The 141,055-nt window shown below is 43.9% G+C and overlaps 1 long non-coding RNA gene across 1 annotated transcript; it reads left to right on the top strand.

Moving 5' to 3' along the window:
- Positions 1-22,277: 22,277 nt before the first annotated feature.
- Positions 22,278-68,105, top strand: LOC123363718. The gene is made up of 3 exons (XR_006576872.1): positions 22,278-22,426; positions 41,912-42,035; positions 67,677-68,105. It is a non-coding gene; the product is annotated as an uncharacterized LOC123363718 (long non-coding RNA).
- The last annotated feature ends 72,950 nt before the right edge of the window (positions 68,106-141,055 follow it).

Genomic DNA, 141,055 nt, shown 5'->3' with positions numbered 1-141,055 from the left:
AAGTGCTATTATTATTATTATTTCCTGGTAAGTAGCGAGCAATAGAACAGGGATCGACAACCTTTAGCACGCAGCCCATCAGGGAAATCCGCTGTGTGGGCCGAGATGGTTTGTTTACCTGCAGTGTCCACAAGTTCGGCTGATCGCAGCTCCCACTGGCTGTGGTTCGCCGTTCCAGGCCAATGGGGGCTGTGGGAAGGGTGGCCAGCACATCCCTCGGCCCACACCGCTTGCTGTACCCCCCCATTGGCTTGGAATGGCAAACTGCAGCCAGTGGGAGCTATAATCAGCCGAACCTGCAGACACTGGAGGTAAACAAGCCATCCTTGCCCACCACGGGCCAATGTCCTTGGATGTACAACGTCACGGAACCACAGATTACTTAGGTTGAAATAGTATGTTTACCAACATGTTAGATAATAGAAATCATTTACTCATGCGGAATATGGAGTTTTCTAATGTTTAGTTAATTAGCTTTTGCTGGCTTTGAAAGAATAGAAAATAAAATATCAACATTCTTCTATTCCACACAGGCTTTTCTACCACACTCATTATCGTAGTATCTGATATCAGAGGGGTAGCCGTGTTAGTCTGGTTTTGTAGAAGCAGCAAAGAATCCTGCAAGTGGGCTTGCATCCGAAGAAGTGGGTATTCACCCACGAAAGCTCATGCTGCAAAACGTCTGTTAGTCTATAAGGTGCCACAGGATTCTTTGCTGCTCGTAGTATCTGAGTGCCTTCTAGTAATTCACTATGTTAGCTACATTAATAATGATAACTTTAAAAACAATACCACACGCAGAAATTCAAAACCCATTATTCTGTATTTGAATAGGCAAGTGCAACATTGGGTCTGAGAGGCCTGTACCTTCAATTAAAATACGTTAATATGTGGGAAACTGGGGAGAATGCCAGTGGAAGGGTGATGTTTTGAATGCAGTCAGAAGAAACCCGAAGGGCAGCCAGTGTAATAAATGTAAAAGGCAGAGAAGAACTGTGATAGTAACACCGTGTTTTCATAAAATAGAAAACTTTCATATAGGTAGCAAAGCAAAAGCCCTAGTCCTGTAGGCCCTGAGTATTCCACCAGCAGAAGATGCTGTAATTATAAGAATTAATACAGTTCTGTTTTGATTTAAGAATAATTCTATGTGTAATTCTCACATAAACACATCCTATTCTCCAGTCGTACCTGACTTTATGAACCACTACAGAAAAAAAAATTATATATATATATATATATATATAAACCAAGTGGAGAGACCTGCAAAATAATAAGGAGGAAAGAGTGAGCTCATATTTTTAAAAAGTGTGTGGTCTGAGTAAAAGTCCAGCCATAAGCACTGGGGACTACAATTTATTTTTAGCATTCTTATTTTCTTTGGAACAGACAGCCATTCCACTGTAAACTAGGATTTGATTAGATTTTAAGCAGAGACTGCCTGCATTAACATATCAACCTCCCACTCACCGCTAATCTGGCACTCCCTGCCGTTTGACCCTGATGCCTTCTCTCGCCGATCTTCCCCAGATCTTGTCCTCACTGTGGAATTCAATGTGAATGTAATGTTTCTCACCCTAACCCTCATCAGCCCTACCCAGGCCTTACCCATTTTTCCTTTTTATGCTTGATTCCAACTACCTTACCTCATCTGTCATTCCCGTGCCTTTCAATCCCCCTTTTTAATCTTTCCTATTCTATTTCTGATTTTACTACCATACCTTGGTTATGTTTGGACACATTTGCCAAAGCCTTATGCTGTCCCACCAAAAATTGCTTTCTGATTGCAGCACCCTGATACCATGATAATACATCCTGATGCAGTGTTACCAACAGCAAGCATTTAAAAATAATGAATCGGCCTCCCAAATCATGAGATTTTACAAATAATAAACGTTGGGATCATTTTCTGTGCCTTCTGGTGCTGGAAACTTTAGGGTTCGCATGTTATAGCTTTTCTCTGGCACCATCAGGGCAGGAACTTACTTTTTATTCTATAAGAAAAGCTGGGATTCTCAGGTAATAACAAGAAGATTCCAATAGCTGGGGCTTTAAGAAAAAGCACAAAAATATCACGACACTGACAATAAAGGAAAAAAATCATATGTTGGCAACACTTTGATGTGCTCTTTTAATCCTGCTTTGATGAACCATGCTCTCCCCTCTTCTGTTAATAGCTTCAATGCCTTGTCCTCTGTCTTTAACCAGTTAGTCTCGTTTAGCACTCACTGTTTCTCAAGGTTCAGTTTAGGGAGGCTGGGGAGTGAAGGAAGTACACAAACTCCACCAATTGATATAGTTAATAATGTTGGCATTGTAAATAGTCCTCATTAAACTTCAATGCTCACTCCATTAAAATGGAGAGAATTCACAAATCTCTTGAGGAAATGCTCCTATATCCCCTCTAGAGCCTGAAGAAGGCCCCAAATGCAGCAAAACCACTGTGGTTCTGCTATGCACACAGACTGGGCAGTGAAGAGGCTGGACAGGAGTTTGCATTCTCCTATGCATTGTAGCACCAACCACTACACTGCTCACTCCTCACAAAAATGTTGAGGGTATAAGGATTAGGCCAAGGAATGTTTGAGGTCCACCCCGTGCATCTGAGAACTGTACAGTTCCAGCAGCCACAGACTAAGATTCACATTTTCAGACTCCCAGTAAATCAAACTGTGGCCTGGAGCAGTGATTACAGACCAGTTGTACAGGTGCCTGATGCCAGGTTGTGGGAGGTTTCTCTGACAACCAAAAGAGCTAAAATATATATATTTAAATAACAAAAGGTTAAATTTGACTGACAAAATTGAAGGGGTCGTCACAGAAATGCTGTTATCCACTCCTCTGGTTTCCTTTTGTGTAAATGTTCTCAAGTGCACTGAGGTTAGCGCCTCGATCTTGAGTCTAGTTTCCAAAAATGCTGGTAATCCTTGCCTTCAGTTCCATACCTTTACATTACCTTCTCAACCTAACTAGCTTACTCTCCCCCCAACATGAAGCAAAGAATTTGTTTCCTCTTTCTTTCAACCTTAGATCACCTCATTTCATAACAGCATAGTGTACAACAGAGCAAAACATGGTAGTGCAGTAGGCAGCAGACAGATAAACACAGATCAGAGGATTCAGGAAATACACCTTTTTTTGTGTTTTATAAGACCCCGCAGTTACTGGATCCCTTCACAGATGGAATTTTTCCTGTACCTCATTTATCACCAGAAGAAAAAGCTGCTGTTTTGCTTCATTTCCAAATCATCAACAAACTGATAGCACACCAGGGAACTGTCATAATCCAGCTATTCCAGATGCTCCCGTCCTCTTTCCACCATATCTCCTCCATTCCTGGTCTTATACATTTTTATGTAATGAGTACATTGGGCAATGTTTGAGAAATTCCTTTCCCCCCAGAATTAAACATTAAGAAAGAGTAAAAATGCTTCTGGTTTGGATTTTAAATGAATGTTTATCACAAAAGAGCCACCAGAACAGACAGATTTAACAGCGACAATTGGTATATAATAAGGAATGCAAAAGTTTGTATGATATTCCTCCTTCACTCCACTCAGTTTCATGCTGGGGTGTTGCCTGGATTTGGTTAGCGGGAAAAGGAGGCACGAGGGAGGGAGTGCTGCTCAGACTGTAGCACAGGGGTAGGTAACCTATCGCACATGTGCCGAAGACAGCACGCGAGCTGATTTTCAGTGGCACTCTCACTGCCCTGGTCCTGGCCACCGTTCCGGGGCCTCTGCATTTTAATTTAATTTTAAATGAAGCTTCTTAAACATTTTTAAAAACCTTATTTACTTTGCATACAACAATAGTTTAGTTATATATTATAGACTTATAGAAAGAGACCTTCCAAAAATGTTAAAATATATTACCAGCACACAAAATGAAGACTTGGCACACCACTTCTGAAAGGTTGCTGACCCCTGCTGTAGCATGAAAAATGTGGAGGAAAATAGTTTCTTCAACTCTTAGTCAACAAAAAAAATCTCCACGCGCCAATAGAATTTTTAAGCACATATTGTAAATGCCCAAACTCATTCCTTTTTCGATTTGAACAGTGAGCAACATCAAAGGCATTTATAAATACACATTGTTTTGGTGTTCCTCAAGGGCTTTTTTTTGGTTTGTAAGCACAGCGTGGCTATCATGTGAGGGTCCAACAGAATGGCTGTCCTTATGCAGAGCAATATGTAGAGTCAGAGAGCGAGAAAGGAACAACTGAAGGAAGAGATTAGAAGGACAAAAAAGTCAGATCAGTGGAGTGGGTGGGGCATAGATTAAAGAAAGATTTTGAGAGAATTACACACACGAAAAGGATGAAGTGTTAATCTGTGGGGAAATAGACCTGGAAAAGGGTGAAGGAATGATGCATTATAGTAGAGACAAAAATGTAGGAAGAAAAATAACGTGGGATTGTAGTAAATGACTGGTTTTTTAGTTGTATAGAAAGGTTACTTTATTCAATGTTTTGAATTCCAGATTTAATGGGTTACTTCCAGTCCCAAAACAATTAAAAACCCCTGCAAATGTTCCCATCCCTTGCCTGCAGAGGGTGTAATGGCCTGGGCTGATGGATTGTACGCTCCATGCTGTATGGATTGTAGTGAGTCTGAGAGGTGGTGGGTACAGATAGAGCTACAGCCAAAGGAAACAGCCCCTTTATAGAAGAGGAAAGCACATGTAAGCTGCCCTGGTTCCATAGGCCAGCAGGGGGCTGAAGGAGATTTGTGGGAGGAGTTTCACACAGAGATTTGGGGGAGTTCTGTAGTCTGTCATTCACAGGAGCCAAAGCTGGATGGAGCTGGACAGGAAATGGGTCTCCCCCCTACCAGCACCCCAAAAAAACAAACAAATCATTTCTGCTAATTTTCCTTTCTAGAATAAAAAGCACTGTCTACCCTCCATTCCCCCCACACCACACACACACTTTATTGAAAACATGGCCACTGGATTCACATCTAACAGCTTTCAGAGTAGCAGCCGTGTTAGTCTGTATCTGCAAAAAGAACAGGAATACTTGTGGCACCTTAGAGACTAACAAATTTATTTGAGCATAAGCTTTTGTGGGCTACAGCCCACTTCATCAGATGCATGCGGTGGAAATACAGTAGGAAGATGTATATATACATATACACACACAGAGAACATGAAACAATGGGTGTTACCATAGACACTGATCACTCTCGTTAGAATGTGTATGGTAGCACCCATTGTTTCATGTTCTCTGTGTATATATCTATCTACTGTATTTTCCACTGCATGCATCCGATGAAGTGGGCTGTAGCCGACGAAAACTTACGCTCAGATAAATTTGTTAGTCTCTAAGGTGCCACAAATACTCCTGTTCTTTTTACATCTAACAGCCACCTCTTTATCCTAATCCCAACCTCACATCTCTCTTACCCATGGCAATTCTACCTCATTACCCACCATTAACAAGCAATGGGGAAAATGGGGTGTAGGCGGCAGGGTAAGTAACCTACTGACTGTACTAGAGATAATGCTTGGTCCTGACACACTGACTGAACGGGAAGATAGAAACAGCCTGTAATAACCAATCCCGCCATCTAGTGGTGAAATGGGAGCCTAACATGACACTAGCTAATCAAACACTGGACTACTCCAGTCATTTAAAAACAAATCTTATTGACATATAATGTACAGAATAAATATTGTTTATAATCCTCCTCCACTGAATTGCTGTATTGCACTGAAGTCTTTTGCAAGGGAGTTATAGCCGCCTAGTAATAACCAGGCGTCCCTGAAGCACTAACAGAGACATTCTGTGCATTCCATTTTCTGAAAGGCTTCACTTCACCATAGAATAAATGTAAGGGAAGCCAAGTACATTGCAATTAACATGTGTTTTTTTACTATATTTCCAAATAGTTAATTTTGTGACCCATTTTGGACCCTTCCCCAAACTCTTGATGGAAACCCTGAGTATTTGAAGAAATACTGTTTTGCCTTGTCAGCCCTGGCCTAAAAAATCAGAGTGCGAAGGGGATGCAGTCACAATGGGAGAGTCTCCAAGAGTCTTAAGAAACTGAGCTGGAGGCCTACATGCAGGTCCCTAACACCAAGCTTTAGATTCTAAACTGCTCAGCTGCTTTTTCATCTCAACACCTGAGGTTAGAGAGGGAAGTGGGGGCTCCTGTTACAGGGCCCACGGGTGGCTCTAGGCACCAGCAAAGCAAGCAGCCTGCTTGGGGCAGTCCATTTGCAGGGGCGGCATGGGAGCTGAGAACCAACAGGGGGCTCTGGGAGCTGTAGTTCCTTGGTTAGCTCCCTGCCTAAAGAGCCAGCCATGGAGCAGGGAAAGAACTACATTTCCCAGCATTCCCTTGGCCACTACCAATGGGAAAGGAAGGAGGGGGACCTCATGCGGCAGCATGCTGTGAATGGTAGGGAGCCCATATTTTAACATTCAAAAAACAGGACACTCCAGGGGAAGGGAAGCCCCCACCCTGCCACCATCCACTCCCTCCGACTGCCCCCCACAGAAATCCCATGCCATCCAACCCCCCCCCCGCTCCCTGTCCCCTGATCACCCCCTCCCCCAGGACCCCTCCCCCTATCTAAGCCTCCCTTCTCCTTGTCCCCAACTGCCCCCTCCTGAGACTCCCCCCCACCCCAACACCCCCTACCTGTCCCCTGACAAACCCCTGGGACTCCCATGCCTATCCAACCGCTGCCTGTCCCCTGACTGCCCCTCCCGAACCTCCTCCCCATCCAACCCCCCCTTCTCCCTGCCCCTGACTGCTCCCCCGAACTTCTGCCCCATCCAACCCCCCTGCTCCCGTCCCTTGACTGCCCCCCTGGAACCCCCTACCCCTTGTCCCACCCCCCAGCCCCCTTACTGTGCCAGTCAGACCAGCGTGTCTGGCTCCGCGCAGCTCCAGACACGCTGCTGCATACATGCTGCCGTGCTCCCCGTCCACACCCACCCAGCACCTGCCTTCCAGATTTGAACACCTCAAAATTCAGGAGTGCTCAAGCTCAGTTTGGGCAGCTGTTACTTCATTTCTCCCAAATCAAATATACTGATCCACTGTAACTTGCTGTAGAAAAAGTAGGATAAAATTGAGCAAGAAATGCTTCCCAGTGGTTATTAGGACTGGAATTGTTATTTTCAACATCCATTGCCTTTTTGTTTGTTTAAAAGGAAGACAGTGATATTGCATTGGCAAATTCCCCATAGAAAGAAAGAGTGGAACAAAAGAATAATAAAGGCTCCTTTATTATTAAAATTAATAATAAATAAAATTTCTCGATACTTTAAATGACTTCTTCATGGAGCAGCTGGTACGGGAACCCACAAGGGGAGAGGCAACTCTAGTTTTAATCCTGAGTGGAGCGCAGGAGCTGGTCCAAGAGGTAACTATAGCAGGACCGCTTGGAAATAGTGACCATAATACAATACCATTCAACATCCCTGTGGTGGGAAGAACACCTCAACAGCCCAACACTGTGGCATTTAATTTCAAAAGGGGGAACTATACAAAAATGAGGGGGTTAGACAAAAGTTAAAAGGTACAGTGACTAAAGTGAAATCCCTGCAAGTTGCATGGGCCCTTTTTAAAGACACCATAATAGAGGTCCAACTTCAATGTATACCCCAAATTAAGAAACACAGTAAAAGAACTAAAAAAGAGCCACCGTGGCTTAACAACCATGTAAAAGAAGTAGTGAGAGATAAAAAGACTTCCTTTAAAAAGTGGAAGTCAAATCCTAGTGAGGCAAATAGAAAGGAGCACAAACACTGCCAGCTTAAGTGCAAGAGTGTAATAAGAAAAGCCAAAGACGAGTTTGAAGAACGGCTAGCCAAAACCTCCAAAGGTAATAACAAAATGTTTAAGTACATCAGAAGCAGGAAGCCTGCTAAACAACCAGTGGGGCTGTCATAAACAGATAGTTAAGGGTTAAGGTCTCTTTTACCTGTAAAGGGTTAACAAGCTCAGTGAACCTGGCTAACACCTGACCAGAGGACCAATCAGGGGACAAGATACTTTCAAACCTCGGTGGAGGGAAGCCTTTGTTTGGGTTCTTTGTTTTGGGGGTTGTTCTCTCTTTGGATCTAAGAGGGGCCAGACGTATATCCAGGCTCTCCAAGCTTCCTGAAGTATTCTCTTCTATTCAGTATAGTGAGTATTAGAAAGGCAGATTAGTCTTTTGATTAATTTCTGTATTTGCAAATGTGTGGTTGCTGGAACAATGTTTTACCTCTTTGTTGTTCTTGTATTTATGTTAGAGTCCCTCTAGTTTTTATAAGCTGTACCCTGTAAACTTCCATCTGGATTTTACAGAGCTAAATTTTACCTTTTCTTTTTTTTCTTTAATGAAAAGATTTTCTTTTTAAGAACCTGTTTGATTTTTCCCTTGTTTGAGAGGGGATTAGTCTGACTCACCAGGGATAGGTGGGGGGGGGGAAGAGAGGAGGGGGGAAGGTGAATCCCTCTTTGTTTTAGATTCAAGGAGTTTGAATCAAAGAAGTTTTCCCTGACAACCAAGGGAGGGAAAGTCTGGGAGGGGGAATGGTTTATTTCCCTTTGTATTAAGATCCCAGGAGTTTGGATCTGGGTTCCCCCCGGGAAAGGTTTGGGGGAACAGAGAGTGTGCCAAAACACTATTTTTGGCTGGTGGCAGCGTTACCAGATCTAAGCTAGGATTTTAGCTTAGAAGGATCCATGCAGGTCCCCATCTTTTGGACGCTAAAGTTCAAAGTGGGGAACAAACCTATGACAGGGGCCCCTTGACGATCGAAATACAAAAGGAGCGCTTAAAAATGATAAAGTCATTGCGGAGAAACTAAATGGATTCTTTGCTTCAGTCTTCATGGCTGAGGATGTTAGGGAGATTCCCAAACCTGAGCTGGCTTTTGTAGGTGACAAATCTGAGGAACTGTCACAGATTGAAGTGTCACTAGAGAAGGTTTTGGAATTAATTGATAAACTCAACATTAACAAGTCACCGGGACCAGATGGCATTCACCCAAGAGTTCTGAAAGAACTCAAATGTGAAGTTGTGGAACTATTAACTAAGGTTTGTAACTTGTCCTTTAAATCGGCTTTGGTACCCAATGACTGGAAGTTAGCTAATGTAACGCCAATATTTAAAAAGGGCTCTAGAGGTGATCCCGGCAATTACAGACCGGTAAGTCTAACGTCAGTACCATGCAAATTAGTCGAAACAATAGTTAAGAATAAAATTGTCAGACACATAGAAAAACAAACTGTTGAGCAATAGTCAACATGGTTTCTGTAAAGGGAAATCGTGTCTTACTAATCTATTAGAGTTCTTTGAAGGGGTCAACAAACATGTGGACAAGGGGGATCCGGTGGACATAGTGTACTTAGATTTCCAGAAAGCCTTTGACAAGGTCCCTCACCAAAGGCTCTTACGTAAATTAAGCTGTCATGGGATAAAAGGGAAGGTCCTTTCATGGACTGAGAACTGGTTAAAAGACAGGGAACAAAGGGTAGGAATTAATGGTAAATTCTCAGAATGGAGAGGGGTAACTAGTGGTGTTCCCCAAGGGTCAGTCCTAGGACCAATCCAATTCAATTTATTCATAAATGATCTGGAGCAAGGGGTAAACAGTGAGGTGGCAAAGTTTGCAGATGATACTAAACTGCTCAAGATAGTTAAGACCAAAGCAGACTGTGAAGAACTTCAAAAAGATCTCACAAAACTAAGTGATTGGGCAACAAAATGGCAAATGAAATTTAATGTGGATAAATGTAAAGTAATGCACATTGGAAAAAATAACCCCAACTATACATACAATATGATGGGGGCTAATTTAGCTACAACGAGTCAGGAAAAAGATCTTGGAGTCATCGTGGATAGTTCTCTGAAGATGTCCACGCAGTGTGCAGAGGCGGTCAAAAAAGCAAACAGGATGTTAGGAATCATTAAAAAGGGGATAGAGAATAAGACTGAGAATATATTATTGCCCTTATATAAATCCATGGTACGCCCACATCTCGAATACTGTGTACAGATGTGGTCTCCTCACCTCAAAAAAGATATTCTAGCACTAGAAAAGGTTCAGAAAAGGGCAACTAAAATGATTAGGGGTTTGGAGAGGGTCCCATACGAGGAAAGATTAAAGAGGCTAGGACTCTTCAGCTTGGAAAAGAGAAGACTAAGGGGGGATATGATAGAGGTATATAAAATCATGAGTGATGTTGAGAAAGTGGATAAGGAAAAGTTATTTACTTATTCCCATAATACAAGAACTAGGGGTCACCAAATGAAATTAATAGGCAGCAGGTTTAAAACAAATAAAAGGAAGTTCTTCTTCACGCAGCGCACAGTCAACTTGTGGAACTCCTTACCTGAGGAGGTTGTGAAGGCTAGGACTATAACAATGTTTAAAAGGGAACTGGATAAATTCATGGTGGCTAAGTCCATAAATGGCTATTAGCCAGGATGGGTAAGAATGGTGTCCCTAGCCTCTGTTCGTCAGAGGATGGAGATGGATGGCAGGAGAGAGATCACTTGATCATTGCCTGTTAGGTTCACTCCCTGTGGGGCACCTGGCACTGGCCACTGTCGGTAGACAGATACTGGGCTAGATGGACCTTTGGTCTGACCCAGTATGACCGTTCTTATGTTCTCCTCAACTTTTCCTCATTTATGGAGGACAGTCTTATAATATGCATCCAGATATCCTCCAATCACACAAGCTGAAAATTGTTCCACTTTACTGCACCTCTGTAACCATATGGGAACCAATCCTGTCTGTGTTTTGTGCACATCCAAAATTCCTGCTGAATGACCTGCCCTGGGAACGAGTTACCAGTGACCCAGGGCTGCAGTGGAAGGAGGGTGCAGGTGGGGGGAGAGCCCAAGGCTGGGGCGGCAGGAGGTGTGTGTGTGAGGGACACTGGTGGGGGGAAGGGGGGAGCCCAGGGCTGGGGTGGCAGGGTGTGTTTGTGGGGGGAAAGCCCAGGGCTGGGGCAGCAGGGGGGTACGGAGGGGAGCCCAGGGCTGGGACAGGGGCAGCCAAAATTTTTTTGCTTGGGGCGGCAAAAACCTAGAGCCGGCCCTGACAGGGCCTGCTATTCATGCCCTCATTCTTCAGAAACATGCCGATTTTTGTCTTCTTCCCAAACCCAGCCTCTGTGGCTACACCTTTGCAGCCCTAATTGCAGCAGCAAGAATTTCTTTCCCCATGAACCCCCAGTCTTGCATCTCTTCAACCAGCTGCAGGGAACTCTCATCTCTCACTCCACTCCTCCCTAAGATGCAGCAGCACCCTGAAGCCCTCAAACTTCTCCCAACCTCCCACCCACAGATATCCCTCCCCTCTCTCTCTCTACTTCCCCCTTCCCTTTACCTGTCACCTGAAAAGCAGTTTCTCTCTCCATCCAAATTAGTTAAGTCAGTTAACGAGGCCGCATGCAACCCTCCTAAAATCAACTGCAGAGAGGGCACGCTATGGCTAAAATCAGGGGCTGCCATCTCTTTACCTCTTTTTGTGGAACTTTTGCTGCAGCTGCTCCTGCTCCTCTTCCTAGTGCTCTCCCTTCTGAGTGCCCCACCTCCCCCTGAACAAGCTGCTTTGCTCCCCCTGTGAAGAGGACAAGCTCCAGCCCTCTGTCCCCTGCTGTTAAAGCAGCAGTCGCAGCTGCTGCTCTGCTCCTCAGAGGCTACTTTGCCCCTCCCTTCCTGAAGAGAAAGCTATCAAGAACTCATTTTCAATTTGTAAACAATTAGACACATTTCCTTCTTAACACAATTGCCTCAACTAACACCCCTTTTCTAATAGATGTGGGGCCAAAAGGGCTAAGCAGTCGCAAATACCTGCAAAGTCATTAGAGTTATACCAGTCAAAATCGGCCTATGTAATTTACTTTCTGCTCTGAGCAATTGGATGTATGTGCTGGAGGCACACACAATGGGTGTATAGATTGAGACAGGATCAAAATGTGTCTAAATGTGTTTTTTCAAAGGCTATGTAATTAAAATGCTTACATTTGTATTGTGCCTAGCATGCATATATGGACAACTCAATTAGCATATCTACCGCAGATTCTTTACTGTCACCTTGCAGATACTGTAGCATTGTTTATTTTAGTACAAGAGAGACTGGCCACGTATCTGTGTTAAATTACATTCACTGCAAATTAACTTTTCCCTGATTTTTCATACCCACAGATCTAAGGAGCAGTAATTAACCACAGATATTTTAAGTTCTGCTCTAGTTTGCCATCTAAGGAATATTATTGAGTACTTACAGTATTTGGGGCTGATTTAGAAACTTATGTTAAGCAGAGGAGTGACAGGACAGCTTCCATTCTACTCCTTTACTATCTTATTTGAGAGAGATCCATCTCAGGATGAGATACCAGTTTTCTGAGGTTTCCTTTCAAGATGAATTGTCAGGTTGCACGTGCAAAGAGACAGAATTTGGCATTCTCTTCTTTTAATGTAGAGTCTTTCCTTTCCTGCGAGTCCCTTCATTTGACAGATACACCTCTACCCTGATATAACACTGTCCTCGAGAGCCAAAAAATCTTACCGCATTATAGGTGAAACCGCGTTATATCAAACTTGCTTTGATCCGCCGGAGTGCACAGCCCTGCCCCCTCCGGAGCACTGCTTTACTGTGTTATATCCAAATTCGTGTTATATCAGGTCGCGTTATATCAGGGTAGAGGTGTAATTTTAAAAAAATGTATTTAAGTTAGTGCTCATATAGAATTATAGATTTGCAGTTTAGGTCCAGAATAATTGGGATCCAATAGTTTTGGTTTGCTGGTTGCAGCTTTGGTTTCCTCTAAAGGGTAATCACAGGGTATACTACACAGCAAGAACTTAGTTGCATTGCCATCAAAAAAGAGTGGTGCCAATACAAGCAATCTCCACTGCGTGAACAAGATGAAAACTTCCATCCATTTTTGAGGGAAGAAATAAAAAAGTGAGTGAAATCAGTGAAAACAGGGAGAGCCTGCAGTTCTGACAATGTATCACCAAAGCTACTACAATGTCTTAGGAAGAAAAGCCAGCACTGGTTGTCCATCTCATGTCCCGTGTTGAACAGGAGAACATGATACCCAAAGTATGGTGAAAATATAAGGTGATCATTTTTACCAAAGCCAGGTAAAGACCACTCTTCTGCAGCAAGCTATTGCCCAATATCATTCCTCAATTGCAGCTTCAAACTCCTGGAGCAGATAGTCCTTGGGATAATTTATTCCCATGGCAGAACAATTTTTGAGTGATGATCAGCCAGGTTTCTGACTAAATCAAAGTATCTGTAGCCAAGTACTCATCATGTACAAAATGGATTTTTGACCTTACAACAGCTTTTGATACCATTTGGCACAATGGTTTGTTCTACAATGTATCAAGAGTTCTTCCTAGATGGGTGGTCCTGGCAACTGAGCTTATACTCCAAGATAAAGGTTTTAAGGTGGCTCTGGGCCACAAAACCAGCACCTGGAGATTCCAGAAGAATGGATTACTACAAGGCCCGGTACTGGCACTAACTTTATTTAATGTATTCACCAGTGACCTACCTACTAAACACCATCTCCAGGCAGATCATTTAAGCTGACAATACCTGCTTGGCCTCCAGAAATCATGACTTCCAAAAAATTGAAGAAAACCTGAATAGAAATATGGCTAACATAAAAATATAAGAGCTGCCATACAGGGTCAGACGATGGTCACCCTATTTTTGAGCCCAGTTACACTTTTGGCCTTCACAACATCCCATGTCAATGAGTTCCCCTGGTTAGTTATGGATTGTGTGAAAAAGTACTTCCTATTGTTTCTATTAAATCTTCTATTAATTTCATCAGGTAACTCCTGGTTTTTGTATTGTGTGAAAGGCTAACACTTCCCTATTCCCTTTTCCACACCATTCATTATTTTATAGATTTCTATTATATCCCACCTCCCTTAGTCATCTCTTTTCTAAGATGAACAGCCCTAATCTTTGTAGTCTCTCTTCATACAGCATCCATTCTATATCCATGATCATCTTTGATGCTTTTCTCTGACCCTTTTCCAGTTCTACTATATCCTTTTTGAGATGGGACAACCAGAACTGAACACAATATTCCAGGTGTAGATGCACCATTAATTTATATAGTGGTATTATTCAATGTTCTGTCTTTTTTTTATCTCAGTCCTAATAGTTCTTTTGACCACTGCTGTGCATTGAGCAGAAGTTTTCAGAAAACTATCCATGGTGATTCCAAGATCTCTTTCTTAAGTGGCAACAGCTAATTTAGAACCAATCGTTGTATACTTATAGTTGGGATTATTTTTTCCAACTTGCATTACTTTGCACTTATCAACAGTGAATTTCATCAGCCATTTTGTTGCCCACTCACCCACTTTTGAGAGCTTCCTCTGTAACTCCTAGCAGTCTGCTTTGAACTTAACTATCTTGCATAGTTTTGTATCATCTGCAGAATTTGCCACCTTACCATTTGCGCCCTATTCCAGATAATTTATGAATGTGTTAAACAGGTCCCAGTACAGATCCTTGGGAACCCTGCCGCTCACATCTCTTCATTGTGAAAACTGATTATTGTTCCTGCTCTCTGTTTCCTGTCTTTTAACCAATTACTGATCCATGAGAGGAACTTCCCTCTTATTCCATGGCTATTTAGTGGCCCCACTACCTGTTTGGCAGATTTCCTGCTTCTGATGTAACTTAAAAAAATATTGTTAGTTTTAGCATCTTTAGCAAGTTGTTTCTCCAGTTTTTTTGGCCTGCCTTATATATACACTCCTTCCTATTTTCCTCATTAGGATTTAACTTCCAATTTTAAAGGATTCCTTTTGTGCCTCTAATGGTGTCCATTACTCTGCTGTTTAACCATGGTGGCATTCGTTTGGTCTTCCTACTCTTTTTTATTTGGGTATACATTTAGTCTGAGCCTATATTATGGTGTTTTTAAACAGTCTCCATGCTGCTTGCAGACCTTTTATCCTTGTTACTGCTCTTTTTAATTTGTGTCTAAGTAGTGTCCTCATTCTTGTGTAGTTCCCCTTTTTAAAGTAAATGTTACTGTGGTGGTTTTTTGTTTTTGTTTGTATTTCTCCCTGGAACAAGGATACTAAATTTAATTACATTATAGTCACTATTACCAACTGGTTCAGATGTAGTGGCCACTTGGACTAGATCCTGTGCTCCACCTAGGACTAAATCAAGAATTGCCTCACCCCTTGTGGATTCCAGGACTAGCTGTTCCAAGAAGAAGTCTTCTAAAATTTTTATCTCTGCAACATGCCCTGAGGTGACATTAAACCAGTCAACATGGGGATCGTTGAAATTACCCATTACTATTAAGTTTTCTGGTTCTGTAGCCTCTTTAACCTCCCTTAGCATTTCACAGTCACTATCACCATTCTGGTCAGGTGGTCAGTAGTATATCATACTAACTAGGTGACTATTGCAAGGAACAGACACTGAAGCCAAGTACACCAAAGATCATGTCAACATGTTTCCAGTTATGCCATCCACAGAGCTTAACATCTTTTTGAATGGCCGTGGCTGGCACACGATACAAAGTCAGTGTATTTAGGGGTTACACTAGATCACATACTCACATACAAATGCCATCTCACTAAAGTAGCTGAAAAGACCAAGAGCCGAAACACTTCTGAACAAACTGGTAGGGAGCCAATATGCAAACACTGCACAGTTCAGGGCTTGTTCTCTGCTACTCAGGTGGAGAATACTGTGTCTCACTTTGGTTAAACTCTGCACCATTAGACTAGTAGACATGAGAATTATCTCGGGCGCACCAAAGCCAACAAAACTTGCCTGGTCACCAGGCCTTGCCAATATTCCTCTGTCTAACATCTGGCATCAGAATGCAGCCAACCAACTGATCAGCCAGGTACAGCAAATGATACACAATGTTCAGCAATCCTATCTGGACAGTGCTGTTCACTCTCCATCCAGCTAACAACATCATCAGCTTGCTGTAGTGGGCAGACTGGGAGAGAGCCTCTGCCATGACCAGGAACTCCCACACTATCACGGTGACCTAGCTCTGGGCTCTCACACCACCTCTGGAGCCAGCTTAATAGGTTCAAGTGCGGCATGGTTCACTGTGGCAAGACTGACCTTACCAGGGGCATCCAGGGCAGCCCACTATGCATCTGTGGTGCTGTGGAGGATGCGGCACATATACTGGATGGTTGCTCTTCTCATGTTGGGCTCCCATGAGGTCTTCCCAAGCTGAACACTGTTGACTCAGAGGCCACTGACTGGCTCAAGACTATTAAGCTGTTTTATTTTGTGTTTTTAAACCCCCCCCCCCACACACAATTAAAAAATGAAGTCCCCATTCAACAAACAGAACACATAGCACTTAAAGGGCAGTGCCACTGCAAGCTTCCCTGCCCTTGTGTTCACCTATGACCTGGAAGGAGAAGTTCTAAGGGTGAGGAAGATAAAGAGGTAAAAAAATACAATGGTTTCCTTGCTATAAAAAGCATTATGGCCATGAATTTTTTGCCAGCTCATCTGATAAGACACTAAATATTGCTTAACAAAAAGAGATTTGCTCTTTTTATAAAGAGATTATCCATTAACTATTGAGGAAAAATGTTAATTAATTTAAGTACTATAATTCCAAATTTGCATACCTTTATGGAAAACTTGTTCTTGCTGTAACTGCATATATCCATCTAGAATACAAAATCCCAGTTAGCACTTATAAGTTCTGTTTGTGTAATGTTGGAGATAAGATTTTTCTGAGGCAGTGTAACATGGATAGCTTCATTCTGAACAGATTCTCATTTCAGATTCAGTTTGAAAACTTACTATAAAAATATACTGTTGACCTCAAATAATATTAGAGGGTCTCGAGGAGCACAAAATAATACATGCCATTATTAAAGACACTACCCCATTGTGTCCTGATTTCAAAGGCCATGTAAACTAAGGCAGACTAAAGGTATCCCTGCTAAACAACCAGTGTGGTCACTGGACGATTGAGGTGCTAAAGGAGCACTCAAGGACAATAAGGCCATTGCGGAGAAACTAAATGAATTCTTTGCATCGGTCTTCACTGCTGAGGATGTGAGGGAGATTCCCAAACCCGAGCCATTCTTTTTAGGTGACAGATCTGAGGAATTGTCCCAGATTGAGGTATCATTAGAGGAGGTTTTGGACCAAATTAATAAATTAAATAGAAATAAGTGACCAGGACCAGATGGTATTCAACCAAGAGTTCTGAAGGAACTCAAATGTGAAATTGCAGAACTACTAACTGTAGTCTGTAACCTATCATTTAAATCAGCTTCTGTACCAGATAACTGGAGGATAGCTAATGTGACGCCAGTTTTTAAAAAGGGCTCCAGAGGTGATCCCGACAATTATAGGCCTGTAAGCCTGACTTCAGTACTGGGCAAACTAGTTGAAACTATAATAAAGAACAATATTGTCAAACATATAGATGAACATAATTTGTTGAGGAAGAGTCAACATGGTTTTAGTAAAGGGAAATCATGCCTCACCAATCTACTACGATTCTTTGAGGGGGTCAACAAACATGTGGACCAAGAAGATCCAGTGGATATAGTGTATTTAGATTTTCAGAAAGCCTTTGACAAGGTCGCTTAGCAAAGGCTCTTATGCAAAGTAAGCTGCCACAGGGTAAGAGGGAAGTTCCTCTCCTGGATTGATAACTGGTTAAAAGATAGGAAACAAAGGGTGGGTATAAATGGTCAGTTTTCAGAATGGAGAAAGGTAAATAGTGGTGTCCCCCAGGAGTCTGTTCTGGGACCAGTCCTATTTAAGATATTCATAAATGATCTGGAAAAAGGGGTAAACAGTGAGGTGGCAAAATTTGCAGATGATATCACATTACTAAAGATAGTTAAGACCCAGGCAGACTGCAAAGAGCTACAAAAGGATCTCTCAAAACTAGGTGACTGGGCAACAAAATGGCAGATGAAACTGAATGTTGATAAATGCAAAGTAGTGCACATTGGAAAGCATAATCCCAACTATACATATAAAATGATGGAGTCTAAATTAGCTGTTACCACTCAAGAAAGAGATCTTGGAGTCATTGTGGATAGTTCTCTGAAAACATCCACTCAATGTGCAGCGGCAGTCAAAAAAGTGAACAGAATGCTGGGAATAATTAAGAGATAGATAATAAGACAGAAATAAGATTGAAGTCTATAAAATCATGACTGATGTAGAGAAAGTAGATAAGGAAATGCTGTTTACTACTTCTCATAACACAAGAGATAGGGTCACCAAATTAAATTAGTAGGCAGCAGGTTTAGAACAAATAAAAAGAAGTATTTCTTCTCACAACACACAGTCAACCTGTGGAACTCATTGTCAGGGGATGTTGTGAAGGCCAAGACTATAACAGGGTTCAAAAAAGAACTAGATAAATTCATGGAGGATAGGTCCATCAATGGCTATTAGTCAGGATGAGCAGGAATAGTGTCCCTAGCCTCTGTTTGCCAGAATCTGTGAGTGGGCAAGAGGGGATGGATCACTTGATGATTACCTGTTCCGTTCTTTTCATCTGGGGCACCTGGCACTGGCCACTGTTGGAAGACAGGATACTGGGCTAGATGGACCTTTGGTCTGACCCAGGAGGGCCATTCTTATGTTCCAACCAGTAGGATTGCAGTTTGTGCACAAACTGAGGAGAAGGAGGATAAGCAGGGAAAGGGAGAAGAAAGTCATAATTAAAGATGGTCAACGACTAAGATTTTTTGTTTTATAAAATTCAAGCCAGGTTTGGTTGAGACTCAGGACCCATTTGACCAGAAACCATAAAGCTCAAGAAGATGGAGTAGGGTTTGAATGATTCACTTTTAGTTCATTCCTTGTTACAATCCTACTACACAGATGTACTATTCACTGGGTGGTGGCAGCAGATGAAGAGGGATAAAAGAACAGAGAAAAAGAAGGGTTGAGGTCACCTTTGTTATTAATTCCCTCAGAAGCAGAATAGTTCAGTGGCTCAGGCACTGGACTGGGAGTCAGGAGACCTGCATTCTATTCCTGGCTCTGTCACAGACCTCCTGTGAAATTTTAGGTAAGACACGTCCGATCTCAGTGACTATTTCCTCATTTGTAAAATGTTGATACTGACACCAGAAAAGAAGCACTGTGTAAAAGCTAAGTATTATTTAAAAGTGTGGATTGATTTGAGTTCTAGAAACTGATGGGGGAAGGAGTGTCATGGCTCTCCTCGCTTCCCCCGAATTGGAGTGGGGGGGAAATCAAGTTTTGTAGCAACATGTTTCTAATATCAATGTTTGCCCTTAAAAAGCCCTAGTTCTGGTATTCATGTGGGACATTTAGTGCATGGGGATTATTTTCTCTTTTGCCCCAGTGTTTTCAACACATGGGAGTTGCAGTAGCTTCACCAAAACACTCTTGTTTTTGTCAGACTCCTCTACCAAAGTCAAAGGATGCCGACACAAACTATTTCAGTATTTAAAATCTATATAGCTTTGCCAGCTTGGCAATGGGCTGTGATTTAGCATGCTAAGTAGGCTGGAGCTCACTGATATTTAACAGCCTCAGCACAGTAGCTATTTCCCTTTAATTACAGAATCACCATGGCTACATTAAACACCAGATGCTTCTTGTTATATTTCAGTTCCAGTTCACTTTAGTTAACGCTCTGACTAGCACATCTGGACTGTAACTCTTTTTTCCTTGTAACCTTTCTTCAGCACAGTACTAAGGCCCAGATCTTCAAAGGTATTTAGGCTCCTAACTTCCACTGAGATCAATGGACATTAGGACCCTAAGTACTTTTGAGGATCTGGGCCCAACTCCTTATCCAGCCAAATGGAAAACAAAATGCCCAGCCAGACAGGCAAGTCTCTTTGACTAACATTGACTTTAATAGAAACACCCAGAACATTCTAAGTCCTTTCCAAACTGAAAAGAAGGCCCAGTTTCTGCCCCAAGGAGCTCACAGTATGTGTAGAGCAGGGGAAGAAGTTGCTTACTTTACCATGCTCAGACTCATATCACATTTAGTGATACTTATTTAACCTCTACAAGCAGCAAAGAATCCTGTGGCACCTTATAGACTAACAGACGTTTTGCAGCATGAGCTTTCGTGGGTGAATACCCACTTCTTCGGATGCCACGAAAGCTCATGCTGCAAAACGTCTGTTAGTCTATAAGGTGCCACAGGATTCTTTGCTGCTTCTACAGAACCAGACTAACACGGCTACCCCTCTGATTACTTGTTGTAGAGGTTAAGTATCACAGTATGGTAATGAGCTGCAGGAATTCAGGAATGAAGGGGAAAGTTCTCATGTCTGCTGTGGTTACTTAGTGCTCTTGGCCAATGCAAATAGGCTGTAAAGCTCATGTAAATGGCTACATGGGAATTCTTTCAGCAAAAGGCAGCCCTGAATGGCACAGAGCTGGGATTACAACTCTATGCCATCCTCTTCATTGCTCCTGGGCTAGGCAGCATGGCTGGGAAGAAAAGGAGTATGGTCGGAGTGTTTCTATGCTCTGACTATTCCTGATGACTGCAATGGGTCATTGGGGCCATAAACAGCCTGGCATAAATTAGAGCTCTCTTAAGGCTGCTGTAACTTACACCAGGAAACAAACTCACTTCTGCCTAGCCTCAAGATTTGGTAAGGAAAGTTGCCTTTAAAACTACCTTTGTCCACTTCTGCCCAGGTCCTGTGTTGACTGGCTGGATCTGAATGGGCGGATGCCATTAGTTTTAATTGTGATTTATTTACCAGGTAAAAGTCATTCATCTCAAAAAGATGCATTGACTGTTGTGGAGCTTACATAAAATATTTCATACCTATTAATAAAATGTCTTTCAGGGCAAGTTTGTGAGATGTAGTTTCTCTGGAACTATTTAATTTCTGTTAATATACACTGTGAGCTTGCATCTAATTCAATTTATAAAAACATCAAGTGCTGTTTAAGATGAACTCATGGATTGTTAGACGGATGCATAACCCAGATGCCTGTATAATTCCCTTCAATGTCATTAATTGGACTGACTGAATTATTATTTACATGAGGCTTCTGAATAATCTTCCGAGATGGAAGTATACTGAGTACTCATAGGGTTTTTGTTGTTGTTTTCAGCACAATAGCTTATAGGAACCTCTTAATACATTGTCTTAAGCCCTGGACCTTCATTAATATTAAATATCACAGTCTTTAAAAAAGAGAAAGAGGGGAAGGATGACTTTTTTACTCCCTTAGATATCAATACAGTTTGATGAGTGTCAGAGTCAACATTACTGAAACCAATTCAGGTTCCACTACATCACAAGTGTAACATCAAACAGCAGCAGCAGTATTGGAGTTTGGCTCACTCACAGTCTGTTTTTAATTAAATCTGTGTAACTGACCCTCCTCAGTAATCATCCCAGTTGCATGAAAAAAAATAAGTGAACCAAAACCAATCAAACACAAACCCTTAGTGCAGTAAGCCAGTTTGATTTCTAGGACAAGGTAAAATTTGTACATTCCCCCACAGTAGACCTGCAAATTCTTTTATTGGGGTATGCTAATATCAGTTCTGAAAGCTTTGCTATGCTTCTGTTTTTCATTCCTCCAGGGGCAAAGCCACTTCTGCACTCCTAGCTTGAATGGATCAAATTCAATTGGGCTAATGTCAGGTCTAACTGTTATTAATGTACCTGAACTGGGAAAGTTATTTATTTGAAAAATGGGCCCAAATTTCAATAAAGTCAGTCCCCTGGACAATAAACAAGTCTGATAAATGGAAACAAAAATGTATAGGCTGCACTTACGTTAGCTCTAAACTATTTATTTATTAATAAAGGCACACCACTACCGTTCACACATTAGATTATGGAATAGGTTCTCTTCTCATTTAGAGTGCTTGAACTCAGGTCCCCAGATATTGTAGTGAGGAGCATAATATAAAAATCAAGATTATTATTGGTATTACAGTAGCACATATACGGTCCCATGAGCTAGATGCTGTATACACACTTAGTAACAGACAGTCCTGCCTGAAAGAGTTTAAAGTTGTGTGCCGTGATCCTGCACTGAGCTCCCTACAGGCTCAGGTGTCTGCCATCTGTCTCCAGGCCTGCTTACAGGTGGGGCCCGGGTGATTTAAAAGGGCCCAGGGGGGGACCTGATTGCTGCTGCAGCTGGCAGCACAGTGGAGCTAAGGCAGGCTTCCTATCTGCCCGCTCTCTGTGCTGCTCTTGGAAGTGGCCAGAATGGCTCTTTGGCCCAGGGAGGCAAGGGGACTCTGCATGATACCCCCATCACCAGTGCTGACTCTGCAGTTCCCATTGGCTGGGAACTGCAGCCAATGGGAGATGCAGGGGTGGTACCTGTGGGCAACAGTAGGCAGAGACCCTGTGTGCTGTGTCCCCCCCTTAGGAGCTGCTGCCTGAGGAGTGTGTTGGTTGCTTTTGGGAGCCACTCAAGGTAAGTGCTGAGCCCCTGACCCCCTCCTGCACTCCAAGCCAAGAGCCTGCACCCAAACTCCCTCCCAGAGCCTCCACCTGGCACCTCCACCCCCTGCCCCACCCTGGTGAAAGTGAGAGAGGGTGGGAGAGAGGAGTGACAGAGGGAGGGGGGAATGGAGTGAGCATGGGGTGTGGACTTGGAGAAGAGGCTGGACAAGGGCATGGCCTCAGGGAAGGGGGCAGGGCAAGGTTGTTTGAGTTTGTGCAATTAGACAGTTCCCAACCCTACTGGGTGGGCATGTGGATACTCTTCCAGCACAGCCAGGGCATATGCAGCAGCACAGCTGGCAGCTCACTGGGCACCAGCCAGCGCAGGCAAAGCACTGGCCAAATGTTAGGCAGACCGAGTCTGTGTGGAAGCAGCTTGTGTGTTTGTGGGGGCCCATTGACTGTTCTGCCCTGGGGCCTGGAATTGTTGGCAGTGGGCCTGCCTGTCTCTCAGTGCAGGATGAAGCAGTAGTTACCTTAAATAAAAAAAAATGGAAGAAGGTAGCAGGTGGCAAAGCAAACAAGCAGTGTATAAGGAGACCTACTGACGGGGAGAAGACAGGGGACTTGTGATACAACTATTGGCGCTCAGGCTCCAGCCCAAACCCAGAAGTCTACACAGCAATGAAACAGCCCAACCCCAAGACTGCTGGCACAGGCCAGCTGTGGGTGTCTAGTTGCTGTGTAGACATACCCTGAGTATCACAGCTAAAAACAAGGTGGGATACAGAAAAATTATTTAAGACAAACACCCTATCACCTGTGGGTGAATACTTTTCTTAGCGTGATCACTCTATATCTGACCTCTCTGTCCTCACTGTCAAAGGACAATTGAACAACACCTTCAAAAGACAAGGCTGGGAGACTAAATTAATAACTTTGTTAGAAACCTCTGTGTAAGCCTAAAAGCTTAGTCCCTTCGCATACAGAAGTTGGTCCAATAAAAGATATCACCTCATCCACCTACTGTCTTTAATATCCTGGTACCAATGTGGCTAGAAAAACATTGCATACAATGATTGCCATGTCAATTTCTTCCTCAACTACCAGTCCTGCAAATTCAGCATTATATCATCTTGGAATGAATCTAGGCTCTTTCCTTCTGATACTTCAATCAGCAGCAATAAAGTTTCTGAAGATTATATTAGATCAGTGTTACCTGGTAAGCCCTACTGCCTCCAATAGATTTGCATAGGTATTAGTTGCTTGGCAGTCAACAATTCCACTGATGGTGCAGAAGAGTAAGAACAAATCCAGTTTCCCTCCCTCTGACACCTGGTGTTTCTGCCCAGCTAACAGGAATAAAAAGTGGTGACTTGGCTTAGCAGTTCTGAATCAATACAGACAGGAACAGATCTTCTGAGTAAGAAGCTGCCCCTTTTACACTGTTCCTTTTCAGTGTAGGAGTAGATTTAAAGTCCTACAATACTTTTTATACAGGATGTTAAGCATGGTAGAATGCCTCAACTATAAACACTCTTACTCTGAGTTTTACCTGATGCAGTATTTTAGTGTGATTTTTCATATGTGACTTGGATCCAATACCTTTATATATAAACTTGGCATCAAGCTGCTAATTGCCAAACCCATTGCATTTGGGGGTGTGATGCCAGAGAAGGAAACTTTAACTTCTGTTTAGGTGTTTTGAGATTTCACTCAGGTGGAAAAACCCTGGAACTAGTTTGCTTCACTTTCCCTGACTACCTCAGCAGCTGACTGGTGCTCTCCCAGGCTTTCAAAGTAGACCACAGCCCCCAGGTCCTTGGAAATAAAATCTAAGCAATTCGTCTGATTATCAGCCATTCTATACCTTATGTACATGCGCCCTACCAACTTCAAAAATCTTCTTTTACAAACCCTTAAAGACTAATCACATTTGATGGCCTTTTTAGGTAAGAGACATGCAAACCTTTAATTCTGGATTTCATGGAAACACTGTGATCTACTTGGTTATAGCAGTGGTCTGGGAAGCAGAGAAGTACTGAGTTCAAATTTGTGACTTAAAACGGTGACTCATTTTGTGACCTCTAGTCAGTTCCTTGCTTTCCTTATGTCTAGTTATCTACAATAGCTATAAAATTGAGTAAAACACAGAAACTTAATGAAAAACAGATGCTGCTTTTGAGCTGTGCATCTTGAAAAACAAAATAGAGAATACATACACCATTATTGTTTCAGATAATATATAGTTAGTGATGAATTCAATAATTCTTAGACCTCAGCTTATGTGGAAGTTCAAAACATAATTCTGGGTTTGACTTCTCTCACATATTGTGGTAGAACTCAGGAACAATCCTATTAAAAACTGGAGACACTGGTACAAAGGTGTTATGAGATCAGAATCAGACCCACTTTTTTTTAAATGGCAGAAAACAGCTTTTCTTTACTCCATTATAGGACATATGTAGTGTTTGTATGTGCAGAGCAAGAGGTATGCTCAGGGCTGGTGCAACCATTTAGGCGACCTAGGTGGTCGCCTGGGGCACTGGCATTTGTAGGGCGCCATTTTCTTTGGCAGCGACCATGGCGGCCGGATCTTCGGCCGCCCCATTCGCCGCCGGCATTTAGGAGAAGGGAGCTGGGGCAGGGGTGCTCGGGGAGGGCTGCCTGCAGCAAGTAAGGGGGGGGGCAGGGCGGCACGCAGGGGAACTCCCTCCCAGCTCACCCCTGCCCCATCTCCTCCCTAAGCTGATTGGCGCTGGTAGGCTGGAGAAGTGAAGCTGCCACGGAGTGCTCGGGGAGGAGGCGGGGCAGGGGTGAGCTGCTTCACTTCTCCTGCCTCCCAGGCTTGTGGCGCCAATGAGTTTAGGTGCTGCAAGCCTGGGAGGCGGGAGAAGTGAAGCAGCCATGGCATGCTCGGGGTGCTCGTGCTCGTAGCAGGGGTGAGCTGGAGGGGGGTGCCTGAGGGTGGGAGGTGGGGAGCTGCTGCAAAGGGGGGTGGTGCCTCAGGATGGAGGGGGGGGAGCTGCTGTGGGGGGATGCCTCAGGGCGGGGGTGTGGGGGGGAGAGGGCGCAAGGTGGAAGTTTCGCCTAGGGTTTGAAACATCCTTGCACCGGCCCTGCGTATGCTGTTTAATACACATAGCAGCACCACCACCACCTTTTGTTATGAGAAGTCTATGCACAACCCTCCATGATAAACTTTCAAATGCATTTCATAGCCAAAGTGCACCTGAGCCTGATGTTATGGGGACTTTAGCTCCCAATGACACTCCTGAAGCTACTGCTGCTGGTTAGAGATGGATCCAAAGATCTGGAGGAGGATCTAAATCCCCTCCGTGCACTCGATAAGATATCCAGCATATCCCCTGAACTTTGGGGAAGTTCATTCTGGGTTTAAACACTGTAAATTGGGGTTATCCCTACTTCTATCAGCTTTTGCTGCCATCATCACCATCAAAAACTAGTTGATTACTAGTGACTAAATAGTGTTAATTATGGCCTTTTTGATCTACACCTTCATACAGGAGCTCACTCTCCCAGATTCCCCACACCACATACAAGTGCCTGGCTCTGCCACCTTTAATCCCCCACCTGCAATACCATCCAACTTCAGTAGGCTGTAGCAGAAATTGAATACCTAACTGTCCTGCCCTACTCTTTGCTTGGGCAAGTTGAGTTTTACCTTTACCCTCTGGCTTCTTGGTTCACCTAAGGAGATTCCACAGCCTCCAAGATGGGTGAGGCGTCTTCTTTTAGTTTAGTTTTTAAAACTATGGCCTAATGATGTCATGTGACTCCTATCTCAGACAACCGTGTTGTGATTCATAATCCCTCTCCTTCTAACCTCTTATTTTCTCCTTTCTATTTTTGATATTGCTAACATGCTTTTGTCCAGGCCTAGCTCTCACCCATGGAAAATTGGGAACTTTTCTCTTGATGTAGAATGGCAACTATCACCTTAGGGTCTTTGATTTGCCCCAGAATCTGCTTCAGTGGCTGGTGGCACATAGTGTCTCTTTGGAAATGTTCCATTAATCACTGAAGAGGGTTTTGGATGTATCTTGGCACTGATACACATTTCTTTTGAAGTCTCCAGGCTTGTCTTCACTGCCAAATAGGTGTGTGTTTTCCTTTGAGTAACAGGCATGAGTTATTCTGAGGTACAAACACAGTGAAGATGAGGCACTCTAGTTTTAGCTGGAGCTAAACTCACTGAGGTCAATGTCAGGAAGTCAGCTGGCTCCAGGCACAGTTGCCTAGCTGGGCCCAATCAGCCTTCACTAAATGATCATACTCCTTGATTGGACAGAAGGGCCAACAGGTCTCTTAATAGGTTCCATGCCTGTAACTACACCAGAGGTGCTTTCTGGTTAGTTCTAGCTCCTGTCTATCTCTGCTTCCTGGCTCTGACCATTGTCTTATCTTCTAGCTATGACTGCTTGGTGATTCTGTTCTTGACTCCCAGCTATGACCAAGGGCTTGCCCCCCGAGCGTGCCTCTGGTTCTACCTTCTGCTCTGGCTGCTGCCTACACCTTGATGTATGATAGTCAATCCCTGGAGGAGGCATGAGACTGTTTACCTCATGGTAAAAGTAAAGTATCTGTTCTTCACTGAGTGAAAGTGGATAAAGGAGCAATTTAATATCATACTTAAGTGGGGGGGGGGGGAGGAATTACTGAACCATACTAACTGGCATGTGGGGAAAGGGCTGGAATCATTAAAATCCTGATCTGCAGATTTTAGTTAAATACCAGTCCAAGTTCTATTCATTGTGGTTTTATTTATTTATTTATTTTAAAGACACTCTAAGTTAATATGTAATTAGTTTCTTTTGTTTGGGCTAGATTTGGGATGGAAGGATTGTGGCTGGGTAGATAGTAAAAATAGTTCCCGTTACTTCTTCCAGACAAAGATAAATATCTCTAATTAGTTTAGTTTTTAATAGTTTGGAAAAATGTCCACCTGCTGAGCAGGTATGTATACATGAATTTGCCATTAATTTACACACCTTGTGCTGGCATTTCTCCTTTATATTCTGATTTTAAAATCAAAGAACACCATACAGTTATCTTTAAAGTATGAACACAGCTCAAGTTTCCAGTCTCATTGTTACCAACTGCAGCTATTAAGTCTTGATTTGTGAAAGTTAGCATCACCTGATCACCTAATTCATTTGTACAGCTAAGCCTATTTAGAGTTCACTTTTTTATGGTATCAGTGTTTTAGATTAGGCTTAAGTAAGGCACTGTCATGTTTTGATGATAAACCCTTTTTGCAGGGGTTGATACTTTATTTCATCCCAATGTAATTTCAAACATGAGTTTGGATGCAATATATTTTTCAACACAATTATTTGAATATGCTATCATCTGTTATAGTTGCAAAGCAGCAACACAACTCACTTTAAGTCTGGCAGGTGAAATAAATTTCCAGTAAATTTTTTGGTTATACAGATAGAATTTTTCAAAGAGGACTTGGGGATTTAGTGACAACTGCCATTGACATGAATGGACATTTTGTGGCCAAATACCTTTTGTCTGCTTTGAAAATCTTAACCAGATTGTTGGATTTCTGCATGGTCTGGAGATGGCTCTGAGAACAGACCAAAGCCAGTGTAAGGCAACCCTTCTCAAATCTGTAAGAGACCACAGCACCTCTTGATCAATGATAGCAAAGGCAGCTAAGAGATCCAATAAGGGTAGCTGAGATTCACACTCAGCCAGGAGCAGGTCATAATTCAGCGCCATCTGTAACTCAGGCAGGACCAGGTCTGAAGCCAGCAAGACAAGTTTATTTTAGACCTCTAAATGCTCTGAGTCATCTCAGCACAGTCTTGGCCATAATCTTAACCAAACATGGAAAATGGCCATGAAGACTGTAGTTGACAAGATTGCTCAGGCAACCATCACTTGATATTGACAAAGGGTGTATACACACATTAAGGTATCTTAAATGACCTGCCCCACAAAGGACCCATTATTTTCCACTGGCCTTCACCAGCCAGGAAGGACGTCGGTTCAAAACAGGTAATGGAATTAAGTTCTTTCAGCACATCCAAAACTTCAGGGAGCACTGCCAGCCTGAACTCCACATTTTCTGTTCTGCTATCTCAGCTGTGTATTGCTTAGTCCAAAACTGAGCATGCGTCCACTCTCTCTCTCCCTCCAAACCAACAAGAAATTCTCATTTAAGGTGGTACCTGAATGAGGTCTCCCACCCTAAAGCTATATTTGCTATAGTGTGTCCCTTTGGTATGGGAGTCCTGGGACAAATGACAGTGGGCTGCTGTACAGTATGTACTGCAAAAGCCTTGTATTCTTCACTTTTTTCAGAGTTCTGCCCATTGTGGAAATACCAGTAAACAAGGTACAGTATTGCCCTGCTACAATAATGACAAGCATTAGTTATATCTGCTTTAACAGCTGATCCTGTAGGTGAGGGAGGTGGTTGGGGGAGAGCAAATGCTACAGTTCATCCTCGTCCTGGTGGGTCAGGGGTAGAGTGTGCAAGCAAGAGACCCAGAGCATGGGGGCAAGAGGAAAGACAGCAGTTGGGGGCAAACATAATTCAATTCAATGACACTTTATCAGCATGACAAATTACCCAAGCATTGCCAATGTACGAAAAAGACTGACCCCTTGGCTGGTTGTCAGAGGCAGGTCTGACTTGCCCAGAAGTGGAATGCATCCTGTGTTTGGACTCTAGTCCTTTGTCATTACTGTCAACTCCTGATCAGGTAGCTACATAGCATGATTCCTTCTCTGCCGTCTCTCCTTTTGCCCAGGGCTGGGTGCAGCTGTTTCTCCTCTCTTTTTGATTAGATTTTTAAAAAATGATTCCTGATCATTTGAAGTCTTTCACACTCCCTTGCATTTCTGACATTGAAGTGGAAAGTGTCTCTTACAAACTAGAGGTGAGAGACGGTGAATGCTATTGGGGACACATCAGTTGGAAGTAACAGAGGAGGAGAAGGACCTCGGAGTATTGGTTGATCACAGGATGACTATGAGCTGCCAATGTGATATGGCCGTAAAAAAAGCTAATGCGGTTTTAGGATGCATCAGGCGAGGTATTTCCAGCAAAGATAAGGAGGTGTTAGTACCGTTATTCAAGGCACTGGTGAGACCTCATCTGGAATACTGTGTGCAGTTCTGGTCTCCCATGTTTAAGAAGGATGAATTCAAACTGGAACAGGTTCAGAGATGGGCTACTAGGATGATCCGAGGAATGGAAAACCTGTCTTATGAAAGGAGACTGAAAGACCTTGGCTTGTTTAGCCTAACCAAAAGAAGGTTGAAGGGGGATATGATTGCTCTTTATAAATATATCAGAGGGATTAATATTAGGGAGGGAGAGGAATTATTTAAGCTTAGTAACAATGTGGACACAAGAACAAATGGATATAAACTGGACACTAGGAAGTTTAGACTTGAAATTAGACGAAGGTTTCTAACCATTAGAGGAGTGAAGTTCTGGAACAGCCTTCCAAGGGGAGTAGTGGAGGCAAAAGACACATCTGGCTTTAAGACTAAGCTTGATAAATTTATGGAGGGGATGGTATGATGGGATAGCCTAATTCTGGCAATTAATTTGGCAATTGATCTTTGATTATCAGCAGGTAAGTATGCCCAGTGGTCTGTGATGGGATGTTAGATGGTTTGGGATCTGAGTTACTACAGAGAATTCTTTCCTGGGTGCTGGCTGGTGAGTCTTGCCCACATGCTCAGGGTTTAACTGATCGCCGTATTTGGGGTCAGGAAGGAATTTTCCTCCAGGGCAGACTGGCAGAGGCCCTGGAGGTTTTTCGCCTTCCTCTGCAGCATGGGGCACGGGTCACTTTCTGGAGGATTCTCTGCAGCTTGAGGTCTTCAAACCGCAATTTGGGGACTTCGATAACTCAGACATAGGCTAGGGGTTTGTTATAGAAGTTGATGGGTGGGATTCTGTGGCCTGCATTGTGCAGGAGGTTAGACTAGATGATCATAATGGTCCCTTCTGACCTTAAAGTATATGTCTATGTGGGTGAGAGTCTGCCTTAGTTTTGCCCATTTCCTTATTGTGAGGTAACCTGCTAGTACGATAGCTCTGTGCAAGGATATAGAGTAGTTAGCACTCTGGTTTTAATTTGCTCTTCCCAGTGACTCAGATCATGGGGGGGAGGGGTTAGGTACTGATCTAGTATTTTGAGATTTTGGGTGGGGTTGTTTGCTCCCATTGGCTGGGAGATTGGAGTTGCTGAGAGTGGTGGGGCAGGAATGATGATATAGAGACAGGATCACGTTTTCATATAGCTTTTTTATTTTTTTTTTGTCCTCCTAAATTCTGCATCATGAAAGGAGCTGCTTTGGTTGAGATAGCACTGAAGTCTATTGTTCATTTTACTGTAGATTAACAGAAGAAGATTGACCCAGTTCTACTCTGCAGCCAGTTTTTGCTGAAGTTCCCATGCAAGTAGAATATTTGTTTACAGAACTACAGCTATGGGGTTTTATCCTAATCAGCTCAGTTGTTAAAGTTGAGCCCCAGATATAGCTCCACTATTGTAGAATGGGTTGGATTATACTGCCAAATAGTTTTTATTGGCGTTTTGTAGCTATCTAATGGTTTCTTTATGGTACAGAAGGTCCACAGAGATTTACCTTGTAATATTTTTATAGCCAGTATGTGACTCCATGATACACTTATTATGAGGCCTGGTATGTAAATAGGGTGCATTCAATTTTCCATGTCTCTGTAGTGGAATTTTCCTCTGCTCTGGTTGATCTGAAGAACCGCTCTGTGTAGCTTGAAAGCTTGTCTCTCTCTCACCAACAGAAGTTGGTCCACCTCACCTACCTTGTCTTGCTAATATCCTGGGACCAACTTAGCTATAACAACACTGCATACATAATTGGTTTGGGACTTTTTCTGAACTAGTGTGTCTTTAGGGTTTTCTTCCAGGTTGACCTGTAGGGGTCTATGTACTGCAGCACACTTCTCAAAGGGATACGTTTCTTTGGAGACCATTCTGTGTAGGTAATGATCTGACACTGAACATTTGGTGAGTGACAGGCAGGCACAGAATCCTGGGGTAGAGTGGACACAGAGCACTATACACATATACATAGAGGTATGGTCATGCACATGTAAAGACCTTCATACTTCTATGCTATAAATGGAGAACATTGTGCTTTTGGGGTATTGTGGAAGAAGGAGCGTCTCGTCGTCCTCCTCCTCCTCTTTCTTTCCCTTCCCCCACAACTTCTTTGAGGGATTGCTCTTATGCTAGCTGGTTGTTTTGATGATCAGTCAGTAATAGTCTATGTACTGTAAGTGTGTATTGTTTCAAATATCTCAATGTAACCAGAAATTTAAAAGGGAATTCTTTTTTAAGCTATACACTAGGTCTGTAAACTTTGAAATGAGTTACTAAGGTATAATTTTGGCTTAGTGGAGCCCAGATCAGCTATCCCTCTCTGAGATTACCTAAAAATACACAAGGCTCCGAGGAAAAGTGAAACCTCCAAACCAAGTGAATTCTCTTGATAACACTAAAAAAAAAATAGCCCATATAGTAGAGTATTCATCTGCACTTCCATAGTTTGGTTTGTGGGTCACTCATTTGTCCATTTAGTTCAATCATTTTCAATTTGTTTGCTCCACTCCTGCATACCAACTGTTACTCCTCCCAAATTACATACAATTCAGTAAAGCTAATTCCCTTCTGAAACCATTTGCTTCACAGCAGAGCTGTAGGAACCTATTCACTTAATAGGGCTATAGGATTCTACCAATAGGTGGGTTTATTTCTTACAAACTGGTAACATACCCCCTACATGTAAGCCTCACTAAATGTTTAGTGGTTCCTAAGACTGTAAGCCATTAAATATTGACATTTGCACCTCATTATTTGATAACATTTCACCTCAAGCTGATTCCTTTAAATAGCACTTTCCCTAAGTCAAAATGTCATCAGTTTGATCTACATATTGGAGATGTATGCTGTATGTGGAAGAGGGGATGGAGAGAGAGCTATTACAGTGAAACTGGCAGTCTCTGCTATTGCATGTTTCCTTACCTACCCATTGAAAAATGTTGTCAAAGAACTGAAATAATTTGAGAAGCACAATCTTTTATAAAGATGAGCCATAAGCAGCCCCATTAAATGATTCCATGGGTTTATAATGTTCTCCATATTTCCAATATTATTCATAAAAAATAACTGAACCTGGTCCAGAGATCTATTTATTTTTGTGCCTTATTGGAATGTGATAGTTGAATATTTAAATACCATTATCTGAGAATTGGCAAGAACAAAGCAAGTTTGGGGTAAGAGCTAATTTTTGACATCTATTTGATGTGCACTTTCCTACTTTGTAGAATAAAGTCATTTAGTTACCTTCCCCATTCTGTCCTTGTTCAAACAAAGGCTTCGAGGGGAGTCTTGCCGGAGGAAGGGCTTCTGAGTTTTAACTGATCATAAAGCTATTCCTTGTGTCAGACTGAAAAAACATGCAGTTCTGCATGCAGCAATTAAATATCTCTTTCATTGTGTGAGAAACACTCCAACACTTTAGATCTAGTTTTCTCTTTATCCCTCTCCTATTATAGTAATTTAACCTTATCACCGCCTTAGGATCTGTGATGTACTCTCTCTACAAAGGAAAGGAATATGCGTCTGCTCATTGAATATGTCTTCTATAGTACCCTGTCATAGAATAAGTGGGGAATGCCTTTATCCAAACTGTGGTCCTTGCTTTGCCAGTAGAGACAGCGTGGATATGTGTATCTATGAAATCTGATTTTACAGCTGTCAGAGTACGTGCAATTTTTTTGTGCTAGTCTGCTTATTTTTCTTGAATAAAATGGTTGCACAGCCTGGGGAAGCATTCTTGAGGCACAGACAGAGAACCCACATTTGCATTCATGTCGTCATTACACCCACATTGCATGTCGTATAAAAGAGCAAAGATACAATATATAAAGGAGGAAGGCTAAACAGTGAGCCAACGAAGTAGAGAGTCCAAATTGTGTCTGCCAATAGCAATCTAGGCTGATTCAATATGAAAAATCTCAAAAGAAATATATAATTCAATTAGGAAACAATGTCACATGATTTAAGCAGCATGATTATCTTTAAAATATGCCTTCTATTTTGAAAGTATTACTCCTTCCCCTGGCATTCTCCCTTTTGGGCTATGACTCGGGGGTTGCCTGTAACCCTCTCCTGTCCATGTACAAAACCCTCTCACTTGAATTCAGTGGTGCTTCCGTCAGTGCTAACTGGCCTGGCTAGGGGTATGGGTTAGACTGAGCCTAGGACCTACTTTCCCTTGCGCTGATCCCTACCACAAGGGCAGGTTAAGACACAGGCTAAACCACTTGAGTGCCGATAGTCCTCCAGCCCAGTGCCTTCCCACAATACACCCTTGTGTGTACCAGAAGGACAGAAGTTCTTCCACAATTCACTGGGAAATGAGCACAGAGCACCTCAGCTTACTGTAGCACAAGAACCATGGGATATGTCCACAGAAGGCTAATGATACTCCCCTCCAGTGAATGCTGTACCAGTAAGCACATCGTAACTCAAGTGGGAGGAGCCACATTACAAAACTAATCCAGGTGCTGAGCTCTTGAGTTAACTCTGCAGAGAAAAAAAATGCCCTAAGAGAAACAGACACTGTCTTCTTCTTCCCTCCTGTCCTCTGCTTGAATCCCAGTTATGGCCCCAACACCTCCCTACTAGCTTTCATCAGCAAGGAGGCAATGCATCTGACAGATTGTACAACATCCATTACTCAGCAAGTATCATAGCCTAAGGCACTAGTAGACAAGACTTTGTTTTTGTTCCAACAAGAAACTCTGCTACTACAAAGACAGATGTCCATGTTATCAAATAAGTCTTACCTGAAAAAAATCTGAAAAACTGTAAATGAGAAATGCTTGCGGAATTGGCTAGCTTTTGCTAATCTGATCTTTTTCAATTTTTGTAGTTCAAGTATGGCATCAAGCTATGGAAAGTTTCTTTGACTTCTCACACAGAGGACTTTCTTCATTGGTAGCACATTCCACACTCTAGATACAATAACCAATTGAATAGTGTGCATCTGGTATCTTCTAACCAAGTCCCTCATATTTGCCAGTGAATATGTTGTTAGGCTATAGCATTTCAATCTAATTATTTTGCTGGCTTGATTTAGTAAAAAAAAAAAAAAAACAAAGCAAGCAGAGCTCAAGGGTTATTTCCTCAAGGTATTTAGTTTTGTGCATTTTCCTGTTACATGGCATGTTACCCTCTACTGTGTAGCATTGTTAGACAGTTGCTATGTTTCACCCCAGCAGCAGCTGGATCTCAGGTGGTCCATAGAGAGAGGAGCGAGCCTAATCCTCCAACACTTATTCAGTTGTGAATTCAATGGGATTACTCACATGAGTATGAGTTGTAGGGCTGGATCCATAGTTTCAGAATTTATAGGCTTGAATGTCTGGCTAATGGTATGAAAGTCTACATTATTGTTAATCACCATTAATGGATGGAGGATTTTCCCCAGTCACATCCCTTCCAGCATTTATTATCGTTAACATTAAATACTCATTCTATTTATTGGGTTGAAGTCTATGGATGTAATTTATCATTAATATCACTTAAACACTTTGGGACATAGATTATGCCTTTCTGTGTGTTTTTTATATAGCACCTAACTCAATTGGGCACAAACCTGATTAGGGCCTATGGGTACTACTATACTACAAATAATAGATGGGAAAACTAGTTTGGCATGATTTCTCTCCATATTCTCTTCCCATGTTCCTTGCCAGCTGATTTCACTACACTTTTAAAAAAATTCTCATAAATGTACAGCAACTTCATCTCCGCTCCTTTTTCCAGTTGTAGGCTACATAATGTTTTGAGAGAAGGTCTTTGGAGTAAGGGATTTTTCATTTGTTCCACACCATCCAACACTCTACTGACCAGGATATAAAGGTTTAGCTTTTTTATAAGTGTGGAAGTTGCAAATATTGTAATAAAAGAAGAAAGAGCTTCTAGGATAAATGATGATCAATTTCCAGCTCTCTATTAACATTGTACTCCATCCTCCCCAAATGACCAATGAATCCTTATCTCTTTCCATTCCTGAAGATGCAAAGATCTTAAACAGTTTCCTCATCTCAGAGTCAAAAGACAAAGCAGATATTCATAGACTATAAGGCCAGAAGGGTCCACTGTGATCATCTGGACTGACCTCCTCCATAACACAGGTCATAGGACATCCCTGAATTAATTCCTGCTTGAACTAGAGCATAGATTTTTAGAAAAAACATCCAATCTTGATTTTAAAATTGCTAGTGGTGTAGATGTCATAAGGCATTGTTCTGCGAGTCTACTGGAGGTGTAAACAAATTGGAGTTTTATTATCCCTTTGTGGCATGTTCCCCTTCTTGAGGTTTGCTATCTCTACAAACTCTCCGAGAAAAGATTGTGGCTGTTTTCTGTCAGGAGTAGGGGGACTATCCCTGTGAGCTGTAAATCCAAGCCTTTATTTAGCCTTAATTTTCAATATAATCTATTTTTGGGGAGGCCTTTTATGTGAATCCATTGTTGCTCTAAGCTTTGCTGTGCCTAGTCTATAACCAGTTGCCCAGTAATAGAACTTAGCGTTGCCAGTCTCCCATCTTGACAGGCTCCCATTAATACCTCCATTTCTAGATAAACTTGTCTTGTTTTGCTAGAATTTTGTTAGGACTGGAGGCCAGGACTGCTTGGAATAAATAACTGGGAGATGCACTGGCCTTTCCACCTGTTCAGGATACTATTAATTTACTCTGAAAATTGCCAGAGATTTACTCTATAATATTTGAGGCTGTAGCGATACCTTGCTATTGATCATAACTAAAAGCATAACTGAATTCAACATGTGGTTTTAATTATTACCTATCCTCTGCAGGCTAAAGCTTCAGACTTCCTATGAGACTATAGCTATAATACCCAGTTAATATCCAGTTAAATTCTGAGATCCTTAGCATAAGAAAGGTATAGACATATCGAAGAGGGATCAGAGAAGAGTATCAAACATGTTTAGTAAGTAACTGTATCCTGGAAGGACTTTGATGCCAGTTCTCAGCACTGGCAGCATGGTGCTACTGTGCTTGCCCGGTTCTGACCAAGCAAGCTATCAGAAAGGAGATGAGTTATAGTGATAGTTTCCAAGGCCATTAGGGACCATCAAATCATCTAGTCCGATTGCCTGTATAACACAGGCCCTACATTCTACCCAGTTACCCCTGTACCAAACCCATATCATAGCATCATAGTCATCTTGGGAGTTTTATCCTCATGGCCATAACTTGGAGGGGCCTAAAGGAAGAGGAGATGAGTGTGGATTTCCCTTGTGACAGATAGAGCCAGGTTTTGGGTTCGAAGGTGGTGTTGTCGATGGAACATGGAAAAGAGCTGGTTGGGAATTCCCCCCACAAACACAGCCCAGTTTGGAACTGGGGTATATGTTCCGTAGTATGTGGCTTCTTTCCATGCCTGTGAACACAGATTGTTTGGATTTGATGATGGAGGCATCATAGTTTGAGGGCAGAGGATCCTGCTCCTCATGTGTAAAATTGGAAATGGAAGTGGAGGACGTGAGTATCTTTCTCTGTGTGCCAAAGAAGTGGCTGTATCCCTCCTTCTCTGTAGCTCTCAGTCTTAAGCAAACACAGCATTAATATAACATTCTGAGGAAAGGGTATTTGAATACACATCCACCAACCCTCTATTTGCTGATCTCAGAGGCCATTCATTATATTAAGGAGTCTTGTGGTGAGTGCACAGTTAAGGTTGTGACTCACAACTGCTGAAAATATTCTAGTTTTGACACTTTGTAGCTTCCTCAAAGATCTTCCTTTTTCACCTCAAAATTTCTCTTGTCTGCTTTTGTGCCAGATAACTATTTTTGGTAATTTAGAGTTCAGTTACCCAAGCCTTCTTTTTCTTATTTTTTTTTTTTTTTTTGCTTTTTTTCCAAAAGATATGAGAATTTGAAGGGGAAAAAAAAAGTTGGCCCTAAAAAAATCTCTTAACTTTCATTTGTCTGTCTCAATCGAACTAGTGTCTTTGATGCCTGAGTGGTTAATTTGGCCATTATTTGTTACAAATATTTGTATCTTTGAGAACTCTACCTGATGATCTGCTGGAACGTAGATAATCTGCTGGCACCTGGGTGTATTGCTGGAGTTTCTGAAGCTCTATCAGACAGACTGCTCAGGTTCAAATAGGTTACACACTACTGGCAGAGTCTGTCAGTGTCACTGGCCATTGTCATCCATCTTGGATTCAAGGAGGTTTACATACCTTGGCTTGATAGATCTGCCCTATAGAGTTTAATGGGGATGAAAGCAGCAAAAGAAAGTACTCCAAAAGTTACTAAATGTGATGGGGGAAGTATATCCTTTCTACAGAATTTAAGCTAATTTATAGAATTTAATAGAGCATTATATCCAACTATAGAATCCCATAGGTTGGCTTACAATTTTTATAGAAAGTCATCCACCTCTCTCTAATTCTACAGGCCCTTTTCCATGAGGGTTTAGAGGGAACTGCCACAACCTGTAGACTTTGATTCATCTGAGGTGCTTACATTCAGGTTTAAGAAGGCTAAGACTCCTCCCACGCAGTCTATGATAAATATAATCTGTCAACTGAACCCTTCAAAGGCAAGAAGGCTGCAAACTCTGCTGAAGCATTTGCCTGGGACCTTGTTCTCTTCTGTTTTACTGAACTCCACTTAAATTATATTTTGCTATATTAATACACTATGAGAAGAAAACCATGTATAGCTAGAGCTCAACTATCTGTGGCAGGAGTGTTCTCCCCCATAACTCCCACACCATTTCTTCTTGAAGAGGGAATAATCCACATACAAATCTCCTGCACATACAGAAAGGTGAGTGGGGAGCCACCTGCACAGCTCTGTCACAGGACCCACAGAAAGCCCTCCAGTGAGCCCAAGATCTGAACACTGGGCAGGGACTAGGGATGGTGGAGGAGGGAAAAGCTGGAGATGTAGTTGAACAACCATAATGTTTTGTTCAGAGTTACGAACATTCCAGAGTTACAAACAACCTCCATTCCCGAGGTTCTACTATACATTCTATCCTTTTACACTACAGACTATGGAAGATGGATGCTTATATTTTATTCTTATTCTATTACTTTCCTCCATTTCCCTCTCATCCTTCAAGCAGTCAAGCCGGTGTACAGCATTAGCCACGGGTTGTTTTTTTTTTTTAATTTTATGTAGAGCCACTCACAAGCTTCAAAGTCCTTTCCAGAAGGCTGCACACATGGAGGGAGCACTTCATTTACAAGTAAAATACAGGGGTTGGAACATGACAGCCATGTAATGATTCCAGCAACACTACTTGACAGCTTTGGGAGAGGGACTGAAGAAGAACACCTTATCTATTTGAAGCAACAGGGATTTTAAACTACTGTAGGCAATTACCTTCTTCACCTCAACACCAGAGTTAACATCCCGACTCTTACAAAAAGCACTCCTACATGACTATAGTTAATTATACTTACACCAGCTTTAACGATCACACACTTAACCCTTTAGTATTTATCCATCTATCATATTGCTTTCCTGTTTTACATTGCATAACAAAATAATTCACTGAACTTTGAAATAATAATGCTGTATTCCAGATACCATTGTTATTAACTGCGTGCTGGTGGTGTTGTGCTCAGACAGCCTATATACATCTATGTATCCTGCAACACACATCTGTATGGGTGTAATGTTTCATGACATTTTAATGGTCAGTTGCTTTCATCCCAGCAGTACCCATCTCCTCTCCACAATCTCTGAGATAGGGAAGTGCTATTTATCCCCATTTTACAGATGAGGAACTGAGGATGAGGACACACCAGAATCCATGACAGAGCAGGGAAACCTGGGTCTCCCATATCCCAGGCTTTGTGCCCTCCAATCCATCTGTCCTTTCTGCTCATACAGCAGAAAAAAAAAAGTATTTGATCCCCTTTTAAGATGATTTTTGGTGGTTGTTAAATCCTAGACATCTGCCCCACACTGATTGAAAAGCCAAATTTTAAAAATTGTAAGCAGTTAGATAGGTTTTTTTCATGAGGAATTGTTCCTACATTGTTGGACAGATGTAGAGAAGGAAAGTAGGAAGAAATCCTTCCCACCCTGGGATGCAGAGTGACTGAAATATCCTTTCACTCCCTTTATATGCCCCTACACTCCAGAGTGCCACTGGAGAAAAGCAAGCCACTTCATTCATTCAAAATGTGTCCATTCCTTCATGCTCCTTCCCACCTACATGCAGCAGAATGGGTCTGCGATGGGAAATAGCTGAAGTCAGACAAGGATTTGCCCCTTATTCCTTAAAACTGGACAGGAATTTTGGTAATACTTAAAACCTATGGGATAAAATTCATTCTTGGTGTAATTCCATTAACTGCAACAGTGTTAAACGAGGGACAAATTTGACCTAGAGAATTAAAGTCTGAAAAGAGCTAGTGAATGCAAGTAATTGCTGCTTTTTGTAAGTTGTGCTATGTCCCCATTAATTGTGATTTGACTTTGTACTTCTGACTCTATATTCCCATCTGTAAAATGGGGGGTAATGATACTCATCTACTTTGTGTAATTAGAGCTACATAGAGGTTGGAAATTCTGTTTTTCAAAATCCCCAAATCCTTTTTTATTTGGCTTCATTTTGAATAGGAATGAAAACTGAATTTTGAAATTTCCTATGAAGGAAAATTAAGCGAGGAAACAATAGTTTAAGGTCTATTGGAACATTTCATATTGACAAAATTGACACATTTTGTTTCACTTCTGACTTTTTTAAAAATTGTGTTGTAATATTTTTTAATTAAGAAAAGCCAATTCAAAACAAATAAAAATATAATAAAATATAAATATATAATATAATTGAAAAGTTTAGCTCCAAAAATGTCATATTTCCCCCTGTTTTTCTTCTGGAAATAAATCCTGGTGAAAATGAACTGATTTTGTGATGTATTTTAGTTTTATTGGAACAACACATTCTTACAGAATATGGTTCACTGAAGTTTCTCCAACTAGCTCTGCTGCTACTGGTACATGAGCCGGGAGGAGGTGGGCAGGGGGAACTCAGTCCAAAACCCACAACTAGACTTTCAGGGCTGGCAGGCAATAAATGTAATTTGTGAACTGAGCAAATTTGACTTGGAAGATACTGAGACACAACATGAAATCTCTTACAGAACTGATCTTACAGAATCAATTTCCAGAGTTTAACCATACTTCATCTCTATCCAAGATGGCACAACACTGAGAAATACTACACAATAACGATAGAGTATTACCACTAGGAGTTTACTCTTTGTGTGCCTGGGTAGAGTGTACACTCACTGACTACAGTGATTACTGTGATGCCTACTACAAAATGACAAACTTCTGTGGAATGCAACAACATGAAATGTGCATTTTATAGACCATGTAGCTGACATCTTGAAATCTACATTGCACATCACATCTCAGAAAGGATTAAGTTTATAGTGGAATGAGAGTCCAAATGGGTAGCAAAATACTATCACATAAAGGTAAAATACCCTTGGAACGAGCATGCCAATTTGGCATTATGGTCCATGAGCACCTTCCCAAGTTACCACATGGACTAGGTGAAAGAACTGTGGTGGCTAACTCACAGTGCCCTTGCTCTTTGGAGCTTGTGTCTTCTCTTATATTAGTCATTGCATACTGCTTTTCAATTAGATTTGTCTGGTATTGGGCATTTATGCTGAAAATGTTTGTGTGACCATATAGCGCAGTAGAATCATGGCACAATGAGGCCTCTAAAACGTGGACTGTGGCTATAATAGGTACAAAAACATACTGCATATAAGGTTAATGCTAAGAGGTTAATTTATATTCTGGGTAGATTTGTTATATTTAAAGTAGTATACAGTATCAGAAACCATTCATTCTGTATTAAGACACACTCCATAAACTCACTGCAGAAAAAAGAAGGAAAAAAATCAGCATACACACGTGCAGGCCTGCCCTGGGGGGCAAGTGGGGCAATTTGCCCCAGGCCCCACAAGGGCCCCCAAGGGAATATAGTATTCTATAGTATTGCCCCTTTTTTGTACGGAAGGGGCCCCTGAAATTGCTTTGCCCCAGGCCCCCTGAATCCTCTGGGCAGCCCTGCACAAGTATATGTGTATAGTACTTAGGAATGGGAGTGAATATCAACTACTCCTTTTAATTAACAATTGAGTAGTTAATGATAAAAATCATCTGTGCTAAGGCTAATTCTGGATACTTCAGTGTAACATCAGCTGCAGGAATAAGGCCAGGAGAACACCAGATTCATTAGTGCCTCTAAAATTCAGTATCTATGGTAGACTTCCCTAGCTCTATATGAATCATTAACCTGAACCTTCCACTGATTAAAAAATTAAAATGTATAGCACAATCCCCATTTTTTTTAAAAGCTATTTACAGCACAAGCCTCTCTTGTCTCCAGGGTTTTATTCGTTTTTATCAAATGTTGGAAGGCCCATGCAAACCCAGTCAGATTACACGGCAAGGAAGCAACATTCCTGCACCTTTTTTCTAAATGAGATGGTGCCTCAAGCTAAAGAATCCTGGTAAGTGAATTAGCATAATACTGTAGTTCAGAACCTCCACGCCTTGGATTTCTTGCAAAACATAAAATTGCTGTGCTTGTAAATTTTGGCAGGCCGGATATTCACATGAACAAAAATCAGAACTCAAAGAAACAGCAATTAAAAATCAGATCCTCCACATCAAGATTTCTGTTCTCAAACAATACAATCACACTTAAGTACCAACCGCAGCTTTCAAACAGTGGGGCCAGATTTTGTAACCTTCACCCTAAACTGTAAGCTGAGACCAATCCCACTGAAATCAATGAGCCTTCTCCAAAAGTAGGATACTACTCAGTGTGAGTAAGGGTAGCAGAATCTGTATAATTAACACAATTATACTGTATAATCAGTAGATTATCATTTTCCATGAGATTGCATTTACATTGTGGGAACATCATAATTTAATAAAATCTGTGCAAAATAAGTTAAAACACAAATGAATGTAACAGCCATTTGAACCTCTTAGGTAGGCAAGAGGTGATTCTGATATGGGGAAATGTGATCCAAAATAACATAAAAAGCCAAGGCCCAGCTTATGAACTCATTAATACTGGGGAGCAGTAATTTACCTGGATAATTCCATTGATTTCAGTAGGGCTATTTGTTTAAGTAACTGTTCACTGATGTGACCACATAGTTCACAATCTGGCCCCAACTTAGGAGAATAGGTTAGAGTGACTTAGTCTACATACAAAAGTTGTATCATTTTAACTATACCAATAGTCCCTTATTGTGGACACAGTTATACTAGTATAGCTATTCCTCTATAGGGAAGAATAAGCTATACTGCTATAAGCACTCCTATACTAGTGTAGGAATTACTAGTATTGATAGGAATATAACTGCATCCACGCTAGAGGTTGCACTGTTTTAACTATTTTGATTTTTTTAAAAAATCACACGCCTAAATGAACTAGTTATATTAGTACACATTCCGTGTTGACTAGGCTATATGAGGATATCCATCTAACTGCGAAAGTTAAAGAAGATACAGATAGGGCTAACCTGACCTCCATCCTGAGCCTACATATTAGGAGCCTTTTACTAGGGTGAGGAGATCCTTCAGCCATAAAGCACTTAAGAGTCTTCAAACTCTGCTAGACTAGTCTATCCTACAGCACTTCTACTTTTCTTCTGATACCAGTTATAAAAATGGAAGCATTCCCTCATCCAACATGGTTCAGAAGATTTTATAGCACCCCTATGATCTCAGAGAAAGACCTGCCATCTGCTTTATCCCTGGTCATCAAGCTGCAAAATAAATTATGAATATCTGCTCCCATCACATTCAACAGTACTTTTCCTGTCAGAGAAGATTAGTTTGAAGATCTTTTCTGGTGTAGAGGTTATCTGGTCTCATATTAAGGTGTTAGCTGGTTTATTCTAAGGTACCTATCTCCCCAATATTAGGCTCGCTCTCATATTACTTAAAGATAATGTCTTCACTGCCAAACAGGTTTCAGAGGGGTAGCTGTGATAGTCTGTATCAGCAAAAACAACAAGAAGTCCCTGTGGCACCTTATGCCCAAATACATTTGTTAGTCTCTAAGCTTTTGTGGACTAAAACCCACTTCAGCAGATGCATGGAGTGAAAAATACAGTAAGCAGAATAGATATAGCACATGAAAAGATGGGCGTTGCCTTATGGCTCGTTAGCACTGACTTCCCCACTTGGTAAGGCAACGCCCATCTTTTCATGTGCTATAATATCTATTCTGTTTACTGTATTTTTCACTCTATGCATCCGAAGTGGGTTATGCCCAAATAAATTTAGACTTTAAGGTCAGAAGGGACCATTATGATCATCTAGCTTGACCACCTGCACAACGCAGGTCACAGAATCTCACCCACCCACTCCTGTAACAAACCCCTAACCTAGTCTCTAAGGTGCCATGAGGACTCCTCATTGTTTTCACTGCCAAAGAGAGTCTGTTTTTACATGGTGAGATCTCTCTCTAAAAATCCAAGTGGAGACCAGGCACTGTAGTGTTTACCTTGATGTAGCTAGTTGAGGTCTACTCTATGGAGATGGGCTGTATAGCATTACCTCATCTCCATCAGGATTTTACAGAGAAATAGCCGATTCAAGTTAGGTATCTTACTGTAGAAACACACCTTTTTGGGCAGCGAAGACATAGCCATAGTTCCAGTTATTTCATCCCCTGAGCACACCGTAGCCGCAGTTGTTGTTAGTCACTCATCTATAAAGTCTCTGGGTGTTTATTTCTAGCCACTTTTTCCTTTGTGGAAAAATGATCCATGTACCCTTCCTACTGTTTGTCACCACCCACTTATTGAGTCACATCTGAATGTAGATTTTAAGCCCTTTTGGGCATGCAATGGGTCTTCTCCATGCCTTCTGTGAATCAGCCAACACACTTTTGGGTAGTAAAAAAATGTTTTTGGCTATTATTAATTCATAAATTCATTCTGTTCCATTGTAACATAGTGGAGAGCAACATATTGTTATAGAAGAGATGTTAATGGCCTGCCATTTGAGGTCCTGGAAGAAAAGATCATAGAGTTTATTAAAGTAAATGGACTTCATTAAGCATGCAGCTGAAGCTCCTTTGTGTATTTAAAAAATAGTTGCAAAGGAGAGGGCTGGCACCTGGTGTTACCTGGCAAGACCATGTGTCATGGCGGGGAGTGTGGAGCTAATGAGGTTTTTCTACATTAAAGGGTACGTCTACACTACGGGATTATTCCGATTTTACATAAACCGGTTTAGCAAAACAGATTGTATAAAATCGATTGCGCGCGGCCACACTAAACACATTAAATCGGTGGTGTGCGTCCACGGTCCAAGGCTAGCGTCGATTTCTGGAGCGTTGCACTGTGGGTAGCTATCCCGTAGCTATCCCATAGTTCCCGCAGCCTACCCCGCCCCTTGGAATTTCCGGGTTGTGATCCCAGTGCCTGATGGGGCAAAAATCATTGTCGCGGGTGGTTCTGGGTACAGCCTCACCCCTCCCTCCCTGAAAGCAGCAGACAAGCGTTTCGCGCCTTTTTTGCTTGGTGAACTGTGCGGACGCCATAACACAGCAAGCATGGACCCTGCTCAGCTCAATACCGCAATCGTGCATGTTTTAAACACCTCGCGCACTCTCGTGCAGTATATGGTGAACCAGGACCTTCAAACCGAGGCGAGGAGGAGGCGGATACGGCAGCGCGGCGATGACAGTGATGAGGACGTAGACACAGAATTCTCTCAAACCGCGGGCCCCCGCGCTTTGGAGATCCTGATGGTAATGGGGCAGATTCTATCCATTGAACGCCGATTTTGGGCCCGGGAAACAAGCACTGACTGGTGGGACCGCATTGTGTTGCAGGTGTGGGACGATTCCCAGTGGCTGCGAAACTTTCGCATGCGTAAGGGCACTTTCATGGAACTTTGTGACTTGCTTGCCCCTGCCCTGAAATGCCATAATACCAAGATGAGAGCAGCCCTCACAGTAGAGAAGCGAGTGGCGATAGCCCTGTGGAAGCTTGCAACGCCAGACAGCTACCGGTCAGTCGGGAATCAATTTGGAGTTGGAAAATCTACTGTGGGGGCTGCTGTGATGCAAGTAGCCAAAGCAATCACTAAGCTGCTGCTACGAAAGGTTGTGACTCTGGGAAACGTGCAGGCCATAGTGGATGGCTTTGCTGCACTGGGATTTCCTAACTGTGGGGGGGGCGATAGATGGAACCCATATCCCTATCTTGGCACCGCAGCACCAGGGCACCCAGTACGTAAACCGCAAGGGGTACTTTTCAATGGTGCTGCAAGCACTGGTGGATCACAAGGGACGTTTCACAAACATCCACGTGGGATGGCCAGGGAGGGTTCATGATGCTCGCGTATTCAGAAGCACTACTCTGTTTAAACGGCTGCAGCAAGGGAATTACTTCCCAGACCAGAAAATAACAGTTGGGGATGTTGAAATGCCTGTCGTTACCCTGGGGGACCCAGCCTACCCCTTGATGCCATGGCTCATGAAGCCATACACAGGCAGCCTGGACAGTGGTCAGGATCTGTTCAATTACAGGCTGAGCAAGTGCAGAATGGTGGTGGAATGTGCATTTGGCCGTTAAAAGGCGCGCTGGCGGACATTACTGACTCGCTCAGACCTCAGCCAAACCAATGTCCCCTATGTTATTGCTGCTTGCTGTATTCTCCACAATCTCTGTGAGAGTAAGGGGGAGACCTTTATGGCGGGGTGGGAGGCTGAGGCAAATCACCTGGCCGCTGATTATGCGCAGCCAGACACCAGGGAGATTAGAAGAGCACACCAGGAAGCGGTGCGCATCAGAGAGGCTTTGAAAACGAGCTTCATCAATGGCCAGGGTACAGTGTGACTGCTGTGTTTGTTGATGAACACCCAACCCCCCTTGATTGACTCATTCCCTGTAAGCAACTCACCCTCCCCCTTCGAGTACAGCTTACTTATGCAAATAAAGTCACTCTCGTTTAAAAATCATGAATTCTTTATTAATTTATTATAAAAAGAGGGAGAGAAGTAAGGGTGTGGTTTGAGAGGAGGATAGGAAGGATGGAGAAGGCCATTAAAAAAATTTCACATTAACGACAGCCTTCTGATTGGGCTGTCCACAGGGGTGGAGTGGGCGGGTGCACGGAGCCTCCCCCCACGCGTTCTTACACGTCTGGGTGAGGAGGATATGGAACATGGTGAGGGTTGAGGGTGGTTATACAGGGGCTGCAGCGGCACTCTGTGATCCTGCTGCCGTTCCTGAAGCTCCACCAGACGCCGGAGCATGTCAGTTTGATCACGCAGCAGCCCCAGAGTTGCATCCCGCCACCGCTGATTTTCCTGCCGGTCTTCCTGCCGCCACCTCTCATCTCGGGTGTCCCTCCTGTCCTCACGTTCACTGGCCTCTTTCCTGTAATTTGATACCACGTCCTTCCACTCATTCAGATGAGCTCTTTCATTGCGTGTAACTTCCATAATATCCGAGAACATTTCATCTCGCGTCTTCTTTTTCCTCCGCCTTATCTGTGCTAGCCTTTGGGATGGAGGAGGGATGGTTGAAAAATTTGCAGCTGCATGAGGGAGAGAAATATTTAGAAAGATACATTTTACAGAACAATGGTTATACTCTTTCACAGTGAACAGCGCTATTCACCTTACATAGCACATGTGATTTCCCTACAAGGTCGCATTTTTCATCTTAATAGTGAGTGCCTGCAGCTCTGGAGTTACAGATCTCACAGACACAGGTCCGGGCATCAGAATTCAGCTTGCATGCGGCCATGGTAAGCCACTGTCTTTCGGCGTCTGCAGTGATTTACCCCTCCCCCCAATGCATGGCTAATACCACGCTAGCTCCCTGCTAATCAACACCCTTCCCACCCCCCCACCCACTGCGTGGCTGGTAGCTTGGGGAAGCCCCGCTGACCAAACACAAAAAAGATCATCGGCATTTCATTCCTCCCCTCCCCCCGCTTGGCTACGTGGAGGAAAGGATTTTTTTTTAAGCTGCTGCAGTCCACGAACCCAGTAGGAAAATGGCCATCCCCCTTAATTAAATTCCTGATTTTTAACCAGGTTATCCTGAACGATATCACTTTGCTGAGGATAACACAACAAGATAAAGAACGGATGCTTCTTGAATGCCAGCAGTCACCGGGACCATACGCTGCTATGCTTTGCCACACAATGATACCTGATTACTTGCTACATGCATGGCGTGGTAAAGTGTCCTACCATGGTGGGCGGAACAAGGCTGCCTTGCCCAGAAACCTTCTGCAAAGGCTTCTGGAGTACCTACAGGAGTGCTTCATCGAGATGTCCCTGGAGGATTTCCTCTCAATCCCCGGACATGTTAACAAACTTTTCTAAGTAACTATACTGTCTGCGACTGCATCCCAAGTCCTCAGGGCAAATCAATCATTAAAAAACGCTTGCTTAAAAAACAATGTTTGCTATTTACAAAGGTACACTCACCAGAGCTCCCTTCCATGGCGTCATTGTCTGGGATACTTGCTTGGGAGGGCTGGGAGAGGGTAATTCCGTCAGGGTGATAAAAAGCTCCTGGCTGCTGGGGCTCACGGAGTGCTGTGTGCTCTCTGCTAGGTCTTCCTCCTCTTCTTCATCTTCATCTTCCCCGTCTGCATAATCCTCAGCCATGGCAGAGATTACAACCCCCACCTCGGAATCCACGATCAGGGGTGGGGTACTTGTGGCGCAGCCCCCTAAAATTGCATGCAGCTCAGCGTAGAAGCGGCATGTTTTTCGACCTGCCCCGGACCTTCCGTTTGCTTCTTTGGTTTTCTGGTAGGCTTGTCTGAGCTCCTTAACTTTCACTCTGCACTGCACTGAGTCCCTGCTGTGGCCTTTATCCGTCATAGCCTTAGAAATTCTTTCAAATACTTTTTCATTTCGTCTTTTGGAACGCAGTTCTGTTAGCACTGAATCCTCTCCCCATATAGCGATCAGATCCAGTACCTCCCGTGCAGTCCATGCTGGGGCTCTTTTTCGATTCTCAGGAGACTGCATTGTTACCTGTGCTGATGAGCTCTGCGTGGTCACCTGTGCTGATGAGCTCTCCACGCTGGGGAAGCAGGAAATGAATTTCAAAAGTTCGCGGGGCTTTTCCTGTCTACCTGGCCAGTGCATCCGAGTTCAGAATGCTGTCCAGAGCGGTCAGTGGTGCACTGTGGGATAGCTCCCGGAGGCCAATACCGTCGATTTGCGGCCACACTAACCCTATTCCGATATGTTAATCCCGATATTAGCGCTACTCCTCTCGTCGGGGAGGAGTACAGAAACCGACTTAAAGAGCCATTAAAATCGATATAAGGTTCCTCCTAGTGTGGACGGTTGTGGTGTTAAATCGGTTTTACGCTCCTAAAACCGATTTAAACGCCTAGTGTAGACCAGGCTTCACACTCACGAGCAAAGGGCAGGAAAAACTGTTGTGGGCAGTCAGCCGAAAAGTCCACATTTTTCCTTGGGTTAGCATGGGTCCCTGGAGAGAAACAGAGGCAGAAGATTGTATTTTGGGACAGGGCAGAGATGGCTGGGCTGAGGCTTTTGCAGAAAAAACTGCCTGCATGCAGTTTTATTCCCATCACTGGTCAGGGAAACAGGATGGGTGAAAAGAAATCAATTACGTAAAGAAAATCACCTGACTGTCACAGATTTCTCATCTGAACAGAAGTCACACTGCAAGGCTCTGAATTTCAGCTATTGCTCAGCTAAAGGAGGAACAGTATAAATACAATACCAAGCTCAATATATCTCAAAGGACTTCCCCATCATTCATCCTCATAACAGCATTTGCCTACCAAAGGTGATATCACCATTTTACAGATAGGGAACTGAGACACAGAGGCTAAATGACATGCCCAAAATCACACAGGAAATCTGTGGCAGAGCACGGAATTGAATTCATGTCTCCCAAGTCCTAATTTAGTATCCTAACCAGTGGATAATGCTCTCATATGGGATTTTTATAGTTTAAGATAGACTAAAGCATGCCAATTAATTCAGGCTATATTTTACATTAGGGTATGCAAACTTTGCTACAGTAATGCCACCCTAAGATTCTTTGGATAGGAAAGTCCATAGCTCTGTGGGACCAGTGGGCACTAATTAGCATGGACCCTGCTTTCTTGGGGCCAGTTAAAGTTTGCAAATGCAATAACTTCACCATCCCCAAACTGGCTAGTACATGTAAAGTTAGGTCAAGAATTTCTTCCAGGTTTATTGGAGGATTATTTAATGAAGGAAGTGTACCTATGAGGATTAGTTAGTCCAGCCACAAGATTTAATATTTGGCTAATTAGTTTGGATTTCAAATATCCACATCCAACTTTTTTTCATACTTTACCTGCTGTGCTGCAAGGATACCTACAGCTCCTGTTTCACAGAGTCATAGATTTGAAGGCCTGAAGGGACAATTATCATTATCTGCTCTGACCTTTTGCATAACACTGGCTGCAGAACCTCATCTTGTGACTTCTGCATCAAGCCCATACCTTCTGGTTGAGCTCTAGCATATCGTTTAAAAAGTTCTTCAGTTCTGATTTAAAGATTTTTCAAGTGCTGGAGAATCCACCACAACCCTTGGTAAGTTATTCCAATGGTTAATTACTCTCATTGTGTAAAATGTGCCTTATTTTCCATCTGAATTAGCCTGGCTTCAGCTTTAACCACTATGTCTTTTCCTGTTAGATTAAAGAGCTGTCTACTATAAGAAATCTCTTTCTCATGGAGGTACTTGTACATTGTAAGTAATGTCTTAACCTTCTTGGTAGATTGAGCTGCTTAAGTCTCTTACTGTAAGGCATATTTTCCAGACCTCTGATCACTTTGAAGCTCTTTTCTGAGTCCATTTCAATATTCCATTATCTTTCCAGTGTGGATATCAGAACCAGATATAGTATTCCCATGATGATCTGATTAATGCCATATACAGAGGTAAAACAACCTCTATACTCGTATTTGGTATTTTCTTGCTTATGCATCCAAAGATCATGTTCACCTTCTATATTAGCTACAGCAGCGCACTGGAAGGAAATGTTCAGTTGGTTATCCACCATCACCAACTAAGGCCAGGTCTGCACTATTGCTAAAGTCAATGTAAGTTACATCACTCAGGGGTGTAAAAAATAAATTCTCCCTGAGCGACGTAATTTACATCAATTTGACGTGGTGTCTACACTGCACTATGACAGTTGGAGATGCTCTCGTTGAGGTGGATTAATTACATCGAAGAGTGCGCTCCTGTTGATATCGTGTGTCTTCACCAGATGTGCTAAACTGACGCGGCTGCATCGATTTCAGCGGGGTAGTAAAGACAAGCCCTAAGTCATTTTCAGCCTCCCTGCATCCCTGGACACTGTCTCCCGTCTTATAAGTGTGGCCCACTTTCTTTGTTCCTAAGTGTATGACCTTGTATTTTCCTGTAATAAAATCCATGTTGTTTGAAGGATTGGTATGTATAATTGACATGTCTCAATTATTTACCACTCCACCAATTTGTCATCTGTAAGTTTTGTTAGCAATGCTTTTAATTTTTTCCAGATCATTAATAAACATATGAATAACATTGGAATAAGAACAGATCACTGAGGGACCTCACTAGATATACCCTCATAGGATGATGAATCCCCTTTTATAATTTTGAGATCTATTGGTATACCAGTTCTAATGCATTTATTAACGTCTACATTAATTTTGTATGTGCTAATTTTTAATCAGAATGTTCTGCAAATGCCTTATAAAACTGAGTATTATGTCACTATATTAATCTACCAAATTTGTAATCTCATAAAACAAAAACCAGCTTTGTTTGATGACATACTATTTTGCATATGACCATGTTGATTGGTTTTAATTATGCTCCCATCCTTCAATTTTGTACTGATTGTTTCCCATATCAGCCTTTCCATGATTTTTCCTGGGATCAATGTCAGGCTCAATGGCCTATGGTAAATTAAATGTCCCAGGTAACTCTCTTAAAATATTAACACACTAGGTGTTTTTCAGTCCCCTTGGCCTTCCCCAGCATTCTAAAATTCATTAAAAATTAATATTAATGGTTCCGGTAACTTGCACTTGAGTATTAAAATTGGCTGGGGAGTTATCTGATCCTGCCTATTTCAAAATATTTAACTGTAATAGTTGGTGTTTGCCTTCCTCTTGGAATAGAAACTATTTTCTTATCACTGTAAGATATGAATACATCACCTTGGTTATTTCCAAATATCGAACATAAATACTTATTGAATACTTCAGTCTTTTCTACATCATGACTGACAATTTTACCATCCTTATTTAGTATCACACCCTGTCACAGGGCTCGGCAACCTTTCAGGAGTGGTGTGCCGAGTCTTCATTTATTTACTCTAATTTAAGGTTTCGCGTGCCGGTAATACATTTTAACATTTTTAGACGGTCTCTTTCTAGAAGTCTATAATATATAACTAAACTATTGTTGTATATAACATGAAGCTTCTTAAACATTTTAAAAACCTTATTTATTTAAAATTCAATTAAAATGCAGAGCCCCCTGGACCAGTGGCCAGGACCTGGGCAGTGTGAGTGCCACTGAAAATCATCACGCGTGCCATAGGTTGCCTACCCCTGCCCTATCATATTGTTTAGGATTTTGTTTGTTTCCTGATATACTTAAGTAATTCCTTCTCATTGCCCTTAACCATATTGGCCATAGGGGTTTTTTCCTCTGATACTTGTAGCTTCACTTTATCAATTGTCTGCATTTCTTAACTACCTATTTGTTCTCATTGCTATCAACATCCCCATTTTCACATGTTATACATTGGATTTTTTTTTTAATTCCCACTCCATCCTGATCAGAATATTTTTTTTTAACTGAAGAAGTCGTCTTAAATGGCTTCAGTATTGTTTTGGGGACATTTAATACATTAAGTTCCAATTATCATTTTTTCCCTGGGAGAGATTATAATTAATATATAGCTACAAGCAATACCGACTCTGGAACAACTCAGTCAGGGTTTAAGTTTCTGGCATACGTTTTAATCTTTTCTAAGGCCTGGTCTACACAAAAAAATGTCAGTGTAACTATGTCACTCAGGGGTGTGGAAAATCAGAGCTAGGTACCACCTCTCAGGGAGGTAGATTACCTACTCTGATAGGAGAATCCCTCCACTTAGCGTACATGCTGTTTAAACTGAAGTGCTACAGTGGTGCAGCTGCAGCATTGCACCACTGTAGCGTTTCAAGTGTAGACAGGCTCTAAACATCTGTCTGGAGTGAACCTTCACTGCTATCTGTTATTGCCTTAACACACACAGCGTGAAGCACCTCTGGTCTAAACCTGTTGTTCACCTTTTTTTTATTTATAATTGGAGATATACCAATCTCCTAGAACTGGAAGGGACCTTGAAAAGTCATTGAGTCCAGCCCCCTGCCTTCACTAGCAGGACCAATTTTTGCCTCTATGGAGACTGGCCATTTCCCTGTTCAATCATTCCTTTTGGACAAAGTGAACATATATGAATTATGCAGTGGTTAGAAAAGTCATAGAAGGAAGTATTCTCTGAGCTTGAACCCCAAGAGTACTAGGACTAATACCCAAGTTGCTCTTATTGCTTCTATAATTTAAGAGTATGCTAGTTGTCACTTTAATCAATGTGATTACTGAGTCCATGGTCACAGGCCCCAATTTTCAGTCAAGGTAGGGCTCTCCTTATTGTGGAGTGTATTATAACCTACTAATTGTGCTCTTGTCCTATGGAAAATTCACTTTATGGACATTGCTGTTGGTCTAAAATAGTTTGCCATTTTCCTCTTTCCATCTGTCTTGAGTAGTGCGTTTAAGAAATCCAAGTTACATTGCCAGTTGTCTTTTTTGACTTCATCCATTTCTAACAAGGACAGTTGATGTTTCTTTAAAAAAGTCACTTTCGAAGAGAGTTGAAAGAATCTACAAGGGAACTGGGGGGAAAACTCTGCTTTATTAAAGAAGTTTAATTCAACTACATAAGGAGAAGAGTGGAAATGTTTTCTGAAGTGGAAATAACTGTCTGTCTCACTGTTTACAGAATTCCACCAACCCAGCTTGATACTGTAACACCAAATATAATAAATGCAACACAGAAGAATTACATTATCATCTCATGAGTTGGTCAGTGACTTGGCCACTTACTCTCTACTGTACCAATTTCCACAAGCTGATGAACTTGTCATGTACACTCCTCTATCAATGAAATTGCTCTGATCCCTTATAAAAAGGAGGGGAGAACCCCTGAACAAGGAAATGAAGTTGTCAGTGATGTTTTTGTTGCGCTATATAAATATGGGAACCGGCTGCTTATTCTCAACTTTTAATTCCATTTTGCTTACATTCTAAATAATTGATTGGGGAACAGCTTGCATTTTATAAGCAGAAAGAAAAGTTGAGAGTTGGAAAAAGCCAGGTTCACAGAATGTGGAGTGGAGCAGTTTTTTTTAAAAAAAGTTTACATTCAGCATAACTTCTTGTGCTAAAGTAACAACACCCCTGGGATGGGTTGTCGGCAGAACAGTGAAGCCTGGCACGTGGATTGCTAGCTGCAGCCCTCTGCACATGCGCTTTTCCTAGGGCTAGCTATGTTAGACTGCCAATGGAATGAACAGGGAGGAAAGCAGGAGACTGTTCAAAAAATCATCTGCAACGATATGGGGTGTGCCTGCAATGGTGGGTGGGAGTAGAATTGGTGTCAAGGCCACATTTTAAAAGATTTCTAGATGCCTAAAGATATAGTTAGGCACCTAGTGGGATTTTTAATAGGAATCAGTGGGAGTTAGACACCCATATGGATCTTTAGGTGTCTAAATACCTTTAAAAATCTGGCCTATATAGCTTTTATTTAACCCAGAGCTGTGCCCTTAACCACCCTGCCCTTAGCATCTCCCTAATGAAAGCTTACTCACCAGTTAGTGGAATACCCTCCTCCTCACACAATCAGGACTCATTGTGCATATCTATTAACATGCACTACTGCAACTAAGCCTCCACCCAGGAATCTTATAGTCTGCAGGGATGCGTTCCTCCCCTAGCTGAGCTACTGGCAGTCCTGCTAACACTATTCTCAGGAAAAGATGATGCTGGCAAACTTTCCACTTTTTTTTTTTGTCCCTTTCAGGGAGATGTAAGAGGAAATTATGTTGTCACATTGAATGATTAACCACCAATTGTGCAGTGCAGTGCACTGAACAATTAAGAAAGGGAGCCAAGAATTTTGAAGGCACTTTCTTTTACCCTCACACTGCCAGGAATACAGCCACCAGTTGCTGCAACTCTGCACTGCCCACTAATTGTCTTCCCTGTTAAAAACAAATTGAGCAGGAGTGGCTTGTATTTTTAAGGGGTGGGGTTAATTTAGCAATTAAATAGCACCATCTCCTGGCTAAAGAACTCTTGTAAGAGTTCCCCTTCTCTATCAGCTGAGTTATGAAACAAAGCCATCCTGCAACAAATGCCCTGGCCATTGCAGTCCCTTTGTCTCATAGAAACCCAAAGAGTAGGTTTGTGTGACTCTCCTCAAGTAGTGAAGGTAGGCATAGCCCCTACAGCAGGAATTAAGCTCCTTCTTTAATCTGCGACAATGGTTTCTCTCTGGGACCCACTTCCTCCCTTGCCAGAAATAACTTCTCTTCTTCACTTCTGGTGTGCTCCAGACTGGTCATTTCTGCGATCTTAACAATTCAGACTTTCCCTCTAAATCAGAAACTTTTTACAGTAAAACCTTCTGCTGCTAACACATTAAAACGTTTGCTAAATCCTTGACTACTTTTAAATCACCAGCACCGGGTTGTGGACATTTTCTGCTGAGACTTCTTATTTTACTAATAATATCTTTGCTGTCTTATATGGATTCTGCTAAAAGAGCCCTGACTGATATATAGTTTTTTAATGCTTATGGTCTGCTTCTCTCTCTTACTGAACAGTTTCCTGAACTTCACCTGCGGAACTTCATCCCCAAATGAATCATGCTGTCATATCATTTAGGCAGATGGAGGGAAAGTTTAACATGCTGCCCAGTTGCAATGTAACCACTTGGTTAGAATAAACAATGCACACTTAAAAATATTCCAGAAACAGCTTTAATGAATGCAACTTTATAAAGAAAAGAGGAACAACTAATGTGAGGGGGGTCAAAGGATAAGGCAGCTTCTTTGCTCAGTTCTGCCACTGACTACTGTGTGACCTTGGGCATATTACCTCTAATTTCCCCTCCACTTGTCTTTTCTATTTAGTTGTAAGTCCTTCAGGGCAAGAACTGGCTCCTGCTATGTATGTGGACAGTGCTTAACACAGGCCCCCATCGCATTTGGGCTTGTAGGCTCTTCTGTAATACAAATACTATTATTAATAATAACAGTGATGTCACCATTAAAACTTGCAGGCAGACTCTTTCATAGAGGGCAGGAAAGCCTGTTTAAGGTGAAAGCTGTCTGACGTATACAGTTCAGTAATACTAACACTATACAGTATCTCAGGAAAGCTTACACATCTCTCAAAACCTTAATGTGCAGCAGAATGTGGCTAGCTCAAGTGTAAACATCTTGCCAAGCGCATCATAAACCTTCATAGCTTTCGTTTGCTTCCCAATTTAGGGCTAGAGCGGAAGGGTGGTCTAGTGGTTAGTAGACGATTCCGACCGAATTCCCTGCTCTGCCACAGACTTCCTGTATATCTCTAGGCTAATCACTTATCCTTACTCCTTGTGCCTCAGCACCCCATCTGTGAAATGGGGGAATAGCACTGAGGTATCATGATAACAACCTAATTGTTTGTGAGATGCTCAGATACTATGGTAATGGGAGCCACATAAATACCTAACATAGATAGACAGTATCAGAGGGGTAGCCGTGTTAGTCTGGTTCTGTAGAAGCAGCAAAGAATCCTGTGGCACCTTATAGACTAACAGATGTTTTGCAGCATAAGCTTTCGTGGGTGAATACCCACTTCTTCGGATGCAAGACCAATGGTAGGCATCCAGCCAAAGATCAGATTAAATATGTCACTGGAGAACAACCACACACACCACGAGTTGTTACTCATTCTTATTTGAGGGAAACTATTTGATAGAATACAACTGCTTGGAAAAATGGCTCTATTTGTGTGTGTATATATGCACAGAATATTTGTCACATTCCTAAAAACCAGTCGCACTCCTTCCAGGAGTATTTCCATTGAAAATACAAGAAAGCTGTGACAGTAGCCTTTGCACCCATATAGTTTGTCACCACACCTCAACTTGTATGAATATTGGTAATGAGTAGAGTGAAAATGAAGGCTCAGTAAGGGTTTGTTTTTGTTTTTGAGCTACCAATAGTTTCCTCTTGACAGTAATTCCAGCAAAGACTCCATGGTTATGCAAACATTCCCAACAGCTAGAGTGGGGAAGGCTCGCTTTATATCTTTTACTTCACAGCTATCATCTAGCCACCAGCTTTACTCATAACGAGATATGTTCCCCCCTATGTAGGGCCTAGCAATAGGGCAGGGGCAGAGGAGAGGTGGTTGTGCCTTTCCATTTCCATTGCTGCTGAGAGTCTGAGTGAAGGCTAGGGCAGCCCTCATGATTGCCTTAGCTTGAGCATCTTGCTGCTTTTGGCTCCATGGAGCTTACAGCAGTGGGCAATTGGAAAGACACAGCTCTATCCCAACTATGCTTCCTCCCACCAGAAATAAATCTACTTGCTGTCTTTGCGCCTGCCCAACAATGGTCCTGGCATCAGTGGCTGCTATGTAGGTGGTGCAGACTTGGCAGAGACAGTTCTGCACCTGGCAAGTGACCTTGCTGTCTTAGGATTTTATACTGTAGTTGTGGTATCTGAATGCCTACTCCTCCAGAGCTAGTCATCAGGTAGGAGTACAGCCCCTTTATCTGACTGTAGCTCACCCAAAGTGGCCACAGCATAGGGTTGAATTCTCCCCAGTATCCTTGCACTTACCTAGTTGAGTTGGAAACTTCCAACACACATCTAGGGGCAGTTTTAATTCAGTGGACATGGTACAGTACTGTGTGCCAAGCGGGTGCTATCCCTGCTATCACCACACTCTGTGCTCTCAGGTAAATCACTTAATATTCCCATCTGCACACTGGAAATAATTTGCAAAGCACTTAGTAATTTATGGATAAAGTGTGCTGTATGTGCTGAATAGTATTTCAGTTCTACAGTTGAGTCTTTCAGACTGTAATAGACTCTTCTTTCCTTTCACTCCTAAAAAAAAATACTTGCTATAAAAAGGTCTCACTCTGAGAACAATTGTATTTGGTGAATTTGATTAACATTTCTAATGTGAGTCAACAGAGTAAGCTTTTTTAAAAATTGAAACAGCATTAGGTTGTCTTCCTTCAGTCAGTATTCTTCACAATGTGTCTTAAATAGCTGGGAATTGGAAGGGAAGTTTCATTTTCCTCCTGGATAAAACGTATTTTGTCTTTTGCAGCCCCTTTAAATGTTTCTGCAGATGAATACTGCCCATTTTGAAGTATGAAACACCATCAACAGGGTGTCTGTGGTAGAAGTGGAAATAGCACCAAGTTACAGGAGCGTTAAATCAAGATTAGAGGATTTTCTAATATGCTGTTGCAGAAATTGTTGTTGCAGAAAGAAAGTAAAGAAAGCACATTTGCATCAGCCCTGGCATGCAAGACGATTATAAGAAATGAAATAAAGCAGAGATCCTCTAAAATGGACACACATTTATGCTGAGTAGTAAGAAGTCAGAACAATGAAATTCATGCACCTCCTAAATGTATAGTACCTCCAATAATGCCCAATACAAATTTCTTTTCCTTTTTGTAGTTTATGGGCTGTGATGGTGCTTATAGACCTTGCCAAATATAATGTTTCAGGAGTGTAGAATTACATGTTCTATGACTTGAAAGGCCAAGAAGGCTGAAAATATTAGCATTTATTTCCTGCAGCACCTGAAGTAGGACAAGCTACTGCATTCATGCGGCTGGAACAGGAAGTGGGAATTTTACCAACCTCTAAGCCAAGTATAGATTTTGGAAAAAAACAAAGAGGACAAACCATTTCAGTGCTCTTCCTGGTTTGCTGCCTTTCAATATTTTCTTATGCACTGTATGCCATCTTGAGCTGTGAAAGACCAGCAGGAGTAAAGCAGCAATAGAGTGAATTGTATTTAAAAAGAAATATGGCAGAATTAGGTATTGGAGAAAGTCAGGCATCTGAACTAGACTGAGTGGGAATAAAAGAAATCATTCCTGCTCTTCACTACGTTTATCTGGTATATTTGGATGTTGTTAGAATCTCACTTTTGTCTCTTTTCTTACAGAGGAGACAGAGCTGAATTGCTATGGGGATTTAGTGCAAAGAGAATGTAAGACAGACACAGATGTTGGTCATGTTGCTTAATGCACTACTGGGAGGCACTCAGATACTATGGGGATGAGGGTGGTGTCAGAACCCATGTAGAATAAAATGGACACAGCTACAGGTGAGAAAACAGATGTTAGCAGAAGGAGACAGAGAGGGCAAACCACAGCAGCAAATATTCAGAGAATTACAAAAGGGATATTGGTAATGTGAAAGATGAATAATTAGAGAGTGACTGTTTTCTCTAATACAACACCTGACAAATTCAAAGAGACGAAAAAGGAGGGTGGTCGCCAAGCCAAGCTAAATAACCGGACCTTAATATACAAGGACAGTACAATACATGTTCATATTGCAGGCTGAAGACAAAAAGTAGGTTCAGCACATTATATCCAAGCCAGGAGCCCTGTTGAAGGGGAAATCATATGGAGTTGAGTGCCTGCTGAGAACTCTTACATAAAGCTGGTATTCAGCAATACTCATCTGTGGTGCAATTTTCAAAGGGACTGCACGATGATCCTTTGTTCATGTGCAGCTTTGTGTATGCAGTTAACTTGCACTCAGTTTTTGTATGCTGTCAGTTTTCCCTTCATGCACAAATAAAATAATTTACAACTCTGAGGGTGTTTATGCTGTGTGCATGCATACACATGGGTTTTGCGTGAATAGTGTTATTTGTATGTGCAGACAATAGTGCACACAAATGCATGTGCACATGCGTGCACACACACACTTGTACATGCAAAATTGTACAACCACATAAAAGCCCAGACTTTAAAACTTTGCTTGAAATAACATTGAAGCATATGAAAAAACCACACACTGCACAGATACAACATTGTTGGAGATGGCAGCAAAAAGTGACCAAACGCAGCAATGCAAGGTCTGGGATTCTAGATTACTCCTGTGAAGAAAGGCCTTGTTGGCAGTCTCAGCAAAGAGGCCAAAGACTGAAATAGGATGCTGGATGAACTACCCTCTCACCCCTGGAGGTATCCTCCCAGGTCAGGGTTGTGGCACACAGTTAGGATGAAGCTGGGAGATTGAATTGCTGCTGTCTGTTTTGTGGAGCTGCTAAAAAGCTGCAAAATTTTACAAGCATTACATTCTCTTCTACATACGCTGTTTTAAGAAGTGGATGGCTGCTGTCCATAAAGCAGAATTAAAGATGTCTTATGGAAAGGACAGAGCAGAAACCCAAATCCCAGATGTTCACACCAGACAAAACATCCAAGCCACAGCTCCTCTTTCCACAAGTTCCCCAAAGTGAAGTGCCATCTGTACTGTTGTTTGTTGCTATTGCCTTAGTGGGCCAGATCACAAGACTTGCCCTTATTCAGTTAATGTGATATGGGCTTGGAGTATAGACACAGTCTAACCATGTTACAACCCATTTTCTGAACTGTGCTACAGTCCTGATAGAGTCCAAGGCAGCAAGGCTCCTGGGAGCCCCAGCTCTGAGCAAGTGCATCTGGCTAGCTGTCCTAGACCCAGGCACCATGGAACACCAGGCTGCTGGGAAATCCTGACGGGGAGCTTGGGACCTGGAACTCCTAGCAAGCTCCTTGCTCCCTTTCAGCCCATTAGGCAGGCTACCAAGCAATGTCTGAATTACAGGGGGCTTTGGAGAAGTCAAGCCCCCTTAGTACTTTTAGGGGCTACCTCTTTTATGTCTTATGGCCCCCTTATTTCTCACTAGTATTTAAATGAAAGCAAGCCATTTGACATTCAGGGACCTCCTACTTTTTCCCCATAATATGAACGCCGCTGCTGAGGAGCTGGGAACCTAAAAACCTGAGCTGCCGAGGAGTTGGGATCTAGGGGTCCCAGGTGCTCAGTTCCCTCCCCACAGTTCCCATGTGGGCAAACTGGCAGGAAACAGGCAGGTTTCTGACCAAAAGCTACCTGGCAGGCAGAGTTCCATTAGAATCCTTCCTGGTTTCCAGCAGAATTTTTGTAAGAAATTGACAGAGTTCTGCAGAATGTTTCCATATTGAAAAATGGGCAAATTCCAGTGAAATTCCAAATAAGTTCATTGAAATTTTCCTCACCAGTGCTAATTAAACCAAACAGTGATAAGACCAGGATCCATGGCAGAGGACTCACCACTTTTTTTTTTTAATCAGATTCTTTCCTCTCTTTGGAAAGATAACTGTGCTATCAGGAGAGATGAAAATGGTGCCAATACCTAAGATACAATCTGAGTGAAAGAGGACTTGTGACTCTTGCTTGTTTCTGTCAACTTATGTGGTTCAACTATCATACAGTATGTTTGAGGTAAAAATGAATATTTTTGTCCATTTTTACTTTGAAGTTATGTCATGTTAATACCCAGGGCATAGATCATCAGTAGGACCCTACCAAATTCATGGCGATAAAAAAAAATCACCAACTGTGAAATCTGGTCTTGTGTGCTTTTAGCCTATACTATACAGATTTCATGGGGGAGACGAGCGATTCTCAAATTGGGGGGTCCTGACCCAAAAGGGAGTTGCGGGGTGTGTGTTTGGGGATTACAACATTTTAGGGGGGTTGTGGTATTGCCACCCTTACTTCTGCGCTGCCTTCAAAGCTGAGCGGCCGGAGAGTGGCGGCTGTTGGCCAGGAACTCAGCTCTGAAGGCAGCGCCCCGCCAGCAGCAGTGCAGAAGGGTGGCAACACCATACCATGCCACCCTTACTTCTGTGCTGCTGCCTTCAGAGCTGGGCAGCTGGAGAGCGGCGGCTGCTGACTAAGGGCCCAGCTCTGTAGGCAGCAGCGCAGAAGTAAGGGTGGCAATATCATACCATGCCGTCCTTCCTTCTGTGCTGCCGTGGTGGTGGTTCTGGGCTCCCGGCCAGCAGCCGCCGCTCTCCAGCTGCCCAGCTCTGAAGGCAGAGCCGCCACCACAGCAGCACAGAAGTAAGTATGGCATGGCATGGCATAAGTAAGGGTAGCAGTATCGCAGCCCCTCCTGCAATAACCTTGTGACCCCCCCAACTCCTTTCTGGGTTAAGACCTCTACAATTAAAACACTGAAATTTCAGATTTAAATAGCTGAAATAATGAAATTTATGATTTTTAAAATCTTATGACTCTGAAATTGACCAAAATGTACAGTGAATTTGTTTCTCGTGCAACAAGACTAAAATGTACTGTTAACAGAATAGGATAATGAAAAATAACCTGCAATAAGATCTGAGTAACTATTTGCACTGACTTATCATGTCAGCTTATGTAGGGCTAGATTCAAAGCCCATTAAAGCCAAAAGGAGTCTTTCCATTGACTGGTACAGAGAAGCAGGACAATCACTCCCTCTCTATCCTGCTCCCTTTGTGGGTGATGTTAATATTGTCAACCCCAAGTGTTAAAAAATGACTGGTTTACAAACCAGGACATTTTTTTGAAAATAATAAGTGTAGTTTTTTTTTTCTGGTTTCTGAGCCTGTGGGATATATTTGCTCCCAAATCACTTCAGCTTGGGTTGAAGCATTTTGGTACAGTTTGAAAGAATTTTCTTTTTCTGCCAAGAAAACCAAAATACTTTTGTTTAGGTCAATTTTTGAAACAATTTTTTTTTCAATTTTTCAGTTTGGATAAAAAAACCCAGTTCACACAGATCTAGATATAAATGCCCAACCCAGAATGAAAATGCTTTCCCAATCTCAGATATAATATTTTACACAGTTATTGCAAGAACAAGTCGTTATTTTGTTCATAAACACACATTTTTACCTATTTATTTATAAAGTGGGCATAAATCCATCTCACAGAGGTTTCAGCATATACTGCAACTGCCATTTTTGAAAGATTAGAATATGTGCAGTAATCTATTGCCTCCTTTTATAAACTGTTCTCATTTTCCATTTTAATTTTCTATTACCTAATCCTATTTCTACTGATCAGAACTGAAATAAATAAATAAATAAGGAGAAATATTTAAATACAGCAGAAGCTTGCTAATTTGCACCAATGATTGGAGGCTCCTTGTAAATTATTGCATTTTTTAAATTAACAAATGACTGAACAAAATAAAAAGAAGCAGAGTGAATCACAAGATGTATTTTGTGCATTTATGTGGTTAACTGTAGATTGTTATGTATAGCAATACTTCATAGTATATTAGTCAATGTACTATGATACAGTTTGTAGAAATGATGCTATTAATAGAAGACTGCAGTATCTTTCATTAAATCTTCAGTGAGAGGCTGCCAATTTCTATTACTGATTGTAAAGTGTATAGTTCAGGAAAGTGCATATTAGTTAAGACCTACCACACACACACACACACACACACACACACACACACACACACACACACACAATCTACCACTAACCCATTTTAAAATTTTGACAATTTTTCCATTCTTGCTGCCATACCAGAGAGATAAATATGAGTCGTTTTGAAAAGGATCTTGCCACAGTTGTTTGCATTGGTCACAGCAATCAGTAGTAAGTAGTAAATAACTCCCACTTGCCTGTTTCTGTCATTGAGCCACAAAAGCATTCTGAATATGTGTTGGCTAACATTATAAATGAAGGAAGAGTATGACTAAAATTAGCTGGCTCACAGAACTAAATTTTCTTTGGCCCGGTTAAACCCTACAGCAAAGGCCAGATCCTCAGCTGCAGATGAGGAAGGCTCAATGCAGCTGCATGAGGTGGGCACAAAAGTATCTTGTACTCAACCCTCTTCTGGCGGAAAGGAGGTCATCTGAGTGCCAGTTCCAGGCATAAATTAGAACACAGCCTTAGGGCTGCTCTACTTTATACCAGCTGCCAATGGCCCCAAGAGACCATTCCGGTTGCTGAGGTTCTCCCAAGCACAGGGACAACCACCCCATCCATACCTCCTTATCTCTTGTCCGCATTCTCTATGCTGGCAGCTGAATGGCCCTAAACTAACCAAAGAGCCCCTAGATTTCAAAGAGACACAAAGCAGACCTAATACATTGGAAGACTGTGCTCTAAAATAAGCCAAACAAAAGAAAGATTGATTGATCGCTAGCTTTTGTCTCAGGTAGCCCCTATGACATGCCAGGTGCTGTACAAACACACAAAAACATATAGTGGCTAACACAAAGAGTTTATAATCTTACAACAGGTTAAAAGAGGCCACTGTAAACAGAGGGTCAAATTATCTGTGAGGTACGGGACCATAGTTTCTAATAAGTTCTATTTTAGTGATTAAGATGTTAGCATGTATCTCACTATACATAAAGCATCTAGTGAGTTGGATTATGGGTTCATCTATTACCGGTGACCCAATGATTTGTTGTTTTTAATTAAATCCTCTAACAGCTATTACCACTTTGCTTTAATCTGGTAGATTGTAGTACTTCCGAAATGATGAATCTGACTTCATAAGGCAACATGATTTTTTTTTTTGCATTAAAATTAAATTAGTTGGAGAATTCAAATAAATTACTAGTGGAAAGAAAAATGTACAAAGATGTCAACCTAAAGAATCTATTCCTGGGCACATGGCAGAGATAGACATATTAATAGCTGGGACATATAAAACTTTTATGGAGGTGCCATTTCAAACAACGAAATGCAACATTATAAAACATTGTTGTGGGAAATGGAACTGAATATATTTTCCATTATTCAAATCTCTCTGCTGTGAACGGCTAATGAACCAATCAGCACACAGGGATCTGCGTATGGCACAGCAATTGAGGAACAACCATAAAATATCTATTCAAATCTGACTCCACTAATCAGTCAGCGTTTAGGGGAACTGCAGAAGTGAGACATAAGCGTACAGCTCTGGCGAACAGGCAGGTGTGTTGGGTGGACAGAGGGATCGCTCTGCTCACTCTCTCCCTAATAGTGTGGGAGGCAAGAAAAAGTCGCAGCTACTTTTTTCACACTCCCACACCCATGCAGGTTCTAGCGATGCAGGTAGCCCACACGGGAGCGTAAAGAGGCTCCCTGTGCTTGCAGCAGGGATTATGAGCGCACCTCAGTCATTGGGTCTTTTTTTCCTAATTGTTCTGGCCAAGCAAAGAGAGGCCCTGTGCTCAGCTTGATGGCTTTGTCTGTTTGCAATGTGATAATTTAGGATGCCAATTCCAAAAGTTCTGGGAATGTTCTAGGCATCAGTGGGCAAAGCCCTATTGATTTGGAGGGAAAACTGGAAAGGAGAAAGGGGGGACATACAGAGCCCCTTGCATCTGCTTACCACACACACCTGCTTTAACCATCTCTGGTAATTGTCTATAGATCAAAGAACAGGTTGATGGCAGCCATTAACACCTCTCCAGGATAACATCGCCTCCCATCTCAGCTCTGCCCTTTGTCTCAGCAGCGTTTAACAGGCTGACCCCCTGCATGACTCCTCCTCCCAGACAAAATGAAAAGAGATAATAGCTGGAAGAGCCAGAGGGAGCGAAGAGAGAAAGAAGCTTCAGTTTAACTTGCTGCATGGGGAAGACTGTGTAGCCAGGAGTCTAACAACAGACATAAGAGGGCCTTAGAGGTAGGGTTTTTAGAGGGGGTAAAGGTGAAGGTGGGAGAAGTAGCAGTGACTGGACAGATGGGGCAGGGGCGGAGGAAGCAGGGATCCTAAGGGAAGGAGGGGAAAGGTGCTAACTCCCTGGGTGCTCCATGGCTGGAGTACCCACAAAAAAAAGGTGGCTGCTCATCACCCACCAGCCACAGCTGCTTGGGGGCCGCTGGTGGTGAGCTGATCAGGGACTGCCGCCGATGAGCTGATTGGCAGCTTGGGGAGGGGTTTAGGGGAGGGCATAGAGCAGCAAGTGGCGGGCAAACAGGGGCCTCAGGGAGGGTGTGGAGGGGTGGTGGGAAAGGACGGAGTGAGGCAGGGCCTCGGGGTAGAGCACCCCCGGAATACTAAAAGTCGGCGTGTGTGTGTGCAGCGGGGGAGTGTGGATGGGGAGCAGGGACTGTTTATAATGAACCCTGGAAGGGGAAAGGCAAGTGTGTGTGTAAGTAAGAACGATTCCCGACTGAGAGATGGGGGCTAGTTTCTGATAAGGGAGAGATGTGAACTTCTGGGGCCCAGTGGGAAGGGAATAGGGGTAGTTTAATGAATAACTGAAGAGTAAAAGACAAAGCAAATGGCTGCAAGTAGAGGAATCTCTGGTGACACCCCCCGCTGCTTCCTGCACATACCACAGGCAGTGGCTTCATACACTACTCTCTCTCATTGGTCATACAGCTCAGCCTGCAGCAGCAACGCAGTGTGCGACCTTGTAGTTTATTGAATTCAACATCTGAGTTGTCCTCTGTGGCTATATTTGTTCATCACATTTATTTTTCACTATGATCCTGCAACACTGGAAAGATAACAAAAATGCTTTTACCCCACAATGTAGGATTTTTGGTCCATCCGTGTGATAAAACGCACTAGCAGCTCTTTTAAGAAGAAAAGGAATCATGAATGAAAGCGGTGGATGTGATATATCTTGACTTTAGTAAAACTTTTGATACAGTCTCCCACAGTATTCTTGAAAGCAAGTTAAAGAAGTATGGACTGGATGAATGGACTATAAGGTGGATAGAAAGCTGGCTAGATTGTTGGGCTCAACGGGTAGTAATCAATGGCTCGATGTCTAGTTGGCAGCCAGTATCAAGCGGAGTGCCCCAGGAGTTGGTTCTTGGGCCGGTTTTGTTCAACATCTTCATTAATGATCTGGATGATGGGATGAATTGCACCATCAGCAGAGGACACTAAGCTGTGGGGAGAGATAGATACGCTGAAGGGTAGAGATAGGGTCCAGAGTGACCTAGACAAATTGGGGGATTGGGCCAAAAGAAATCTGATGATGTTCAACAAGGACAAGTGCAGAGTCCTGCACTTAGGACGAAAGAATCCCATGCACTGCTACAGCCTAGGGACCGACTGGCTAAGCAGCAGTTCTGCAGAAAAGGACCTGGGGATTACAGTGGATGAAAAGCTGGATATGAGTCAGCAGTGTGCCCTTGTTGCCAAGAAGGTGAATGGCATAATGGGCTGCATTAGTAGGAGCATTGCCAGCAGATCGAGGGAAGTGATTATTCCCCTCTATTTGCACTGGTGAGGCCACATCTGGAGTATTGCGTCCAGTTTTGGGCCCCACACTTCAGAAAGGATGTGGACAAATCGGAGAGAGTCCAGCGGAGGGCAATGAAAATGATCAGGGCACTGGGGCACATGAATTATGAGGAGAGGCTGAGGGAATTGGGCTTATTTAGTCTGCAGAAGAGAAGAGTGAGGGGGGATTTGATATCAGCCTTCAACTACCTGAAGCGGGGTTCCAAAGAGGATGGAGCTTGGCTGTTCTTAGTGGTGGCAGGAGCAATGGTCTCAAGTTGAAGTGGAGGAGGTCTAGGTTGGATATTAGGAAACACTATTTCACTAGGAGGGTGGTGAAGCACTGGAATGGGTTACCAAGGGAGGTGGTGGAGTCTCCATCCTTAGTTTTTTAAGGCCTAGCTTGACAAAGCCCTGGCTGGGATGATTTAGTTGGTGGTGTTCCTGCTTTGAGCAGGGGTTTGGACTAGATGACCTCCTGAGGTCTCTTCCAACCCTAATCTTCTATGATTCTATGTATGCCTCTAGCTGTTACTATGAGTATTGCAGTGTTGCTTTGCACTGTTAATACTCTATATTCCATCTGCAGATGGGTGAAAAAACTCTGCGTATGGGCCTCACCTATTTAACGGGTGAGCTGTGATGCCTAGTTAATGTTTGTTAATCACAGTGATATCCTTTGAAGAAAGGTGAAATGTGTATGCAGAAAGGTCCACTGATGACTAATATGAAACTCCTAATAAGCTTTTCTTCTCTTTTGTCCCCAGGGCACAATTTCAACCCAAGTCTACAAAGATGAAAAGCAGATTTCCCAGTCTCACAGAACTGCTAATTGCAACAGCATTTTTAAAAACTAGTGATGACAGAAAACACTGTGAGTTGCTGAGCGTGATCTCTTTCTGAAGACAGTGCAGTCCCTAAACTTCAGTCCTCAGGCTAAATGCAAAAGATTGTTAGATATACTCAAACCTTTTAGTATTTTGCTATACACATATCCCCAATCTTCACTTTCTGAAAAGGTTAATGGGATCTCTGCAAGATCAAATGTTTATATGACAGTGGATTAACCTTTACAGTTAAATCAGTTTCTTGCAAATGTAAGCAGGGATACCTTATTATCCAATAGGGTCAGCAGTTCAAGTCTTCATTAACTAAGTGCTAAATTACAGTAATAATCATATAATTTTATACCATACAGGAGCTCTTTTATTGCTTACCACAGCAAGCAAACATTTTCAATGACATATTAAAGTTTTAAAAAGCAACTTAGAAACAATAAACAGTATATAAACACACTATACAGTTTTGTCTTGATATCATCCTACCCTGCTTTTGAGAGAAGTACAAGACCCTAGATAGACAGAGCTTGTCAGTTTCTTTAAAGACTTTGGTTGAGGAGTCTCTTGATCCAAATTTGGATTAGCTGGTGCTTTAAAGTAACATTATGATATCAATTGCCACCATGCTGCCCACTAAATTCTTTTCTACAGTTCTCCTGATAATAGGAGACCTGGTTCCTGTGTGCAATACAGTTGCTTTATGCTGCACTTAGGGTTGCTGGGCATCCACTGACCAGTCTGTTTAAAAAAAAACAGGTTGGCAGTGCAGTGTGGCTGAGGCAGGCTTCCTGCCTGTCCTAGCTCCACATGGCTCCCGGAAGTGGCCAGAGAAGCTCCATGCACTACCCCCGTCCTGAGCGCCAGCTCTACAGCTCCCATTGGCCGGGAACCATGGCCAATGGGAGCTGCGGGGCCAGCACGTGCGGGTGCAGGCAGTGTACACCATACAGAGCTGCACCTTTGCCTGGGGCCAGGAAATGCCAGCCGCTTTTGGGAGCAACGTGGCCTCAGGGCAGGCAGGGAGCCTGACTTAGCCCTACTGCGCCACTGACCAGGAACCGCCTGAGGTAAGGGACACCCGGCTGGAGTCTGCCCCACCCACCCGCACCCCAAACCCAACCCCCTGCTCCAAGTCAGAATCCCCTCCCACACATAAATTCCCTCCCAGATCCTGCACCCCAACTCCCTGTACCAGCCCTGAGCCCCCTCCTTCATCCCAAACCTCTCATCCCCACCCCCACCACAGAGCCCGCACCCCCAGCTAGAGCCCTCAGCCCCTCCTGCACCCCAACCCCCAGCCCAGAGCCCCCTCCCACACCCTGAGCCCCTCATTTCTGGCCCAACCCCGGGGCCCGCACGCCCAGCAGGAGTATTCACCCCCCCACCCCAACCCCTTGCTCCAGCCCCGTGAAAGTGAGTAAGAGCAAGCAATGGAAGGATTGGTGCTGGAGTGAGTGGGGGAGGGGCCTCAGATAAGGAGCGGGTCAGGGGTAGGGCAGGGATGTTCAGTTTTGTGCAGTTAGAACGTTGGCAACTATAGCTGCACTGCTGCCAAAATATGACCCTAAATCTTGTTCAGCCAACTACAGGAGCATCACCCAATAGAGGGGGATCCTCCGATGGCAAAAAGACAGCAGATCAGCTCTTTCATGGCCTTCTGCTGCTGACGTATCAGACAGCCAGAACAGATAGTGGCCAAGCCTCCCTGACACCTCACTGAACTCCAATTGGTATATTGGCCCATTGTAGCTGTTGACATTTAACAACCTGCAGAGCCTACTGTGCGCTGAACAAGGCTGAATGCTGCTCTTAATTGTGACAGGATCATGGAATGCAAAGATCACTCTCTTGGGGGCTGTTCCTTGTGCACTTCAACTGTAGGAGTGTATCTAGCCCGCAGTGTGTAATTAAAGCCTTTAGCCAACTCCATTCTTCCTGTGCATCAAAAGTCCCTGTATCATTTTTCACTAAGGGCAGAGTTGTTTTGGACTGAGTTAACCCAATTACTTTTCTCTATATTATAAAAATGACATTTCTCTATGTGCCAGTGGAGAGGAGGAATACCAGGCAGTTCAGATAAGTATGAATAAAGGGATGGACTGTAGAAGGTCTTCATTGTACTTGACATCTTTACTGCTGATAATTGAGAAGCTTGTCTCAATTGCTAGCTGTGACAGAGACAGTTGTATTATCTCTGGAGAACAGATATTACAGAAGATGTGGATGGAACCAGAAACAAGGAATTTGTTTCTCTGGCTTTATTTTGAAAAGGAATTTTGAATACTGCAAAATTAAAATTCACCAATAATGAAATGGATTCCACACAACTTAGTAGCTAATGGCCAAATAATATCCTTCAGAGTAAAAACAAAACAACCCCCATCCCCAAAACAAGATAAACATAACTAGCCACTATCTATTGAAAGATATGCCAAAAATTAGCAGTGTTAGCTAAGACATCTCACACCATTATATAACCGTAAAATCATTTGGTTCTACCCACCAATATATTAGGTTAACGAGGGAGGAAGTGGGGAGATGAGAATTACTCAAATTAGAAAAACTGTGTTGTTATGTTAGAGAAAGAATCAAAATGACTGATAATGCCTCTCAAGAAAGTAAAAAGAACAGGAGTACTTGTAGCACCTTAAAGACTAACAAATTTATTTTAGCATGAGCTTCCAGGTCAGAAATACCATGTGCATAGACTCTTTCAAAAGTCATTTGGTTAAAATCAAGCAGAGCCACGTTAAATATATACGAAAAGGGAGGGGGAAATCTACAACTTTTTCAGACCTCAACAAATTTCTTGCCCGGTTCAATGGATGGATGAAGTGTTGTGTAATTTCTGATAGTGCCCAATCTGGTTTACCTAACTAAATTTGCTCATTCCTAAATGTTAGGCCATATCCTCAGCGGATGCAAATTGGCACAGCTCCTTTGACTTCAGTGGAGTGTCAGAGAATTTCACCCTCATTTAATATAGTGTCTTGTGAGAGTGGGACTAAATACCCCACCGAAGAACACTAAAAGTTCTTTAGGTTAAACATTTGGGGCACCCAGTAGACAACTGGGAAGAAGGAAAATGTTTGTTAAAGGGCTGATTGCATATGTAGATTTGTGGCAGTGCAATGTGTACCTGCTTTTCTCTTTTTGCTTTTTAAATAACATGTATCAGTGTGACACAGAGGCCTACTGGTGGTTCACCACTCTGTGGCAACTGCTCTTGTCAGGCCTGACATACTACACCTAACACACGGTTGCCATAATCAGTATTTTAAAAGGTGTGATGTAAAGTATCATATACAAACTGGTCACACACTGATCCCAAATATCACTGCTGAGTGGATATGCAGGTAGGGTTGCCAACCCTCCTGTTTCACCGGGAGTGTCCCAGAATCAGGCTCTATCTCCCAGAGGCTACAGAAACAAAACCGGGAGATTTTGGCTGCTAAAAGTCCATCAGTGCAGTGGGGCTAAGGCAGGCTCCCTTCCTGCCCTAGCCCTGCACCGCTCCTGGAAGCAGCCAGCACCACATCCCTGAAGCCCCTGGGAGTTAGGGGGTCTCCACTCACTGCCCTCACGCCGAGCGCTGACTCCACAGCTCCCATTGGCTGGGAACTGCGGCCAATAAGAGCCATGGGGGCAGTGCCTGCAGGCAGGGGCAGCACATGGAAACCTCTTGTCCCTGCGGCCCCTGGGGGGGAAGAGGGGGTCTCCAAGCACTGCCCTCACCCTGAGCACTGACTCCGCAGCTCCCATTGGCTGGGAACTGCAGCCAATGAGAGCCATGGGGGAAGTACCTGCAGGCAGGGGCAGTGCACGGGGACCCTTTTCCCCCCAGGGGCTGCAGGGACATGCCAGCTGCTTCCGGGAGCAGTGCGGGGCCAGGGCATGCAGAGAGCCTGCTTTAGCTCCACTACACTGTCAACCCAGAGGTAAGCACCACCTGACCAGAGCCCACACCCCTCACTCACTCCCACACACCAACCCCCTGCTTCAGCCCTGAGCCCCCTCCTGGAGCCAGCACCCCAAACCCCTGCCACAGCCTGGAGCCCCTCCTGCACCCAAACTCCCTCACAGAGCCCACACCCCTCCCACATGCCAATCCCCAGCCCTAAGCCCCCTCACAGAGCTTGCGCTCTGCACCCTCTCCTGAACCCCAACCCTTGGCCCCAGCCCAGAGCCTGCACCCCAATCCCCTGCCCCAGCTTGGTGAAAGTGATTGAGGGTGGAGGAGAGCGAGCGATGGGGGGGGGAGATAGAGTGTGCAGGGCAGAACCTCAGGGAAGGGGCCGGGCAGGAGCAGGGCAAGGGTGTTTGAGTTCGTGTGATTAAACAGTTAGCAACCCTATATGCAGAGTGTGTACAAAGAGTTATAAATATGTGCTAGGATTATGTTCTTAAAATGTGTTTGGCAAGCAGTATCTAAGGCCAGTGTGCCCTAGACAAAAGAACCCGTGTTTGCTTGTCTGGCCATCAGGGAGAGACAATGGAAATAAATTTACATACAAGGTAAACAAAGCTATCAAGCTAACGAGCAGGGAAGAAGACAGCACAGTACCCCAGCAAAAGAGAGAAACTTACTTTTCTAGGAATACTTATCTGGGCTTATTTTTCAAATAATTAGTTTCAAAGGTTTAATAGACCATAAACAGAAGGGGAGGAAACCCCATACTTATCCTTCACCTGAGAAGTCAAAGCAGCCCAGAGCTTTTAGCTCTGTGTATTGGGTCCTGGAAAAAAGTCTATTGAGCCATGCTGGAAGAAATACTATGATGAGAAAACTTCTTTGAAAAAAAAATTAGTTTATTGAGTTTTAGTCTAGAAGTGTATTTTTACTTTTGTTTGTTTGTAACCATTTCTGTCCTTATTCCTTATACTTGGTAACACTTAAACCTTAATAAACTTGTTTTACTTTTACCATAAAACCAACTCAGTGCTTTGATTGAAGTAGGTTTGTCAACCCCAGTTAATTTAATAAGTTGCTTTGTACTGCCTCTTTAAAGGAGCAGCAAAGTTGATAAGGTTTTGCTACAGTAACAGGGACTGCACAATGCAGAGAAAGATGTCTCTGAAACTCAGGAATTGGGGATCACTGATTGTCACCTGTTAGGCATGGTTTGGACAGGTAGAATCCTGAAGAGTTTGCTGGCAAGGAAGACAAGCTGATATGCCGGAGAGCTGACACACATCTTAGCAGCAGCAAAGCTCTCCCTTGCTGAGGCTCAGAGGGGTGTTGAAGTGGCTCAGAGTTCTGGGAACCCCCGCAGAATGTCACAGTCAGCTCTATCCGATTAACTTATTTCTTACAGATTTCAGAGTCACTCTGTATACATGAAGGGAGTTTGTCTTAATAATCAACAACTTTCCATTTCTTTTAATATTCCCTCAATCTGATCCAGCAGCTCACCCCTTCTCAAAACAACATCAGCACAAAGACAACCAAGAGTATACAACAGCAGCAGGGCAAGAAGGAAAAAGCAACATATGTACTTAAAGTAGTATGTCATCTTCAGTTCTGCATCTTAAATAACTACTTGAAGCTTCACCTTGGCATCATACTAATTGACCACATAAATCTGGGACTCCTCATGGAGGATGGTACTTCTCAGTAGGGGTGAAGATGGCAGAATCAGGTCCTAAGTGAACTAGAGTTGTTTCATTAGATTTATTCAGGATTCCCTGTTTACAAAAGTACTGTGGCTTAGAATTTCCATAGGCTGCAAGCATTAGCTACCAGTAATATTATTGCACACTTCAGCAGACATGACATTCCACTGCAGAAGGCAGTGGCATGCTGTAAGCAGTCCATTTCAAGGTCTAAGTTCATATCCACACTCTTTCCTGACAACATAGGGCCTGACCATGTCTTCCAATTATAACCCAAGAAGGGTTTTGCCCAATCCCTCCAGGAGACCTGGGTTCAAACACTATGAATCCCTCAAGATTCACTTGGATTTCAGAGGATATCTTAGAAATGCAGGCCCTCTGTATTGGCTCCTGCACACCTGCAGCCCTGTCCCATCTCTCAGACAAGGAATTTTCAGTCAGCCATTGAACCAGGATCACCACCAGACTTTTAATGGGGATGTTCCCCCAAGCACAAGAGGCTCCATCAGAAAGCTTCTTAAGCATCTTTCATGGACTTGGTGAGAGGATGCTGTATATCTGCCCAAGGTCCTGACCTCTGGCTTGCATCTCCCACTCTGTTCTTTGTGTTACCTGTCCTTCCTTCTCACTCTAGTGGGGTCCAGAGCAAGACTGGGGGAAAATTGCCAGACAGCATCTGATCTTCTCAACTGTCCAGAAGGGGTGAGATCTGATTGCCTCCCTCCTATTCTGTAGTCCTTTTAGTTCTTCTCTGTGACAGAAAAGGTGCCACTATCCTGCTAGAAGTAAGGGAGGATTCATAATTAACAGAGTGAGAATTCCTTCAGGTTGTTTTCTACTTTTTTCATTCCTGAGATCATAATCTTAGTTTTTGGAGGGACTTAACTAAAAAAAAAATCTCTAATATTGACTTCAAAAGGGCTCCTCTCTTAGGATTATATTAAAAATGTTTAAAAATATTTTTATACTCCTTTTGTATGAAATTTTAAATTTATTGTTCCCTTTGCAAGATTTGCTGTGAAAAGTAGCCCCTTTCATTATTTTTTCCTGAAAGTTCAGGATTTCCACAATGTGAACTCTAAACAGTTATCTTGTCAACAATCTCTTATTTACTTGGGAAAAGCACCTTGTATTTTTAGAACCTGTGCTGGGTTTTGGAGTGCCTCGAGATCATTTTCTGAAACTGTTGAATACTTTATTGCTTATTCTTAAATAATATTTTCTCTTTTTTAATGGACTCAGGGCTGTTATTAAGATTTCACTTCCTTCTTGGATTGGTATTTGCTTTTATTACTATTTTAAAGAAGGTTCCTTGGGAGAAGGGAAAATTTAAAATTATATTCTGTTGTGCTGGATAATAGATTTTAAAATTATTTTAAAAGAAATATTATCAGTTCACGTCCGGGTCCTTATTACTTCCTAGCCCGGCTCCCCCCAGAGAAATGTCTCCTAAGGGAGACGTGCTAAAAAAACAAAATGGAAAGATAAATATTTCTTATGTATGTTCATCCTATGGAATTACAAGACAAGATTCTTTCATTTCCCCTGCCCTTTGCTGTGTCCTGTTGCAACCACAGCATTGGATACTGTTTAAACTGCTGAAAAGCAATCACCTTCATATCCAACTTCCTTAAAAACTTCTAAAGATACTTTAGAAACTGTTTTCCTTGCAATACCGGGCCTGTAGTCAAAAGGTCTGATTCTGTTGCACCTACATTCGATTAATAATTTATTTGTAACATTCTCATTACTGGAAAAAATAAAGCCTGTCAATGATTCTTCAAAGAAAAAAATAGTGTACATTTTTAAAATTAGTGACAGAAAGATAATTCAAATACTTCAGTAGAGCTGGTTGAAACATTTGTAACTAAATTAAATTTAACTGGACTATGAAGTTTTCATCAGGGGGTGGAGGGAAATAGAGCCTTTTTCTGATTTTGTATTCTGGTGGTTAGGGCTCTGGTTTGGATGTGGGAGATGGTGGTTCAAATCTCTGATTCAGAGCAATCTGGGATGAAAAATGCTGGTCTGAATCAGAAAAATAAGCAGGAAGTCAAACCTGAGTCTCCCACATCCCAACCCCCTCTTCCCTCAGTGGACCCTGAGAAGTTCTGGCTTTTACCTGTAAACGAACATTTCAACACAATTATGTTTTCATAAAAATGCATGCCAGGGTTTCTTCTGTTCCAATTTTGAATGAAAACAAATTTTGAAAACTTGCCACAAAATGGAATTGTTGTCCTCTGCTCAGCATAATATTTTAGCCACTGTTCTCATTAAAAATGAAGATAAATTCAGAGTCAGGTATAAGTTAGACTCAGTAGGCTAAATTCTGGGGCTCAGCCAACTGTTACTGTCAGACTCCCTTAAAGCTACTTACAGCCACAGTACTGAGACCCAAAGGTGGGATTTTAAAAGTTCAGAGGGAATTAGGCACCCAGCCCCATTAATGGGGTTTGAGTACCTAACTCTCTGAGGCCTTGTCTACACTACAAGACTATTTCGAATCTACTTAAGTCGAATTTGTGGATTCGACCTTATGAAGTCGAATTTGTGTATCCACAGTAAATACACTAATTCGAATTTCTGAGTCCACAGTAACGGGGCTGGCGTCGACTTTGGAAGCGGTGCACTGTGGGAAGCTATCCCACAGTTCCCGCAGTCCCCGCTGCCCATTGGAATGCTGGGTAGAGCTCCCAATGCCTCCTGGGGAAAAAATGTGTCGAGGGTGCTTTTGGGTAACTGTTGTCATTGAACCGTCAATCATGCCCTCCCTCCCTGAAAGCTCTGGCGGGAAATCTGTTCGCGCCCTTCTCTTGTCAGTTACAGCGCGTACGCCACAGCACTGCGAGCATGGAGCCCGCTGCGATCATCGCTGCACTTATGGCTGTTGTCAACTCCTCGCACCTTATCGTCCACCTCTTCCACAGTCAGCTGCTGAGAAATCGGGCGAGGAGGCTCCGGCAGCGTGGTGAGGACAGGAATTCACAGAGTGGCGCAGACCTCTCACAAAGCAGGGTACGCCGCGCCGTGGAGATCATGGTGGCAATGGGTCAAGTTCATGGTGTGGAACGGCGATTCTGGGCCCGGGAAACAAGCACGGACTGGTGGGACCACATAGTGCTGCAGGTCTGGGATGAATCACAGTGGCTGCGAAACTTCAGGATGCGTAAGGGCACTTTCCTTGAACTCTGTGACTTGCTGTCCCCTGCCCTGAAGCGCCAGGACACACGGATGCGAGCAGCCCTGAGTGTGCAGAAGCGAGTGGCCATAGCCCTCTGGAAACTTGCAATGCCAGACAGCTACCGGTCAGTAGCGAACCACTTTGGCGTGGGCAAATCTACCGTGGAGGTTGCTGTGATTGAAGTAGCCCACGCAATCATTGAGCAACTTCTCTCAAAGGTAGTGACTCTCGGAAACGTCCAGGACATCATAGATGGCTTCGCCGCGATGGGATTCCCAAACTGCGGTGGGGCTATAGATGGGACTCACATCCCTATCCTGGCACCAGCCCACCAGGCCAGCGAGTACATTAACTGAAAGGGCTACTTTTCAATGGTGCTGCAAGCACTGGTAGACCATAGGGGACGTTTTACCAACATCTTCGTTGGGTGGGCGGGCAAGGTTCATGACGCGCGTGTGTTCAGGAACTCTGGTCTGTTTAAACGCCTCCAGGCAGGTACTTTCTTCCCGGACCACAAACTAACGGTTGGGGATGTGCAGATGCCTACAGTGATCCTCGGGGACCCAGCCTACCCGCTAATGCCCTGGCTCATGAAGCCCTATACAGGCGCCTTGGACAGAGAGAAGGAACTCTTCAACTACCGGCTGAGCAAGTGCAGAATGGTGGTGGAGTGTGCTTTCGGACGTCTCAAGGGGAGATGGCGGAGCTTACTGACTCGCTCGGACATCAGCGAAAAGAATATCCCCGTAGTTATTGCTGCTTGCTGTGTGCTACACAATCTCTGTGAGAGCAAGGGCGAGACCTTTTTGTCCGGATGGGAGGTTGAGGCAAATTGCCTGGCTGCAGTTTACACTCAGCCAGACACCCGTGCCGAGAGAATATCCCAGCGGGAAGCGCTGTGTATCCGGGAGGCTTTGAAAGCAAGTTTCCTCGGAGAGCAGGGTAACCTATGACTCTCCACTTGCTTTCAAGAGAAACTGACCCTGGGCCTGTGTCTGTATGTGTCGATTTCGATCTGCGGTTACATACCCCGTTCTCCAAGTTTCTCCCACTTCCAAAGCACGTTTTAAAGCAAATTAATTGTTACACTCATTATTAATAAATCTTTGTTTTACTTTGCATTTCTGTTCAGGTGTTGAAACATGGACGCATACTGTGCTGGGCACGGTGTGCACTGATGTACAGACCGCTTGTTCCATAGAGGAATGACATCCTCCTGCTCCTACATAGGTCTCTGGGGTGGGGGACGGTTGCAAGTGGTTGTGCATGAAGGGGAGGGATTGCAGGAAGGGGTGGGTTTGCAGGAAGGGGCGAGTGTTGCCTTCTTTGGATAGGGGTTTGGATGACGGCAGTGGGCTGCGGGTTTGGGCGTAGGAAGGGGTGAGTGGTGTGGGGGAAGGGTGAGTATCTGTCCGTGGATGAGGGCTCTTGTTGGGGCTCAGGGCAGCGGAGAGGCTCGTTGCTACGGTGGAAGTGCATGGTAAGGGCAGCGTGCCTTAACATTAAGGGGGTGGCAGGCGCTAGGACCCTGGACAAGTGTCGAAGAAAAACTTAGTTCTCGCTTTTTGTTTGGGTGCAGCAAGATTAAATACTTTATTATTTCTCCAGTAATTACCATGGAGGGAGAGAGTGCCATAGGACACAGGGTCCTGGACAGGTCTCTCAACTGGTAAACAATTACATCAAGCTTTTATACCTTTGTTACAGACAATTTCTAGCAATCATGGAGACAGTAAAAAGCAACAAATACATTTTGTTTATACATAAGCTTTTCTGCTATCTCACTAGAAAAACAAGACTGCAAGACTGCATATTGCAAGGTCGTAATAACTTTCACACAATTCACTCTGTCTTACATTATCTTGCTTCCTCACGTCACCAGGGTCACAGTTAGCCTAACTCATGCTAACTAACATTCATTAAGATCTCTTCAAAACCTTGTTAATTATTTACTGGCTTCCACACTCCCCCCTTTTGTACTTCTAGTACAACAAATATTTCAAATCTCAATTTGCATCAAACCATGGATGTCAGATTCTACAGCAAATATGTCAATCTTAGGGGTTTTCATGGGATGTAATGACAATGCATGATCAGCACGAACATGAAAGGTATTATTACTAGCATTATATCCTTTACAACAACAAGAACACAATCCTAAACTAACTAACAACACCACAAACAATAACATTCCCATAGGAATAAAATAACGGTGGTGTCGTACAATTTTGGTTACAAAGCACAATACACCATACTCAGTACCTAAAGTAGACACTCTATAAGCTGTATGAAAGGCATACTATTCAGCATGATATACATATCCTGAAGCATATGAATTTGCCCTTGCAACGCAGAGATTCTTCGAACCTCTGGTAACAATGAAAGCAAATTTTGAAACCGATCAGGCACTACTCTAGTCCAAGGAAAATATACCTGAAATCTAAAAGCTACTGGCAACATTCTATCTGCAGGCCAGGAAATGATAGGATTGCCTGCAGCAGTGGTAAAATTAATATGTATATCTTGTAAAGTGGTGGCATTAACGCACACACAGCTATCATTAGCTCGAAAAAGTGGGTGTCCTGTCAGGGTAGTTCCTTGATCTCCACCCTTCCAGCAAATATTGTCATAAACAGTGACAACTTCCCTGGCTTCAGTTTCTGTACACACTGAAGCTGTGGTGGTGGTTCTAAGGGCCAAAATGTCCATAGAGTTCCTAACCCCATCCAAATATCAGCTGTAATCCCAGGAGCACTAACTAAAAATCGATTAGGAGTATCAGGCGGTCTCACTTCCCAGATATCTCGGTGAATCACCCAATCCCACATGCATGCTCCCCATGGACCCAGCAGGATTCGGTATGTGGGAGCCCACACCCACCCTAACCGGTCCATATGCTTGGAAGGAGCACTGTGAATGTCCACACTTCCATCCAGAAAGTGTCCAAGTATGTCTGCATGACCACAGATCAGATGGCACTCCTGATGTGACAGTAAGGGCAGTGGGCCAAGTCTGGTCTAGATCCCACTGCAATGCCTTCCCAGCCTCAGTGATATTCAATACCATCTCTGTCAGTAACTTCTGGGTCATAGAACTAAGGGCGGAAATGACATAGTACTCACCAACTCCAGCCCGTACTTAAGATAGCTGAGTTTTAAGAATAAGGCTAGTGGCCTTTAAGAATAGTCCAAATGGCTACGACACTATTAGCCCCAGCCCATAGGGATCTGCCCAATGTCCTCTTATTCCAGGTTCTCCGTTGTGCTAATCTAATGGCAGCCCCTTGTGAGCAATCTGGGTATGTAAAAGTGACGTGAAAACTGGATAAGGGCAATATCATTTAAAATCCAATTAGGGAGGGCAATACATACTGAAGGATTTATCCAAAACACAGGGCGCAGCCTGTAGAATAAACCCCAAAATCCAATTAATACCACATTCCCAAGCATGGGTCCCACAAATTCCTTCCTGCCAGAATGTAATTCTTTGCTTCTTCACCAGGGTCAGTTCTCAATGTCCTTTTTAGTCAGTAATTCCTGGACTATGGCAATGTCAGTGGAGTGAGTGTTTCTTCTTCTTTCCTGAAGCAGTTGTGGTTCAGCATCCTACAGGGAAGAATACCAGGACATCATCCTGTAATGACTTGCTTTTTCCACAAAAGTTCAAAGGCACAGTAGTTTGTCAGTGGACAAGGGAGAGGTTGCTAGTACGTCACCTTGTCCTTCTTCCTGCTGTCCAGAAGCACAGTAAAACTAGAAAAAGGAATAGGCGAATTATCAGTAGAAAAATTCTTCTGATGTGGAGGGGTCTTTGTGCAGTGAGAATCCTGGGTCCAAGCAGTCAGTCTGTGGCACTTCACAGCGGTGTCGGTAGGCAGCAGGACTTGGAAAGGGCCGTTCCAGCGTGGAGCCAAGGCAGTCGTGCGTTGATGGATCTGTATGTAGACCCAGGCTCCTGGTTCTAACGAGTGGCAAGGTTGCACAGGATCCTTCGGTAGTGCTTCCATCACCTGTGTATAAAAAAAGACTTAACACATTTTATTAGTGCCTGACAATACTTAAGCATTATGTTATACAGCAAATGAATGTCCATCTGAGCTGGGGTTAGTGGGGATGCAGTTGGTAGTCGCATTGGGTGTCCTGTCAAAATTTCATGAGGGCCGAGTCCAGTCTTTCGATTGGGAATGGCTCTCATACACATCAGTGCCAAAGGAAGGGCATCTGGCCACTTTAAGTGTGTCTCAGCACAAATCTTGGCCAGTTTATTTTTTTAAGTCCCGTTCTGGCGTTCCACTGTCCCAGCAGATTGTGGATGATGAGGGCAGTCAAGGTTGTGTTGGATCTGCAAAACTGCACATAACCCCTTTACAATCTGTCCAGTAAAGTGAGTTCCACGATCACTGTTGATAGTCACAGGGATGCCAAAACGTGGTACAAAATCTGTAAGCAAAGACATCTACTGTCCTGCAGGGAAAAGCTTCAACCCAAGTGGTAAATACATCAACTAAAACTAATACATATTCATAACCACAACATTTAGACATATAAATAAAATCAATCTGAATATTTACAAAAGGTCCCCAAGGAGGAGAGTGGGCTGGCCGCTGCACACCAATCTCGTGTAACTGCAGCAACCATTCCCCCCCCCTTCCCTTGGTAGGCAGCCAAGCGGTGTCCTTGACTGGGGCCAGCGCATGTTAGCCATTCTCTTTTTTTTGTTGTTCATTTAACCTACAAAGGAAACTTTTACTCTTCAATTATACACCCTTTTCATACCATGAACACATAAACAGTACTGTTATACAGTACAGAAGTATTATCATTCAATGTATGCCACATATACCCTTTCACTAAAATAACCTTATTACAGAACTTTGGAAGGACAAGCCAGGACAAGCACACCCACTTTGAGAAGTACACTTAATATAACTTCTAGTCCAATAGCTATCCACCATCCCCAGCCCTCTGGCTAAAAGTCTGAGGTAGCCAGAAGGATCCCTTGTACAATATGGGGAGTGGGTTAACTTTTCATGTCCTTGCTTCCAAAGACTGGCAGTATGCAAATTTTAATAACCACTCTAAATTAAAAGATTTGGCCAGTGTAGTTTCTTTCTCTTACTTAAGAAAATGTATTAGACTTTAGTATATCACATTTTTCTGATGTAACCAAACACTTTGTATTCTAAGTTGAACAAAACAAGTATCTGCATTTCAATCCAATACTTCTGTTTGATTCCAAATCTGACCATCCCATGAAAATATTAAACACAACAATTCTGGCCACAAGACAAACACCACAAGACAGAACATAGAACACACAACATAATTTTTACTGTGCCAGTAAATCATGGTACGGTGAATGCTGTGCAGGTGGCATTAGTTTTCTTTGATTATCTGAAAGACAAAAACAGGTCTACCCCTTCTGGGCAGTCAATCATTACTTAAAACATACAAATACTCTTGTTGATTTCAGGCAAAATAGAGGAATTACCCCATATTTCTCGTATGTGTTTCTCAGACAGCCCTGGTTTCAGCGGCCTGTACCTTATCAGTTAGTTAATTTGCAGTAACACAGATTCTTTCTGGCTTGCTTTTTATTTTTTTTTATTTTTTATTTTTAACTCCTGCTTAGAAACACTGGAAGGAAACAGCACCACTTATAGTGCCTTTAGAGCCTAATAAAATTTTCAGTACATAGCATTGTATACATTCTTCAACTGATTTAACAAAACATAGCCAAGTGATTGCAATCTAATAATTTCTTAGTCACTTTACCAATTCAAATCACCAGTCCAAATGTCCTTCTGAGTATTTGAAATTCAAAAGTTTCCAACCTGTATTCTCTCCCTGTCCGTTGCCTGCCCGCCTGGGCCTGATCCTGCTTTTCTCGCTGAATCGTCCCTATCCTAGGCACTACCAGTTTAGCTAGGAGGGTGGGCTTCACAACTAGCCCTCACCCTTCTGGTCTTGTCCCCAAAACATTTCTACTCACAAGACTACCCGAGTCCTCCCTAGTAAGGCTTGCCACCTGGGCAAAAATACATGGCCATTTACTTAACACATAATCCAAACCCCTTTGGGGTCTACCCAGAGACCCACCCATTTGTCTGCTGACACTTAAACAGAAAAGAAAATTACACAGAGAGCAAAGAAAATTACAGTCTAAGCCAGATTTTTCCACTTCTATTACATTGTCCGTTACAGGGGGGCGGGACAGTAAAATCTCAGGACAACCTCAGAGCTTCATCGCACACATGGCTTCCACCCTGAGGAATTACGAACGAGAAGTTCAGTTCCGCTCACACACCTAACGCCCAAATGAACAGAGCAGAAAAACAACAGTAACCGGTCAAACAAAACAGAGCCAAAGCTAAATAGTGCACCAAAACCAAATAGTGTTTCCTTATTCTATTAGAGCTCACCTTTAATCATGCAATCCTTATCATATAACACCAACAATACCAAACAAAGCAAACACAAAATAACAAGGGTAAAACAGATAGATGGTGTAAATTCTGCAGGGCTCCCCCATTATTAAGTGCTCACCAAACTGTGACAAATTCCTGTTACTAATTTATCCCTCATGTCAGGTGATCAGACTGACAGAGCATATAATCAAATTTTAAAGCTTCATTAAAAATAATAAAACAACAATGGAGAGTATTGGGAATGCTCCCACCTCACACAGGAAAAACATGAATGCCCCAAGCCTTAAACCACTTTAATACTCACACATGTCTCACTGGGAAGTTAAGCTTTGCAAATATAATTCCAATTCTGTAACTTGTACTGCCTTTGGTTTGCCTCAGTTTCTATTTTCCACAAGCAGCTGGGGCTGAAAGCAGTTTTCTTTGCACTTAGCATAGTCCGCACTGATTCATGACCTTGAACACAAAACAACTTCTCCTTTATCTCAGGGCTAAGCCGAATTTCAAATTAACCCGTTCCTAGACAAATTGCTCACACTGTGTCAGAGGTTTTTCTTTGTGATTAAAAGCTCCACTGAGATATATGATCTTATCTAGATTGAAGGTACCTTCTAATGGGCATTATTTAGATGGATTTTCACGCGTGTGAAGATTCCAATTCGCTAAATACCTGCAGGTTTTAGGACCATAATGTACGTACATGTAATATGCTGGGGTACCCTTAGGGGGTGAGGAGGAATATTTAGACAGTCCCTTACCCATTTTCCACTCACACAGGAGAGACTCACAAGGAAAGGGGAGGGAAGATGGGTTCACACACTCCTAGACCCAGGCAGCTTCCTCGCCGGACAATGCCTGGCCGAGTCAGCCCACCGTGGGTCGGATCTCCTAAAGATCCACTAGTTACCGGGCTAGCCCGGTAACAGCCACTCACACTGGTGTACACACACACACACACACACACCAAGGCCTCTTTTTCTTCCTTTTTCTTTTTTTAACCCTTTTTTAACCTTTTTATCTCTTTTTAAACTTTTTTTTTTTTTTTTTTTTTAACCACGATGCATCTTTACCTGGTCCGGACCAATACCATGAGGCGGTATGACAACCCCTCTTGAGGCGGTAAAAACCCCTCAGCACCGGTGCATTCTAATGCATTACCTATGCATTACCTTATGCATTTACCTATGCATTTACCTTGGCCAACTCAGCAGTTCCCAGTACTGCTATAAACTAACCTTATTGGGGCCTCTCCCCAATACCACTTTGCATCTGATCCTGCTGCACAGTCAATAAGTTCAGATGGCGTGAGCCCAACAGAGAGACAGATGTCCTCAGGGACAGTCCTCCTCCGATACCCCAATAGAGATTTCAAAAGGTCTCATACCTCTCATGTGGCGCCATGGGGTTCGAAGGGGAATGATCCGTAGTAGCCGTCTGTGGGTCCGTGGGCGTTGCCATCCCGGACGAGCCCCCAAATTGTCGAAGAAAAACTTAGTTCTCGCTTTTTGTTTGGGTGCAGCAAGATTAAATACTTTATTATTTCTCCAGTAATTACCATGGAGGGAGAGAGTGCCATAGGACACAGGGTCCTGGACAGGTCTCTCAACTGGTAAACAATTACATCAAGCCTTTATACCTTTGTTACAGACAATTTCTAGCAATCATGGAGACAGTAAAAAGCAACAAATACATTTTGTTTATACATAAGCTTTTCTGCTATCTCACTAGAAAAACAAGACTGCAAGACTGCATATTGCAAGGTCGTAATAACTTTCACACAATTCACTCTGTCTTACATTATCTTGCTTCCTCACGTCACCAGGGTCACAGTTAGCCTAACTCATGCTAACTAACATTCATTAAGATCTCTTCAAAACCTTGTTAATTATTTACTGGCTTCCACACAAGCATACACATCACAGAATGACCCGGGGCAGCATACACCACACAGAGTGACCCTGGTGCCTACTGACTGCAGTGTGTGTGTGCCCTGCAGTTGATCATGCCCCCAAGTCTGTACCCTGGTAATGTAGGCTATACCGTGCAATTATAAATCCTCTCTCCCCCCCATACACAAAAAAATCCTCTGACACGAAAGACGTGACCGAAACAGTGAATAACAGCAAACAGCTTTTAATAATCTAATACACAGTGGGGGGATGAAACTTGGATTTGGGACTGGGTGAGCCTATAGGGGAAGCACTTCTACAAATTTATAGCGTGAGAGGTGTGTGGTACATTAGCGCTATGCAGTGGTGCAGTGACAGTTCTCACGGCCCCTACCGCCCCTCCGTCTTGTACTTTTGGGTGAGGGGGGGCAGGACTTCTTGGCGGGGGAGGGCGGTTGCAGATACACTGCAGGGGGGCTCTGTCCTCCTGCCTGCGGTCCTGCAGAACATCAACAAGGCGCCGGAGCGTGTCCGTTTGCTCCCTCATTAGCCCAAGCAGCGTTTGAGTCGCCTGCTGGTCTTCCTGCCACCACCTATCCTCCCGTTCGATGTGTGTGCGATGCTGTTGACATAGGGTCTCCCTCCACTGTCTCTGCTCTGCCGCCTCGGCTCTGGAGCAGGCCATCAGTTCCGCGAACATCTCGTCCCTAGTCTTTTTCTTTCGCCGCCTAATCTGCGCCAGCCTCTGCGAGGGGGATGCCGGGGCAGTCCGGGAAAGAGCCGAAGCTGTGTGATGGGAAAAGTAACTGATTTCCTTGAACAGATACATGTTTGCGAACAGTGAACACAGTCTAGTCAGTTTCTCTGAACAAGACCATACAGGGCAACAAGTCTCACGAGATCTCAGGACAAGTTCGAGATTTCGGAATACGCTCTCATTGGCTGCGGCATTGCACAGGAGAGCGGACAAGTGGGGAGAGACAGCTGAATCCGTCTAGCAGACAGTCCTGGTAAGCCTTACAGTACATTCTGCTTATCAGTTAATGGATAGCTGTGCCCTCCCGCTAAAGGCAATCTGGAAATCATATACTCTGACCCTTTTCCAGCCACTCCCGCCAGTGCACGGGAAAGATCAATGTATGCTTTTCCTATGTGGCCTACAACACGTGGCTGTTAAGCGAGGGTCATTGTTATGCAAAGTAAAAGTCAACCATTCACAACAGTAACAATACACTAATTGCCCTAATTAGATGCAGCATTTCATGAACGAGATCACCCTGATGCGGGTCCCTCGGAGTCACAAAGAGCGGATGCTAAGGGAAGCCCTGCAGAGACCAGGACCATATGCGGCCATGCTTGTGGAGGCGATGATTCCCATCTACATAAGGATGTCCTGGCGCGGAAGAGTGTGCTTCCACGGAGCACCCAACAAGGCACCTCTCCCCAGGAACCTCCTGCGGAGGCTTTTCGAGGACCTAAATGAGACCTTTCTTGAATTGTCCCTGGAGGATTATTGTTCAATCCCTATATGTGTGGACCTACTTTTCATATAGTTTTTCATTGAAAATTTTATATATAGTATTTCTATTTTTTTATACCTGTTTTATAAAAAATAAATGTTTACATGTTTATAGCACTTACCGCCTGATCCTTCCCCTGATTCAGAGTCCGGGTTAACGGCCGGGGAGGGTTGGTAGGGGATCTCTGTGAGGGTGATGAAGAGATCCTGGCTGTCAGGGAAAGCGATATTGTGTTCGCTGTTGCCTGCGCCGTCCTCCACAGACCCTTCCTCATCTTCCCCATCGGCGAACATCGAGGAGGAACTGTCCAGGTTCACTATGCCATCCACTGAGTCCACGGTCACTGGTGGGGCAGTGGTGGCAGACCCACCTAGAATGGCATGCAGTGCCTCGTAGAAGCGGCATGTCTGGGGCTGGGCTCCGGAGCGTCCGTTTGCCGCTCTGACTTTTTGGTAGCCTTGTCTCAGGTCCTTGATTTTCACGCGGCACTGCATTGCATCCCGGCTGTATCCTTTCTCTATCATTGCTTTGGAGACCTTCTCGAAGGTCTTTGCATTCTGCTTGTTGGAGCGCAGCTCCGACAGCACAGACTCCTCGCCCCACACACCGATCAGATCCAGGACTTCCCGGTCTGTCCATGCTGGGGACCTCTTTCTATTCTTGGATTGGCCGGACTCCTCTGCTGGAGAGCTCTGCATCGTTGCAGGTGCTGCGGAGCTTGCCCCGATGTCCAGCCAGGATGTCAGATTCAAAGTGCCCAGACAGGAAAAGGAATTCAAATTTTCCCGGGTCATTTCCTGTGTGGCTGGTCAGAGAATCCAAGCTCCGACTGCTGTCCAGAGCGTCAACAGAGTGGTGCACTGTGGGATAGCTCCCGGAGCTACTAAGTTCGATTTGCATCCACACCTAGCCTAATTCGAGCTAGCCATGTCGAATTTAGCGTTACTCCACCTGTCGGGGTGGAGTACCGAATTCGAACTAAAGAGCCCTCTAGTTCGAATTAAATGGCTTCCTGGTGTGGACAGTTGAGCGGTTAGTTCGAATTAACGCTGCTAAATTCGATTTAAAGTCCTAGTGTAGACCAGGCCTGAGGCTGCTTTGACAATCTTAGCCTAAATTTGTACAGTTTACATGTTGAGGTGTTAGAAGAAGTCTTATGCTAAAGAAGGATGGGAGCTGTAAAAACAAAATGAACAGGATTTCTGGTTCATATAAACAAATGTACTTCCCTGGCTATTAATGCATTGGTACTTTTTCCTGCTGAATAATGTATAACTACTGAAATAAAATATAACACCTTTTTGGAATAGACTGATGCCATAACTTTAACTCAAGAGCTTAAAAAATAGAAGGGTAACATGACTGATGACAAAGTCATAGCTGATTAATTGTTTTCTAGATAGGAACAGCTTTCTCTCCTGTTGGCTGCATTTGTACTTGTTCATATAGTTGATAGTATGTGCTAAGATAGCAACATTTCTGACATTATTAACACATCATTCTAAGTGTTTATTATTAAAGAATCCAAGCCTGGATGGATGGTAGCTGGTTGAGTTGGGGATTTTCTGTAGGTAGAATAAACAGTACCAGGGACCTGGCTGGGGGAGCAAAAAGGAACAGTCTCATTTGACTGTAGCTAAGCATGATAAAGAATGACCACAGACAGGTCAGTTTCTACACAGCTGGGATGTCCTTTGTCATGATGGACAACATGTTGACATTATTATATTACCAAAGAGAACAACTGCCTCCCTGGTAATATACAGCAAGTAGCTGGTCTCCCATTTGATTTGGGGTATGACAATACTGCAATCATGGGATGCAATTGCAGCTTGAGTAGACATACCTGAGCTAGCTTTAATCTAGCTAGCTTGACTCCAGGAACCATAAAACTGTGGCAGTGTGCACTTCCATGGAGGCTGTAGAAGCCTAGCTGGAACTCTGGGTAATTATTTGTGCTGCCGTGGCTTCACTACTCTAGGACCTAGGGTGACCAGATGTCCCGATTTTATAGAGACAGTCCTGATTTTTGGGTCTTTTTCTTATATAGAAACCTATTACCCCCCCAGCCCCATCCCGATTTTTCACATTTGCTGTCTGGTCACCTTACCAGGACCCAAGCTAGCTGCATCTACTAGAGCGGGTATCTCACTCCTTGATTGAAGTATAGATGTACTCTTGGATTGAGGAGAACCTGTCATTCTTACATGCATGGCGCATAAAGGGTAAATCAATACCAATGACTTTAGTGGGATTACTCGCAAGTTATTCATGTGCATAATGCTCTGAGTTGAGAGGACTTTTGATTGACAAATCCATTCTAATTTCTTTCCTTTATATATTCATTTGTTGATGTAGTATCTAGGTATTCATTTTACTCATAAAATATTAATAAAATTAGTTATAAACAGCCTCATCTCAAAACATTTCTTTTCTCTCGCTATGGTTTCTTTTGCAAGCTCTCAGGAAACATTTTACTCCCATTATATGTAAGAGAGGCTAGTGATGAACATCCCTCATTATTACGGGTGTATGTTCATAGCAGAGCACTTTGAAGATGAAAGATCTTGGCTTTTTATCAAAATAATTAATTGTAATCTGTCTACTTCAAAGTCCTTTATAAAAAGACCATTTTTAGTAATAAAGGAATTAAACTGTCTGTGAACAATACTAGATCATCTTTATCTTCATTGCTGCACACAGCAATGCATAATTTTTTTTTTGCTTTTCATGCTGTTTTTCTGAATTTTTACCAAGATCTCTTTATATTTCACTTTTGTTAGTAGCTAATTCACCTTACTTATTGCATCTTTGCAAGCTCCCAGCCAGTGTTCCAAGTGCTTAATATTCTGGGTCATCTTTTGTAAAACCCTTTTTGACTTTGACTTTGATGATTTCTTGATTTATTACTGTACAATCTGCTGACTGAGCAAGAGCCCAGTATAGGTAGAAATGAATTTATGCAGGAAATCTTTTTTGCATTAGTAAAGAAAGTGATGTCTTCTGTTTTTTTTGTTTTTGTTTTGTTTTGTTTTGTTTTCCCCCAGAAAACTGCCTTTATCTGGAGGTGTTTTTAGTTTCTTAGAATGAGGTCCAGGTTCAGAATGAGTTTCATTTTGGTGTCAGCCTGTAAAAGACCCATTTCTACTACCACCACCCCACCATCAGTGAAGGAAGAAAAAGTTGAACTTGAAGTGAAAGCATTAACACTGAGAAAGCAGACCTTCAACCATTCTTTTTGCATGTAACAGTGAATATTGGCAATCCAGCACAGAGGCCAACTAGAGATGGATACCTAAATAATCCACCTGTGGATTTTGGCTGTTGCCTTTTCTTCCTTTCTCCCATGCTACCACCTCCTTCTGTACTCTGTTCCCCATCTGGTCCCTGTTGCTGAGCAATACTGTGGTCCTTGACCAGGCCTTGAAGCACATACATTTTTCATAGCCCCGGCTTGGGGGTAAATCTTTGGGCTGGTGAGTCCACAGTTCAAAATGGGAGAAAGATTGGGGCAAATAAGGAAAAGACCTTGGAAAGGTATTTAAAAGCCCTGGGGGAAAAAAGACCTGAAAATAGAGAACTGCCAGGAAAAGAAAAAGATGCATTTGGGCATGACCATGGAAGGAGGGATGGGATTTTTTAAATTCTTGATAAGGTTTGTAAAAGTAGTGCTGTAGTTGAGCTGAATGCTCCGATGGCCATTGAATACATTTTAGGTGAAGAGTGCACAGAATGGCAGTATTAGTTAATAATCTGAATTTGAATAGAAATCTAAGGTCTGGAGGACTTTCCCTTTCTAATAGGCAGTGTGAAGTGCATTTCAGATAATCACAATGTTATGCAACAAGGGATGTAATAAAGTGCTATAACCTATTTGAAGTAAGATTGGTATGTAGTGATGCAATAGTTAACTCCACCTATATGTACCTATCAACAGCACTTTCAGAGCCAGATTATAACTTGCACATGGTGGATATCTTACTTCACTAATACTGTATAAATCAGAATTCACTATTGTAGATCCACATGGCTAGGTGTGGTATGCATCAGAAATGATAATATGGCCCTTAGTATTATCTTTTCTTCTGGAAGGTGGGCTAGTTTACTCCATCTAATTTCTGGAGTGCGGGGGAGCAGGAAAGTGGAACCCATATATATTGGGAATCATGGACAGTGAGTAAGAGAAGCAGACACTCCAATGTGCCTCCTTCTCAGTGCTAATCTTGATCTAAATGCAATAGGGTGCCTTTGGTTGTTCCTTTACAACTCTACGTGGAGCTCTTACTTTAATCCTTTTTTAAAAACCACATTAACTCCCTTCATGAAATGGGCAACATATATCTTACCTCTAGAGACACGGCAAGGGGAATAAAGGACACAAAGAAAAAGCAAGGGGGAAAATGAAATGTAACACGGGAGAGACCAATGCGGGCTGAACAGAGACTAGAAGAAGTGAATAGAAAAAGAGAACCAAGAATGAGAAGAAAGAAAAGGCAAGACAGAAAAATAATAAGAGAAATGAGAAAAAATATGGAAGCATGCAGTTAGAATGAATCACATTCTAAGGAAGGAATGATAAAAATAGGAGAACTAAAACCAAGATATGTTAGGGTAATGATTTTTTTAAAACTTCCCAAGTGATCTTATTTCTTAATATTTTACTTCCTTGGCAAATGCCCTACACAGTCAAATCCTATTTGCTCCCCAATTAACCATAACTCTCAATTATGTGAATGTCATAAATGTTCTCAAAAGTAGCTGCAATATAAAAATGCCTCCCCAGTTAACAAAAACCTCTGGTTATCTGAAGGTTGCGGATGTTCAGAGTTCTGTGAGTTACTTCAACCTTATTCTTAAAATCCCGAGACTGCCCCAGATACTTCACCATTGCTTCTCTGAATCCAGAAGCAGTGAACATTCAAATGTGTCACCTTCTTCCCAGCAGCCCTCTTTGCCATTCACTGTGGTATCAGAGTGTATTCCATCATAAAACTAAACTCAGCGAACAAGAGTCTTGAGAGAATTCTTCTGATTCTAGGGCTGCCCACCAAACTGATGTGTCTAATCAACCTTTTCACCAAGTCCCTTTAACTGACAAGAAAGCAGCCCCATCTACACAGCCTTAAGCACTACAGCACAGCATTTGAAGGCTAAAAACTCAGTATAAGTGCATGTACCTGATAAGAATCAGTCTCTACTTTTAATTTTCTTAGTTAGGCCCTAAAGATCCTGTTAATTTCTTGGCTCTTATTTTAGGCCTTTCTATTGTCTTTAGCTGCTGGAAGCTAAACTACCTCCATCAAACAGAGGTCAATTTTACATTTACACTCCCTACCCCCACTAACAAAGATTAGTTATTTGCTGTACAATCAGGGGTGGCTCTACAAATTTTGCCGCCCCAAGCAGTCATGCCCAGGAGGCGCCCCCGAGCCGCGGGAGCAGCGGACCTCCCGCGGGCATGACTGCGGAGGGTCCGCTGGTCGCGCGGCTCGGCTGGACCTCCCGCGGCTGCGGACGGTTCTCAGGTCCGGTGGCTCCGCTGGAGCTGCCGCAGTCATGCCTGCGGGAGGTCCAGCCGAGCCGCGGGACCAGCGAACCGTCCGCAGTCATGCCTGCGGGAGGTCCACTGGAGTCGCCGGCCGAGCGTCCCCTCCGCAGTCATGCCTGCGGCAGGTCCGCTGCTCCCGGGGCTCCGGCGGACCTCCCACAGGCATGACTGCAGCAGGTCCACCGGCCCAGCCTGCCGCCCCCCCGGGAAAGGGCCGCCCCAGGCGGGTGCTTGCCCCGCTGGGCTCTGGAGCCGGCCCTGTGTACAATAGCTGTAGTTCTTCAAGATGTTGTAGTGAATGTAGGTCCCACTGTGGGTGCTTATGTGCTTAACATAGAATTTTGTTTTGAATAGCAATGTCCATCAGGGTTGTGTATATGCCCTGAGACTTCTCCTGGCCCATATGAGGGCATAAAGGAAAAAGTGGCTGTAACCCTTCTCCAGGTTCCTTACAAATGAAAGCCTGTGATAGATGAGGAATCTGGAAGCAGGGATGGAGTTGGCCTAACCCTGGAGGTCCCTTTCAGTCCTATGTTCCTACAACTGCACGGACTGATGACAAACCAAAATTGCCTCAAGCTTCAGCTTAAACGGAACCAAATGAAAGGCTAGTCTACTTTAAATGCAGAAGGTAGCCAAGGATCTTTGAACTGAGACCCAGACAAATCATGTTGGCTTGCCCATATCAAGAATCTCTTCTGTTTAGAAGAATATGTTTTCCTGCTCTGTATAAGGTTTTTTTAGACCTGTACATAGCGATCCCTGCCTGTGGTATGCAGCCAACCAACTGCCATGCTGTCTAATAAAGTGACTTTGGGTCTGGACGGAGTATCTAGCTATGGTGTTGTGAGATCAGGTCCAGGCAGTCTGGTAGCTGGATCAGAGCCTGGATGTAATAGGCCCATCAGCCAAAACTGCATTGCCCAGTGGGGAGCCATGTGAATAATCTTAGCATTGTCTCTTTTGATGTTGGAAATCCTCCTGACAATCAGGAAAATCTGGGGGAAGGGATACAGGAGGCTTTGGGACCACTGCAGAAGAAAGATATATGGCAATGATCCTGGACTCATGTTCCTTCTAGCAGTTGTTGTTGTTGCAGATGGTGACTAAGTCTATCACCAGGGTCCTCCAGAGATGGAATGGACCTCCACAGCAACCACTCATAAGTAATGAGGGGTACTAACAAATTCACAGTCCATTTTGGTCAATTTCATTGTCATAGTGTTATCCGGGGTTTTCAGAACCCCCAACAGGGGCAAGTTAACAATTTCACTCCAGGTGGTGTAAGGAATAAATCAACAGGGACACAGCAATTCCACCTGATAAGATTCATGCATGTAAGTGTGCTCTATCTAAAACTGCAGTTTGTTCGATTTAAGCACACACAAACATGAGCACTAGGTTTAGAACATCCCAGATATTACCTAACATCTGGATTGGCATTGAGTAATTAACAGCAGGCTTGCAGTGGCCAGTTGCTCGCCCACCGGGGAGAAAGGGCGTCAGGAAAAACATCTCTCAAGATGGCTTCAGAGGACTGCTCCACAGTACACTCTATTAGCTAATCTTGTATAACTAACTTCTACAAAATACATAGGTCATAATGACCCCTATTGTATCATCACTTTTCTAATGTTCAATAAACTTTGAATATCAGAGGCATCTAGATTCAAGGTTTCCTAACCACCTGGGTTTTCAGTCTCAGTTGTTTACTGTTGTCCCCTCCTCCTATTCTGATTAGCAGAAACTGTAGCTAGTTTTGACCTTGCTTCTGAAGCCTGCCTCCAAATTAACCCTTAACTATATGGTGTTCTGCTTCATTAATTCATAGTGGCTGAATGCACATAATATGGTTGCAATTAGTTTGATCACATTCTGGGGTATATATGTGACGTGTAGCCCATAAGGCTTCATGGGAATATGCTTATGAATGTATCTATAATATAACTGGAATATGTTTTATGCTACATATGCCATGTGACATATCTCTGTAAAGATTATGCTCTATTGAATCTATTAATCCTAGCTGTATGCATGTATCATTTTTGTATTCAAAGTTATGAATATTGGCTGGGCACTGGCTTGATTTTTAAGTAGCCTTTGTAAAGCATTTGGTCAGCTTCTTGAGAAAGGAATGTGCAAATTAAGCGCCCAATCAAGAAGCATGTAATGGACAATGGATCTTGGGAGGCTCCAATCCACATAAGAAGTCTACATGAGGACGTTCAAGGTAGCAGGTAAGCAATGGCTGCTGCCTGTAAAAACTGAGTCACGCATAGACATGTGACTTGCCCATGTGACTCCAAAACTCCATCTTGAAGCTGGACTTTGCATAGGGGAGAGACAGGGGTCTCCGCCCAGAAGAGAAAGTCTACTTAAACCCCCGGGAAACCCCTCCATTTTGTCTTCAGCTGGCTAAAGGGATAGCCTCTCCACCCCCAAAAAAATATACCTGAAAAAAAATGGAACAAAGGACAGTAACTACAGGGGGTGTGAGTGATTGCTGGAACCAGACTAGAAGGAGACTAGACTGTAAAAGGAAGCTTACTGGAACTGGTGAGGTTTTATCTGTAATCAGTTTTCTTAGATATAGACTTCTGTGTTCTATTTTATTTTGCTTGGTAATGCACTTTGTTCTGTCTGCTATTACTTGGAACCATTTAAATCCTACTTTCTGTATTTAATAAAATCACATTTTACTTATTAATTAAACCAGAGTATGTATTAATACCTCGGGGGGAGAGGGGACAGCTGTGCATCTCTCTCTATCAGTGTTATAGAGGGCAAACAATTTATGAGTTTACCCTGTATAAGCTTTATACAGGATATAATGGATTTATTTGGGGTTGGAACCCCATTGGAAGTTGAGCATCTGAGTGTTATAGACAGGAACACTTCTGTAAGCTGCATTCAGTTAAGTCTGCAGCTTTGGGGCACGTGGTTCAGACCTGGGTCTGTGTTGGAGCAGACAGGCATTTCTAGCTCTGCAAGACAGGGCGCTGGAGTCCCAAGCTGGCAGGGAAAGCAGAGGCAGAAGTAGTCTTGGCACATCAGTTGGCAGTTCCCAAGGGGGTTTCTGTGATCCAACTTGTCACAATATACACCTCTCAAATCCAGGACCAGCATAGGATTTTTAAAATTGTAAATTTCATGATTTCAGCTATTTAATCTGAAATTTCACAGTGTTGCAAGCAGTGTCATGTACGTGAATGCCAACACATGGCCTTGCAACTCCAGACACATCCATATTATTGTAGTCAGGTTTGATTCAAGCCCATGCTCTAGTGACTGCATCAAAAGGAGGCACCTATCTTGAAGGAGGCATGCTCTTGCTGACCTAGAGTCAGTCAGGACTCCGATGAACTCTATCATCTGTGATGGGATAAGAAGCAGTTTTCACACCTCACTAGTGGTGTGTCTACACAGTCTGTGGCAGCGAGCCTCCCAACCTGGGTCAACAGACTTGGGCTAGTGGGTCTCACACTAGTACTCTAAAAATAGCTGACAGCACTTTGAAGTTGTGGCTCAGGCTCTGAAACCTAGGGAGGGGGATGGACTTCAGAGCCTGCTCTTCCCAAAGACAATCCCCAACCCCTGCCACTCTTATGGGGATCTTCCTCACCAGAGGATCTCCATCATGGCCCCTGTTCCACTAATCTTTTGTCTCAGATAGGCCAGCAGCCCTTCCACTGCTCCCCTGGCTCCAGCTCGCTGGCATAGAGATGCTAACAGCCCCCCCACCCTGCTGCTCTCGAGCCTTGAGCCCACTGACCCTGGCTCTCACGTTTGGGGAGGTCAGCCAAACCCCTTTGCTGCTCTCCTGCCTTCCCTCAGGACCCACCTACAGCTTTCTCCAGGCACCTCCCAGTCTCCTGGTCTCTGGCAGCTCTCACCTCCCAATCTCTCCCCTCTAGGACCCAGCTCTCTCTTGAGCTCAATTGGGGTCAGCTGACCAATCACAGGAGTTCTGGCCTCTTCCAAGGGACAGTGTCATCCTGTGAAAGGATCATTATCTGGTGGTAGGGGAGAAGGGTCTCTGCTTGAATCAGTGAGAAGGACTATGTTGATGATAGCAAGGAGGAGAATATCTCCTTCTCAAAAGCAGTGTCGAGGTGACATGGTGTGACACTTTCTCACGGTGTCCAGGACTGAGAGTCACTCTCCTGCATCCAGCAAGAGGGAGAATTGCTTGTGCTTAACTGTGTCAGCTCTGACACCTCCAGTCTGTTAGGGCTGGTCTACACTAGAAAATTAAATCAACCCAGCTATATTGCTCATTGGGTGAAAGTCCACAACCCTGAGCAATGTTGTTAAGCTGACCTAAGTCTCTGTGTAGACTGATTCATTCTCCAATGTGCTCCTTTCGTGTTGACTCAGTATGTAAATAGGGTTCCCATTCTCTTGGTTTACAATGCTTAATTTACATTTTGACAGACAGACACCTTACCTCCTGCCTGGAAGAAACCTGTTTTTCCTCTTTGGTTGGTGACAGACTTTAACATACATTTTGAGTTCATGTATCAGAGGGGTAGCCGTGTTAGTCTGGTTCTGTAGAAGCAGCAAAGAATCCTGTGGCACCTTATAGACTAACAGACGTTTTGCAGCATGAGCTTTCGTGGGTGAATACCCACTTCTTGCATCCGAAGAAGTGGGTATTCACCCACGAAAGCTCATGCTGCAAAACGTCTGTTAGTCTATAAGGTGCCACAGGATTCTTTGCTGCTTCATTTTGAGTTCATGTACACAACTCCTAAAGTATCATCCCTACATACATCTTGCAGCTATTAGGAGGAACCGTAGGGCATAAGCTTGTTAGAGAACTCACAATATAATTTAATGCTAAAATACCATGAAAGTGGTGTGCTAGGTGTAGTGAGTTTGTCAGGCCTGTTAGCAGTTATTGTTACACAGCAGTGAAACCTTTCATGGTTGGCATTGAAGAGTTCTTAAGATCACACCTGGGGCCAGTGCTGGTCACTTCTTCAGTACTTGGCCTGTGCCTGGGGGTGATGTCCAGGGCATATCATGGGCCCTTGCTTGGCTCTATCATGGATAATGGTACTGGGACAAGTGCTGGATCTCTCATCTGCTCAATTGCTTAGGGGTTTTGTCCTTGGAGGCTTGATATCTAGCATCCTCCCTCTGAGACTTCCCTTCAGTCCTATAGCTCTGTTTTAAGTTTGGTCCGGTTACACAAGTCAGTGTCCCCATTTATGAATGGGCATAGGTGCTGGCTTTACTGCCTGGGGTGCCAGATTCAAGGCATCTGGTACAGGCTGGTCGTGGGGCTGTTGGTGCCAAGGGCGTCACCGATATTAAGGGGACAACAGGGCCAATTCTGCCAGTGTCCTCTTCACCTTCTTTCCACTGTCTGATCCCAGGGTATGATGTGTTCAAGGGAGAACTGGCTGAAGCTGGTTTAACCGGCCTCACTCTTGTAACCTCTGAGCCTGAAGTAGCCTGCATGGACTACATTAGCAGATGTAGCTTGAGCCAAGAATCCTGGACTTGTGTATCCTAGAGGAAAAGGACTTGAACACAAAGGAACTGTCTGGGATGTGGCTCTCCTGTAGGCAGACAAGACATCAGCTGTGTCCATCCTCAATTGCAATCAGTCAATTGCAGGATGACACGATTTGAACCTTGAGGGTTTGGATTCCACCATGAGGCATAGTGGTTGACTGATTAAATTTTAAAAAAGGGAAAAGAAAAACCAAAGTATCTCCTCAGATGAGAGTGGGAAGATGAGAATTCTTCACCAATTTGGTTGAAAAAAAGAGCCAATTTAGGGTCTTTGAAGAGACTAGCATATCAGATTCTCGCTGGGTTCTGTCTCACTTACATGGGCAGTATGAAATAACTGAGGGAGGTTGCTGCCGTTCCACCCTTTATGCCCTCACATGGGAGCATGAGGAGGCACAGAGCACAGGTATGGCCCAGACAGACATGGATATTTGGAAAAACTCCAGTCTCATACATACGAGACCCAAGCACACCTAAAGTGGGATCTGCACTGACACCTCTGACAAACAGCCACAACATAAATACATAATGGAAGGCACGAGGCAAGTGATCAAACTGTTCCTTCCTCAGGACTTATTCACAGCTATCATTCACAGAGACATAACTATATATGCTAAAAATATATCAGCCAGTCCATAAATCTTAAGTAAATATTGTCTGTGGCAGACAGAATGCCTGACCTTTCATAACTGGGCCTTTCATGATAGGTTGCCATGGTGACTGCTGTACAAGACAACACAAACTGTCTTCCACTATGAACTTGTGAAAAACAAAAGCTTAAAAATTATGATTAGAAGAAATTTAAAATACTATACATATAATCAAGGCCCTTAAATTCTATGGTGTTTCTAGGCGAAAAAATAAAATCTATATGGACTTTCACAATGGGCATTACTTCTATTTAAGGATTTTGTGCACAGACTTAAAAGCACAGACATTAAAATTTCACCATGTGCTTCCAAGAAAAATGTCCTCTGCTTAGTAAAATAATTAAAAGCCTGCATGGTTACTGCAGTGAATGGCTGTGGAGCAATGAATGAGAGTGTGGTAGGAGAAAACGTGCTTGATTTAATTAGCATTACATCAACCAGGAGGGATTCTTGCAAGAGAATTGCTAACATCTACCATTCTCTAGAGCCACAGAGCTCCCAGATCCATGGGGAAGGCTCAGCCCTGCTTTGCATTTCATACACACTGTGACTGGGTGAGAGCAGAGTAAATCTAAAACATATCCCTCCCCAGAGTGCCCAGATAATTCTAAATAAATAAAAACATCCTGCAATACAGTGTAATATATCAATGAACCCTCTGTCAAGGTATTTCTGCCAGCTACAGGGCTATTTTAAGCTCCATCTCATACATGAGGCTCAGCTTGGTTCTGAATCCCAATGATATGAATGCAGCTTATCTCAATTCATTTGCAAGTTGCAGAAAAAGGGAGGATGTAGGGAATTTGCCCTAGAATCCTTATGAGAAGGCAGAGAAAAAGGTTGGCCATCCTACTGGCCATGCTACCCTGAAAATATACAACACAGACACAAAGTTCTGATGCAGAAGGTTTTCAAACTCTAAAAAGTGGTTGTGATTAAAGGAATTGTAGGAGGAGCCCAAGTCTAAAGCACAATCAATGCTACCTTGGAAACAGTTATTTTAGAAAACTGATCCAAATTACTACTGCTATGAGAAGCACTAACTTGCTATTAGCAAATATCTGCATCTTTTTGTGCAAAATGTAAGTGTTTAATTGGTTGTCCAAGCATACAAAGGCTACCTTTAGATGGGACTCTACCCTGCAAGGTGCTGAGCACTCTGGCCACGTGTAACAGGTTTCGGTCGAGGTTCATCCCTCGGCGGGGCAGTGGGGTATCCCACTACCTCGCTACACAGCAATTCAGCAATTCCCTTAAGCATGTGGTTAATGGTAAGCATATGAGCAGTCGTATTAAAGTCAATGGCAGTACTCATGTCCACAAAGTTAAATACCTGTTTAGTACATTCTCGCATTGGGGTCAAAATGCTCAGCAGCCTGCAGGATTGAGCCTGTGGTAGGGAGGTGCATGCTTCATATCGGACCACAAGGGGCCTGGAAAAGCTTTTGTTGTATATTTCCATATGTGGTGGCATCTTACCAGTGATTCTTTAATGTGCTGAGTGGTGCTAAATGCTGCATCTTCTTCAATACAGTTTACAGGTTTTAACTTTCCCAAACGGATGTTGCTAGCTATACTCACTTGTCCCTGCACGCACTTTTTGTTCAGGTTTCAATGGCATGATCCATAATTTACTATAGAAATCAGCTGCGTAAGTTGAGGATCTTAGCTTCTTCTGTACCTTTACTACCGAAGGCAGTGTATGACCCTATGTTAATAACTTCTGCCTTCTTTGCCTCAATAAATTATCTTATAACATTAATCACACAGGGCCGTATTGGGCCACTGATTTGTAACCAGAATTCCCTATTAAAATCAACGATGAAATCTGTTTAAGTGAATGCTTAAACTATGGCCTGCAGAAAGCAGCAGCATTCACTTACAACTACCAAAATTCCGGTCTTAAAAAGATGTTTGAATCAGAATTCTTTGAGGATGTCAACAAGCATGTGGACAAGGGTGACCAGTGGATATAGTGTACTTGGCTTTTCAGAAAGCCTTTGGCAAGGTTCCTCACCAAAGACTCTTAAGCAAAGTAAGCTGTCAGAGAAAAAGAGGGAATGTCCTCCCATGCATTGGGAAAAGATAGGAAACAAAGGCAAGGAATAAATGATCGACTTTCACAGTGGAGAGAGGTAAATAGCTGGATGTCCCAAGTATATGTACTGGGACCAGTTCCATTCAACATATTCAGAAATGATCTGGAAAAAGGGGTAAATATTGAGGTAGTAATGTTTGTAGATGATCCAAAATTACTCAGGATAGTTAAGTCCAAAGCAGACTGTAAAGAGTTGCAAAGGGATCTCAACAAAATGGCAGATGAAATTCAATGTTGATAAATGCAAAATAATGCTGTAGTGAAGTGACGACTCACTGGTGCGGAGCCTCCTGCTGGATGTCCTGGGAATTAGCTCTTTTCCGGCTCCGGAGCGCCTTCTGATGGCTCATGCCCCTCCCAGAACCTGGTGCCCTTTTCCTCAGGGTTCTGCCCCCGCAGTACCGCCACAGTCTGGGTCTCCCCTCCCAGGGGATCGCCCAACCCTCTAAACCCACCTTGCCTCAGTGGCTACTGCCAGTCATCATCTAGCCCCCGCTCCCTGGGGCAGACTGCAGTCTGTAAAAGCCACTCATCATTGGCAAGGAAGTCAGACCAGCTGCCTCTGCCTAAGCCCGGGCTGCATCTCTGTAACCCCTGTACCAGCTTTGGCCTTTAGCAAGGCCTGCAGTCTGGGGAGTTGCCAGGCTGGAGTTCCCCAGCAACTCTTGCCTTTCCCCAGCCCTGACCCAGTACCCTAAGCTCCCAAGCAGCCAGGTCCTTCCCTCTCCAGAGCAAGAGAGACTCTTCTTCAGTTCCTGGCCCCCAGCCCTCTTATAAGGGCCAGCTGGGCCCTGATTGAGCTGGCCACAGCTTTGGTCAGCCACTCCCTCAGCTGCTTTGCACTCTTTTTTCCCAGCTGCAGCCCTCTCCGGGGCTGCTTTTATCCCCTGTTCTGCGGGAGTGGGACAGCTGCCTCACTGCAAATGCACTTTGGAAAACAATCCCAACTCTACATAGAAAATGTTGGGGTCTAAATTAGCTGTTATCATTCAAGAAAGAGACCTTGGAGTCATTGTGGATAGTTCTCTGAAAATATCTGCTCAGTGTGCAGCAGCAGTCACAAAAGCTAGAAGAATGGAGGGAATCTTTAAGAAAGGGATAGACAATAAGACAGAAAATATCATATCGTCCCTATATAAATCCATGGTACACCCACATCTTGAATATTGTGTCAGATCTGGCCACCCCATCTCAAAAAAGATATATTAGAATTGGAAAAGGTTCAGAAAAGGGCAACAAAAATTATTAGGGATATGGAACAGCTTGCATATGAGGAGAGATTGAAACACGGGGACTGCTTAGTTTGGAAAAGAAACAACAAAGGCAGCATTTGATGGAGGTCTATAAAATCATGACTGGCATGGAGAAAGTGAATAAAGAAATGTTATTTACTCCTTCACATAAATACATAAACCGGGGTCATCCAATGAAATTAAGAGATGGCAGGTTTAAAACAAACAAGAGGAAGTACTTCACACAATGCACAGTCAACCCATGGAACTCCTTGCAGGGGATGTTTGAATGACACAGGTATTACTAGGTTTAAAAAGAATAAGATAAGTTCATGGAGGATAGGTCCAGCAATGGCATTTATCCAAGATGGGCAGGGTGCAACCTGATGTCCCTAACCTCTGACTGCCAGAAGCTGGGATTTGATGACAGGGGATGGATCACTTGCTGATTGCCCTGTTCTGTTCATTCCCTCTGACGCACCTGACACTGGCCACTGTCGGAAGACAGGATACTGAGTAGATGGACCATTAGTCTGACTCAGTATGGCCATTCTTATGTTCTTAAACAGTTGGATGAGTCTTTTCATATGAAGTGTGTAACTAAAGGAAATTTGCTCAAAAATATTGTTCTAGTTGATAGGTAAATTATTTATTACTTGCTTTGAGGATCCTTAAACAATGCAGCTATTTTCCACATTGTACCAGGTTCTGCTTCCATTATCAGTATAAAATACAACCGTAGTGCAGTGACACTGCTGTTACATTTCAAGTACATAAAACAAAGAAGAATATATGCAGAGAAGAATTTTAATGAATTCTTGAAGGGAATCTTTCCCTGTACTTTTTCTAAGTAGTGCAACTTTTAATGGCTCCTGCAATTCTTTAAACAACTGAACTTTTAGGGCTTATTTCTAATCTCAGAAACACAGATTTTTTCTCAAACTTAAAAATTACTAAATTACACAGGAATTTTCAGATCTGTCTCAGATCACTTGATACCATGTGTTATCATTACATGGCTAACTGCACCTCGGTCTCCTTTCTGGTCTCTCTGTATGCATTCCTCGGGCCTCATATCTTTACCTATGCCACAGTGGAATTCCACAATTCTCCCACTTGTAGACCAGACCCTGGGCTACAGTACCTGCATATCAACCATTCTCACCCAGCAGGTCTGACTGAGTTCTGTCACCTGTGGCTCTTCCCTTTGGAGGTCAGTGACAGTGATGAGACAGCCTTCCTAGAACAAAATTATTATTTAACATTAGGAACAAAATATTGAAAGAGATTTTTTTAAAAAAAAGCCTATTTTATCCAAAGGCCTATTATTCCATGATGACCACCTTGGCTGGGCTAACTTCTTCAGACACCCCAGCAAGTGTGTGTGTCTCTCAGTGTGGTTCCCTGAACGACTCCCCTCTCTTGAGAGGCTTTTAAAAGAGTGCTATAGCTTTTCTTCCCCTCCCCCAGTTTATTTCTGTGTTCCTGAGCTTTGGCCTTTCTGGACAAAACCAGCTTTGCAGGTTGGCTGGGGAGGAGGTAAAATTTCCAAAGCTACCAGGTTGGGCATTGTCCCTTAACAATCCTCAAATGTTTGCTGAGGGGTGGTTTATCTTGAACTATTTTTTTTCCTTTTGCTTGTTTCTCTTTACAGTCCTCTCTTAAGCTAAACCAATATATCCACAGAGTAAACATCTCAATAACCAGGCCAACCTACACTATTCAGAAATTGTATTTAGCAGCTCCAATTTCATCACACCATGTCTTCACTGTGCTTGCTCCACGATGGCAGCTAAGCTCTCAGAGAAATTAAAGACTGTATCCTTCATGTGAGGATCTTGGGTTATACTTCAGTCAGCTATATCTAACTAGAAGACATTACTCTGCATCAACATTAGCAAAAAGGTCAAGTTTAAATCAGGTTTACCTAGCACATGTTACCTAAGCCCAATCTAAACTCATTCATTATTCCTAGTCAAGACAAAGCCTGAAAGAACCTAACCAGTTAGAACTGATCAAATACAGCAAAATCAAATGTCAAAATCAATATTCACAAATATTTGTTTGAATTCTCCAGTGGTTGGATTCCACTATGTTTAATATTTATTTGCAAAAACATTTGCAGAATGGCTGTCCTTAATCTGAATATCTCCTGTTAATAAGAGTATTCATGCATGATATGTTCAGTATTCATTATTTGTGATTTGGCTGAAACTATTGATCACTTCTTATTTTTTGTTTTCCTTTATAAGAAGATTCAGGTTTCCAACTGTGGGAGTGTAAGCAAGTGTGGCCATCCCTCTGAGTCTGCCTCTGAGGGAGGTCACGTCTCCTCACAGTCTGGTCTGTGAGAGTACTTCTCAAAAACCAAGAAAGGGGGAATTAGTGGTACTCAATGGGCTCTGGCCTTCAAGCACAGTGGGGCTGCAAACAGTCAGGGCTCCTCTGGCCTGCAGTCAGGCAGAGCTGTAGCAGTTTATTCACACAACATTGAAGCAGGGCAGAAAACATTCAAGGCTCTGGCCTTCAGTCACACAGAGCTGTAGCACCATCCCAGTCTCTGGGGCTCATGCAGGCGGTGAGAACCAAGCACAGTCTATGGGGCTGAGGCAGGGTTGTCTGAGGAGCACAGGCCTCCTGGCCTAAGGAGGGGGAGTACTGCCACCCCAGGGTGAGGTGGCAGGGGGGGGATCACAGGCCCACCCAACTCCACCACATCCCAACCCAGGGCCCTAACAGTGGTGCAGTGATCCACCACGTGTCGGTGGGGATCTGCCTGCAACATGCTGACCTTGTATCAGGCCAGCTCTCAAACAGACTGTTGCCTGGTTTCCCTGGGCTGCTTCCTACTCCCTCCCTCGGGTGTACCTGTGACCAGAGGTCATCCTCAGTCTCCCTGAGATATACCGCCAAGGGCAGTGATAGCAGCTCCTCAGTGTTTGGAGTGGCAGAGCTCTCTGGAAGCTCATGCAGGCCCATGGGGCAACCGTGGTTCTCCTCAGCATCCCTCTCCAGCAGCAGGGAAAACACATCAGTCTCCCTCAGCAGATTCCTCCTAAGTGAGCAGCTAGGCCAACCTTTTATACTTCCTTTTCCTGTCCTGCACCTCTGCTTCTGGCAGGAAGTTGTCCTCCTGGCTCCGCCCACCAGGCGGCTTCCAGCAATCCCTCTGCCTCGGAGGGAGGCCACGCCTTCTCGCTACAGAGAGGAAAACGTTTCAATGTCATTTAAGTCAGTTTTCATTATTTGCAGTGTGTGATAAGTGAATAGTTGGAGTGAAGAGTTTGCAAACACACCAGTAGCTGATTTTATTTGAATAAATAATTTAATGAATATTGTGAATTATTAATTAATTAGCTCCAAATCAGCATTGATTTGCCATAGATTCATGAATGCAAAAAAGGGCTAAGTTTAGTGGACAATTTATTCACAAGTAATTTACCACCAAAATTCCCTTTCTCATATTCTTACTTATAACAGCTTTACATTTTGTAGCGAAAAAATGCTGATATATTAAAGAAACAGACAAGATTTAGATTCCATGTATAATACTTTTCTTAGATTTATTACCCTCTCCACACCACTCCCCCAGTAAAACTACTTATCACTTTTGTAGTGCTTTTTATCTGCAAAATGCTTTATAATCAAGAATGAACCCTAAAAACTAGAGCTGGCCAGAGAATGATAATTAATTTCATGAAACTTTCAAGGCTTCTAAATTTGCCTTCATTCATTGGGATGAAAACAAAACCCTTGAAAGTGTTTACAAAATGAAATTGTGTCCAAACATCTATTTTCAGATTGAAAAGTCCATACTGGACTTCAGAAATCATCCTATTCAAAACTTCAAAATGATACATTTCTGCAAAATGTTTCAGTTTCAATGAAAAAAATGTCACCAAAAATGTTGAATTGAAAATATTCTGGCTAGCTCTACTAAACACATCTGTCTGAGAAAGGACAATAACCTCACTTTACAAATGGGGAAAGTGAGGCAGAGAAGTTTACTTATCCAAGGCTAAAAAAGTGAATCCATGTTAGGGACAAGATTAAAATTGATGAGTTCCTGGCTCAGTTGTAAATTTTAATATAGTAAACACATAAACAGCATTTTGGTTAATACAATGAATTTCTTCGAAGAAAACATTACAGGCAGCTGAGAAAGTATCTATTTTGTCCTTAACTGTATATCCATCATCTCATTGTCTATTGTTACTATGCTTAATAATTCACAGAAAAGCCTACTAGCACTTAAAGGAGGAGAACAGTTTGTGGAGAGGAACCACTTGGACAATTGAAACTTACACTGTATGAAGAAGTTTTTGGATGATTTTTATTTATACATAGCTACAAATTAAAACAGAAGTCTAGTAATGCTGCCCCTTTTCCACTCTGAATAGAGATCATGCTAAATTAAGCCATACTAAAAAAAAGTACATCAAAATAAAACTGATGCATGGTGAGAGAAGAATCAGGATCACTGGGCTTGACTTTAAAAAAAAATCTGTATGCATATAAACGTCGTACTCTTTAGTTTGTGTAATTCAAACAAATCTATGGATTTTCAAATATTGTGTAAGTCATAGTTTCAATTGATCTGCACTAATGACACTATTACATTAGTACATCGTCATTAATCAAGTGATAAGGAATTGTCAATCTGGATAACTATTGCCCTTCATTATTCATTCCTAGAACATATCATTTCAGTGTTGTAATTAATGAAAATCTTGGCTCCAGGCAAGAAGATCATAGTTCTTATAAGTATATGTTTTTAACTTTTATCTGTCATTTTCATTTTCAATTTTATTTTGCTTCTGACCATTTTTTAAATATAATTTTGTCATGAGTGCAGTGAAGTAGGTGATTACATGGCTACACTATAACTAACAGAGCAAAAGAGAAACATCATTAAAAAAGCACTTTCTCTTTGATCAGCAACCCATAGAAACCTGCTGACTTCTTTCAGACATTATAGCACTTTTTAATTAACTCACTACTGGCTTTGCTATTATACAGAATTAAACTACTAGAAGTATGTTAAAGTGATATTAAGCATCTCATTTAAACCCACAAAAGACAGAAAAATCACTTGAGGCAAGATCTTTGTCCTTAGCTCACCCATATTGTGTCAAAGGTATTGTAGCCCAGTATGGAAGGAATGCTGTTTGCCTTGCTTACAGAAGTAGTCCAATTGGTTGGGATGTGCCTACTTGTGTGAGTAAGGTGAGCAATATCAGTAATTTGATAAGTTAAGCAATTTATATAGGTTAAGAACAGAGTTTACAATAATTTTGTATTCCTTTCTTTAGTAAATTCAAGGCACAATTTTAGAATGTAGTTAACAGTTTTTGTAGGTTAATTGCTCAAACTTACATCCAGATCTAAATGCACCAATAGTTTTAAACCAATGAATCTTTTGAAACAGAAAAACTTGGGGCTCAACTGAATGCTCTATGATTAAGGAGGTGGTAATAGCGCTACATATGGTTTTGGGGAGACAGATTTTTGAACAATTCTAGTGTCTACACTTTTAAGAAGAGGTTGAAAACTTGGAAAGAGTTCAGAAGAGAGCTACTGGAATGATTTGAAGTCTGAAAGCATGGTTTACAGTGAGAGACATAAGAAACTCAATCTAGTTAGTTTTTGCAAGAGAAGAATAAGAGTTGACTTGATTGTAGTCTATAAGAACCTACAGGGGAAGAGATTTCTGATAGCAGAGGGTGATTTAATCAATAAGACAAAGGCATAATGGGCCAGAAGCTAGACATATTCAGACTGAAAATAAGGTACAATGTGCTAAGAATGATGGTAATTAACCACTACTACAGCTTACCTAGGGATGTGGTGGACTTGAAGTCTTTAAATCTAGATTGGATGTATTTCTAAGAGAGATGCTCTAACTCAACCAGAATTTAATGCAGGAACTACTAGGTAAAAGTCTATGGCCTTGTTATGTAAGAGAATAAAATGGTATAAAAAATCTCTGATACTCTGTTGTGACATTACACCCCATATTCTTCATAGTAATGATTATGATTATGACATAACTATGATGTATTTTATGCAAGATATATCATGTAAGGTATCATTGACAAGGTTATGATTCACTGAATACGATTATCCTATTTGTATGCACATATCATTTTGGTATCTGAAGTTAGGAATAGTGTCTATGCATCTATTACAAATGTGTTTACACCTGGGGAATGGCCACTAAGCAGAATGCAATCAGTCTAGATGGCTGGCTGGGAAGAGCCATTAGGGAGAAAAATAGGTCTTAGAAGATGCTAATCTCCTGTTGGGGAACCTTCCTGAGGACGTTACAAACAGCCTCCAATTCATGGCTGCTGTGTCTCTACAGGGGCATGTGACCAAGTCACCTGGTATTGGACTCCATCTTGGAATACCAGTGTTTTTCCACTGAAAGGCGTGGGAACTAAACCTGGAGACAAAGGGTTCCTGCCATATGCAAAAGCTATTTAAGGCAGGCGTGTGACATCACTGAGGTTCTTCACTGACTCCCTGCCCAAGTAGATTGCTGGAAATACCAGAGGAACAAGGACTGGACTGGGAGGAAAGTGCTGGACCCAGGCTAAAGGGATTTCTAGCCTGTGAAAGGAATGCCAGGGATTTTAAGTTGCAGACAAGTGCAACTTGCCCTCAAGAATCTCTGCAAACTGCTAAAATCAACAATTAGGGTGAGAATTTGCTACTCATATCCAATCTCTTAGGTATATTAATCTTAGATTGCGGTTTTGTTTATTTGTTAGGTAATCTGCTTTGATCTGTTTTGCTATCCCTTATAATCACTTAAAATCTATCTTTTGTAGTTAATAAATTTGTTTTGATTTGTCTAAAACCAGTGTATAGAAATCATAACTTGGGTCAGAAAGCTGTTGTATGTTCCTCTCCAAATTGAGGGAGTGGGTGAATTTCATGAGTTTATGCTGTACAGTTCTCTGTGCAGCATAAGATTATATCATTTTGGGTTAATACTCCAGAGACGGATGCATGCCTTTGGAGCTGGGAGGTGCCTTACCTGAGCCTTCCCATGCAGAGCTGATCTCAGCATCTGTGTGTAGCTGTAGCTGGGTGTGTTCCTGCCGGTATGTGTGCTGGAGGGGACTTGAGGGCCTGCCATAGCAGTACAGTGTAAAAGGTGCCCAGGCTGGTGGGTCAGACAGGCTCAGTGGTAGCCCAGTTCCAGATGGCACCTGGGAGAACCTGTCACACCCCTAACCATAGTCTGGCACATGGGATTTAGATTAGGCATATGAAGTTCTGACTACACCTTCTCCAAGTAGGACAGTTCCTTCAATTACTATTTTTACTGTAATATGACAACATTAAATTTAAACTCTGCACTCAGCCAACAGGAGTTATAATGGCCTGAACTTTTAGGGAAAATGCTTTGAGCAATGCTTGTGTGGCTCATAAAGAAAAAAACCTTCAAACATTTTACAATTTCTTGTTTAAGGCTCACTGAAAGATTCAAAACCCCAGTAACTTCTGCTAGCCCTCCTCCTGATTATGAGTTATGCTAATCCAATCAGGGAACAGAAACAATGCGATGTGATTTGTGACCAGTCTTAGCTAACCAAGAGAGCAGAATACTCTCAGTGAGTTGATTAGCATCGATCCAAAGAGCTTTAAAAGATGTGCAACAAAATGTGTCATGTAAATTCGAATAATGAATACATTACAGCTGCTCCTGGACTTTCTGTGAGCAGGAAAAAGAGAGACATTAATCCAGAACATTATTCACTGCAAATTATTTTTTCAGCTCTATCACAAACCATTGTACAAAGAAGAACCGTCTACTTTGAAACCTTTCCTTTTGAATGTAAATGGGCTTTAAGGAATGGAAACTAATGTTCTTTCTTCTTTCCTAGACTGATAGGTAGCCTAGTTATGGAAGTTGTAGGCTTTCCTACATGGTGTACTAGCAATCTTAATTGATGAAACGTAAGGACATCACATTAAGTGGCATTAAAATAATTCTTCCTCTATGAAACCTTACTATAGTTCTTGACCTCTGACTACTTGCTGAGGCAGCTGTTGAGCTGAGATATCCCAAACATCCAGATCCCTACCAGAGTGCTCTGAAAACATGTATTTCACATTTGTTCTATTGACATTTGCTGTTGCTTCAGAAAAAGTACAATAATGATGATTATTATAGGTTCTTGTCTGCACAATTTGTTTTCCTGTTCAAAATTTAACAGGAAAATTGCTATTTTCAAAATAAGATGCAGGGCACCATGATTATTTCACTCCACTGGTTTCACTCCATTGAAACAATGATGAAACTGTCAAAACATTGCCTTGGAGTCTCTCTTGCTCGTATACATTCTCTGATATATGATACTCTCCCTTTGGCAGTACAACAGAGTTTGGTGCATTAAAGAACAAGGGCAATGTGATGAACTGAACTTCTTTGCATGTCAATAACCATTTGCAACCATGGCACAATGAGGTTCAATATTATTAGCTACTTTGCAGTATATCAAACTGAATGTCTCTCAGTGGCTTTAGCTCCAGAGCGGGGATTAAATTTGGCACAGGGTGTAGGTCAGGGCAGAATTTGCACATACAGTCTTATGACTCTGCACCAAGATGCCAGCTTTCAAATCCAAATACATGTGTATATCCATGTCTTCACATTCTATCACCGCAGGCCCTGTATGATTGTCTCGTTAGGTATTCCACTGTTTTGAGTTTGACCAGAAACCACGTGGCTGCAGCAGTCATTTTACCAATTATTGAAACACCCTGATAGTTATAAGGGGGAATACAGAGTGTGAAAATGTCAGCTTTCAAAAAGCAACTACCAAGTGGTGCTAGTTTTTATCAATCATGTCAAGATATAGCTCAACATGACTAAGTTAATATCAGACAATAAATGAACACTGAACCACTGAGTTCTCTATTTTTTTTGTTTGTGGAAATAAAAAGCATCTAATAAAATGGAAAAGTGAATAATTATTATGAATTCAGGTGTGAAGCTCAACGGTGCTGGAACAAATTTTATAGTGGGGGTGCTGGAAGCCATTGAACAAAACTATAATGTATATGATGGAAACCACTTCAAGCCAGGGAGTGCTGCCACACCCCCAGCACCCCTAGTTCTAGCACCCCTGTGAAGCCCCACGATAGCTGAGATCATTCTAATGCACATGTCACTGTGATAGCTAAACTCATCACTTCTCTTTAGCTGTGACACTGACAATATGTTGGAATATATGAGATTGAAAATAGAGATGGAAATTCATAAAGGAAGCAGAGGGCTCGCACGTCGTAGCTCTCTAGAAAGTGCAGAGCGAATCAGAGACAGAGGCAGCAAACAGAACAAGAAAATATATTGCTCAATTGGTGTAAATTAATCCACAGCTGGTGTAAATTGCATCTGGCATCTGGTGCAATTTGGCTATGATGGTTTACCGCCACCTGACAGTTTGCCCCTCTTGGGTGAAAGAAGAAGAGAGTTGCTATAACTTGAACAACAAGACTGCTCAATTTTTTTTCCAGTTTTGAAGTTTCCATTAAAATTTGCATTGTAATTTCATATTTTGTGGAATAAATCACAATGTTTTCACCCCAGTTCCACCAATTGGTCAAACAAATTGGTAGATCTGAACCTTTTGTGCAGTGTTTATGCAATATTGAGATAGTCAAATTATAAGACAAGGGACAGATCAAACTGATGATGCCCTTGGGATGATAAGGAATGTAATAGATCTCAATGATAAAAAATAATGCACCACATACGTTGCTGGGTGTCAGATAAGAAAATAGGGCTTACTTTCCCCCCTCTTGTCTAAAGGCCAAATCTTTGTGTGTCCTAAATAGTCCCAAAGGCCAAAAGCATCTTAAAAACTGTTTGTTCAGATGGGCAACATCACTGAATATTCCATGCAGAGGGAGTTTGTTCATCCTCATTGCAGAAATAATAGCTTGGTATACAGATACAATTCATATAGCATAGCTATGTCAGCCAGCGGTGGGAAAAAAAACACACCCAGGGCCGGCCCCAGGTTTTTTGCTGCCCCAAGCAAAAAAAAATAAAATAAAATAAAACCTGGTGCCTCCCCTTGAAAAGAGATGTCCCCAAAGGGCCAGAATGCTGCTCCTTCAGAAGTGCCGCCCCAAGCACATGCTTAGAACACTGGTGTCTAGAGCCGGCCCTGAACATACCCCTAGTAATACAGCTATGTCAACAAACCCCCCAGTGTAGACAGGATTATGCTTCTGTTGACATTGCTAATGTCATTCGGGGAGGTGGTGTTGCTGTCCCAGGAGAAAAGATCCTTGTATTGGTATATGCTGCATCTATGCTAGGGGGTATGCTGATATAGCTGCACATCTATAGCTGTGCCAGCATAGGCTGTGTTTACACTGCAGAACCTCTCTCTGCCACATGTGTCTGCAGCCAGGGGCGGCTCTAGGATTTGCGCTGCTCCAAGCATGGCGGCACGCCGCGGGGGGCGCTCTGGCGCTCCACCGGAGCCGCGGGACCAGCGGACCCTCCGCAGGCACGTCTGCGGGAGGTCCACCGGAGCCGCGGGACCAGCAGACCCTCCGCAGGCATGCCTGCTGGAGGTCCACCGGAGCCGCCTGCCACCCTCCCACGGGACGCCGCCCCAAGCGCGCGCTTGGCGCGCGGGGGTCTGGAGCCGGCCCTGTCTGCAGCTCCTTAAGGTGGGGAGGAAGGCTATCACGGGGTTGGGAGGTTGCATCCAAGGCCAGTAGTACCACCTAATGGCAATACTCGAGACTGTGTCATCCAATGGCTAGAGTCTGTGGCCACCTTGCCTAGCAGCTAGAGTCAGTGGCTGAGGGTAGGGGAACCCAAGCCCACACTGCTCCACTGGGTTCCAACCCAGGGAAATTCAAAATAATGGGCCAGCTAGATGGTCTAGGGGCAGACTCCTTTATACCTGTTCCCTGGGCCAGTTCCTACCCCAACTCCTTTTCCTCTGTATGCTCCACAAGTCTGTCTTGAGGTTCCCCTTGGCATCTCCTCAGGTCACTCTCTGGAGTGTCTTCCCCTATCTGCAATGACTCATCGTCCTCAACCCCTGCAGTTGAAGGGCCTGTAGCGGCTTGGTCCTGGCTGCTTGGAGTCCTGGTGGCTTCTCTGCAGGAGGTTTCCGCACACAGCTGCTCTCCTGCTCCATTAGCCCAGACCAAGCTGAACCTCTCCCTTTTGAACTCTCCCTCCACTTGGAGCCTGCCTAGAAGGGGATAGGGTGCTGGGCTTCCTGTGTCCAGAACATTTCCTTAACTCTCATCTCACCAGTGTGGGGTTTGTAGACCCCATGACAAGGGCCCAGAGTCTCAAAGATATTTAGGCACCTAACTCTCATTGAAATTAATGGGAGTTAGATTACTAAATAACTTTCAGTATCTGTGCTAAAGGCTCTCAGAGAGCCAAATGTGTGGACAGTGGTTCCATGCATTGTATGGGTTGAAGCCAGTGTGAAGAGGATGGAAGAGCAGTAGGGTGCATCTACCCATCATCTGTATTATCAGCTATGACACTGCTACACAGGCAGGGGGGACAGATGGGTTTGTGAGTTCAGCCCCCTAGTTCCATGCTATTTTTCTGGAAAGCAAAGCTCGCTCTGTTCCTCAGGATTCAGCCCGAAGTGCACAAATGCACAACCTTTCTACTTGTTATAATGTTTTTGTTGTTGGATATCAATGTCTCTTTTATAAGTTATGGAAAAGCAGTTTCCAAGGGTCATGCTCATGATGAGTTGCCACCCACGCTCCTTACTGCAATTCTAGAGAAAAGTCTAACTGTGGGGGAGTACATGTCAGAGCATTGCTCCTGTGTAGGGATTCTGAGGGCGATGGAAAAATACACAGATTGTTACACCCAAGTAACAAAAGGGGGAGGGAAGCCCTAATTGATTTGATGCAGCCTAAAACAAAGAGCTAGTTCTCTCTTCTTTTCACTTCATTATTTTAAGCTTCCTGTCCAACTGCTTCTGGGTGACTACAAAGTACATAATAAAATTAATAACAGCTCATTGCCACCAGCTGCTCACAAGCAACAGATGCAACTGTAGATCCATGTAGTCGTGTTTTCTTCCTGTCCAGTTATACTCCATCCGAAGCAAGAGGTACATGAAAAATGAAACTACAAAATGGGATGCTGATAAATCAACCTGTTCTCTTGAACCTGCTTGCTGCCATAAGCAGTAGTTGTAGAAGAGCACTCATTATTTAGGACCAACACATTCATTAAGAAAATCCAGCCTTGGTGTTATGCAACTAGGGGCATTTCCTCTCTATGGCACCCAGCCTGAGTAATTCGGCTGAATCCCTGAGGAAGAGTCTTTATCCCCTCCATCTTATGGACCAAAAGCACAGCTGCTCCATATCAGGGCTTAGACTCCAGAGCCCTGGACCCCCAGTTCTGAAAGGAAGTAGACCAGGAGGACTCACAGAGTTTTGGATCCACTGGTCCCAATCGTGCCTTACTGCTAGTCACCCCAGCACACAGGTAACATCACAGCTCCCCTGTTATGCGCGCTTCCCAAATCCTCCCCCCTTTTCCTTACAGCAAAGATTTAATAGTTCCAGCATACATGGGATCCCTCCACACAGGAATCCCCCTTAAATTGTTTCTCTAAACATTGTGTTTCTTCTCTGGGACTTTATATTGTTTTTCCTCATTTGCAATACTGTACATTCTAGTGGTTAGTGCTTGCCTAAGCAAAATAAATAAATAAATAAACACATAAATAAAATAAAAATGTATAATCTGCATTTTCTTTGTTCATTTTAGAAGGCACAATTCCTTGGTAATGAGGTTATTCCAAGTAGAAAAGAAGAGGTGGGAACCTCACAAACTACCTGCATGTATCATTATTGTTCACCGTCCTCTTGGTACCTTGGCTGCACTGCCTAAACAGCAATTACTCAATGTGTATGCTCATTGTTTCTGCTATGTTCCAAATCCTGCTTGCCTTACATCCCGCCCACTGAAGTGAATGGGTCTGCTCACGTAGGCAAGAAAGCAGGAGTTGAACCTACAGATATTTTGACTAACCGCATGGCTGAACTTTCTCCCTTCCTCTACACACAGTTTATTGACTTCTCATGAAAGGAAAAGGGTTTGAAATATGCAGGCAAAATGCTTTGTGTCCACCTGTGAATCCTGTAAGGGTTATGCACTCTAACTCTTGCATACTTATACTTGTGTATGGCTTTTGTTGTGGTAATGGTGCTTTTCACTTATTCAAGTTACGGTACTTCCAATCAGTTTTCTAACTGCCAAACTTTGCCCTCAGTTTCACAAGTCAATGAGAATTGCATGCACGTAAGCAAGGGATAACTGGAGACCGTGTAGATAAGTGAATGGGGCACAAGATTCCAAGTCAGGAGACTTCGGTTTTGCTTCTGTCTGAGCCACTGGCCTGCTGTATTATCTAGAGCAGCAGTTCTCAAACTTTAGCAACCCGAGGACCCTCATTTTGATTTAAATTTTTTTGGAGTCCCCCAAGCCCTGCCCCCACTCCACCTCTTCCCACACCCCACTCACTCCAGCCCCCCCTCCCTCCGTTGCTCACTCTCCCCAACCCTCACTCACTGTCACCAGGCTGGGGCGGGGGGCTGGGGTGCAGGAGGGAGTATAAGTCACTTTGCTTCTATGTACCTCTTTTTTCCTCTTTGTCTGTCTTAGGCCTGGTCCACACTAGGACTTTAATTCGAATTTAGCAGCGTTAATTCGAATTAACCGCTCAACCGTCCACACCAGGAAGCCATTTAATTCGACCTAGAGGGCTCTTTAGTTCGAATTTGGTACTCCACCCCGACAGGTGGAGTAACGCTAAATTCGACATGGCTAGCTCAAATTAGGCTAGGTGTGGATGCAAATCGACCTTAGTAGCTCCGGGAGCTATCCCACAGTGCACCACTCTGTTGACGCTCTGGACAGCAGTCCGAGCTCAGATGTTCTGATCAGCCATACAGGAAAAGCCCCGGGAAAATTTGAATTCCTTTTCCTGTCTGGCCAGTTTGAATCTCATTTCCTGTGTGGACGTCGTGGCGAGCTCAGCAGCACTGGCAGCGATGCAGAGCTCTCCAGCAGAGGAGTCCATGCAATCTCAGAGTAGAAAGAAGGCCCCAGCATGGACTGACCGGGAAGTCTTGGATCTGATCGCTGTGTGGGGCGATGAGTCTGTGCTTTCGGAGCTGCGCTCCAAAAAACGGAATGCAAAGACCTACGAGAAGGTCTCCAAAGCCATGGCACTCAGAGGATACAGCCGGGATGCAACGCAGTGCCGCGTGAAAATCAAGGACCTGAGACAAGGCTACCAAAAAATCAAAGCGGCAAACAGACGCTCCGGAGCCCAGCCCCAGACATGCCACTTCTATGAGGCACAGCATGCCATTCTAGGTGGGTCTGCCACCACTGCCCCACCAGTGACTGTGGACTCTGAGGATGGGATAGTGTCGAGGGGCAGTTTCTCGGCGATGTTCGCCGATGGGGAAGATGAGGAAGGGTTTGTGGAGGACGACGCAGGCGACAGCGGTTACAATACTGCTTTCCCCGACAACCAGGATCTCTTCATCACCCTCACAGAGATCCCCTACCAACCCTCCCCGGCCGTTAACCCGGACTCCGAATCAGGGGAAGGATCAGTCGGTAAGTGCTATAAACATGTAAACATTTATTTCTTAACAAAACAGGAATAAAAACTATATAAAAAGAAGGTCAATGCATATAGGTATCGAACAAAAATCCTCTTGGGACAGTTCAACGAAGCTCTCTGAGAGGTACTCGAAAAGCCTCCGCAGGAGGTTCCTGGGGAGAGGTGCCTTGTTGGGTGCTCCGTGGAAGCACACTCTTCCGTGCCAGGCCATCAGGAGGTATAATGGGAGCATCGCCTCGACCAGCATGGCAGCATAGGGCCCTGGTCTGTGCAGGGATTCACGCAGCATTCGCTCTCTGTTTGTTCTGGAGACCCGCCTCAGGGTGATCTCGCTCGGCGACTGCTGCATCTAATTAGGGGAATTACTTTAATGTTACTATTGTGAATGCTTGACTTTTCCTTTGCATAACAATGACCGTCGTTTAACAGCCACGTGTTGTAGGCTGCAGAGGAAAAGCATACAGGGATCTTTCCCGGGGACAGCCGCGAGGGGCTGGAACAGGATCAGACTTTATGCTTTCCAGATTGCCTGCAGCAGGAGGGCCCTGCTATCCATTAACTGTTAAGCAGCCTAAAGTTTCCGGCTTACCAGGCCTGGCTGCTACACGGATTCTGCTGTCCTGCCCCGCTTGTCCGATCTCCAGTGCAAGACCCCAGGCAATGAAAGCAAATGCCGAAAATTCAAAGTTGTCCTGAGAGCACATGAGATTAGGTGCCCTGTATGGTCTTGTTCACAGAAACTGAGTAGACTGTGTTCAGTGTTCACAAACATGTATCTTTGGAAGGAAATCACTTCCTTTTTCCCATCACACAGCTGCGGCTCTTTCCCGAACTGCCCCGGCATCCCCCTCACAGAGGCTGGCGCAGATTAGGCGGCGAAAGAAAAAGACTCGGGACGAGATGTTCTCTGAACTGATGGCCAGCTCCAGAGCCGAGGCGGCACAGCAGAGCCAGTGGAGGGAGACCCTCTCTCAGCAGCAGCGCTCACACAGCGAACGGGAGGACAGGTGGCGGCAGGAAGACCAGCAGGCGACTCAAACGCTGCTTGGACTAATGAGGGAGCAAACGGACACGCTCCGGCGCCTTGTGGATGTTCTGCAGGACCGCAGGCAGGAGCAGAGAGCCCCCCTGAACTGTATCTGTAACTGCCCTCCCCCGCCACAAAGTCCTGTCCCCCCCTCACCCAAAATCACAAGAAGGAGGGGCGCTAGGGGCCGTGAAAACTGTATGAGAATTGCTTGCCTTCCTGGATCACCCGATCCCAAATCCCAGTTTCATCCCCCAACTGTGTAGTTGAGTATTAAAAATAGTTTGCTGTTCATTACTGTTTCCGTCATGTTTCTTTGCAGAAGACTTTGTGTGAAGGGTGGGGGAGGGGTTTGTTAATTGCATAGGACAGCCACCATTAACAGGGTACAGACATGGGGGCAGGATCAACAGCAGGTCACACACAGAGTGCAGTCATTAGGCACCCGGGTCACTGTGCATGGTTTCTGCTGCCCCAGGTCAGTCTGGGAGGTGTATGTTGCCCCAGGGTCCGAGCGCCTGGCATCCACAAATGGCAAGGCAGGCTGCCCTTACCATGCCCTTCCACCCTAGCCATGAACCTCTCCGATGCCCTGAGCCCCAGCCAGAGCCATCATCCACCCACACCTACTCACCCTTCCCACACACCCCTCACCCCTTCCTGCAAACCCACCCCTTCCTGCACACCCTCCGGTAACCGTCCTTCCCCCAGAGACCGCTGTAGGAGCAGGAGCCTGTCTGTCCTTGAGTGTAGAAGCGGTCTGTACATCACTGCACACCGTACCCACCACAGTCTGCGTCCCTATTGTAACCTTTGAACGAGAATTCATTAGTAAAGAAAACTTTGTTAATTAAAAATGTTCCAATGACTTTATTTTTAAACGTCTGTTGGAAGGGGGGAAACCTGGTGAACGGGGTATGTAACCGCTGAAAAAAGACAATAGTAACTGAAACAGGGGCAGGTTCAGCTTCTCTGTAAAGAGACTGGACAGTCATAGGTTACCCTGCTCTCTGAGGAACCTAGCTTTCAAAGCCTCCCGGATGCACAGCGCTTCCCGCTGGGCTCTTCTAATCGCACGGGTGTCTGGCTGAGCGTAATCAGCAGCCAGGCGATTTGCCTCAACCTCCCATCCCACCATAAAGGTCTCCCCCTTGCTCTCACAGAGATTGTGGAGCACACAGCAAGCTGCAATAACAATGGGGATATTGGTTTCGCTGTGATCCGAGCAAGTCAGTAAGCTCCTCCATCTCCCCTTGAGACGTCCGAAAGCACACTCCACCACCATTCTGCACTTGCTCAGCCGGTAGTTGAAGAGCTCCTTGTCACTGTCCAGGGCGCCTGTATAGGGCTTCATGAGCCTGGGCATTAGCGGGTAGGCTGGGTCCCCGAGGATCACTGTAGGCATCTCCACATCCCCAACACTTACTTTGTGTTCCGGGAAGAAACTACCTTCCTGCAGGCGTCTAAACAGACTAGAGTTCCTGAACACACGCGCGTCATGAACCTTGCCCGGCCACCCGACGTAGATGTTGGTAAAACATCCCTTATGGTCCACCAGTGCTTGCAGCACCATTGAAAAGTAGCCCTTTCGGTTAATATACTGGCTGGCCTGGTGGGCCAGTCCCAGGATAGGGATGTGAGTGCCATCTATAGCCCCACCGCAGTTTGGGAATCCCATCGCGGCGAAGCCATCTATGATGACCTGGACGTTTCCCAGGGTCACCACCTTTGAGAGCAGTAGGTCAACGATTGCGTGGGCTACTTGCATCACAGCAACCCCCACGGTAGATTTGCCCACGCCAAAGTGGTTCGCTACTGACCGGTAGCTGTCTGGCGTTGCAAGTTTCCAGAGGGCTATGGCCACTCGTTTCTGCACACTCAGGGCTGCTCGCATCCGGGTGTCCTGGCGCTTCAGGGCAGGGGCCAGCAAGTCACACAGTTCGAGGAAAGTGCCCTTACGCATCCTGAAGTTTCGCAGCCACTGTGATTCATCCCAGACCTGCAGCACTATGTGGTCCCACCAGTCCGTGCTTGTTTCCCGGGCCCAGAATCGCCGTCCCATAGCATGAACGTGACCCATTGCCACCATAATCTCCACGGCATGGCGTACCGTGCTTTGTGAGAGGTCTGTGCCACTCTCACACTTCATGTCCTCACCGCGCTGCCGGAGCCTCCTCGCCCGATTTCTCAGCAGCTGACTGTGGAAGAGGTGTTCGATAAGGTGCGAGGAGTTGACAACGGCCATAAGTGCAGCGATGATCGCAGCGGGCTCCATGCTCGCAGAGCTGTGGCGTCCGCGCTGTCACTGACCAGAAAAGTGCGCGAACAGAGTTCCCGCCGGCGCTTTCAAGGTGAGAGGGCGGGAGTGACGGTTGAATGACGACAGTTACCCAAAACCACCCTCGACACATTTTTCCCCCAGCAGGCATTGGGGGCTCTACCCAGCATTCCAATGGGAAGCGGGGACTGCGGGAACTGTGGGATAGCTGCCCAGAATGCACCGCTTCCAATGTCGACGCTTGCCCCGTTAGTGTGGACTCACAAATTCGAATTAGTGTCCTTAGTGTGGATACACAAATTCGAATTCATCAGGTCGAATCCACAAATTCGACCTAAGTTAAATCGAACTACTCCTGTGGTGTAGACATACCCTTAGACTGTAAGCTCTTCAGGACGGGGACTTACTATGTGTTTGTACAGTGCTGGTACATTAGGGCCCCAATCTCCGTTGGAGCCTGTAGCACTACTTTAGTAGAAAGAAAAAGAAAGAAAAAGAAACTAGAGCTGGTCGCAAATTTGCTGACAATGTTTTTCCATTAGAACATGCCAATTTGTCCAAATCAAATAATTCCACAAAAATATGTCAGTTTGGATGAAACTTCAATGGAAACCATGTAGGTTTTCTGCCCACCCACGTGCCTGCTTGGCAGCTTACCCTACTGGCTGTGGGGGACCAAGGGTTTCTTGGGCTCTCAGGCACCTTGGCAGCCTGCCTTGCGGGGAGCTTGAGAACTGGGGTTCCCTAGCCCCAGACTCCTCAGTAGCTCACTGGGGAACATATTTCATTTTGGATACACAGACATTCCTGCTGCAAAAACACTGTGGCGTTTTCTAAACATAATGAAATGGACACCCAACTGTAGCAAAATTTTCAAGTTTTTGGACTTTTGTTTCCCTACACAGCATGTGAAATAATAGTGTGAAATAGTACAGCAGGAAGTAATTTGGCAGACCTAATAGATTAGGAGTCTCTTTGAGTGAAGTCCTTTGCCTTAAATGACTATTTAAGGCTTCTTTTAAATGAAGGAAGTCAGGCAAACTGTTACTGGCAAAAGAGATAGTGCTAGTTCCATATGGTACAGTTAATATTCAGATTTAGATCCTCAGCCCTGAAATATAGCTACCCTCTGAAAGACCAACAGCCATGCAAATTTCATGAGCTGGAAGACAACAGACTTATGCACTTCACAGTGCTACCAGCTTTACTGTTTACTTTGAGGTGAAAAATGTCTGGGACAGACAGATAGAAAACCCAGATGCTTCATGATGAAGAAATGGGATTTCTAGTTATAAGAGAAACGGGCTTTTTCTGAGTGTTGTGAGGCAGAAATAAAATCTTAGCAGGGCAGAACACCATGGGCAGGCAATAGCATCCCACCAATTATACAAAACTCTGTTACCATATGGAATGTACTTTCAGCACTTCAATTAGGAGTTCTCAAGAGAGTGTCCCTGCCGGCATACTTTTTGAAGACAATCCAATGCAGTAGCATGTCTGACTCTAACCAATTGTTCTTGTGACTATAGTGAGAAAATAGAAATGCACGTGTATTGGTAAATGGGAAGTATGGGTTCACTGTTGACCATATTACACTTAGGCAAAGTGGTTGAAACACTAAAACAGTCCATAGGAAAAGTGGATCTACAAAAGAGAAAGGGCAGCATATCTAGGAGTTTATGCTGGCTTTATACAGTAATATGTAGACACCTTCTAAAAATGTGCATAGACAATTATTTTGGATAGCATTTTGTCCTAAATTCTGATTGATTAAAATTATAAGATAACAAATTAGTGTGAAGTATCAGAGGGGTAGCCGTGTTAGTCTGGTTCTGTAGAAGCAGCAAAGAATCCTGTGGCAGCTTATAGACTAACAGACTGTAGTCTATAAGGTGCCACAGGATTCTTTGCTGCTTCTACAAATTAGGCCTGGTCTAAACTAGGACTTTAATTCGAATTTAGCAGCGTTAATTCGAACTAACCGCTCAACCGTCCACACCAGGAAGCCATTTAATTCGAACTAGAGGGCTCTTTAGTTCGAATTTGGTACTCCACCCCGACAGGTGGAGTAATGCTAAATTCGACATGGCTAGCTCGAATTAGGCTAGGTGTGGATGCAAATCGAACTTAGTAGCTCCGGGAGCTATCCCACAGTGCACCACTCTGTTGACGCTCTGGACAGCAGTCCGAGCTTCGATGCTCTGAGCAGCCACACAGGAAACGACCCGGGAAAATTTGAATTCCTTTTCCTTTCTGGACAGTTAGAATCTCATTTCGTGGTTGGACATCGGGGCGAGCTCAGCAGCACCGGCAGCGATGCAGAGCTCTCCAGCAGAGAAGTTCATGTAATCTCTGAATAGAAAGAGGGACCCGGCATAGACTGACCGGGAACTCTTGGATCTGATCGGTGTGTGGGGCGAGGAGTCTGTGCTTTCGGAGCTGCGCTCCAACAAACGGAATGCAAAGACCTACGAGAAGGTCTCCAAAGCCATGATCCAGACAGAGGATACAGCCGTCATGCAACGCATCGCCGCGTGAAAACCAAGGACCCCAGACAAGGCTACCAAAAAATCAAAGCGGCAAACGGACGCTACGGAGCCTGCCACCAGTGCCCCACCAGTGACCATGGACTCTGATGATGGGACAGTGTCGACGGACAGTTCCTCGACGATGTTCACGGACGGGGAAGATGAGGACGTGTTTGTGGAGGACGAGGCAGGCGAGAGCGCTTACAACGCTGGTTTCCCCGACAGCCAGGATCTATTCATCACCATCACGGAGATCCCCTACCAACCCTCCCCGGCCATGAACCCGGATCCTGAATCAGGGGAAGGAGCAGTCGGTAAGTGCTTTAACCATGTTAACTTTTATTCTTAATATAACAGGAATCTGAAGTGTGTGAGAAGGAGGTCTCTCTATATATGGTGATAGAACAGAAATCCTCCTGGGAGATCTCCACGAAGCTCTCCTTCCGTTAATCGATAAGCATCAGCAGGAGGTTCCTGGGGAGAGCTGCCTTATTGGGTGCTCCGTGATAGCACCCTTTTCCGCGCGAGGCTTTCATGTGGTATTCAGGGAGCATTGCCTCCCCAAGCACGGCTGCATAGGTCCGTGGTTCGTGATAGATTTCACGCAGCATGCGCTCTCTATCTCCTTCAGTGCCCGTCCTCACGGTGATCTCGCTAGGAGACTCATGCATCTAAGTAGTGGAATTACTGTTATGGTGCGCCTAGTCCAAAGTATTTTTAATAAATCCACGGACAGACAGCATAGCACAGACTCAGCACGCAGCTGCATGACGAGCGTAACGGAAAGCCAAAGAATCAAATGGACGCTCATGGAGGGAGGGGGGAATGAGGACGCAAGGTATCCCACAGTTCCTGCTGTCTCCGAAAATCATTTGCATTCTTGGATGAGCTCCAAATGCTTCTAGGGTCAAACACAGTGTCCGCGTTGGTTCAGGGCACAGCTCTGCAATTTACGCACCCCCCCCCGAACCCGAGAAGTTAAAGGGAAATCAATCCTCTGTTGACTCGTTTACATGTCACCGTATCTTTACTGAATGCTGCAGATAGATGCGATGCTGCAGCACTCAACACCAATATCCTTGCTCCCCCCCCCCCCGCCATGGGTGGCTGACGGTACAATACGATTGATACCCGTCGTCATCGTCAGCCTATTGGCACATGGGGCAGTGCAAAAGGGCTGGTAACCATGCCGACTAGCATCAGTAAGGTCAATCAAGGGCGCCTGTCCCTAATTTTTCATGGCAGATGGTGCAATATGGCTGGTAACCGTCCTCATCATTGCAACAGGGGGCTGAGCTCCATCAGCCCCCACCCTTCATTGTAAATAAAAGATTCAATTGCCCCTGGACTAGCAGAGGGATGATGGGCTCCTTCATCCACACTCCTTAATATCCTGCCTGGACTATCATTGCAGCTGGAGGCTTCCTTCCACTCATTTCTCACAAACAAGTCACTGTGTCTTATTCCTGCATTCTTTATTACTTCATCACACAAGTGGGGGGACAATGCTACGGTAGCCCAGGAAGGCTGGGGTAAGAACGGAATGAACAGGTGGTGTTGTTGCAGGAGCACCCCCTGTGAATAGCATACAGCTCATAATTTATGCAGGATCGGACACAGAGCAGCTGTGCTCTCTGGTTCTATGATACAGTGGTTCTCTAGTACACTTGCCCATATTCTAGGCAGGACTGATTCTATTTTTAGATACCAAAAAGGAGGGATTGACTCAGGGAGTCATTCCCAATTTTGGCTTTTGCGCCCCTGGCTGATCGGCCAGGGGCACTTATGACAGCACCAAATGGTGCAGTGCAAAAAGATAGGTAACCATGACCATCTTATTACCGTCTTCTTACCAATTCATGGTATGGTAGACGGTGCAGTATGCCTGGTAACCATCGCTGCTGTCATGCAAAAGCAAAAGCATGCTGCTGTGCAGCGCTGCTGGCCCGCCTCTGTCAGCGGCATCTAGTACACATACGGTGACATACACAAAATCCAAAACAGGCTCCATGGTTGCCACGCTATGGCGTATGCCAGGGCAATTCTGGGAAAACGTGCTCAAAATGATTGTCTGCCGTTGCTTTCCCGGAGGAAGGAATGACTGGCGACATTTACCCAGAATCCACCGCGAAAATGATTTCTGCCCTAGCAGGCACAGGGGTCTCAACCCAGAATTCACACAGACAGCCTAGACTCAGTTAATTGTTCGCAAAAAAGAATATTTGCAAGGAATTCACTCCCTGTTTCCCATCTCACAGCTTCCACTGTCTCCAGACCTGACACAGCATCCCCCTCGCAGAGGCTTGCAAAGATTAGGCGGCGAAAGAAAAAGACAAGGGACAAGATGTTCGAGGAACGTATGGGCTGCTACCTAGCAGAGGCGGACCAGCAGAGCCAGTGGAGGGAGACCGTCTCTCTGTGCCAGCGCTCACACAGCGAACGGGAGGAGAGGTGGCGTGAGGAAGACAAGCAGGCGACTGAAACAATGCTTGGACTAGTGAGGGAGCAAACGGACACGCTCAGGCGCCTTGTGGATGTTCTGCAGGACCGCAGGAGGACAGAGACACCCTGCAGTGTATCTGCAACCGCACTCCCCCGCCACAAAGTCCCATACCCCCCTCACCAAAAATAATCAGGAGGAGGGGCGGCCGGGGACGTGAATACTGTCACTGCACCACAGCACAGTGCTCAAGTACCCAAAAGCTCTCATACCCGTACATTTGCCGAAGTCCTTCACTTCCAGACTCACAGTAGTCCCAATCCCAGTCCCATCCCCTAACTGTCTACTTAATTAATAAAAATGCTTTGCTGTTAATTACTGTTTCCGTTATGTTTTTTCAAAGAAGACTGTGTTTGAATGGGGGGCGTGGGGAAGGGGGTGGTTAATTGCATAGGACAGTCACCTTTCCCAGGGTACAGACACGGGGGCAGGATCAGCAGCGGGTCACACACACGGTGCAGTCAGTAGGCACCCTGGTCGGTATGGGAGGTGGTTTCCAGGATCTGTGTGGGCGGGGGAGATGTGACTTTGCAGCGGGGGAGGGCGGTTACAGATCTTATACAGCGGTCCTTGTCCTGGACCGCTGAGTCACGCAGCTGAGGAATCTGTATCCGTCCTCCTCCACCACAAGGTCACATATCCGCCCGCACACAGAATTCCATAAAGAGGGATGGCAGGCTCCATTGAAAGAAGCATTCCGGCACTGCGGACCGCTCTAGGAGCAGGAGCCTGTCATTCCTTGAGTTTAGAGGCGGTCTTTACATCACCGCACACCCTACCCAGCACAGTCTGCGTCCCAGTTTCAACCCTTTCACGCAAAGTCATGAATAAAGAAAGCTTTCTTAAGTAACAATGGGACATGTATTTTATTTTTACACGTGTGTTGGAAGTGGGGGAAACGGGGTGAACGGGGTATGTAACCGAAGAGGAGAGTCAACAGTAACTGGGTAAAGAAACAGGGGCAGGTTCAGCTTCTCTGTAAAGAAACTGAACAGTCACAGGTCACGCTGCTCGCTGGTATTTGAAGAGTTCCTTGTCGCTGTCCCAGGCGCCTGTATAGGGCTTCATGAGCAAGTGCATTAGCGGGCAGGCTGGGTCCCCGAGGATGACTATAGGCATCTGCACATCCACAACAGTTATTTCGTGGTCCGGGAAGAAACTACCTTCCTGCAGGCGTCTGAGCAGCCCACAGTTCCTGAAAACACACGCATCATGAACCTTGCCCGGCCACCCGACGTTGATGTTTGCAAAACGTCCCCTATGGTCCCCCAGTGCTTGCAGCACCATTGAAAAGTAGCCCAATTTCTCATCAGCTGACTGTGGAAGAGGTGGACGATAAAGTGCGAGGAGGAGAAAACGGCGATGATCGCAGCGGGCTCCATGCTTGCAGTGCTGTGGCGTCCGCGCTGTCACTGACCAGAAAAGTGCACGAACAGATTGCCCGCAGGCGCTTTCAAGGAGGGAGGGAGGGAGGTTGTGATTGACGGTTCAATGACGACACTTATCCAAAACCACCCTCGACACATTTCTCCCCCCAGCAGGCATTGGGGGCTCTACCCAGCATTCCAATGGGCAGCGGGGACTGCGGGAACTGTGGGATAGCTTCCCACAGTGCACCGCTTCCAAAATCGACGCTGGCCCCGTGAATGTGGACTCAGAAATTCGAATTAGTGTATTTAGTATGGATACACAAATTCGACTTCATAAGGTCGAATCCACAAATTCGAACTAAGTTGATTCGAAATAGTCTTGTAGTGTAGACAAGGCCTTAGTGTGTTTACCTAGGTGCTTATACTGCCCCAATTACTGTAGGAAAAAATACCCTCAGAGAGTAGGGAAGTATTATAGATGCTAGTGTATGATGGTGAACTGAGAGAGAGAGCGCAAGAGATTAGACAACAATATCAGCTCTATGGCAGTGAGAGGAATTGAACCCAGGTTTTGAGAGTCCTAATCTAGGCCACACAAGACCATCATCCCTAGATCCAGCCTGTATTGATACCAAATCACTGTTCTAAATGCAATCCAGGGCAGTATGCATTTAAAAATATCTTGTCAGTAGCAACACTACTGCACATCCCAGTAGCTAATAGAGGAAGTGAGACACCTGGCCAAAATCCCTTCTTTTCAGCATTTTTTGTTTCTTAGGCCTGGTCTACACTAGGACTTTAAATCGAATTTAGCAGCGTTAATTCGAATTAACCGCTCAACCGTCCACACCAGGAAGCCGTTTAATTCGACCTAGAGGGCTCTTTAGTTCGAATTCGGTACTCCAACCCGACGAGGGGAGTAGCGCTAAATTCGACATGGCTATCTCGAATTAGGCTAGGTGTGGATGCAAATCGAACTTACTAGCTCCGGGAGTTATCCCACAGTGCACCACTCTGTTGACGCTCTGGACAGCAGTCCAAGCTTGGATTCTCTGAGCAGCCACACAGGAAATGACCCGGGAAAATTTGAATTCCTTTTCCTGTCTGGGCACTTTGAATCTGATGTCCTGGTTGGACATCGGGGCGAGCTCAGCAGCACCTGCAACGATGCAGAGCTCTCCAGCAGAGGAGTCCATGCAATCCCAGAATAGAAAGAGGTCCCCAGCATGGACAGACCGTGAAGTCCTGGATCTGATCGCTGTGTGGGGCGATGAGTCTGTGCTTTCGGAGCTGCGCTCCAACAAACGGAATGCAAAGATCTACGAGAAGGTCTCCAAAGCCATGGCACTCAGAGGATACAGCCGGGATACAACGCAGTGCCGCGTGAAAATCAAGGACCTGAGACAAGGCTACCAAAAAGTCAGAGCGGCAAACGGACGCTCCGGAGCATAGCCCCAGACATGCCTCTTCTACGAGGCACTGCATGACATTCTAGGTGGGTCTGCCACCACTGCCCCACCAGTGACCGTGGACTCTGAGTATGGGATAGTGTCGAGGGGCAGTTCGTCGGTGATGTTCGCCAATGGGGAAGATGAGAAAGGGTTTGTGGAGGACGATGCAGGCGACAGCGCTTACAATACCGCTTTCCCCGACAGCCAGGATCTCTTCATCACCCTCACAGAGATCCCCTACCAACCCTCCCCGGCCGTTAACCCGGACTCAGAATCAGGGGAAGGATCAGTCGGTAAGTGCTATAAACATGGAAACATTTATTTTTTAAGAAACAGGAATAAAAAATATGTAAAAACTATATAAAAACTTTTCCATAAAAAACTATATAAAGAGAAGGTCCACACATATAGGGATGGAACAGAAATCCTCCTGGGATACTTCCACGAAGCTCTCGTACAGGAGCTCGAAAAGTCTCCGCAGGAGGTTCCTGGGGAGAGGTGCCTTATTTGGTGCTCCGTGGAAGCACACTCTTCCGCACCAGGCCATCCTAATGTACAGCGGAATCATTGCCTCCACCAGCATGGCAGCATACGGTCCTGGTCTGTGCAGGGATTCTAGCAGCATCCTCTCTCTCTCTCGCCGAGTGACCCGCCTCAGGGTAATCTCGTTCGGCGACTGCTGCATCTAATTAGGGCAATTAGTGTACTGTTACTATTGTGAATGCCTGACTTTTACTTTGCATAGCAATGACCTTCTTTTAACAGCCACGTGTTGGAGGCCGCAGAGGAAAAGCATACAGTGATCTTTCCCGGGCACAGCCGCGAGGGGCTGGAACAGGGTCAGACTTTATGCTTTACAGATTGCCTTCAGCGGGAGGGCACAGCTATCCATTAACTGTTAAGCAGCCTATAGTGTAGTGCTTACCAGGCCTGGCTGCTACACGGATTCAGCTGTACCGCCCCGCTTGTCCGATCTCCTGTGCAAGACCGCAGCCAATGAAAGCGTATTCCGAAATCTCGAACTTGTCCTGAGAGCTCGTGAGACTAGGTGCCCTGTATGGTCTTGTTCACTGAAACTGACTAGACTGTGTTCAGTGTTCGCAAACATGTATCTTTTCAAGGAAATCACTTCCTTTTTCCCATCACACAGCTGCGGCACTTTCCCAAACTGCCCCGGCATCCCCCTCACAGAGGCTGGCGCAGATTAGGCGGCGAAAGAAAAAGACTAGGGACGACATGTTCTCGGAACTGATGGCTTGCTCCAGAGCCGAGGTGGCCGAGCAGAGACAGTGGAGGGAGACCCTCTCTCAGCACCAGCGCTCACACAGCGAACGGGAGGACAGGTGGCGGCAGGAAGACCAGCAGGCGACTCAAACGCTGCTTGGGCTAATGAGGGAGCAAACGGACATGCTCCGGCGCCTTGTAGATGTTCTGCAGGACCGCAGGCAGGAGCAGAGAGCCCCCCTGAACTGTATCTGCAGCCGCCTTCCCCCGCCACAAAGTCCTGTCCCCCCCTCACCAAAAATCACAAGAAGGAGGGGCGCTAGGGGCCGTGAAAACTGTCACTCCACCCCAGCAGAGCGCTCATGTACCAAACAGCTCTCATTCCCTAAAGTATGAGAAGTGCTTCCCTTCCTGGATCACCCAGTCCCAAATCCAAGTTTCATCCCCCCACTGTGTAGTTGAGTATTAAGAGTAGTTTGTTGTTATTCACTGTTTCCGTCACGTTTTCCTTGTCAGAAGACTTTGTGTGAAGGGGGGGAGGGGTTTTTTAATTGCATAGGACAGCCTCCATTACCAGGGTACAGACTTGGGGGCAGGATCAACAGCAGGACACACACAGACTGCAGTCAGTAGGCACTAGGGTCATTCTGGGAGGTGAATGCTGCCCCGGGTCAGTCTGTGAGGTGTATGCTTACCCAGGGTCCTAGCGCCTGACATCCACAAATGGCAAGGCAGGCTGCCCTTACCATGCCCTTCCACCCTAGCCACGAGCCTCTCCGATGCCCTGAGCCCCAGCAAGAGCCCTCATCCATGGACACATACTCACCCTTCCCACACACCCCTCACCCCTTCCTACGCCCCAACCCCCAGCCCAGAGCCTGCATCCAAACTCCGTCCCAAAGACGGCACCCCTCACCCCTTCCTGCAAACCCACCCCTTCCTGCACACCCACCTGCAACCGTCCTCCCCCCAGAGACCGCTGTAGGAGCAGGAGCCTGTCATTCCTCTAGTGTAGAAGCGGTCTGTACATCAGTGCACACCGTACCCACCACAGTCCGCGTCCATGTTTCAACCCTTGAACAGGAATTCATAATTAAAGAAAACTTTATTAATAATCAGTGTTCCATTAAAGTTATTTTAAAACATGTGTTGGAAGGGGGGAAACCTGGAGAACGGGGTATGTAACCGCAGATCGAAGTCGACAGTCAGTGAAACAGGCTCAGGTTCAGCTTCTCTGTAAATCAACTGGAGAGTCATAGGTTACCCTGCTCTCCGAGGAACCTATCTTTCAAAGCCTCCCGGATGCACAGTGCTTCCCGCTGGGATCTTCTATCGGCACGGCTGTCTGGCTGAGCGTAATCAGCAGCCAGGCGATTGGCCTCAACCTCCCATCCCGCCATAAAGGTCTCCCCCTTGCTCTCACAGAGATTGTGGAGCACACAGCAAGCAGCAATAACAACGGGGATATTTTTTTCGCTGAGGTCCGAGCGAGTCAGTAAGCTCCTCCATCTCCCCTTGAGACGTCCGAAAGCACACTCCACCACCATTCTGCACTTGCTCAGCCGGTAGTTGAAGAGTTCCTTCTCACTGTCCAAGGCGCCTGTATAGGGCTTCATGAGCCAGGGCATTAGCGGGTAGGCTGGGTCCCCGAGGATCACTGTAGGCATCTGCACATCCCCAACCGTTATTTTGTGGTCCGGGAAGAAACTACCTGCCTGGAGGTGTTTAAACAGACCAGAGTTCCTGAACACACGCGCGTCATGAACCTTGCCCGGCCACCCGACGTAGATGTTGGTAAAACGTCCCCTATGGTCCACCAGTGCTTGCAGCACCATAGAAAAGTAGCCCTTTCGGTTAATGTACTCGCTGGCCTGGTGGGCCGGTCCCAGGATAGGGATGTGAGTGCCATCTATAGCCCCACCGCAGTTTGGGAATCCCATCGCGCCGAAGCCATCTATGACGACCTGGACGTTTCCCAGGGTCACTACCTTTGAGAACAGTTGCTCAACGATTGCGTGGGCTACTTGAATCACAGCAAGCCCTACGGTAGATTTGCCCACGCCAAAGTGGTTCGCTACTGACCGGTAGCTGTCTGGCGTTGCAAGTTTCCAGAGGGCTATGGCCACTCGCTTCTGCACAGTCAGGGCTGCTCGCATCCGGGTGTCCTGGCGCTTCAGGGCAGGAGTCAGCAAGTCACAGAGTTCAAGGAAAGTGCCCTACGCATCCTGAAGTTTCACAGCCACTGTGATTCATCCCAGACCTGCAGCACTATGCGGTCCCACCAGTCCGTGCTTGTTTCCCGGGCCCAGAATCGCCGTTCCACACCATGAACTTGACCCATTGCCACCATGATCTCCACTGCGCGGCGTACCCTGCTTTGTGAGAGGTCTGCGCCACTCTGTGACTTCCTGTCCTCACCGCGCTGACTTAGCCTCCTCGCCCGATTTCTCAGCAGCTGACTGTGGAAGAGGTGGACGATAAGGTGCGAGGAGTTGACAACGGCCATAAGTGCAGCGATGATCGCAGCGGGCTCCATGCTCACAGTGCTGTGGCGTCCGAGCTGTAACCGACCAGAGAAGGGCGCGAACAGATTTCCCGCCGGCGCTTTCAAGGAGAGAGGGCGGGAGTGACGGTTCAATGATGACAGTTACCCAAAACCACCCTCGAAACATTTTTCCCCCAGCAGGCATTGGGGGAAATTCCAGAATTCCACTGGGCAGCGGGGACTGCGGGAACTGTGGGATAGCTTCCCACAGTGCACCGCTTCCAAAGTCGACGCTGGCCCCGTTACTGTGGACTCAGACAGTCGAATTAGTGTATTTAGTGTGGATACACAAATTCGACTTCATAAGGTCGATTCCACAAATTCGAATTAAGTAGATTCGAAATAGTCTTGTAGTGTAGACGTACCCTTAGATGAGAATTTGTTTTGTAATTTTGTATTTCACCTCTTGAGCAACTTTCATTTTCTTCTGTTCTTTCTGCCCCAGATTGCTTCCATTTCATTAGTCCCCAATATGTTTCCATAGGTTGATATTTTTATTCTATTTTGCTCAGATACCCATCTGTCCTTTGTTGTTGCATGAGAAAGCTCTAGAGCAGTGAACGTCCGGGACTCAAGTGGGTTACTAAGAAATACCAATAGGGCTCCAAGTCTGACAGGAACATTTAATAGCATTTATTGTTAAATATAGCATATTGAGAAATATTCTCTGGGTTTAGGCTGTAAATCTAATGTAAATTCAGAATGGAAACTGATAAGATTCTTTATTCTTGTATGCAGGTTACAGAACCCACTGCAAAGAGCCAGGGGCCTCAGTCTAGGACTTGTCTTCATGCTCTTGTTTTTGTCTTCCTGCTAGGTTAACATCATCTTAAATATTTTCTGCTGCATATTTAAATTATAATTTGGCATTTTAGCTATGCAATTCCTGCTGAGACCCATAGGGGGTACAGATGAAGCTTGATGCAGAATATACATTTGTAAATTGTGTCAGTACTTTTCCATTATTCAGCCTCATTCATCCCAAATAAGTATGTAGGAAAATGATGTGTATCTCAAAATGTATGAAAATAGTGGTGTGAAGGTTACACCTGTCATGGTGTTCACAGTGAGCAGTGGGTGGAGACTACAGAAGTGGATCATCCCCATTAAAGGAAGTCAAATTGTTGTTACGATGTAAGCATATGAACACAGATGGCTTGTTCTACTTTTGTCATAACACGTGATGTGCTTTATAATGTAGGATCCAGAATAGGTATCAGAAGATGTAACTACATCTGGCAATCTATCATTCTGAAGAAACATAGAAGAAGCCACTTAGGGGCTTAGCATGGAGCTCAGCTGAACTTGTATTAGCACTAACATGGTGCCAACAGTAACATGTGACTAGAGGGACACATAGCACATACATTCACCCATCATATTGGGTGTGGGGTCCTGTGGAGTTTGCAGGGTGATGTTTTCCCAATCCAGTGGATCCAGGAGATCTGAAGGGAGGAGCAATCCCAGACCCCTGTAGGCAGAAGATGTCCATATAAAGAGCTGCCCTCCAAGCTGCATTACTGCCCACCTGCCTCCCTCCTGACAGGATTTGTGCTACCCTAATTCCACCTGCAGCTGCTTAGTAACATCGATAGCAGGGACTGCTCCTTAGTCTATACTGCTTTAGTCAACATTAACTCCTGTTAGGATAATGGCCAGTCCTCTCTCCCTGACACTTCACCAAAACTCTCAGAACATCTTCTGGTTAGAATTCCAGTGGATGGTCTTCCACAGGGTTTACAGGAGGGAAACCACCCATAGGGGTGTCCCTTCCACACAAGCAGAGGAAAATTTACCTGTGGCGAGTCTCTTCACTACACAAATCAAATGTTGCTTCAGTTTAATGTTTTCAAGCAAAAAACAAACAAACCAAACAACACAAAGACTGCTGAAATTTCATGGTAAATTTTTCAGTTAATTTTTATAGATCATAAACATTGCTAAATTCTTCCTTTTTTAGAGCAATTAATTTATAGCTCACAACATCTACTGTCAATGAAGCACCAGAACTCAATTCAGACCATGTCAGAACTAGATGCTCCAGCAATGACTGACAGCTATCACAGATGGATTGAAAGAGTTATTTAACATGACTCTCAGGGAAATGTGACAATTAAATTCTTGCATTTTTCCAGGATGCATTGCACATTCAAATAAATAAAGTACAAAGAAACAAAATTTTGATCAGATTTGTATATCTTCAATACACCCCTCAAATAATTGCATGTGCACACATGGGGATGCACAGAAACACACATGCATACACATGTATACTTTCGCATTCTGCCTTGAAGTAAAGAATTGCAAATTATTTATCTTTGTTAAAATACCTTTGTTGCAACAACATATTTAAAAATAACCAGAGAGATCTCTTATTTGTTTGGCAGATTGACATTTTAAAAAGTTTTTTTCTGAAACTTGTTTTAATCGGTACACATTTAACAGGATTTCTCTTCTGTCAGGTTTCTGTTACAATTTTACTCTTTGTCCAGCCTGATGTTTGCTCATTCTTTTACATTTTCTTTTGTTTCTCTCTTTTTTCCAGGCACCCATTTGAAGAAGATTTCATTATAAAGTATCTCTGCTGATGTTTTGCTTTTTTTGTATGGCAAGTGTATTTTGCTACTTAAAATGGTCTGTTTCTTTTCAAGCGATTTCTTTATGTGGGCTCCACTGTAATGAGGTTGAGAGAACAGATGAATTCATTACAAAGCAACCTGTGCTGTTTTTCAAACTGCAAAAGGTATCATCATAAAATGCTTTGAGTTCTCAAAGAAACCTTCCAGCAGGGGGATGTAGAATTCCAGTTTCAGATGTGTTGCAGAATAGGTGGGACAATTATCTTTCTGTGTTATGAACGCTAAAATGGATCTATTTAAAAAAAAGGCAGAGAGAGAGAGAGAGAGAGAGAGAGGAAAAAACAATAATCTGAGGTGTTGCAGAGCTTGCATAATTACTAACTTGTTTCCCTGTTGTAGTCTGAATAAATTATGATGCTGATCTGTTGAATTATATGCCTGATGACTGTCCAGCAAATGCTAAGGGTGAGTATTATCTGAATAAGTTCAGACTGAACAATGAAGTGAGGAAATGGGACCACACATACACACACAATTTGGAAACTGTAGGGCAACAACATGTGGCTTGAAACACTGCAAACTGGAATGGTAGAGTTTCACATTGCTCTGGCATGTAGTTTTCACTACTGTATTGTACAACTCTAATGATATTTTAAGATAAGGTAGATGAATATAATACACGGAAAAAAAGAGTGTTGATTGCATCTGAAGGCATCTAGAAAAGTCATAGGAATAACACTGCGATCCACAAAGCCTGAGTTAGGTGCCTAGGCTCCCTATACAACAAATGGGGGGGAGGTTGGCATCATACAACATAATCCAGAGAGCCAGCACGCTAGGCAGAGAGCTGCCTAAGCTAGTCAATGGATGACGGTGACCAGAGGTGTTTGCTAACCCTGCCCCTCTCACAGAGTTCAGCACCTAAGTCCATTCTGCAGGGAGGTGCCTATTTCTGCTAGTGATTCATGAACTGGGAGAAGATGGATATTCATCTGCCTATGTTGTGTGTGGGGCCTGAAACAAAATGGGATGGGGAGAAGGAGTAGAATGCCCTCCCTTATAACCTTTAGCCCAGTGGTCAGGGTACTCATCCAAGATGTGAGAGACCCCTGGCTCAAGTTCTCCCTCCACTCGAAGAGGGATCCACCACCTCTCAGGTGAGTGCCCTAGCTACAGGCCTATAGAGCCATTCTAACTCTTTCACTGGCCCAATATTTAATTACAGTATACTCATTTATCTGAACCCCTATCGATCAAACTTCCACATTATCTGAATCCCTTCCTTGTCCCCCATGAATCTCATGCTGGGGACAAGGAAGAGATTCAGATAATATAGAGGTTCAGACAGTAGAGTAGAAACTTCCCCATCCAGAAGTGCAGGAGGAAGAAAAGCCCCTGGCCACAGCGGAGGCTGCTGCTGAATGGCTCCTGTCCTCTCGATTATCTGAACTCCTGATTATCTGAATAAAATCCCTGCCCTCCCCCAGGCTGTTATGATAATCAGGAATAGACGGTATTCAATTAAAGTAGAACTCAACAGAAAAGATTGAGGAACACCCACATCAGAATATTGCATATTCCAGTGGTTTTCTCACCCCCGCCTTCCCAGCGCTAAACTCACCTGAGGGGCTGGATCCAGTTGGCGGTCTCTGAGCATGCCTATCAGATTGAGCCCTGAACAAAACATAGGCAGAGGAACATCTCTCCCGCCGGTCTGTGAGTCGCTGTGGGACACAACAGGGAGACAAGCATATGGAGGCCTGGAGGAGGAAGCAGTGGACATGCTCAGAGGCTGAAACATAGGCACTTGGGGAACTGTTACTGCAAAAACGTAGGCACTATAAACCCTTGGTACTATAAACCCTCCTGACCAACTGCTACTGCTTGCCTATTAAACAAGAAGCATTTGAGCCCTGCTCATAGGGGGAATTTAAGATAACAATTCCAAGAAAAATTGAAAATCAGAGCATGCTGTGAGCTTTAATTAGGATGTTCAGGGCACTGTTCCAGTTGAGCCAGTTTGGCACCTTTCTCTTCAAGAGAGCCATTACCTTTCCCCAACTCAGGAAATTGCAGCATTATTTTAAAGACACACCCTTCCCCTCCAGACACCCTGTATGCTCATCTGCATTGAAGTGAGCCATATTGATGTATTTCAGCGGCACTATATTTGAAGGTCTGGTTGTTGTTTGTTTTTGGCAAAGGATTGTATTGACTAATTTGATATTGAACAGATTAATTTAATACCATAAAATGATCATGGAAGTCACTGTTACCAAAAGTGATTCGCAAATCTCAAAAGTGATTCGGAACCTCTTTCCATAGACGGGATTGTGCCACAAAGCTAGGATCCAAATCCAAACTTTCCCTAATTTAGGAGCTGTTCATTCTGTGGGTCAAAAATAGGCCCAGTGGCTTCGCTAGCCCTTGAGAGGAAGGATGGTCTTGTGGATAAGTCATTGGTCTTGGACTGAGGGGTCTAATTCTGACTGGACACTGGTGTCAGTCAGGAGTAATTCTATTGAAGTTCGATGCAATGGTGTAACATCAATACAAGAAAGATCAGAACCAGCTTCTTGGGTTCTATTCCCCAGCTCTGCCATGGACTTCCTTTGTGAACTTTGGCAAGACATCTATGAACTTCAGTGCCTCAGTTTCCCCACATGCCTCACAGTTGTATTGTAAAGATAATTCATTAGTGCTTTACAAGGGTAAACATTGTATGAGAGTAGTAGGGACAAGTCTATAAATGAATACATCTTTGTGGGAAAGCCTGACTTTGTTTAGAAAATTAACATTTTAAAAATACTGACAAACCCAGAAGGTGCTGATCTGCACCTTTTGCCCCTCCCCACCCTGCCTCCCATGTTCTTAGTGCTACAATAAATTCATAATTCCTGGGAATATGTGAAGAAAATATATACAGCCCAGAATGTCAGCTGGTGTAAATTGTCATAATTCCATTGAAATCAATGGCGTCACCCCATTTTACATCTACAGAGCATCTGGGCCATATAGATCTGTAAGAAAAATGGGGGGATTTTGGCAAAGGGACCAGAGTCCCTTTTATCTACTTACCTAGCCTCAAAGGCCACAATCCCTGGAATTGAAACGTGCTGGGTTCAGTCTTCTTGAGCCACCTTTCCCCTTGCGGAGTTCCTTTCCACCAGTAAAAGTTTCCTCAAACCCATCGCTCACTCTTCACCTTCCCCTATTCGCCCTGAGATTTCTTATCCCAAAATAGCAATTCTTTTAGAGCATGTAAATTGGAATTTGGACTGGAGCATGTGAGTGGTTCAAAAGCTGCATTACTAGCCGTAGCATATGTCAACTGAGGAAGGAAATGTTTCTAACCTAATTGTAGAAAATTGCGTTCAGGGAAATATAACAGAATAATCACTGAAACAAAATGCCAGCAAAGCCAATTAAACGGTTCTAAATTAAAGAAACCAAGCTGTTGTTCGTGTACCAATGCCAGTGCTCACCAGTGCTTTCTGTTATCCAATAACTAGGCTAATTCATGGGCCTCACTCCTACCCCCACTGGAATAAGTGGCAAAACTCCTAATGATTGCAGTGGGAGCAGAATCCAGTTAATAATTTGCCAACTGCCAGTTCAATAGGACTCATCATTGTGCAGTTGGCCATGTAAAAATGTTCAGCTGAAAGTCATATTTTGTAAAAACAAATCTAGAGCATGTTCTCTCCCCAGACATCATTCTTCTGGTAGCATTACAGTTGAGACTCCCAGGCAGAAGTGAAGTTGCAGTGGGGTACTGTGCACCATACAGCCTTGTCCTTCTACTCTGCCTCCACCAAAAGCAGAATTTCTGCTGTCAGGGGATCTTTGCGTGAGTTTATGGCAGCAGAAATCGACTCTGTCCCATGTCTAGGCTTTTTCTTAAACATATTTTAGGGTATATTTTAGGGTTGTCACAGGATAGCTGACCCATGGAAGGGGTGTCAGTTGCAGGGGCGGGGGGTGCAGCAATCGCAGCAGGGACCAAATAGGCTCTGCCATTGTAAACATCAAAAGAAAAGGAGTCAAGATGCACCTGCCAATTGGGGTCAGGTATTATGGACAAGAGGGGCATGTAAGTTGTGTCTGCAGAGATCATTGAGATTACTGATTGGTGCAGGGTGCTGAGGACCTGGATGTCATATTTTCTATTGTTTACGGTTACAATTGTTTTGGTTTTTTTATGGTGTTCATTATACAGAAGGGGCCAGCTGCAAAATCCAGATCTGAATCTGTTTGAAATCTTTTCTATAAAATTCAGATACAGAGTTTTAGCCTGGGCCCACCTCTGTTACAAACTCCTATTTCTCACCTTGCAGCTTATTACTGATGGTAGGAGGCTCATTGCAGAAATATATAGAGACATCAGTTTGGGGACAAAACAGGTGGAAGAATCATTTCATTTGATAGATATTTTTCTATAATTGGTCATTTTAATGCACTTTAGAAATGTTTTCTGCATTCACAGGCAAAAGGAGGTTGAACAGGAGATGTGGCAATTGAAATATAACACTTAGGGAATTTAATTAGCACCTCAAACAGATCACAGCTCTCATTCACTTAAATAATCACTTGTGTATTTTGCTAAGGTACAAGCTTCTGAAAATAACAAAAATGCCCTTGCAATTGATTGATATTTGAGAAAGTGCAGTTTGACTTTTCCTCTTGCACACTATCAAGTACATTGTCCAGTGTATATAGTACACATCATTCACAATAGAAGCACCAGACTGCATTTGGTGGTTCAGGAGCAGAGTGCTGTAGAGGGATGCTCTAGAGCCACAAGTATGGAACATGGACAGGGGTAGAAAGAGAGAACAATGTAATGTCTTGGCTTCAATGGGAACAGAATCAGACCTCTGCTTTCTCAATCTGGCCTGTTCCTCTTGAAAGAGTGTCATTTTATTATATTTCTAACACTTCCACAGAGACCCCAGCTCTACCATCCTGCTCTCTTGTAACTGAATAATTACATTCTGGTAGGTCTCAATCTATTCCCCCTATCCCCCACCTCCAGTGGATTGCTGATATAAGGTTTCCTTGCAATGTACTTCTCTAAAATGAGATCATTTAAAACTGTTCTCAATGTGGCAAACCACCTGACTTCTTACTTCTGAACTAGTTGTGACTATATGAGCTATCTAAAACCTGTGAGAATGCACAGTCCACTAGAATAATAGTTGATCTCTTTATTGTGAAAGAATCCTATACAATCTAATAAAGAATGATACGGACCAGTAGCCTCACCTCAGTCCCTGGAAAAATCATGGAACAGGTTCTCAACAAATCCATTTTTAAGCACTTGGAGAAGAAAAAGGTGATCAGAAACAGTCAACATGGATTCACAAGGGCATGGAATGCCTGACCAACCTGATTGCCTTCTCTGATGAGATAACTGGCTCTGTGGATATGGGGAAAGTGGTGGCCGTGATATATCTTGACTTTAACAAAGCTTTTGATATGGTCTCCCACATATTCTTGCCAGCAAGTTAAAAAAGTATGGACTGGATGAATGGACTATAAAGTGGATAGAAAGCTGGTTAGATCGTCAGGCTCAACGAGTAGTGATCAATGGCTCTATGTCTAGTTGGCAGCCAGTACCAAGCAGAGTGTCCCAGGGGTTGGTCCTGGGACTGGTTTTGTTCAACATCTTCATTAATGGTCTGCATGATGGGATGGATTGCACCCTCAGCAAGTTCGCGGATCACACTAATCTGGGGGCGGGGGGAGTAGATACACTGGAGAGCAGGGATAGGGTCCAGAGTGACCTAGACAAATTGGAGGATTGGGCCAAAAGAAATCTGATGAGGTTCAACAAGGACAAGTGCAGAGTCCTGCACTTAGGACAGAAGAATCCCATGCACTGCTACAGGCTGGGGACTGACTGGCTAAGCGGCAATTCTGCAGAAAAGGACCTGGAGATTACAGTGGACAAGAAGCTGGATATGAGTCAACAGTGTGCCCTTGTTGCCAAGAAGGCTAACGGGATATAGGGATGCATTAGTAGGAGCATTGCCAGCAGATCGAAGAAGTGATTATTCCCCGCTATTCGGCACTGGTGAGGCCACATCTGGAGTATTGCGTCCAGTTTCAGTCCCCCACTACAGAAGGGATGTGGACAAATTGGAGAGAGTCCAGCAGAGGGCAACGAAAATGATTAGGGGGCTGGGAGACAAGACTTATAAAGATAGGCTGAGGAACGGGGCTTATTTAGTCTGCGGAAGAGAAGAATGACAAGGGGATTTGATATCAGCCTTCAACTACCTCCAGGGGGGTTCCAAAGAGGATGGAGCTCTGCTGTTCTCAGTGATGTCAGATGACAGAACAAGAAGCAATGGTCTCAAGTTGCAGTGGTGGAGGTCTAACTTGGACCTTAGGAAACACTATTTCACTAGGTGGGTGGGGAAGCACTGGAAGGGGTTATCTAGGGAAGTGGTGAAATCTCCATTCTTAGAGGTTTTTTAGGCCTGGCTTGACAAAGCCCTGGTTGGGATGATTTAGTTGGGGTTGGTCCTGCTTTGAGCAGGTGGTTGGACTAGATGACCTCCTGAGGTCTCTTCCAGTCCTAATCTTCTATGATTTGTCTATTATTCTAATTTTTGAGCTGCCTTACATAATTAAATTATTTCCCTGATGTAGAATTCTGGAGGATGACTAAAAAGTAAACCCCACAGAAAAGGTTCCCATGCTTTATTTAAATTCTATGGGCCTGCTTTTTCACTTGGTTATATCAGTTTAATGCAGGTGGTAACTCCAGCATAAAACTGACATAACCAAGTGAAAATTCAGACCTGATATTTTTAGAGCAGCACCCTATTGGTTTAATCCCTACTAAGTGCCACAGCACTTTCCCAAAAGGGTTCCTTTCATTGCTACGTGTATTTAATCTAACCTCATTTGGCTGGCAGTCTGGAAAATGCCACTGTACTTTTGCATTTACAGATCAAGCCCAACAAAGAAGATTTTTTCTTTTGATCTGGACTCCGGTTCTTTTGAACACACTGGCTCATGTACTGACCTTGATCTGTGGATTTATTTCCACAGATTCCATTTCATACTATGTAAGGATCAAGAACATTATATGGCCAGCTATTGCTTTGTACATGAATATAAGCTCCATGTGGTTAGACACATGTAATTGCCTGGAGCCTCATCAAAGTTAATGAGACACAGGTTCTCATTGCAAGATCAAGTCCTATGCCTTAGCCAAAGATTTTGAATTTATCCTTAGTTGCATGTGTCTGTTTATTCTGTAGCATTCTAATTATGTTACATTCTCTGGATGTAGCCTTATAATGAATTGATGATAGGAATAAATTCTGATTTTCTCCTTCCTGGAGTATTTTTAAATAGGACCAGTTCATATACAAATTTACAGATTAAGTTAATGTCATATAAGATGTAACATTCCTTTGTGGTTTAACCTGTCATTAA

The sequence above is a fragment of the Mauremys mutica genome, chromosome 1 (assembly GCF_020497125.1).
Source record: "Mauremys mutica isolate MM-2020 ecotype Southern chromosome 1, ASM2049712v1, whole genome shotgun sequence".
Classification (NCBI taxonomy): domain Eukaryota; kingdom Metazoa; phylum Chordata; order Testudines; family Geoemydidae; genus Mauremys; species Mauremys mutica.
This window is presented reverse-complemented; position numbering and strand designations above follow the sequence as displayed.